The sequence below is a fragment of the Vigna umbellata genome, chromosome 3 (assembly GCF_029865625.1).
Source record: "Vigna umbellata cultivar VRB3 chromosome 3, Vumbellata_1.0, whole genome shotgun sequence".
In the NCBI taxonomy this organism is placed as follows: Eukaryota; Viridiplantae; Streptophyta; class Magnoliopsida; order Fabales; family Fabaceae; genus Vigna; species Vigna umbellata.
The window spans coordinates 14,557,122-14,673,209 of NC_142167.1; the positions used below are offsets into that span (position 1 = coordinate 14,557,122).

Consider the following 116,088-nt stretch of genomic DNA (forward strand, 5'->3'; position numbering starts at 1 on the left):
AATCTAGTCTTTTCCCTGGATATATGGAGATGTAAGAAAAAAAAACATGGAGGTTATAAAAGAAACACCCAAAAAAGAAATAGCAAATAAGAACATATGCCCCAAATTCTATATATATTAACAAATATATATTAACTTTAAATTTAAATATAAAGATGAGTATAGAACAATTAAAATCTCAATAAACAAGAAAATAATTTTATTAAGTGAAAGAAAATAAATAAAGAAGAAGAAATAACACTGTCCATATAAAATAGAATAAACCAACTACTAAGTGATCTTAAAGAGAGAGAAAAACTATTATTTTCTCTTTCGGGTTCTTAAAGGATATAATTTAGCAAGATTGGTAGAAAAATTATTCATTATTGTGAATATTTAGAAAATTTCCTTTTCGGGTAAGGAGAAAAAGTGCTTTTTTGTGGTAGAGTCAAGAAAAAGTTAACAGTTGGACCTACCTACCTACGACTAATAAAATAATGTTTGCATAATTTATCCACTTGAGTCAAACATGTAGATGTTGAAAAGAAAAGAAAAAGTCAACAAAATATGGATGGTTCAATCGAACTGTCAACTGTAACCAATTTGTGCCAACTCATCTATCGCCGATTAATAAATAAAGACATTCAGAAAATGAACACAACAACATTAAGACTTATATTTTTAAATACAAACATTAAAAGGAAAAAAACATCATCATAACTACATTGTAATATTTTACATAGCATATTTACAAACATCATATAATTAAAAACTATACAATGTCATGTGCACATTATTTTCACATTTAGGCAATACATGATTGAATAGTCTAATATTTGAAAGATCAAAAGTAAAGAACAAATAAAAAATTTAATTTCATAAACTCAATCATCAGCTTATTACCTTCTCATAAATCTATTCAGACATCATAACATTATTTCATGTTTCTTTAATGCAAAATTAAAATTTTAGAAAGATAAAGTTACGATGAAATACATAAATAAATAAACATGAACAGTTTACTAATATATTTTCTAATTTATATTAATTAATTTTGTTTATAAACATTTTGATTTTAGAATTAAAAAATGAAATATTAATGATATTTTAAGAAATTTTATATTAAAATATCATATAAAAACCACTTGAAATATTGTCTTTATCTAAAAAAGTGAAAATCTACTTACTCTGAGAATAAGCCACTTTATTCTCAATATCAAATGTCTATCGTATTTTAAGAATTTAGATCATAACATTACACATAAATGAAATAATTATGATATTCGAATTATTTTTATTTTAAATATAATTTGGTGTAAATAAGTATATATAAAATATATATGTTAGATGAGAAAAAAAATATTCATTATATATATAAGTAATAATTTAATATTAACTTCTGTTTTAATAAGCAATTATTTTTTAAGTATCTTTTTTCACTGAATATATATAAATATCAAGGTAACACATTAATTTTTTTATATAAAAAGATTTTCTTCTAGTAAAAAATAAAATAAAAAATGGTTTAACTAGATAATAATTCCAAATTGTAATAGAAAATTATGACATGTTGTTATGTAAGTAATACGTTTCTTCATATAGAAAAAAATTATAATTAAACAAACCTATGAGAAAATATGTTCATCAATTAAAATATATTTTCTTATTTTTTTTATTTGTTATCCTTTCAATGTCGGTCATGTAATATAAAAAAAAAGAAATATCTATACCATCGGATGAAATGCTCTCACATATTTATAAAATATTTTTTTACACGAAAGATGATTAATATCTATCTATATATATATTACAGCTTGAGCCAATTAATTGAAGTTGTTAATATAAAATAAAATAAAAAATTATTAAAATCGAAAGTGATTGATTTTATTTATTTATGGAATAATGGGATCTTCAATGTTATAAAAATATCTATCATCTTACATTTAAGAAAAGAAAAACAAGTGTTGATGGAGATAAAAGGGTGCCATGTTTGAGTGATAAAAGCTGCATTACGCTTTAGCGCGTTGAAAATCATTGTGAGTCAAACGTCAACCTTTCGCATCCATTCCTTCGTACCTATTTAATTTCGGTGCCTATCTCTTTTGTCCCATTAGTTTATTTAAAAAATACGATTAAATATATCTATAGTATTTTATTTTTATTTTAAATTTTAAAACTAAAGAATATAATCTTTTTAGTTTAGTAACATTAAATTTTTTATATATTAAATTATAATTTAAGTTCGATATAAACATCTCACATATATAGAAATTTAAAATATTAAGAAATTTTAATGAAAATTGAGAAATTAAAAATATATTTAATTTAAAAAATAAAGTGAAGGTGATTTAACATAAAGGATGTTCCTCTTGTGTAATGGGTGAATGTTAAAAGTGATGGGTTGTGAGCCCTCATTTATGGAGTAGGTGGAGTCGCACACAGAGAATCTGACTACCTTCTTTCAAATCACATCAAATACAGTGAATGGGAGCCTCAGTTCCAGAGAATTCAGAGACTGAATCCCAATTAATAAGCCTTCTATGCCATCACATCCCAATGTTCCTTCAATCACAATGGATTCATCTCATCAACCATTTTTAAAATATATATCAAATCAACTATAAATAATTATTTTGTGTTCAAATTTAATTTTGGCTTAAACTTAAAATAATTCAATACCCTTGAAAGCAGAAAACTTTTATAGGAAAAAATTTAAAAATGCTTTCGCATAAAAAAAACTTAACTCTAAAATCAGTCTTTATACATGCTGATGTTAATATTTTCATGTTAATTAAACCTTAAATAATTATTTATTTTCTAAATAAAACATAGAAGACGGATGAAAAAAAAGAGTGCCACACTTATATTGAGTTTTCTTAAACAATGAAATGAGAGACGTGCTTTTCATCCCCAGCCACAAGAAATAACAAAAGGGACTTCTTTGTAAGTTTTTATATATGTCGAAATGAAAGTTATATTCCTCTGAGGAAGAAATTGACTTAAGTAACTAGGTTGTTGTTGTGGACCCTCTTTTATCACGTTCTTAATTTTGCAATTACCATTTGTTCATCAAATTATCATCTAATCTTCATTAGCAATCTATTAGTACGAATAAAATTTAACCAAAGTTATTATTAAAACAAGATTTTAGACGTCAAAGTGATTTAAAAGTGTTATTGTGCAAGTCTTCTTAGTTTAAGGTGATTTAATTAAAGTAATTTAAATTAAAAAAAATGATACAATCTTATAATTTCAACAGAAAGGTTTTATAAGTATTAATGTGATACTAAACCCTAAAAAGAAGGCCATGTTGACACTAAGAAAGAAGAAAAAAGTGAAACTGTGGTATGAAGGCTACAAAGGTGAAGTCAATGAGAACCTTAGGAGAACATAAGTGTATCATTGTCCAAACCTTAGCTTGCCAAAGGCTCTTTATTCACCTACTCTTTTAAGATCACATGGCTACGAGACACATTTTTCTTTCCGAAAACTACAATTAATAAGAGGTTGTTGGTTGAACATCATATTTTATGTATTTAACCATGTCCAGCTCTTCTTGTTCATGTGAGCAAAATCTTGCATACACATGGAAGAACGAAGCACATAATTAGCGTGTTGAAACTCACTTACATACCTATATTGTAATTGATGAATAATAGGATGACATTGCTCCTTCTTTGTTTCTTATGTTCAATAAGTCACCATCTCTTTGCCTACCAAAACCTACATGGACCACTCACCTAAATGCCATAAACTAACCATGTTTATCCAATTAAATTCATGCCACTTATGCTTCTTTCATAATTAAGAACAAAAATAAAAGATGAAAAAAAAGTCTCATAACAATTATCATTTAGTTACAAAGATATGAGTGTCAAAATTGCTATTTTATTTGTTATTATTATCTAATGTTATTTTAATAAAATTATAATCTTAGTCATTAAAAAGATTTTATTTCTCTTTTATTTTAAGAAAATTATGAAATTAACCTAATTAAATTTTTTATTTGTTAGAGTTTTCACAATAGAATAAATTCATATTTGAAAGTAAATTAGTTACTTGAAATATGATATTGGTTAAAAAATAAATTTTAAGTCTAATTCAATCCCATAAATTAACACGTAAGGTGACATTTACAGTCATTTATATATTTTAATTTGACTTTATTACTAGTCAATGTAAGATTTTCAATAGTATATTATAATTTAATTTTATTTTTAATATGTGTGATTTTTAACACATTTTTATCGTAAGAGTAGACATATCGAATGAAGCTAAATATTTATAATAATTCAACAATAATCTAATAATAAGTAATACACTAGTGCAGCGAGGGGCTTTTACCGCGGTTATTTTTCACTATACGTCGCGGTTTACGAACCGCGGCATATTCAGCCGCGGTAGTAAGTCAGAGACTTTATGCCGCGGTTATGACCGCGGTATATAGGTTGCGGAATATGCCGCGGTTGTCCAAAGAACCGCTGCCTAAATCCTTTTTTAAAAAAAAAAAATTGTCCACTATATGCCGCGGTTGGGGTTACAACCGCGGCATATTACCCTGCAGTTTTTTAAAATTGCAGGTCTGTTTTTGTGATATCCACTACCACAAAAACAGACTTGCATATAGTAGTGTCTTGAATCTCTGCAAAAGACAATTCATATTAATTAGTGTATATGAATTCAACATTTGGGAAAAAATCAAAATTTGTTAAAGTTATCAAAATTTGTTAAAGTTACCACTAATGAAGAAATCATGTTAAGAATGCAAAAGGGCATAAATACCTGAAACAGAGGCGGCGAAAAAGCTTGGTGCAACAAAGGAGAATGGCAGCGGAGAGGAATGACAGGCGTTTCAAACGATTTTGATCGGCTAAAACTGTTTTTTATCGTCAAAAATGGGAAATGACCGAACAATTTTGAGTTTAAACGGTGAAGAAACGAGGGAACTGAGATGGGTGGTCGGCGGGAGAAAACTCGAACTCCAGCGAGCGTCTGCGCGAACAAGACGATATTGTTCCAAAGTTTTATTTTTTAACTCTGACTGGGGAATCTACCGCGGCTCACTACTTAACCGCGGTAGAAGATGACATTTTTGAAATTATTTTTAAACTATATGCCGCGGTTCGGCGGCAACCGCGGTAGAAGATGGCATTTTTAAAATTAGTTTTAAACTATATGCCGCGGTTCGGCGGCAACCGCGGTAGAAGATGGCATTTTTAAAATTATTTTTAAACTATATGCCGCGGTTCGGCGGGCAACCGCGGTATATTCCTCTAAATATTTCAAATTCATTTAAAATTTATTTCAGGTAGGAGAATAGGTTGCGGTTACTCTGAGAACCGCGGCATATACCCCTGTAACTTCTGAAATTCTCTGACTCAGTCAGCCCCTGCAATAAATTGGCAGGGGTATATGCCGCGGTTTTCCAGAGAACCGCGACATATAGGCTGTTATTTAATTTTTTTTTCAGACGTGGCGTCAAAGGGGATGGTTGACTGGCGTATATGCCACGGTTTCCCTCTGAACCGCGGCATATTCCTTCGATTTATTTACAAAACTGCCACCGCGCACCATTATGCTGCGGTTTCTAGTGAACCGTGGCATAATGTACGCTGTAAAAACCCAATTTTTTACTAGTGATACGATAAATTAAACACATTGATATTATCTTATAAAATTTTTTGTATATTTTTCAACACGATCATAATCGATTAATATTTATATACTATAACATATTAATTATGCTTCTTCTATATATGTTATGTGGGAACAAAGTTTTTAATGCATTTCTCTCTAAGTATGGAAAGTTTGAAAAATAGACTCACCTTATTTGTTTACACTTTACTATCATTTCCATGTTCAGTAAATCTCTATCTCTGGTCTCTCTTGCTTTCTGCATCCCAATTTTAATGGTGACAAACGAACCCTAAATAATAATGGAAAAATGGTCCCTGAAATGGCGTGTTCGATGTGATTGCATGTAGTGTTCCCACCTATTCTACATTGAAAGTTTATAAAACTTCAAAATCACATACATGTTGGTGAACAGGGAATCTAGGTAATTGTTTCTGATTTAACCATTAAAGTAAAATTCGAATACAGTTGTGTTAAATATGCGACAAAAAAAATTAAATAGAAAAACATATCTTTAAGAAAGTGCCCACAATGGCAAAAAGCACCAAAATGATGATTTTTTTTTTCAAAAAAATGATTAAAACAGACCATTTAAAAAAATTACAAAAATAAACAAATTTTGTCAACTTAATTTAATTTTCGTAAAAAATTGATGTTAGGGCGACGTCACTTTAGTGTAAAGTATTTTTAAATTGAAATTATACTAAGATAAAATGAATTTAGTTCAGATTATTTAAACTGAAAATCATGTTAAGATGACAAGACTTTAATTTAATTTTAGTGAAAGTAGTGTGATAATATTATTGTTTAAACCATCAAATTAATATTATTAAATTAAAGAACTTAAGTATGTTGCTTTTATAATAAACGTAAATTTGCTTTTGTTATAAATACACCAAATGAATTTCGCAATTTTGTTCTGTGTACAATAGATGTAAAAGTCTAAAATAACATAACCTAAAAAGTTTTTCTTGTGATTTAGTGTATATGAACTTTTTAAATCATCATTTAGGCCCTGTTTTTTTAGTGAATTTGAGAGAGTGGATTTGAGGGGATTTGAGAAGATTTGAAGATAAATTTTTTTGTCGTTTATTTTAGTGAATTTGGAAATAAATGAGAGTGAATTTGGAAATAAAATTTGTGAGAATTAGTATAGAATTGTACTGATGTGACAAATTAAAAAAATTTATTTCCAAATTCACTCTCATTTACCTCCGAATTCAGTCAAATAAACGAAAAAAAAAAATTATCTTCAAATCCTCTCCCTCAAATCCACTCAAAAGAACAGACCCTTAAGGCTTGAAAAATAAATTGTTTGAGTTGAGTATGATCAAGCTAATGAATTAATGTGGCGATGTGGTTGTGAACTTGAAATAAGATTAACCAATTTAACTATTAAATGATTTAGTGCATTGTTAATTTTTGGATTAAGCTTTTTAAAAGTTTTTCAATTAATAGAATATGACTTTGGTGAACTTTGAGTGTAGGTTTATTTGCTTGTTTGTAGTTATATAGGTTTTGTCTAATGTTTGCTCAATTGAAAATCTAAGTAAAATAAGTTTCTTTTTGTGGTATGATTTTCGGTAATGTGAGGAATTCTTTCGCTCAAAAGAAAATGTAGCGAGTCAAAATTCTCTTTTTTCATTAAGATTTCTTACTAAAGACATTAATTACCTTTTCTATCTGTTATTTCTCAATAAAGACATTTTTGCAGCTGAGCAACATAATAAATGGAGTTGAAAATGTATTCAAAATTAGTCATTGATTTTGTTAATGTTTGTGATATATTGCATTTTGTGAAATGTGTCTGGAAACATAGTTTTTGTTCTGATGTCCTTTGTTTTGTTCTAAAAAAGAATACGTGGTAGAGATACCTCTTATATATTAAGCCTAAAATTTATTAAAGAGGTGAGATATCCTAACTGTAGTGATTATTTACTCACAGATACAGTATAATGGATTGAATAACTAAAAACTAAAATAAAATCTTATAGTATTTGTTCTGATTTTAAATGCACAAAGTGATATCATGAGAATTAATTATTATTATACATTCCATGTATTGTACGTTTTAGAGTTTTGTATGAGAAGTTGGTGGAAAAAGAAAGATTAAATTTAACTTTGATTCTTATAAAAAAAATCACTCCGACGCTCAAGTCATATATGTTTCATAAGGAAGTCTATATTTTATTAGGATAGAAAATGATGTCTTTTTCTGGATCTTAACCTTATATTTATAAGGCTTATGACAATAAAACTCATTAATTCATATTTAATATGACAATAAATCCAATAATACTTGTTAATATACCATTAATACCATATTTATGTGCAATATGACCTGTCAATCACTCGTAAATAACGTATATTCACATTTAATATGATCATTAAACATATTAATTAACCATTAATAATATTTACCTTTCATGATTGATTACCAAATATATTACAATTAGATAGGATAAAAATATAAGTCTCTCGTCAATATATAAAAAAATTATTAAATAACACGATCCATTAATAATTATTAAATCTCTTTACTATAAAACAACTGAAACCTATTTTTATTTAAATTATATTTATATATTATAAGTACATAATGATTTTAATAGTTCAGAAGATAGCCTCTGGAATATGCATGGTTTTTAGAATATGTTAAATGTGATAATTATTTTGGATAATTGGTAAGTTTTTCAAAAGATATTGAATGTGATAATTATTTTTTGGAAATTAATACGTACTTGATGAGTCATTCTTGTTAGATACAAGTGATTTAATAATGGTTTGTTGTATTTGGTTTTTAGTTAGAGAATGTCAACGATGTTTGGCATGAAATGTGAATGATATTAATGTATTTGATTATACATTGTGTGAATATGATGTTTGTGTTGATTTGAGATTGATATTTATATATTAGTTCACCTCATATATGAATTTCTTTGATTGATCTTATTCGAAGATTGTTCTTCTATTAATATTTTAGTTTTATATATATTATTTGGAGATACGTGGTTTGAAGATAATTATAGTAGTAAAAATATGTTCATCAGTAAATTATGTAAAATTAATTTTATTTTTAAAAAATAGTTTTATTTAAAATAATATTCACATATTTTTGAAACAAATAAAACGATAATAAGGCGGTTATTTTTGTCGGTCCGACTCGTTGACAGAAACAGTGGGAAAAAGAAGTTGGTACATTGAAATCCCAGAATGCTTTGGTTTTTTTGGCTTTGTTTTCCTGATTTGTTTAACCAATTAATTATCTATCATTTTCTTCTGTCTTCTTATGTAGCTGGGTAGAAGTTGGTGCCACCTTTTATTGCACCACCATTCTTTTAAAACTCACCAAATTATAACATTCTTACAACTATCAAATTTTCTTATAATTTTTTCTAATTATCTTTTTCATCAATGCAGAAAAATGATATATATTTTCATTGAAAACTGAAAATGTCACTTAATTTAATTTTTATAAATCAAATAAAACCTGTAATTATTATGGCGGAAATAACAAAGATTGTTAATTTCATAAAACATCTCATAACCATAATCACTTGAGATGGTTTTCTAGTGCAGATTTTATACTAATTTTTCCTTCTATAGTGTACCTTTGTAAATATATCGAACTTAATATATTTAAAAATATTAAATTTAATGTATTTTAAAAAGTCACACAACAAATCAACAAAAAGAATCTAAATTCCATCGTCTTCTTCATCTTTTCAACAGAATTTCTGTATAGAATAACGTGTGTCTACCAAAACTATTTTATTAGGCACATCCAACCAAGAAGTCCTTAAAACTATGTTAATTTTTGTGAAATTAATTTTATGTTTAACATGATATGTTTGACAAGAAACATAAATTATCAATTAAAATTCATTCATAGAACGTGCAAATTCTTTTATATTATTTACCTCAATTTGTTTAACTGATGTATAAGTTCATTTTACTTTCCTAAAAGACTTATTTAAATTTTTAATCTTAGAAACTGTTATATTTATAATAATTCAAAGTACATTTAAATCTGTTCTATGGGAAATTAATTCAATTATGCCAATTTTAGTAAGTAATCTGTGAAGTAAATAATACATTTAATTAAGAGGGGGATTTAAACACAAAAAGAGGAGGGACCAAGTATGCAAGATAAGAAGACATTTTATTTTGTTGTTAGTTATGGATAAGGAAGAAACTCGTCTTCCAATTGTGTCATATAATATGTGCAAAGTGTTCTGCTTTTCTCTTTGCAAAGTCTTATTTTCCCTATGATGGAAGGAGCATGTTTATGATTCATGGGTGTTTGTTGAAGTGATTAATGACAATAGGTACAACATGGTTTCTTTTCTATTATTTGGTTTTTTAATGGTGACTTGGAAATCATGAACATTGTTTTATTAATTATCTTTCCTATTTTATAAGGTTTGTTTGGAATATAAAATATGATGAAAGTAAGGGATTGTGATTTATGGAAATGTGTGAATCATTACTTGTAAGGATCATTCCCTTACATGCATATGGCATCATCATTGCTTGACATTTTCACTATTTCTATTTGGTATGTTTTTTGCAAGTTTTTAATAGGCATAGTTTATTTTTTGTTTGTTAATGTACATTAGTGAAAAAAATAATATTAAATTTAAACATTTTCTTCTTTTTAAGCTATAAATACGTTGAAGGAATAGTTAGACATGGTTGGATACTGATTTGGTAGGGTTGAGATCTCTAGCCCAAAACATTCAAAGTTGTTCGCTCCATCTTGCACTTGCGCTATCTTCTCTCTTTCCCTACATGCTTTTTTTTATCATATGTATATTTATAAATATTATATCGAGCTTATCATTAGGTCTGACTCATTTACTATTAATAAATGACATTATTCTTATTAATTGTCAATCAATGACTATTATTCTCATTAACTGTCCATTAGTAGCTATTATTGCTCAGATTAACTGTCCATTATTATTTTTTTGTTGGAGGGTGGATCGCATGATCCTTGACTGACCGGTGGTCATACCGTACAGAGATACTAACTAAAAGAAGGAAGAAAGGGAGAGAACAAACAAAAAGGAAAATAGGAAGAATGTTTGGAAGAAAAAAAATTGAATTTTATTTTATTTTTTGCATTTTATAAGCTATCATGTGTTGTTTTTTTTATAAACTTAATTTATATTTTTTAATCATAAACATAAATAATTGATGTCCATTTAAATAGGTAGAAAGGTAAAAAAAAAACTGAAGTTATTATTACGATGGCTACATTATGCTTAAAAATATTAGTGTTCAAGTTACTAGTGAAAAATAACTTTTTTTTTTCCGATATCGATCAACAAGTTTAAAAATCCATTATTATTATTTTTATTGAATATTTTTTAACGACAACGACAAAAATTGTTGTTTGAAGAACTGTTTTAATTTTAGTAGAAATCTTATTTTGTAGTAAATATTGCTTAACTATTCATAACTAATAGTAGCCAATTAAATAAAAAATATTTGATAAAGTTGGTTAATGTTTTAATTAATTAATAAAATCTTAATTAAATACTAGATCAGAACTTCATATATATATGTGATATTTTTTGAATTTTTAATTAATTATATTTGTTTTAATTCACTCTAAATAAGTTATTATCTTAAAATTTATGTTTTTTAATTTTATTCTCATTATTAATATATTTATTTAAAAAATTAATATTGATAGTTTACTTTATTGTTTGGCGGTTTTATATTTGAAAGAAATGAAATTTGATAGTTTTGTAAAATAAAAATTGTTAAAAGAATAATTGCTTCCGATGGAGGGAATATGGTGACAATTTATATTGATAAAATGATTATTTTGTTCACGAAAGTGTACTTTGGAGTTAATTTATTTTTAAAAAAATTAATTTATTCTTTAAACGTGTTTTCTGAACAATTTATTTTGATAAAACGTGTTTTAAAAAATTCTGCGAGACCATTTATTATTAAATTTTAATATTTAAGTAACAATTTGATAATAAGTTCTACTTTTTTCTGAACTAATTTAACTTTTAAAGTTATAAGCAACTATACAATTTTTAGCTCTAAAGGCTTGAAAATAAGGAAATAAATGAAAGATTACTGAAAAAAAAAGAGCTAAAATAACAGAACACTCCTCGGAATTTGTACGTTACATTGTACAGTGTCGTGGGTAGTTGTTAGGTGGTGGTTTGATCACTTCAAACACCAAGATAAACTCAAACCGATGGTCCCTCGTTATACATAGATTTATATAAACGGAAATATTTTTTTAATAATTTTTTTACAATAGTTTCGTTTATATTAATGTGATAGTTGATGATTGGTGCGTTTTAAATATAAGAATTAATAATAAAATAATGATATATAATATATTGATGTTACCATATCATATTTTTTGTATAAAAAGTTAAAAAGTATAACAAAGATTGTTTTGTCCTCACAAGAAGTTCTTTTCAGGAAAACAGTGATGGAAGTTTTAGCACTCACCGAACCACCCAAATGACTAACACCTAATAAACACAAAAACGTGATGTTTATAGAAGAACGTTTAGAACATGAAAGGTCAAAAAGAAGTACTAAGTAAGGATGTTACACTAATCAAAAGAACATGGTGTTGTATTAAAATCAAACTCAAATTCTACCCTTACAAGAATGCGTGTGTATGGTTGATGAAACGAGTCAAACCAGTACTGGCAAAGGCTTTTAAGAAAAGGTGTTATAATGGTGCAAAAGTTGCATAATCTTGTTACATAATTTGGTGTAATTTATTGACTTTCCTGGTCCATACAGTGTATACAGAAAAATAAAAAAATACGAAACTGTAGCCTCTATTTACTGCATTATATCTAAGTCCTAAGATATTAAACTATCACCAACAGCTTACGTACACTCCATCTCATAAATGCTACATGCCCAATTCTGTGCTTATATGAAGACCCCAAATGGCCATAAGAAATCGCCCACCTCCTTCTGTCTGCAACTGCATCATCTGAAACTCCTTATTTCACCTCTCTCTATTTCTCTCTCTCTCTCTCACACACACACACACACTAACATTAATAGTATTGTCATATACTATTTTCTGCAATGGAGTTGGGAAGCATACTGCACTTTCTTCAAGACAAGACCATTTTGATCACTGGAGCCACTGGTTTTCTTGCCAAAGGTATGTCATGGTGCTAACTCTCCCTTTCTGTGTTTCTGAAACCTTTTTTTCACTTTTTGTTCAAAAGGGTACACAACAATGGTATGTTACATACAGTATTTGCATGATATACTGTCATGATGTTGTACTAATGTCAATGTGTGTTGCAGTTTTATTGGAGAAGATATTGAGGGTCCAACCAAATGTTAAGAAGCTCTACCTTCTCTTAAGAGCTGCAGACGCCAAATCTGCAACTCATCGCTTGCACAGTGAGGTAAATGCACAAGATCAGTTTCTGCTCTCTGCAGTTCTTTTTTAACCTATTTCTCATCGTTTTAAGGATCAACTTCTATGATTGTCATAAGCCAAACTAATTTAGGTTTCAAGTCGATACGTAAGTGTTGAACATCTTTCTGGAAACTGAATCTAACTTTGAAGAACTGCATTATTTAAACATTCTACTAGAAAGGGTATATATATATAATAGTTGTCACTCGTCATAATATAAGTAAGATCGTGACTAATACCTCTTAAATTTTGTTTTTTGCTGTAGATCATAGCGAAGGATCTGTTTAGGATATTAAAGGAAAAAGTGGGTGTAAATTTTAACTCTTTCATCTCGAAAAAGTTGACTCTGGTGCCTGGGGACATTTCTCGTGAAGATTTAGGAATTGAAGATACCATTCTAAGGGAAGAGATTTATGATCAAACAGATGTCATCATAAATTTAGCTGCAACAACTAACTTTGATGAAAGGTATAGTATATATATGTATATATAGATATAAATAGATATAAACACTAAAAGTTCATAGCCTTTTATATATCTGTTTGATGTTTTTACTGTCTCACCTTAACTATTATCTTGTTTAATTTCATGTAAAAATTGCAGGTATGATATATCTTTGGGTCTAAATACCTTTGGAGTTAAGTATGTGATCAACTTCGCCAAAAAGTGTGCTAAACTCGAGGTTCTTGTGCATGTATCAACAGGTTGGTATCAATCGATGACCATAAATATTATCAGTAGAAAAAGATAGCATACTTAGGATCACGTGCACAGATTAATTTATCAAATTTAATATTTATTCTTGCTGCATCTTACTTGATTTCAGCCTATGTATGCGGTGAGGGAGGAGAAGAAGGGCTCATATTAGAGAAACCTTATCATTTGGGTGATTCTCTGAATGGAGTTTCTGGATTAGACATCAATGCAGAAGACAAGGTGGTTCGTGAAAAACTGACCGAGTTACGACAACTGGGGGCCACAGAAAAGGAAATTAAAGAGGTTATGAAGGACTTGGGTATTAGCAGGTTTGTCAAAATCATTCTAAACTGTTTGTAATTATTCACTTAGCTCCTTAAATGTTTTTTAATGTTTCAAAAGATCCAAACTTTTTATAACTTTTTTCTAAGTTGTTAAAGTTATTTCAACATGTGTAATGGTTTTTTTTCTCTCTCTCTCTCTCTCTCTCTCACACACACACGCACACAAACGACAATCTGCTCTTAATTAGAACATTCCCACTTCAAACCTAAAAACCAAATCTAAGATCACCGATTGATAAGTTTAGTTTGAATATGGTCAACCATGAGATTTCTTTTCCTTGTCCGTGACAGGGAAATAAGTGTTTCTGTAAATATGCAGGACCAGCAGGATTCTTTAGTTGATTAAATTTTCATTAAGAAGTGAGTGTGGAATAATTCAAAAAAGAATATAATCAATTTTATGGTCATATAATAAATAAATATGTAAGTACATAGAAGTAATAGAAAACTACGTAACCTGCAACTACCTACCAAGATTACAAGATTAGGTTATATATATATATACGTGGGGTCCTTCTGCTCTATACATCTTGATTCACCAATCCTACACATTAATTAGGTCGCCAATGACTTGTTAAGTCATGGTAGGAACACACACAAACATATTTTAATATATTTTGAAACATCAAAATGAATGTTTATCGGTATATTTTGAAGAAACAGCATAAATAATCTCATGGAAGCAAGAAAACTAAAATATGTTGTCTAAGCATGAATGGAGTGTGATAAAATAGTTTAGTATAGGTAAGAGTGTGAAAGTACGTGTAATGAATTAATGTGGGGGTTGTTTGGCTTGGTCCATTAAAACCTCGAATTGATTTCTTACCAAACACGACTGACTCAGCTTTTCCCTATTGAAGAAGAAAGATAGGATGAAAGATTTTTACATGGGAAATGGAGAGTGATGTTAATCACAACGGTGATTCAAAAAATGAAGGAGAAACAGAAACATAAATTGACCTACTAAACCCACCACCCTCTTTCATTTATGGTTCTTTCATTGATAACCTTTACACGCCATCACGTGCTCAAGGGTCATCTCCAAAATTTATTTTATGATGTTACAAATCAGTTCGAAAATGACTTCTCACATGCATTTTTGCCTCACTCACTACGGATGGAATTAAATAAATTCAAGATTTCCTTTTGTTTTACTTCCAACTTTTTTTTATTTATCTTCGAGCATCACCATCTTTAATGACTAAGACACATATTTACTATGTTGAGTCTAAAAGAATTTTTAACTATCTACTACAACTTTTTCTTGACTAAATATGTTTTCATAGAAATCTAGATATGATCTCCTTTTCAGGAAAGAATCTAATCTAACATATATATGACGTAGGTCAAGCTATGGTCATTGTCGAGTTGCCTAAATTACTTTCACCCTATCTAATAGACAGTTACTGAAAAATACTAAAACACGTATATATAATTCTATTATGATTTTATGAAAATAGAAAAAAATATTGTCACGATCATGTATTATGCTAGTTGGAATTCGTGACATATTATCATTCTTTTCCAATTTCTTTGCTTTCAAAGGCATGTATTGGAAAGGGTGTTTTTGCCTTTGATATACGTATTAATACAAATACACCTGTGACCTTATTTTTTTTTTTTATAATTATTTTCCTCAGATAAACTGACTAATAAAGAGTTTACATTTCCTTTGTTTTGCTTTTAATTCTAGTCATTCGTAAAAATTATGTTTAATTAGATTTTGAGTCTTTGTATATTTTTAATGGAGGTTTTATTAATTTATTTTTATTGTATATTCAAAAAATTTATACTTTAATTATATTTTTGCTGCTTAATTTTTTTAATTAAATGATATAATTATTATCTAATTATTTTTCATTTTGGTATTTTGTCTTCACATGATTAATTTAAAACAATATAATAGAAGAAAAATAATAAAACAATATAAAAATCATGTTGAGAAAAATCAAACAACAAAAAATAATTAAAAATTATAAAATTTTGTACTAACTGGATAGAAAAAAAAAATTAATAAAGCCTCAAATGAAAATAAAGAAATTTATAAAAGATTTAAAACTTAATTAAACTTAAAAGTTAAATAGTAAGAAGTTGCTTCACCCAAACACAACCTATAGAGTTAATCAGTAACAACATAGAAAGACTCCTTTGAGAAATAGTAGAGTCTATCATTCTTCTTTATTCTTAAATTAAATATCTTTCAAGGTGTATACGTTTACTGTTTACAATAGATATCTCTAATTTGTGATTGTTCCTCAGTGAAGTGGAACTAAACCACACATGCACACATAATATATATTTTTGTCATCAGTCAAAAGAAGAAGCATATATATATATATATATATATATATATATATATATATATATATATATATACTATTTTTGCGCAAAACCTTCATGATAATTTCTGATCAATCCATAGCAGACACAGACAGTGATTTTCAGTTGGTTGTGTATAACCTATCAGGGCAAAGTTGTATGGATGGCCAAACACATACGTATTCACGAAAGCCATGGGAGAGATGCTTGTGGAGCAACTAAAAGGAAACTTATCCGTTGTGATAATTCGTCCTACTATTGTTACCAGCACACTCAAAGAACCTTTCCCTGGTTGGGCAGAAGGTGTAAGGTAAATCTTTCTTCCAATTTCTCTTTCAACACATTCAAACTATTTACATAATTTATGCTATGCGAGTTCTGATGGAAAATTTCTTGTATTTTTCATCTGGGGTGTTGCTTGTATCAGAACCATTGACAGTTTAGCAGTAGCCTACGGGAAAGGAAAATTAACATGCTTCCTTGGAGATCTCAAAGCAATTATTGATGCGGTGAGGGTTCTGTTGTGATTCATTTATCGTTTATCTCCATATTCTGATCTCACTCAACATCTTTCGATGAGCAGATACCAGCTGACATGGTGGTGAATGCAATACTCGTGGCTATGGTGGCTCATGCAAATCGTCCCAGTGATGACGTTATATATAATATCGGTTCTTCTGTTAGAAAACCACTGAGATACAGCAATCTTCAAGACTATGGCTTGAGATATTTCACAGCAAAACCATGGATAAACAAGGATGGAAGGCCAGTTAAGGTTGGCAAAGTTACAGTATTGAACAACATGGACAGCTTCAGAAGATATATGTTCATCCGCTACCTCGTTGTGCTGAAGGTAAACGTTCTTCTAGTAATAATCGATGATCATCACTGAAATTTCACTGCAAATTCTTACAATCTTAAATCTTTTACTTGTACAGGGACTTGAGCTAGCCAATACTGCATTTTGCCAGTATTTCCAAGGAACATATCTTAATCTCAATAGGAAGATCCAGATCGTGATGCGGTTGGTGGACCTTTACAAGCCCTACTTGTTCTTCAGAGCTGCGTAAGTGTAGATTACCTTCATCGTCGTAGTAAATGTATTTAAAGTCTATTTTTAACCCGTTTTTGTTTATAATATATGTTAACAATTACAATCACCAATGTTACATTGATCAGAAACAAGAAAGTTTCTGTTTTATGCATACCCTATAGAGAACGTTTGTGCATTTATATGTAAAAGTATGTAATGTTGTATATGGTATGAACTAAAAGAAAATGAATGTTACGATACAGGTTTGATGATATGAACACAGAGAAGTTGCGAATGGCAGCAAGAGAAGGAGGAGTGGAGAGAGATTTGTTTTACTTTGATCCAGAAGTGATAGATTGGGATGATTACTTTTTGAACATCCACCTTCCTGGTGTTGTGAAGTACATTTTCAAGTGAAATTATAATTGAAGTGAGATATATATATATATTGTTAGAGTGAATTTTATTACTATGATAAGAAAAAATTGTACTAGATGAGTGAGATGAAGGTTATGTTAGAGTTTGTGAAGGGCAGTATAAATGGTGTTAGAGCTTCTAAATATGTTTCAGAAACTTTGATAAAGTGTATCAATATATTTTTCAATCATATATTTTTAAATTTACTTGTCTCTTACAATAAGTAAGAGTGAGTATCTGATTAGTATACAAATGGTTTTTCTTTGTACTTTCTCTTTTCTTACTTTCTTATTTTACTTTTAAAAGATATTCCTTCAAAGTTGTATGTTAATAATTTCCCTTCTTTCTATTCTTTGCACCTTTTCTCCCTTCCTTTATGTTACCTCTCATTTTGTATGTGTATTTTAGGGAGTAATATGTGGTGATGTGAAAGCAATTTATTTATTGGTTATTTAATCTAGCTATAGTAAAATTTCAAAAATATAAAAAATCGTATTACATTCATTATTTAATATTATAAATAGTTGATTTTTAAAATGTAATGGATTATTTAATCCATGCAAAATAAATCAAAATTAATCAAACCACTTTTTATTAGTCAATCTTGAACTTATATTTTAAAAAAAATTAAAACTATATTTTTAATGCTTTCGAAACTACTTCTGAAAACATTTTAAAAAAATTATATGGATGAATTGAATTCCTATTCATAAAAAGGTTATCAATCTATAAATTAAAATTTTAATTTAACTTTTAATAGATTAAAATAGATTCATTAATTTCGACTATTCAATTGATTATAATTCAAAGTAAAATTAAGTGATCGATAATTTTTCACATTCTAATATAAAGTATAATTGATGGTATTTTTTTCCTTACACTCTCTTTGTAGTCTTTGTTGGTGTCGTATTTTTAAGTTTTCCAAAATTATAAAAAGTTACCGTTCATGTAAAATAAATTATTTGTTATATTTTATAGTTTTCTTTTCCAAATAATTTGGAATGTTTAATAAAATAAAAATAAAAATATAATTGAAAAAATGTTACCTTGAAATGAAAAAAATGAAATAAAAAGGATACAATTTCTTAAAAAAAAAAGTGACTATTATATAAGAACATACTGTTTTTTATAAACTTGTTTCTACCATAATTAAATTTTAAATATAAGAATATTTTCAATTGAGTCTTACTAAATATTTTTAGATGTAAGAAATTTTAATTAGACTTTTATTGTTTAATTTTATTCATTAATTAGATGATATGTATGTTATTTTGTTCCGACACTGAATTTTTCAATAAATATCCATAGAAAAAGAAAAAGGGTATAATATTTCTTTTATGGGTTAAATATGTTTTTAGTCCCTAAAGTATTGGTCGTTTCTGGTTTTTGTCCCTCTTTCAAAGTAAGGTACAATTTGGTCCTCATTCTTTTCGAAACGTTCGTTTTAGTCCTTGGAATTTTGGTTTTAGTCCTCATTTGTTGCTAAATGAGGACCAAATTTTTAAACAGTGTTTAGTTTTCGAGGACTAAAACGAACATTTTGAAAAGAATGAAGACCAAATTGTACCTTACTTTGAAAGAGGTACGAAAACTAGAAACGGCTAATAGTTTAGGGACTAAAAACATATTTAACCCTTCTTTTATAATTTAAGTTTAGAAATTAAATTATTTTTAATAAAAAAATATATCATGCAGTGTCGGCAACTGCAAAAGTTGATGTTGCACGTTCTGAATGTCCTGGAATTACCAGTACCGATGAAAGCTATGATTGAAAAAAACGTACTTAATACAAAGTTGACAGAAAGAAGAGTTCTAAAGAAAAAGTGGAACATTAGGAGCAATTTTAGTGCTCCTCTAACAGCTTTTAAACTGTAATAACTCTATGATATAATACAAGCATCAAATAATATTTTAAATTAATAATAACTTCTAATATTTCACGCTTTTATTCAATAAATGATTTACAAAACCAATTTTATACATAAGCCAATGTATATCATTTCTAGAATTTCCATCAATCTCCATTGTATAGTGTAATCATAGTAGAGAAATGAACTAATGTAATTTTAAAAACTATATAATTAAAAATATTAAAGGTCATTTATATTATAAATATATCAATGATTAATGAAATGATAACAAATATTATGAAAAATAATTAAATAATAAAAACAATAATATATATATATATATATATATATATATATATATACACTTTATATTTATCTTAAAAAATTAATTTATTTTTATAGTGATTAGTTAAAATAAATGAGTTTTTCTCGGACTAAAATAATGATACAAGAGTGTCTCATCTTAATTAATATTTGCTTATTTAAATTTTGAAAGTTACACCTAAATTTCTAATTCTATATATCAAATCTTTATTTTATGATTATTATGATTATACCTAATTTTAGGTTATTACTAATAATATTATCATTATTCAAATTATTACCACAAATCTGAATTTAATTATTGTTCCTACTATAATTATATTATTATTATTTAAAAATATAGGTATGACTATATTTATTCACTAATTAAAGAAAAAATTAATTAATAATTGGTTTGAACCTTTGTTCTTTTCGTCTTTACTCAACTGAGTTTTTAATTTTGTAAAAACATCAATGTGGCACCTTTAATTAAAATGACATTAATATAATGTATCAAAACATCTGTCATCATTGGAATTCTTATAATTTTTATAGATAACATCTTATAAATAGAAAATAATTTAGATTTTGACACATAATATACTCATCTTTTGAATTTTAGAAAATAGAATTTGGATTCTTTATGGTAACTTATTTTGGAAAACTATAAAAGAAAAATATAGAAGATGTTAACACTCTAGATCGTATATCTTAAAATAATACCTTTGCTTAAATGAGCAAAAGAGACATAGTTTATCAAAATATTTAAATTTCTATAAAAATAAGAAAATACTAAAAAAGATATTTTTTCAAGAAAAAAGGGTCATCGTTACTACATATTTTCATTGTAATAAAAAAATCAGTTTTACTTAGTTCAAAATGAAAAATTATTTGAAAAACTATTTTAATTTTTTTTATATTAATCCGACAAAAAATGATCTTGCTTACTACATTTTTTCATTACAATATAAAAATCAAGATTTTGTCAAACAAATTTATTTGAAAGTTTATTTTTTTTTCTAATTTTTGAAAACTTTTTATATTTTGTTTTTACATTTTGAAATTATTTGAAAAAGGTTGTTAGACAACGGCTAGACAAACAAAAAAATTGCGAAAGAAAACTATTTTTCACCTTCAATTTTTGTATTTTTTTATATATTTAAATATTCTTTTATTATTTTTTAAATAATCTTTTATTATTTTTAAAAGAATGGTATATGTGTAAAAAAATGGAGTTTAATTAAAAAGTGGATTAAAATTTGAACGAAAAGAATGGAAGGTGAGTAAATGCGAGGATGTAAGAAATAAACTGGTGGCCCAAAAAGAAGATCAGACAAGGTGGGGGTGTGTGGAGTATGACGCGTGGTGCAGAAAGTAAATAACGAGGAAAGGTGATTCACCTTCGTCCGAAGATAACGATACTTTTCACAACATTTTCTTTAACAATATTTTAATACCATTTACGTGTTATTATGTGATTGATCTATGTTAGTGTTTATAATTATTATTATTGATTGTGGAATAATTTTAGACCAATCACAGAATGACACGTAGATGATGTTACAATGTTAGTCGAAAAAATGTTGTCAAAGTATCATTATCCTTTTGAAGAAAATATTTAAAAAATGACACAAATTAATAAGTATGATAGAAATTTCTTGAAGATTAAGTGAGAATGCACAGTTGCTGTGTTCCAAACGACAATCCAAATGAAGTGGTCTGGTTTTGATAAATCTCATACAAAATTGGAAGTTATAAAACCTTTAACTGCTTAATCAATTCCACCAACGACCAACCGTCACTTTCTTTTTGTTGTGTTTTTTGGAACATCTGGTGCATTAATATCCGTAGATCACGAGAGGGTTCTTCTTTCTATTACAGTTTGAAAACTTAAGTTTGGTTTGAACTAAACCTCAAGGAAAACGCATGAGCCTCGTCAATTCGAACTAATGTAATAGTCACCAGTAATGATGCATCCATTTTTTTTTTATAAATAATAAAAGATATATATATAATAATTGTTTTTGAGATGTAGCATCTCAACCTTTTTATAAAAGTACTAAAAAATTCAAACAAATGACACCATACAACAAAAACAAAAGTACAAGCACAACTGACAAAAAGAAAACTATATTTTTATTATCTTAGAACTTGTCTTTCTTTTTATGATGTTCTTTTTCTACGGAATTTTTTTTTAAAATTTGTCTAGTTTAGTATAATGTAATAAAAATTATAATATTTTAGTAATTTTTTTCTTCAACATGTCTAAACACATCTTAATCATAATGATATAAAATCTGTTTTTGGTCGAGTACATATCGGCCTCATAAGTCGATATGTATTTGGTCCATATATGTTTGACCAAGTCAGGATTATGTTAGTCAGACGGCTGATTACGATAATTCACAATTAAACTAAAGAGAAAATAGTTAACTCAAGATTAACATGTAATTAGGTCATGTGACTCAATCTCATTAAGATAAAGGTTCATAAAAATTAATATGAATAACATATTTTACGAGATACATTAATTACATTTATTACTCTCTAATGCATTTAGCTGACTTTAGTATCAGCGTCTTCTAAAAAAAAACCTCCTTTTGGCTAGGAGAAGACAAATACTCTTGGAGATGATGAGTACCCTTGAAGTTGGAAGCTTGGAATGTTTGGAGTGATTGTTGGAGTCTTTACAAGATATACTTGACCCTATAAAAACAGTATAAGGACCTAAAAAATAACTAAAGAGTATGGTAATTTTTATAAACGATACTGAATTATTTTATTATTCGAAGGTCAAACTATAAATAGAAAATTAGTTAATTGAGTTTTATTTATAAAAACATTTATCTTTCTAAAAACTATCCTTTATTGTTTTTATACATTTTCCTTATAACTCTAACTCCACCTTTTATCTATTTGAAGATAAGAAGTTATCTTTTGACTTAGAGTACAATACTCAAATTTGTAATAAGAGTAAGTTCGACTCCTTTTTTGAGTCATTTGGAAAAATTTATATGCATGTGGTGTCTTAAGTGATTGTATGTAACTCAAGAGAGCTCAGAATGAACCTTTACCTATATATAGTTTATTAAGATATGTTTAGATCTTTGATTTGAGTTTTATTTGTATAGATAAAGTATCATGTGAGAATTAAAGCTTTTGAAAAAGTTGACTTACAATTTTCATCCACGTGAAGGAAGCTAATATATTTTTCTACTAATATTTTTGGTTAAATGAATTGATTGTGAAAAGATTGATGATATGTTGTTGTCTTAAGTAGGGATTGTTGTTATACGATCACAAAATGTGATTTTATATGAGTTATTGAATATTTAAAATAAAAAATTGAGTTGAATCTTTGTGATTAGAGTCTTTACTAAATATATTTGACCTTGTAAGAACATTATAAGGACCTAAAAAATAACTAAAGAGTATAGGTAATTTTTATAAATGATATTCAACTATTTTATTATTAAAAGGTCAAACTATAAATAGAAAAATCAGTTAATCGAGATTTATTTATAAAATTTTTATCTTTCTAGAAAGTATTCTTTACCAATTTTTTACAATTTTCTTATAAATCTAACTCCAATTTTATTTATTTGAAGATAAGAAGTTATATGTTGACTTAGAGTATAACACTCAAACTTGTGATCAGAGTAAGTTCAACTTTTCCTTTTTTTCTTGAATCATTTGGAAACATTTACATGCATGTGGTGTCTTAATTAATTGCATGTGACTGAAGAAAGCTCAAAATGAATATTTGTCTATATGTGATCATTAAGATAGGTTCAAATATATGATTTGATTTTTCTTTTTTGTATAGATAGAGTATTATGCGAGAATTATAGCTTTTAAAAGAGTTGAGTTAGGATTTTCATCTGAGTAAGAGAAACTAGTTTATTTTTCTACTACTATTTTTGGTTGAATGAATTGATTGTGAAAAGAATGGAGTTTTGTTATTGTGTCGAGTAGGGATTGTTGTTATATGCTCACAAAAATGTGATTTTATACGAGTTATTAAATGGTTGAATGTTGAGTATAAAAAAATGAACTTAAATCTCAGTGATTGTATAGTTGTGTGAGATGTTAATTTGATTTTGATTTATCATTTTGGTCATTTTATTCTATCAGATGACATTTTAAAAAAAAACTAAATGGTAATACTTTATAACATGAGAAAGGAGTAGAACTGCCTAGATAGGAAAACTGATGATCTAATACATAAATTAGTTTATGAAATCATGCAAAATTGTTGGACGAGCTAGTCAGCCATTGGGTGAAACTGTTATTTTAAGATCCTAAAGAGTTCAAGTGGCCTTACTCTTTAGGTGAGCATAAGATCCATTGGGTAAGTAAACCACTCGCATGATAAATATATTTTGTGATATTCCAATGAGTTTAAGGTGTTTGGGTTCTTAGACAAGCTCTGTTCTTGCTAGAAAAATTTTATATGTTTTGTTTTCAATATGCACTCACTAGATGAGTCATTTCCCTTCTTTGAAATTTTTTTAAAAAATCCAGAGAGCTCATAAAGGAAATGGTTGTTGAACGAGCTCTGTATTTGCTAGAGCACATCTTTAGAGGTGATCTACTAGGCAAGAGAATATGTTGGCTAAAGGAGAGGAGAATTTTCATATGAAACTAAATGCTTTTAGATTTTGAAATAAAATGGGTGAGTGTATGGTTAAGTAGAGTTAGGATGTTAGTCGTAGTATACTCTTTTTTTGTAGGTGTGTGGTAAAATAGAGTTATGACCTAAACCATAATCTAGTATGATATGTTGATTGATGATTGATTAATATGAGTGTAGTTATTTCTAAAGAGAAAATAATACATTCAGATGGGTATTTAATGGTGATTTTGTGACTTTATTGTATCATACTCGCACAAAAGAAAATAACTAGGTGGTGTGAAAGTCCATGGAAGTTCCTATAATTGGAAAGACAATGTGAAATCATGACTTATAAATAAAAGGAACTTATCCTATCATATGAGTAAAGAACTTAGTTCCTAATACTGTGGCTCTGCATGAGTGAGAGGTAGTATGACATATGTCTAATCCTTAAATTTATTAAATTCATCAATCTTCTGAAAATAGAGTTAAATATTTATGTTATTTGTTTGAACTAAATGGTTTGTTATTTGTTGAGTCTCATAGGTTGAGCCAGATAGATTGTTATTTGTTTGAGTCAAATGAGTGAGTGAGTTGGGTTGATAATAGAATTGAGTCACACAAATCATTATAGGCTTTCATTTTGATTTTTTACAAAAATACCTTTAAATAAATATGGATGATGATAATGCAGTGTATGATCAATGTTTCAATAAATTAGTAGTTTATCATTTCTTGCATTAGTATTGGTTTTAAGTATAATGATAGTGTGTTATAGATAACAAAGAATGTTTCGTGTGAGAGTATTAAGAATAAGAACAAAAAAGAAAATAATGTTTTGGATGAAATTATGTATATTTGTATAATCATAGGTATTTTTTTTAACTTTCTTAATGGTTTCATTTTGTAAAATTTACCTTAAGTTATTAATATATATATATATATATATATATATATATATATATATATATATATTAATAACTTAAGGTATAAATATCATAATATAAATGTTAAATAGGGTCGTTAGTGAGTGTGAATGCAACCAAATATGAAGATGTTGAATCTGTCACTCCACCATTGCACAACGAGATTAACATAAATTTTGTCCTAAATATAAGTATAATACTACTGCAATTAATTAATTGCAATTTTTTTAAACTTATATATCATTTATTTGCCCAATAATTTAATAAAAAATATTTAATGATATAATAACTTGGGTTCATTTAATATATTATAGAAGTTAAATTCTCATTAAGTATATTTTATTTTTATATTTTAAATATACTTTTCTTAAAACAATTGTATTGTGTTAGAAAAATGTGGGTGAAGTGAATTGAATTAATTATAATCTAATCAAGTTTGTTGCTAAGTATTTTTTTAATACATCAGTATCGATTGGAATTTTATAAGCTTTGGAACATACACACCTGTTTCTTCATCGATTAAACAAAGACATGATTTTTTTTTTTCGTTTTACTGCTGTATCGCTAGTGGGGTGGGTAGAGGTTAATTCCACGACGAAAAGAGGAAGAAGAAAATGTGAAATTAGGGTTTTAGATTTTTAATAAATGTTTAATGAAGGATAAAATGGGAATATCATAATTTATGGAGTGAAGAAATGAAAAAGGGGTGTAAGAAGTAAATAGGGGTGCAGGAATAAATTTCGTCTTTGACTTTCTAATTTCTGCTTGTTCCCAACCTATTATACCCTCTTCGAGTAGCATAATAAAAAGAAAGTATTTACAAATTTTATCTAAACTCTTCTTAATAAGATTATTAAAGATAAAACATTGATGTTCTGAAAAGTTAATTTTGCATGTTATAAATTTTATTGGATTTATACATCTTTTTATTGAATTACATATATAAAATAATAAAATGAAAATAAATCATTAATTTAATCCGTAACGTGTATTAACTTTCTTTTGAATTGATATTTATCATAATAATTTACAAGTATGAAGAAATATTTTTTAACACTTTTTTGAAGAAAAAAAACCTTTGCAATCAAACATTAAAGAGTATTTGTTAGACAAAAATCATAATTTATTATTAATTTTGTATGAAATAACATGATAAAAATACCCGTATTCACAGATATTCTTAGATAAAATCTACAACGATAATTGATATTTACACATATTTATTATACTTGAATAAAATTATGTTTACAAATATTTAGTATACTTAAGTAAAATTATGTTTACTTAAGTAATTGATATTTGATAATTGATATTTACAAATATTTTAACTTATATTTTATCAATTTAAATTTAATTAAAATTAAAAATATTTCTATTTTATTAAGTTAAGTTTGATTAAAATTAAATATTTAATTTATATTTAATTAAATTTATGTTATATTTTATATATCTTTTTATAATTTTATTTAAATATTATTTTAAAAATTTATAAAACATATTTTTTAAAATATTTGCATTGGATATCAACAAATTTTAAAATGTTAACACAATTTTTAAAATAAATATTCGACTAATATAAAACTGATATTAAACTAATTCTTTTATTACGGCAATAACCACGATCGTGTATCTTATTTATATATGTTGTCATCCTATAAAACTATGAATTGATTAAAAATAAATAAATGTTCTAACTTGTTACATTTGGTTTAGACAAGTTGAACACTTACGTTACGCATTTGAATTTTATCAACAAATATATTTTTTTACAATTTAATGTATTATATTATTCACTAAAGGCATAAATAACAAACCATAATGAAGCATTTGATATCTGACCTAAATATAGCAACCCAAATGGTTTGAATGTATGGCAATTTTGGGACAAATGGTTCCAATAATTTATTGAGTCGCTATCAATTTGTGTCGGTTGTACATTGTTAAGTTTATAAAAACAATATTTTAATTTTATGAATGATCACATAAATTAAAATATTAAGTGACTAAATATTGAAGAAATATATATATATATATATATATATATATATATATATATATATATTTGGTTATTTTTGTTCATGTCTTTTAAAATTTTAGTCTTTAAATAATTTTTTTATAAAAGTAAAGTAATTATTTATAAACTTTACTTTTTAAGTTATTAATGACTTTTTTTTAATAAAATTATTTTTTTATTTGATCATTTTTAAAATTTAATATTTTTTAATTATAAAATTAGTTATAAAATAAATAAAAACTATTTACAATAAAATTAAAAAAATAATTTTAATTTTATAGTAATTTTATTATTTTTTATTATTATGAAAAAGTGCAACCACATATTGCATAGGACATATATTTTCAATCATGTTATTTAAGACAGATGTTATCCTAGTGAAAATTATTTTTAATATCAATGTCTTTGAAAACATTTTTTTTACAATAATTAATTTGATATTACAGAAAAAAAATACCTAGAACAAGTTCCCAACAATGCCTTTATACCTCCAAGAAAATATAAATGGAACCAAGTATAGTTCACCAAACAAAACAATAACACATTCATAAAATATTTAGAAATGTTTTATCAAAATTATACACAAATGAATATTATTGCCTTAAAATGTTTTTCATAATTATTTTTTTTAAAGTCTGTAAATGTAAAATGAAAGTAGTGTTTATAAATAGAATATTTATGTTCTAATCCATTTATCATATAATATATATAAAAGAGATAGGAGAGAGAATGATTAACCAAAAGAAATGAAAAAATAGTGTTGATAGAAACATTATCAAACTAATTTAAAACAAAGTATAGTTAAATAATCATATTGGGAATTATTGGTGGATTAAAAAGTTGTGGCAATCACGTTTTTAGGACATGCAATTTGCATTAATAGTTTAGTAATAAAAGGGTGGAATAGCTTTTTGCACAGTTGTTCTAACTTCAAGATGTAGCTTCAAGTTCAAATCTTGTAGTTATTTCATATCACCTCCTAACAGTTACTTTTATTATATAAATATGAACCATATATATATATAATTTGTTTCTTTATATGAAAAGAAAATTAATTTTATTAATTGTAGTACAGTACTCAATCCCTTCTTGGCACATCTTAATGTTGGATATATATCTGACCATTTAGAAAGTATAGTTAATGCCATCCAAATGGATGGAAGTCTTCTCATGGGATCAGGTGCACTAAATGTGTGAACAAATCAAATTTATAAATACTTTAGCATATTAGTTTTTTTTGTTATAAATACTTTCAATAATAAAAAATATTTTTTAGTAATTTATATAGTTATAAAAAACTTAGAAAAATTGATAAAATTAAGTTTTACAATTTGTTTATATACAAACTGTATCAAGTCTTATTATCTAATTATTTAAGGAGTTTTTTGTGCGTCAAAATTATTTAGATGGTGTCGAGAGAAGATATTCCAATGTAAAAGTTAGGTCAATTTAAACAAAACAAAGAATGTTGTAACTAATGTATATGACTTGCCTCTTTACCTCAAACAACTATGTATAGATTTTGTGATGAAATTTTTATTAAGGTTGACCGAACTACGACCCAAACATTAATCTTGCTTTAAATCCTAAATAAAACAGTTTTTGAGTTAATCAACTTTGGTCCTATTTAGTCTGTCCAATTTGGTGATTAGTTATATGATTTGTTGTCTAGTCGTTCAGTTGTCGACTTGGTAATTGATTGTTTGGGTTGATGACTTGTTATTTTGTTAATTAGTTGACTATTTGGGTTAATAACTTATTGTCAAGTCTGTTAGTTAACCGAGTTAATGACTTGTTACTGTCAATTTTATAATTGACCATTTAACTTATAGTTAATAAACGATTGTATGATTCACAAACTAACGATTGTATGATACACAAATTAATTATTAACTAAGAAGTAATACAAATTATATTAGTCACTAACAAGAGAATGAGAAATAATGTTATCATTTTATAAATTTTATGGAGTGGAGTAATGAGAATTGGTTACCCGTCACATTTGACAACTTAAGCATCTTACATAATCCTAACAACAATTGATTCTTGAATGAATTCCAAAATCGAATCTATTTAGTTCAAATTTGAGCCATATATAATATATCTATAAATTCCCAACTTCAAAGTCACAAATAGTCACCAATAACATGTGTTGATGTGAATGCATACATACAGTCATTAAGGCCTTCATAGAATCAAAACATATATAAATAATTTTAAGAAAAACCTCTAATACAATCAAACAAATCAATTAAGATATACAACTCATTAATTATTTTCTATAAAAATATGTAAAAAAAAATACAAATATTTTCAAAGAAACACTAGTTTATTTATTTTTAATTATTTTATATTTTTAACTTGAAAGAAAAAAACTTGTTTAGTGACACTTTTTTGTTGAACAATTAGATTAAAAAAGAACATCTTTAAAAATATTATTTAATTTTAGTTTAAAATAGACTGACTTATTTGAGTGAAAACTAAACCAAAAATAATTCTAACTTACTATTTTAATTTCTTTTAAAGGAGATATATTTCACTTGGATAAAAATTATTGTGCAACTTGATCATTCAATACAAGAATCAATTTATTTTCTAAAGAATTCAAACTTAAAACTTTGTGTTTAAATATGCTAAACAAACTTAAAAAATAAAACTCCCATGTATTATCCCAACTTAATTTGATCAATCAAAATTTATATACACTAATGTCATTATTTATAAAAATAAAATAACTCTAAATAAAATAAAAGTAAAAGTAAAATAATTTCAAACCCACTTAAAGATGGTTTACCCGTGAATTGACACATATTCCATATACGGTAAATACAACTTCATCCAACACTTCAAAATTAAATCATACTTAAATATCACACTTAAATATCACACTTTTACCTTTTCAGAACACAAGTGAACCATACACATCAAAATATCATCCTTACATAAATATATCGGTGACTAATTCTTTTATATAATAATAATAATAATAATAATAATAATAATAATATTTTTATTAATTTTATCATTTAAGTGAACGATATTTTAACTTTTATTATAATTGACGCATTATTGACTTAAACATATAAAAAAAGTGCATTGTTTAAGAAGTAAGAATGTTCATATATTTATTATTACATTTATTATAATTGACGTATTATTGACTTAAACATCAAAAGTGTATTTGTAAACATCTAATCAAATCTTGGCTAAAGAAGGAGTCATTTCAATTAAGAAAAATGAAGTTATCTCAACTAAAAGACAAAGAAATACCTCAGTAATATTTATATAATATATATATATATATATATATATATATATATATATATATATATATTTGTTTATTTATTTATTTATTTATTGTTAATTGATTTGACAAATGTACCGAATCGCTTCAAGTAATAAACCATGGTAAGATTAAGTATCGTTTTCCAAAAGATTTGTGTAACACTAGTTCATTGCACGATTAATAACTCATATAGACTTAAGAACGTAACATCCATTTACAAGCATGTGCAAGAAAGATAAATTTACACATAATTACATGGTTGGACTTTGGTGTTTGAAGGCACTTAGAAATGGAATATACTAGAAATGGTATGAAGTGACATTGCTAAGGTTAGGTTTCACCTATTTCACTTTTGTGCATACACAATCTCCTCTCCTCTCCATCAATTAACTAAAGTCAATTCACAAAAATACTTTAGCCCTAATCCCTTAGGTGAAAAAGCCTAGGTTTTCCCTATTAAACTCCAATTCCTTGGAAAATCTAACAAGAAAACTCGCATTAAAGAACTAGGATCTTAAAACAACATGTGGATCATCTTCCATCCCTAGAATCAATGACCACAAGGACTTTTGTTTCAGTTCTAGGTTCCATCTTACGTCCCCATAACCCATGAAACCCCAAAATCATGTCATGAACATTTCTATTACATGCAAGTTTTAAGATTGGAAACAAGAATACTAGCAATTAATAGAAAATGCATATATAATCAAATCATTCAACAAATACACAAGAATTCATAGGCTACATCTATCCCCAACAAGATGAGTTTGGCTGTCCATTTTTCCATGGAAAGCCTTTAAGCTTACAAAATCGCCATGAAAAAAGATGAAGAACCCAAGAGGAAGAAGAGAGTGTTCCCACGAGCCCTAGCAGCATACCAAGCTCTCCTATGAGTGAGATGCACCTCTAAAGAACCAAAGACCCATTTCTCTTCGTGTTTTAGGTCTAAATAGACCCATTTTTTCTACATCGACGTCGTCATCGCTCAAGCGGTAGCCCAGCGGCAACCCAACGGTAGCATTCAAGAGAGCAGAGCGCTCAGCTGCCGCCCAACGGCACCCCAACACCAGAAATTCTAGTGACAAAGAGTCCAACGATAGCCCAACGACAGCCCAACGGTAGCCTAGCAGTAGCACTCCAAAACTCTCCTTTTTTGTTGTTTTGCTTGCTTTTGTGACTGATTAAGCTCTATACTTTGGTGAAGGTACTTCCAAGCACTGTATTAGCTACAATAACGGATTTGTAATGATATTACATCAAAGTAGCCCAAAACACAATTATTTAAAAAACAAAATAAAAAAGAGAATTAAGCAAGTTATAAACTAGAAAAAAAATTGATTTTACTACTAAAATAAGAATTAATATTATATATATATATATATATATATATATATATATATATATATATATATATATATATATAAATGAGAGTTTTATAAGAATATTTTATTCCCTTATAAGAACACCTCTCATTAAACACAATCGTTTAATTCAATCTTCAGTATTATGATTGAGCGTGACAACTTTCCCTATCATAACGACAATAACGACCATTGATGAATCCATTTTTCTAACCTTGTGACCCCATGCAGCTTGTGTAGGTACACATTTATATTTTTTAATAAATTATTAAACTTTTAATGTCAATATTTTATATCTATTTCCAACAACATGTGAATTAAATGAATTTCTTTTTACTAATAATTCACCACTCTTAATCTAATTTAACTTTGAAAGTTAATCTTTCTTATTTTTATTGATTGAGCATTGTTTAATAGATAGAATAAATTACTGTTATGCAAATAATGTCAAATATCTTAATATATTTTTGCTGATGAAACTAGTTCAGTTAACTTACACGTTAAGTGGGATAAATAACAAACTTTTTGATATAAATTTATACAAAATATTAGTATATTTCAAAATAATGAAACAATATAAAACACATAAGATATTTCATAAAAGGTATTATTTTTCAGATCCAAAACTATAAATAAAAATAACCAATCTTATATCTCTTTCGTAAGTTTCCTATAAAGTTTCATATTTTTGTTCACCATATTTTTTTAAGATATTATTAGTTATGATATCTAAAATTAATTAAAGTATAATAAATTATATTATTTATTAGACAATACCATCAAAAGTAACTTATCTTAAAAACTTGAAAAGTAGAAAAAGAAAAATATATATCAGTAAATATTGTAAATATAAAAAATCATGAATATCTATTGTTTATGAACGTGCGTAGTTTTTCGGAAACAGCTAAAATCTGTAGACGGCAGTTGATAAATCTTTTGTTGGTAATAATTACCGACGGTCTTTGCCCTTTGGTACTTACCGATGGTTATATCCTTCGATAATTATCGAAGGGTAAAGACCTTCGGTAAATGTCCAAGAGAAAATGCCTTCGATAATTACCTAAGGACAAAGACCTTCGATAATTACCTAAGGACAAAAGTCGTTGATAATTAGTGAAGGATATGACATTTTCAAACCACAAACAAACCTCCATAATATGCATCTCAAAAATCATCCAATCATTGATGGAGTAAACAACAATATAACATCATTTGTATTGTTCAAATTTAAGAACTTGTATTTGTAAATGAAACATAAACATAAAACATGAAACAATATGTTCAGAGTATCTCCTCTTGCTGTTGTGTAGTTTACAGCAAGCTATCATGCATCGTACACTCGTCCCTTTTTCTTCCCACCAACGACATTGACCCAACATTGTGTCCTACGGATGTCGTTGTCTTCTTCATTACTCACAACATCCGGTGTAGGAGCTGACCCATGTCCGGATGTAACCTGCGAAAGTCTCGTAGAAAATTCTTCATGTTCAAACATTAAAAGTTAGGGAATGATATAGTAACATAAATAAAAATTACTAGTAGTAGTAGATTTATTTGCTTACATGAGTCTTCCGAGACCTTTCATCAATGAATTTAGTAGTTCCCTTTCGAACATGAGTCTGTGCAAATACCTCATCAACATAAATTTCCCATCCTAAAGCTTGGGCGTGTAACATAATTTAGAGTTAGAAGTGTACATGAAATAAAAAATACATACATTATATATGAAAAGAAACATAAAATTAATGAAGGTTTACCATATGAATGACATGCTCATGAACCGTGATCGATCCACCGGTATGTAGGGTGCCACCCTTTTCAGAAGCTCTGTTCTTCTAGGCTGTAGCATCAGAGATTCTATGAAGATATGTGACTTTTCTGTTGGAAAATGGGTTTATGATGACTCTTACCCTCTCTATGACTTTAATTTACCATATCTAAGCTTTGTAGTTACATGTCAAAAGAATTGATAGAAGTAGCTCCACTCTTCAAGAATGAGCAGCTTCTCGGACCAGAAGTAGCAGCGGAATGGAGAATGGATGGAGATGCGCGGATGCACGAAAGGTGTTTGATGAAATGTTTGGTGCGATTTTGGAGGTGTGTATGCAGTGGTTCTAACTGAAAGCCTTTCAAGAGGGAAGGAAGCTAGAGAATGAGTGTGCTAAAGTGGCACAAGACCGAGAACTTGAAGAAGAAATGGCTGGAACCAATTCAACAGCATTTCACTACATCAATTCAAGTTGGCTTTTGCAAGAGATCAAGCTCTCTTTTATAGATGAAGAAGAGCTATGATCTATGCAGAAAACTATGCAAATTACATTGAAAACGTGCTGGAAAAGTAGCTACCATGTGTTGAAATGTGAATAAGCTGGTCGGTGTGTTCTATGTGATAAATGTGAGTTGTAAGCAAAAAAGTTTCCATGTGCAAAAGGTGATATGGGTGCTGCAAATGCTGAGCACGCTGGTTACTCTTTATGCAGCTCGGTCATTGCATCTCTCTTGGCTTCCTTTGTTTCCTCTTTGCTTGACAACTTCCTAGGATCCTTCCAACCTTTATTTGTCCTACAAAACAATGTAATTAGTTAAAGAGAACATGCTAAGACTTAGAAAGAAAATATTAAATCCTTATTGAACTTCCCTTTCTTGGTCTTAGAGTGAAGTTGATACTTATTTGGATGGAAAGTCCCTAAAGGAGTTGCATCAAGAATGGTAGGCCAAATTTTGATTATCAAAAGTGGAAGTGAAAACCAACTCGTTGTACCTTGCCAAGGTATATATATGGTTGTTGATGATGTTTTTGGTGTGAAAACGAACATACAGATAATACCAAAATCTAACTTTTTGATGACATGTGCAGATTTGGTGCACTGAGGTTTCTTGAAAGAATGTGAAGAAAGAGAATAATGCTGGTGGGTGATTCCATGATGAGAAATCAATGGGAATCTCTAGTTTGCTTAGTGCAAGGAGTTATTCCAATTGCTAGAAAAAGTCATTAAGAGTTATCCAACATGTTATTATACAAAAGTCATTAAGAGCAGATTATGGTAATAGACTATGAGTGCATGTTCCAGCTCGGACATACAAATTATGTTTAGGGTCATGGTTTCTTGTGCCATATGGTCTTTGATAATTTTCATGAACCCAATTAACATTCTATTTGTGTGAACTTGATGATATATAAATAGTCCCCAATGAATGACCTTACGTTTGAGTATGATGAATCACTTTATGCAGACTTATTTTCAATAACTTTCTCGCATTTGGATTATATATCCTCACTAACTAGATGCTACCTTAATTTTGGAGCCTATGATTTGTAAATGGCATTTTTGGTCAGGCACATGCACTGCAAATATTAAGACTTTAATGGCAAGGATACTTTGTTTAAATTGCTTCACCCAAGGTTCTTTGATATTGACCAACCTCTTAGATGAGACATGTGTAACAACAAGTTTTGAGCATCATGGTTGTAGTTTTGGTGATTCCTAAATTGTACATGATAAGATTGGATAAAAGTGTTGTAGAATACTAATACTCTGGATTGGCCCTCTTAAGGAGTTATGCCATGGTGAGATATTTATCATAACATTTTTTCTTTTGCTTTTGTAAAAATTATTGACCATGTAGTCTTCACCTGAAAGATTTTGAGACTTCGATTGAGTTTTTTTGGGCACCCCTTTTGATAGAACTGAAGAAAGGTTCAAAAAATAAGAGAAATGTACATTTGGATTTGATTGAAGAAAATGCAAGGTATTGGAGAGGGGTTGATATCCTTGTATTTGACTCAGCTCACTGGTGGACTCACTCTTATCAAACCAGCTCGCAAGAAAGATTTTGTCATTCTTTAAGTTTTTCCATTCCATCAAATCAAGCTTAATTTCACTGTAAATGTTATTATGCTAGTGATGCATTTCTCTCTAAAACTCAAGAAAATTTAAAACATAAATTGAAATTAGTTTATGTATAACTAATGCTCTTTTTCCTTAAGATATGTCATTAAGTTCTATCATGATAAACTAGATGGGATTACTACATGGAGGGAAATAATCTCATAAGAAACATGAGTTCAATTAATGGTTGCTTATCAAAGAGGACTTAGCACATGCATGGGCAAGATGGGTGGATCAAAGTTAACAACCATGCAGTACCACAAATTGGGAAAGCTAGCAATAAAGTTTCCCTTAAACATACATTTTCCAATAACCAAATCAAAAGGATCTGATGGGGGGTTTCAAAGCAAAGCTACTGAACATAATTTGAACATCATTATTCATTCACGGAACAAATCACTAAACCAATTTAGAGAAAAATGCATAACACTGCATACATTTAACAACATGACATCAAAGTCTTCATCAGCCCCTTTAACACAATATTCCCATGATTCCCAAAATACAGAACTCACCTCTACGACAATGACACACCCTAGGTGTATTAGCACCTCCAATAGCCTCCCCTCGCGATAGTCGATGCCCTCCATTGCGAGCCCCTTCATCACAAATCCCCTAGATTGGCCTCGTCCTGCGATAATGGAAGCCTTGGTCACACCGCCACAACACTATCGTCACGTCGCGACAACAACCTCGTCAAGAAACACCTTCGAGCAGTCCCTCTCCCTCACAACAATGTAATCCGTGAATGACCACCCTCATCACACGACACTCTCCTCACGTTGACACAACAATTGAAGAAAAAAGAGGTTAGGGTTCGGGGTTCTTAATGAGGGAGATTAGGTGAAGTCTGCGATGCTTTAGGTAGAGGGAGAAAGGAAGACTTGGGGGGAAGTTGCGCGCAAAAAATTTGGGAGAATGAGAGAGGAAAATCCCAAATGCGCATTTCATTAAGTCGATGCTTACACTGACGGTCGTAATCCTTGGGTAAATTCACTGCGCCATTACCGACAGTCATAAGTTGTCAGTAATCACCACCTCACATGTCGGTTGGTAAATCTGCCGGTAAATCGATATTAAAGACGAACCAAAGGTCGTCGGTAATTAACGCATTTCCTGTAATGTCACATATTTAAATAATACACTGAACTTAACCATATGAGAATATCGATATATTAATATTAAAACAAGCTGATAAGAAGATGAAATAGTTATTAACAAAACATACTTTAGCAATAAATATATATATATATATATATATATATATATTAAAACTATTAAATTATAGAGTTTTATTCAAAACTATACATGATAAAAGGAAATTATCTTATGAGATTAAATTGTCAATTTCTCATTATTCATTTAGTATATCTGAATCATCTATTCACATAATAAAGATGATTATTACAAAACAAAGAAAAACACCACACAAAAAAACAATAATGTAAGCTAGCGAATTACCACATTAGATATAATTACAATCATCACGTAAGTGCATACATATAACCAAACTCTTCTAGACTAAATTTAGTTGGATACATATAGTTGAGTCAGACTCGTGAAGTTATACACTTGTCGTGGTAATCCTTTACACGATCATAAGAACCTTGGAATCATCCTTACGGCAGGATCTTCTGTCTCACCACCTATATGTCATCCTCATCTACATAATTATGAATAATTAGTACAAAGTCTAAGATAGTTTCACACAATGGAACAATCTTTACATCAATGCACACCCTAGTTAATCACACCTCAAATAATATTTTCCCATGGAAATCTTTGCACTACCATCAATTCATACCTTTATTTTACTTTTATCAATTATAATAACACTCTTAGAATACCAATAATGTCAAGCTACACATATTCATATATGACCACAACCTCTAAATTGTTCCTTAATCCACAAGCATTGTTCAATTCAATATAAAATCAAAAATCACAAACACAAGCTAACTTTCCTTACCTTCTAAAACTACTAAAAAAACTCTAACATATCAACACACATTCAAATTCATAGGATGCTCTATTTATACATATAAATGTTACAAACATGATCATACCATATCATTAAGATCATTGATCAACAAAGACTTATATTGAAGACTAACAAGATACATGCAAACCAAAAGAGGGCGCATGTAAGAAGATGATACATTTGGCCAAGGAAATAGTAGAAAATTTATTTACTCAAATGAATAAATTAATAAGATGGATAGAAAGAATTACTCGAAAGGATCACTCTAATAGTATCAGATCTTCAAACAAACAACCACTGTGGGATATAATAAAGAGAAGATAAAAAATTCTAGAAAAGTAGTTTCAAGAAAGATATTCTATTTATACTTAAATATTTTAATATTAAAATTATCAAGTTTTACTATTTTAAAGATAACGTCGATTCTAAAATATTATTTTCTAAATCTTATAATATATAATATTTATAATTAACAAGGTTAATAAATAACTTTTAACTATTAATTAAATATGAGCGTATTAACAAATTTATTTAATTATAAACTATAGTTAGTTATAATTTTGCAAAAGTAATGATATAATTATAAAATGAAAATACTAAAAAGATAAATAAATGATATATAGTTCAATTAATATAGAAATGATAAAAATATAATTTCTTTTACAATAAAAACTATGAAAGAATATAACATTTTGTTAAACGCGTAAGTAATATTATTTTACATATTTAAATTTATAAATTTAAGATATATATATATATATATATATATATATATATATATATATATATATATATATATATATATATATATATATATATATATATATAATATTAAATAGTGCTGTCAAAATGGGTTGTAACCTGTGAGTCAATTTGGTTCACCACAAGTTTGAGCAGTGTTGGATTTGAAAAAATATAATTATATTATGCGGACTAGTTTTCAACCCGACTCACTTAGCATTTTTTTTATTATATTATAGATAGGGATAGAGAAACAGATGTTTCAAGAGAAAAAAATATTATAGATTTATCTATTCAAGACTCTATTATTATACATGGATGAGTGATACAAAAATTATCATTATTAAAAATTTATTTGTTTGTTGTGCTTGTTTTTGGATTATGCTTGGATTGTAAGATACTTTTTTTTAATTGTTTTTTAAGTTTAACATCATTTTAGAGTGAAATTTATTTACATTTGAATTAAAAAAATTATAATTTTATTTTTATTTTTAAAAAAAACTTATAATTAAGTGAGCCAATAAATCAACCTGTTTAACCCACCAACTCGTGGTGAGTCGAGCGTTCAAATGTTTTTCCTCTCGTTAATAAGTGAGCTAGATTGGATTGACTCACTAAGTGACTAACCTGTGGTGAGCCGGACCAAGTCAAATTGGGTTACCTGTGTTTACAGCGCTAAACTAAAAAAATCCAAGGGAGGAAAGGGTCTGCACATGTCTAAATGCTTCTGTCGGTAACTATGAACTCGTCCAGTTTTTGGAAATCACCATTCATCACTCCTATCTTAACAAATTTATAGTGATTGATTAAATTAATTAAGTTTATTAATTAACACTAAATTAGTTAATTTATATCTTTTTACCTGTGATATCTTCGTGAATTTTATCATCAAGGTGTTGTTTTTTTTTCGTGAATGGTATATAATATAAGTTAAAAATTAAATCTTATGAATCCTTCCGACAACTGGAATAATATGATCAAAAAATAAAATAAGTACTGGGAGTCTAATTTTTCTGTTCTTGAACTTTGGTTGAGAAAAATGATAAGAGATGATACAATTTTTAGATGGGTAGCATACTCGGTTTGTTCATAAATTGAAAATGAGAGTAATTAATTTGAGGATAATTTGAAATTAATGTTTCATTAAAATATGGCAGCATTAAATAATTTAAATTATTTTTTAAGATAAGTAAACAAGGTTCGTGTTCATTGTGAAAGACTGAGAATTTACTTATGGACAACATCCATCCTATAACAAATACATTATTATTAAGGGGTTCTTTATATATATATTTAACCTTAATATTTCTATTTTGTTCATTTGAAGATCGAAGATGAAAAGGGATTAATTTTATTGAAATATAAATGTAGAATTACTAAAAGGGATTAATTTTTGTGAAACTAATTAACCTCAAAATTCGTTACCAATAAAACATAAAGAAACCTATATACGAAATATTATAACAAAATTTTTAATTATTTATCTTACTTTTTTTATACAATATAAAACTTTCATCTTATCTTCAATTTTCTAACGATCTTCAAATTATATGATTTTTTTAAGAATAAGCTAGACCTAAACACTTTTTAATATCAGAACTTTATTAAACACGTATTATATATTTATACCTCTACGTCAAGAAAATGCATTCAATATTTTATATTAACTAAAGATAGCACGTTTTATTTTCTCTTTTTTGTGTTTTATTTGTTCAGTATTTAAATAAAAGTGATTGAGCCTGCTCAATTTTTTGCTACAACATTTTAAATCAATAATTGTGTTAGATTTGGACTATTCATATACTCTTATTTATTTTATGTCATTAAGCTCTTAACATATCATTAATTAACCGACATAAGGTCTGTCTCCTCCCCAACCAACTTGGAAATGTGTTGTTACGTCCAGAGTTGACAAATATATCGTTATTAATTTCTCATTAAATTATTTAACTCTGCTTTGTCTAATACTTAATCTTTAAATTTCTTACCCATAACAATTTAGGATTACTTTAATTAATTTCATATTTCATTTTCTAATGTTGTTTTAAGTAACAGAGGATAAATGGCTTCACGTTTTATGGGTTTGAGAAGTTGACTTCATGGCTGATAATGTTTCACGTCTATATTTTTCGTCAATTTTTGCGGTGTTCAAGTATGTGTTACACCAAAATTCATATATGTTTATTATTTACTCTAAAAAATAATAAAAATAATTAGGAAGACTTTTATAAGTGCAGATGAAAAAAATCAAGAGATTTTGAACTCTTGTTTATTCATATAAATGGAACTAAATTTGAATAACTTAGTTACTGTTTTAAATTCAAGTTTTTGTGAAGAGACTTGATTCAATTCGAGACATCATTATAAAGTTAACCAACCAGAAAAAAAAAATATTTGAAGAAAATACATTAATTCGAAACATATCAATACAATAACGTGGAATTCCAATAAATAAAATTTTAGGATTAAATATCTTTTCTTCCAAAAATTATATAATTTTTATTTATTTTTATTTTTAGTTTGATAAAAGTGAATTTAAATCTAATTTAACTTTATAAAATTAATTTGTAAGCAGATATTTGAATTTATTTATATAAAATAATAAATTTTAACTTATAATTTTAATACCATATTAATAAAAGAACTTCAAACTTAATTTAATTCTATAAAATGGATTTAAAAAGTAAAATTTTATTTATATATTTTAAATTAATTTTATCTTTAGTTTAATTGATCTTTAATTGATGTAATGTAACGTCAAAATATATACATGTTAAACATAAATAAATTAAATGATCTTATAGCAATCTAATATATCTATATGTTTAATAAATATAATTTTACTATAATAAATTTTAATCCATAATTTTGATCTCATAGTAAAATAAATTTTAAATAAATCTTAATGTTAAGGTCAGAAAAAGAGATAAACCCTAGACCAAGGGAAGATCACACGTGAATAACAAATGCATTAATATTGTTTGAGTGACAAAAGATAATACTATGTATATATAATAAACAAATTTAGCTTTGAAAATCAATTTAGACGATCAGCCAACCAAATAAATATATTAAATTTGGACAATTGAATTGTCGTGATAATATAAAATAATAAAATAAAAAACCTGCTATGTAATTCTTCTTTTTATATAATATTCTAAGAATTTTATTGTCATAATATTGAATATTTCCCTCAAAAACTATACTGTACATCAAAATCCATATTTTATACGTCGATTCGAATATAATATTAAAATATAAAATTCTAAATAAATTAATTCAAACTTCTTTTGCAGTTTTATTTGTTTGGTTTTGCGCAGTTCTCTAAAATTGTTTTGAATTTGACTAGTAACAATTATATATAATTTAAAAAAGAAGTAGCCTTGATTAATCCTTGAAATGATATTTTCATTACCATTAAATATTAAGGTAAATAAAATAAAAGAAATACAGGTAATGTGTAAAATTCAATGTAATTAATGTGACAAGACTTAATATTTTAAATTAGATGTTAAGTTAATCAATAATTTAATTATTTTATAAAATAAAAACAATAAAAGTAATGTGTAAAAATCAATGTGATTGATAAGACTTAAAAATTTAATTTAAATGTTAAGGTGATCAATAATTTAATTATTTTTATCAAATATTGCAAATAATGTGTTAAATTCATTAGGGATTTTTAAATCTTATACAACGTGATCAATAACTATAAATTTAATAAACCTGTTTCTCCGACTGTTAATTAATGCACTTAAATAAACACCATTTCATGTAATACACACAACATCAACACCTAATTAAGACCATAACCAAAATTCAATATTCAACAAATGCCGCGGTTTTTTCTTTTTTCTTTTTTCTTTTTTTGTGTGGGTAATTTGTTCAATGTCTCATGTATCACACAGATAACATCCAAAACTTAAAACTGTCGTAGTCCTCTTCATACACATCGACAGAGAAAACAAGATAACCCAATTATTATATTTTACATTGATTTCATATTACCTAAAAGAAAATTATATTCATATAATTTCAACTAATGTCATCATTAAATAATTTTATACAAATATCATATTATTTTGATAGACATAATATAAGAATTATTCACAACATAAATACTAATTCCATATATCTTTTTAACCTTTTTGATTTGAGAACACATTTCAGTCTCCCTAACTGCATCCTAATACCATGTTGTAAAAAGTTAGGTATCTTAATATTTTCAAATACTTTTTTTAACATTTTATAATTTTGATCTATTTCTTTCTTTTGCATCACTTTTCTCTTTTGATATCATAGTAATGTGCATGCATCATTTTCTCATCATTACATGAAATTGTGCATTTGTTTAAAATGAGATTTTATATTGGTTTGCAAGAATAGGATAACAAAAGTATTGGATTGTTTTATATCGATTTTTAAATTGGTATAAAAAGTTCACTTTTTATTTTGATTTTAAAATCGGTATAGAAAGTTGGTTAAGGAAAGTGACAAAACTGATCAAAAACTTTTATACTGATTCGTTAACTAACAATTCCAATAGGTATAATTAGCTTCACTTTTTATGCGGATTAAAGTCTTAACCGGTATAAAAACATGACTTTTTTATATCTGTTATACTGGTTCAAACATTAACCGGTATAAAAAGCAACACTTTTTTTAAATACCAACTTGCATAAAATTCAATTCTAGAACATTCCTATAATACAGTCCAAATATATAAAAGGAACAAAATAATGGTTGTACTTCATAGTATTTACACATCTAATATTTACCTAACATCATCATCTATAAACATTTAAAAAGAAGGAAGCATCTTGCTCCCAAACTCCCTTTAGGACCTCTTGCTCCATTGGAGATGCATTACCAAAAATCTATACAATTAATAGTTTGAGTCAATTTATAATGATAAATATTAAAGATATTAGTTATAAAATGTTCACATTACTAAATTCTATGAGCCAACAATATTTGTGAATATGATTTTTTACATTTGCCTATTACATAATATTCACACCTAGAAATAATGTTTTTCCTACAACCTCAAATAAGTCTCAATCACTTTGTAAAAATTAAACATACATTGAAATGAATGCCTAGTATGCAAAAAAAATTATTAAAAATAAATAATGTTATAATAACTATTAATATATTCAAACTTCATAAATATAAAAATTTACTTACAACTAAAGTTGTAGTACTAATATACATAACATATCAGTGTTAATCATTCTTGTAACATATGAAAAAAGATAGGCAAACTCTTCTATTTGTGATCTCAACATACATGTGTAACTGTATAGGAGAAAGGGAGATCTTCGTTCTAGAATTTTTTTTTTTTCACAAGTCAAATCAGATCAATATCAGTTCAAAATAGCTAAAGGCCAATTGATTCAAAATTGCATACTTTTACTCATACATATCGTTAATCATAAGCATACATCTTTCACTGCACTTATCCATAAAAAAACTTCATCATTCCCAACTATCAATAATAGGTAAAATAGAAATACAAACATATTTCAACTCCTCACAGTATACTCTCACTAGCTACACATACGTATCTAAACATATCATAATTATCACAACTAAATTAGATATTTGACTTATTTTGGGTTACATGGATTCTAGAATGACATTTAGATTTCTTTATCTACTTTTCTTTTTTACTTTTAGCACGAAAAATTCTTTTTGAATTTGAAAAAAAAAATCTTTGTGAAAGTTAAAAAACTCTTTTGTTTTCTTTTAAAAGATATGATGAGAGATTACATAAATTCACAGTCATATTAAAAGTCTCTTTTTTTATCAATAATTGTTTTATCAGTAATTACATTATTAATATATTAAAACAATTTAATATGCTTAATTACATTATTAATATAAAGTATCATCATCATTTTATCTATAATTAACCTTTGTGGATAATAAATAAATAAAAGAATTTGCTTTAAAATATAGAATGGAATACAACTAGACCTACTCTTATTCTGATTATGTAGAGATAAAACAATTTTATGGTACCTCAAATCATTCATATACTCTAGAGTTTAAATTTAGAAACTTTTAAAATTTCTCCATCATTTATTGGGGTGGTAGCAGTAGGTGTATATTTTGGTGGCATTAAGGGTTCTTATTCTATATAAACACAGCAGAAAAAAGCATTCCTAAATAATCATCTTCACCATATAATAACTCTGTCTCTGATATCAACTATCATTTCATTCCATCTTCTCCAAATCGTTGGCTAATCGAAGGGAAATAATGCCTCAGTTCTTCCAGGGAAAGACCATTTTAATCACTGGCACAACGGGCTTCTTAGCAAAAGGTACTATTACTACTACATATGTACAATGCATCTATATATAACAAATAATTTGAACTTTTGCTTCTGCCATTGAATTTGTCTATTTTATGCGCAGTTTTCTTGGAAAAGATTCTAAGAACACAACCAGAAGTTAAAACACTATATCTTCTCGTACGAGCAGAAAACATTGATTTGGCTGCAAAACGCTTTCAAAATGAGGTAAATGAATGGTAAAATATTATCCACATGCTTGTTATCATGAACATGAACACCTATATAAATACTTATCCAATACAGAATCTGTCAACAAACCATCCGTTCAACCGTCCCTTTTCCTCTTTCTGGAAATTGAATTGAGGTCCCATACTTGTCCCTACTTGTCAGAATAATGAAAAATCATTTTTCCTACTAAATTTTAACACCGATTCATTTTAGTTGTATATACTGAATTGTGGCATTCATGGCGCATTAATTCCTTTAATGGTCATATTACAGGTGATTCTGACAGATTTATTTAGAGTGTTACGGGACCAATGGGGTGAAGATTTTGATTCTTTCATCTCGAGCAAGATTGTGGTCATACCAGGAGATGTTTCTCTCCATAACTTTGGTCTGAAAGATGAAAAGCTTAAGAGTAAGATGTTGGAAGAGACCAACGTTGTTGTGAATTTTGCAGCATCTACTAAATTTGACGAAAGGTACATTATCTAGTAGGAATAATCGACAACTTTTGCTTCTAAATTCGACATTTGGATTCATTGTTATTTGTCCACAGATTTGACATCTTAATGGATGTAAATACAATGGGTGCCTTACATGTCTTAAACTTCGCAAAGAATTGTCGCCAGATAAAGGCTTTTGTGCATACATCAACTGGTAATTGTAGTTAACTATAACTTATATTACTATATTTACCAAAACGTTGTTCACTTAAGATTACGCTAATTTCCATTCGTAATACATCTTTTGGTATGAATTAATGAATATGTCAGCATATGTGTGTGGAGAGATTAAGGATAGAAAAACAATTGTGCAAGAGAAACCCTTTGAGATGGGTCAGACCCTGAAAGAGACCTCGAAATTAGACATCACTGCAGAAATGAATTTGTTGAAGAAGAAAATCGATGAACTCCGATCAGAGAATGCTACTGAAAACACAATCAGATATGTCATGAAAGATTACGGAATTGAAAGGTACATCAAATTCTTATTCTGTGTATATATTCATTGATCTATAAATGACATTATTTTTTTGTGATGTATCAGAGCAAAGTTGTATGGTTGGCCAAACACATACACATTCACAAAAGCAATGGGAGAGATGCAAGTGGTTCATCACAAAGATAATGTTCCACTAATCATTATACGTCCCACCATGGTTACCAGTACCTTTAAGGACCCATTTCCTGGTTGGATTGAAGGCTTAAGGTTTAAACTTGCTCATGATTAACTATAGTCGAATTTCTCTTATGTCTTCACTTGAAATACCTAACATCTAGACAACAAAATAATTATGTATCAGTTCAACTTCAAGTTAAACTTACAGAGTTTACTGCATTATGTTGAAGATTTTGTTAAACCTATATAAGTTCTTGACGAGGAATTATAAGTTAATGAATGTATTTTGTATTTACAGAACTCTGGACAGCATAATATGTAGCTATGGTCAAGGGAAAATAACAAGCTTTCTTGGTCATCCCAAGACAATTTTGGATACAGTAAGTTAAACTATATTAAATTTACTTTGCTTATATTAATGGATATACCTAAATACATGATTATTTGAAGAATAAAACTCCAAAAGTTTAGACTACTTATCATTCAGCGTCTAAAAAGCATTGTTTTGCAAAACATTTTTGGATGTCTAAAGAGTAAAATAAAGTGAACAATGTTCTTCTTTGTTATAAGCATACTTACAACATGATTTTGTTTATGCTAACTGCTATATGGTGCAGATACCTGCGGACATGGTTGTCAATTGTATGATGACAGCAATTGTTGCTTGTTCAAATGAAGCTCCAAAGAATTTCATCTACCACGTTTCTTCATCGTCAAGAAATCCGTTCAGAATTGCCGATGTTCGTGATTTCAGCTATCGTTATTTCACTAAATTCCCAGTCAGAAACAAAATTGGAAAGCCAATAACAGTTTCCAAGCCAACTTTGATATCAAGTAGGGTTGCTTTCGACATTCTCATGACAGTCCGATATTGTTTGCCACTAAAGGTTTGTCGAATACCAAGATTAACTAAAGAATGAAGCAAAAACTATAATCATATATATATTAATAATGTTTTAAGGTTCCATGATAATCTTTGTTTATATTTAGGTGTTAAATTTGGTGAACGAAGCGTTTTGTCAATGCTCTCGAGATGTTTACGAGGATAGCTACAAAAAAATCAAAAGGGTGACACGACTAGTTGAACTGTACAAACCATACCTGTTTTTTAAGGGCGTGTATGTATTTTCCTTGGTCTGTGGTTACTAGAAATCATACATGAACTACTTTGATTCATAACCATCATTCTCATACGAATTTTCGGTTTCAGCTTCGACGATTCAAACACACAAAATTTACCAAGAGCAACAAGTAATAACATGGAGGTTGATGGATTGGACTTTGACCCTAATAGCATCGATTGGGAAGACTACATGATGAACACACACATTCCTGGTCTTGTAAAGTATGCATTGAAATGATTGATATTTGAAGTTTCTGCTTTGAAATGGGGCACAATGTTTTAATAAACTTTTATTGTTTGGTTTGTGATATAAGAATGGAACATAATACTAGAATTGAGTAATTTACTTTTACATTTGGATTGCATTTATGTTAAATGCTTTTTTTTATCGACAAAATGAATATATAAACATGAGAGCATTTGGGGTTCTCTCGTCTATATACAAATATTAAATATAAAGATAATGGTTAAAAATCTCGTATAGACTAATAATATGTAAACATGATCTTATATACCATTCACTTGAGATGTTATTAGAGTCAAATGAATGTTATTATAATGATATTTGTTATTTATTAAAAATATTTTGTTATTTATTATTGAAATTTTTGTTGCGAATTTTTACATTTGATGATTTCCTCTCGAGCAGGCTTTCTTATTTCCTAAAGATAAGAAAAAATTCATTTATCTATGGCTGAGAGAAACATATTAATAAGAGGACTAATGTGCAATGTGGGAGGCATATGTAGTAGAAAGTGATCATTGTGGGTCATTCTAAAATGCCTAGGTTTCCATAGTTGAAACAAATGTTAGGGTTGAATTATCAATGATGTTCAAACTAGTTCTTGGAAAGAATGCGGTAATCACAACAGGTAATGAGTTTCGTTAAATTGGTGCCTCATCTCTTTAAATTGATATTTTCGAATATGTTTTTCATGACAAAAAGTAGAACAGGAGAGTGAAAATATATATCATATAACATATAGTACCATATTAAAATAGCATAAAAATACTTTTTTTATCTATATATTCTATTTTGTTTTACATTAAAAATACTTAATTTTTATAATGGCTTTTCGAAATAAATAAGTTTTATCATAGTTAACGGGATAACCGAAGAATATTTCATAATATTTAATTATTGGTTAAAATATTTGGATGATCTTTATATTTGTATTGGAATCTCAATTCGGTAAGATTTTAAGTAGTTTCAATTGAGTCATCATTTTAAAAAATGTAATGTAATTTGGTTATTTCCGTTAGTATAGCATTGATGATGTTAACTCAGTGTCACATGTTAGTTCGTAATTTTTTATTTTTTTTTTAAAAAAAACTTCGTCACATGTCTAATGTGACAAAAATAGTGTAATGTGACAGTGATAATATCAAATGTCACTAGGAGAGAGTGTCATAAAAAAATTCAATTTAGTCATTTTATTTGTATTTTATTTTAATTTAATTCTAATTTTTTTAAATTGAAACAATTTCATCTCTCTCCAAGACTGTTTAATTTTTATAGAGATGTATAATAATATTTTCATTAAAATTGATATTTTTATTAAATATTTTTAATAATATTAAATTTATATTTTACAATGAACTTTATTTAAATTTTGTTTCATATATTTATATATCAATAATTTCTATACAAATAGTTGGTTTAAAAATAAAAATATTATAAATTCAAAAAAGACAAAAAAAATTATTTATGTATTATAGTTTTCCTACTTCATTTTTCTTATGGTTGGGAGAAACATATCAGGGAACTAATATGCAGTGTGGGAGGAATGTATAGAAAGTGAAGAAGCCTCATATCTAAAAATAGATAGCACCTAACCCAGCCCAAAACCCATTGTCCCAAGGAAAACAACTAGAACACCAACGACAACAAGACCAAAAGAATTTTCATAATTATGTACTTACATGTATTATTAAAAGTTGAATAATTTACCTTATTTGATATTATGATATTGGATTTACTTATATTTATGAAATATATGTATGTGGTAATTGACAAGTATTGTATGTCTTCATTTAGATAGAAATATTGACAGGTTTGTATTGGGATTGTCTTTTTGTTTGTGTATAAATATTGGCATATTTATTTAGTTGCTGAGAATATAACCTACTGTATTTATTGTATATTTTTCGGTTATCAACTAATTTTTTTTATCTTTAAAGTGTTTAAGTTATTGATAAATATTTTTGTATGTAATGTTACAAATTTAGTCGTCCTAATACGAATAAAAGTATTTGTAAATGATAATAATTTACTGACATTTCATGTGTTGTCGATATTTCTTGAAATATTTCTCTCAATAAATTTTACAGACAAGTAAATTATCGATAAATTAAATTTTATCAATAATTTGTCTATAAATCATAATATCAGTCAAAAGTTATAAATTACCAATAGATTCGTTTTCAACAAATTATGATTTTTTATTAATATTGGTTTTTTTTATTGCTTATCATCATTTAAAAATATGGTTTAAACAATCATATTTTATGTGAAAAAAATATGGTTTAATAACTTGTCATAATTTATACGGTTTTTTGCTGTGATAAATGATAGTTGATGAGATTTCATTCATGTTAGGGTTCAAACGTCAAATAATTCACAAAGACGAGAAGAAAGTGGATTTGATGTTAGAAAATGACAAAAGTTATATATATTAGAAACGCTTTTATGGAAAACAGATTGGACTTTTAGGCTTAGAAAATTAAAAATAATAAGAGACTAAAATAAGTATAGAAAAACTAAAAAGATCAGAGAACAAATTATTCATATATTGTATTAGGAAAGAGAATAAAGAACTTGATGAAGAGGAAGATATGACTGATAGAGGATTCAAGTACATTTGCTAGCACAAACATTTATTAGGATAGGAACATTTCTCTAAAACGACAACCTTGAATGAGGCTTTTGTATATGTCTGCAGCAATTTCTTTCCTTCCCCATTGAGTTATTGACAGTAACAAGTATCACAGAAGATATGAAAGAAACGTAGGATGCACTGAAGAACAAATCCAACCTAATTACTTCACACCATACCTCACAAGTCCAGGAATGTGAGCGTTTAACATATAATGAGTCCAATCAATAGTTGTGGGATCAAAGTTAAATCTTCCAACATCATCGTCATCTTTTCCCTTCATTTTTCTCATCCTTAAATTTTCTGCGTTCTTGTCATCGAAGCTGTGTCATTGACGATCCACAAAAAAAACATATCATATATACATAAAACCGGAATTGAAACATCGATTTAGGAGTATATATTTTCTTCTTACATTCCCTCAAAGAGGAGATAAGGTTTATAGAGTCTCATTATTCCCACCATCTTTTTAACTTTCTCTTTACTTTCATTGTAAAAAGCCTCGTGACCGTAGCAGCACACTTTGTTCATCACCTTTACTCCCTTCAAAATAAGAGACAAAAAATTGAATTAGAAAGTGCAAAAATAGCATAGTGCGTTAATTTCCATGAAACAATTAGGTGCAAACCTTGAGAGCTAGCATGTATCGAATGTTGACGTATCTGTGAAATGAACTCACACCAGACATCCACGTAACTTTCTTGGAACTCGCCACTGGTTTTCCATACATGTCTGTCAAAGGATGTTTTGTAAAGTATTGATGGGCCAAGTCCTCAAGATCAGAAATTCTGAATGGATTTCTCAGTGAAGAACCAATATGATAAATCAATGTCTTCGAACAACTCTTTGAACAAGCCTCAAGTGCTACTATCATGGAGTTTATCACCATGTCTGCTGGTATCTGCATACATAATCACTTCAATTTATTCTTCAGTTTTCAAATAAAAAATTATGAGAGAAAAAGAAAAAGAAAATGAATAAATTGATAACTTGCCGCATCTATAATTGTACTCCGACGACCAACGCTTCTTCTTAATTTTCCTTTACCGTACATTACAACAAAGAGGTCCATAGCTCTGCATTCACGTAATTAAATTGTGTAAGAATTTCTTTCACCATACAACTAAAAGATAAAGAGAAGATTCATAATATATACAAAACTCATATAATAATATTTTTGGTGTATAGTTTTATAAACATTCTCATAATTATTTGAAATACATACCTAACACCTTCAATCCAACCGGGAAATGGTTCAGAGTGAGTGCTGAGTATTACGGTGGGGCGTGCAATGATCAATGGTATATCACCTTTCATGTTCATCAAAATCTGTTCCCCCATTGCTTTCGTAAATGCATACACATTTGGCCATCCGTGTAAGTTTGACCTGAATTCAAATGTATCATTGCCAAACATTCAACATCCAAATTTTAGGGTTTCCAAAATACAGGAAAAATGAAATAACTCTCTTTTTGAATTCCACATATCACCTTATAGTTCCAAGGTTTTTCATAACCGATGAGATTGTTTTTTCACTGGCATTTTCTGCCTCAAGTTCCTTCAATTTCTCTTCGGCTAACAGTTTTTCTAAGTTGATGTTCAATCTTGAGGACCCATTTAGGGTCTCACCCATATGAAAAGGTTTCTCTGCCACAAGTCCTTTGCGCTCACCGCATACGTAAGCTGAAAAGAAAAAATAATGCTTAGTTTAATGTGGGAACAAGATAAACTTATTCTGTTAATATCATCAAAGCTTTTCCACGTTTCTTATTATAAACACGTACCTGTAGATACATGAAGAAGCATTTGTAATTTACTACAGTTCTTGGCAAAGTTCAGAACATGAAGAGCACCCATCGTATTAATCCCCATCGCAACATCCAATCTGTAGGAAAAAAAACAACAAATTATATACATATTATTGAAAATGAACGTATTAGACATTATAAGCATTCATTATCTTTAGTTTAAAAGTAATTAACCTCTCATAAAACTTGGTAGTAGCAGCAGAATTTATTATGGTGTCTGTCTCTTCCCACAACTTTTCCCTGAGCTTTGTGTCTTTGACTCCCAAGTTCTCAACAGAAACATCGCCACCAACAGCCAACACCTTCTCAGATACGAAGGAGACAAAATCTGCACCCCACTGTCCTCGTAGCACCCTGAACAAATCCTTTGACAGAACCTGATACATATGTGCTCAGTTAACGTTATGATTACGAATAAAGATAAGTTAAGTAATTAATGACTACCTCATGGTGCAGCCGTTGTGCAGCTTCTTCTGAATTTCCTGCTCTTACAAGAAGGTATAACTTTTTTATGTTTGGTTGAACCCTTAATATCTTCTCCACCAAAACTGCATTAACACTAACAGAGATTAATCATACTGTACTAATAATAAATCCTGTTGTACAAAGTATGTTACAGGTTCGAAGAAGAAATATACGTTTTGCTAGGAATCCCGTTGCACCCGTAACTAAAATGGTTTTCCCCTCTAGAAAGTAATGAACACTTTCAAACTCCATTGAAGAGTTGTATAGCTTTCTCATGGTTTTGCCAATTGCCATAACTATCTATATATAGACAGAAGAATACAAATAGCGAAAGTGCTGGGTTAGGGTTTGCTAGACATTGCTACGTGTATAGGAAATGTTTTAAGAATAACGTAATAATATATATATATATATATATATATATATATATATATATATATATATATATATTATAAAATAAACATCTAATTAATATCTATTAAATTTTTTATATTTTTTTCACATCATAAAATGATTTTTCAATGTAAAAAAATATAAAAGAAATAATATATATTAATTAAGTATTTATTATATATATATTATTTTTTGTTTAATACCTTTTTTTAACACACTCTAGTCCAAAAATAAGTAGTATACAGAAAGTGCTAAAATATTTCCGAACTTCTTATAAGGTTTAAGGTCCTTCGATTTCACCCAAAAATATTGTTTTTAATTATTTAATCAACGTCGGAGAGTATTAGTTAGCACTTTTATTCATCACAAATGTGGTGTAGGGTGATCTTACTTTGACTTCAACATTTTTCTCTTACACTCAAGTTTCAATTTTTTATTTATTTCATTATAATATATTTATTTTTATTTATTTTTATTATGTTAATATAATATTTTATTATAAAACCAATTGAATGTAGATTTAAAAGGGGTAGTTTTTTTATTTATTATTGTATAGTTTATTTGGAAAACAAAAGTTTAGTCTCTTCTTAGAAACTGAAAATGTCGCGAACCGTGTAGCACCTTTTATAAAATCTTCCAAATATAAATGTTTATGGAATAATTTGTATAAAAAAAATAGAATTTTAAGATTAATAGGTAAATTAATTAATTTCTTTAATATCGTAATGAATTAATTAATTGGATATTATAAAAAATACTAGAACAGGTTATTGGGAGTGCATTAATACCAAAATGAAACATGGAGATATTTTAGTAAAATTATATATAAAAGAATATTATTGTGCTTATATGTTTTTCTTGAATTTTTTTTTTATAATATGAAAACATTAATATCCATCGATGTGAAATGAAAGCTTTGTTGATAGAAAGTGACTTATTGACAAAAATAGAAAGGATGGTTAATGCCATCGAAATGGATTAAAGTCTTGTCTTGGTCATCAACGTACTATGCACTAAATGTGTTGACAGCTGAGGCATGGAGACGATTTGAAGCAATGAAACAATTTGCATATGGTTATTGAATTTTTTTTTGTATATAAATAATTTTAAGAGCTTGTTACTATGGACTTACAATCGGTGTACATCGACAAGCTAAGTGAAAAGGATCGAGCTATTGACGGTGCAAGAAAGCATCTTAGGACCGACAACCATTGAGCAGAATTAAGGCGCAGTTAATGTCACAACGGCTACTGTTAAACAGTTAAGGTTTGCATTAATGATCATTAAGAGGTAAATTAATTGGTCAAGTTTCTATAAACTCTATAAATATGGGTTTAATGTCGATGCAAACTTACTTTGACTCATTACTAAATTACTATAGAGATACAAAGACAATTTCTGACTTGAGAGTGTTTTCTGTAGGTCACCCCCCATACACCGATTGGTTAATTGGAGCAAGGAGGAAGCAGGATGCTCGGCTGCGACACGAACTCTTCATACGGTCATCCTCCTCCCATTTCAGCAGAAAAAGAGCTCATAAATTAGAATTTTTCTGTCATACACTTTTATACGTTTTGATCTCCAACTTAAAAAATAATAATATAATCCTCTTAATTCAATTAAATGAATTTTAGTATAAATGTTTTTGAAATAACTTTTGTAAAATAGAAATTTAAGACTACTAGTTATATTAATTATATTCTCTTTAATATCCCAATGACTTAATCAATTGAGTATCATAAAAAGTACTTGAACAAGTTATTAGCAATGCCTTAATTCCAAAATGTGAAATATGAAGATATTTTAGTAGAATTATATAAATAAATGTTATTGTGCTTATATGTTTCTCTTGAAGTTTTTATAATATGAAAACATAAACATCCATCAATATGAAATGAAAGCGGTCGGAAAAATACAGTGGATGTTTTGTTGGGTGCCGTCCGTGTTGGATTTGTGGTTGGGGCAGTTTTAGGGTGGTTGGATTGCTTGGTCATTCATTCATGCGTGTAGATTTGTTGCGGCTGGAGCAGTTTAATGTCCCGCGTGCAGGTTTTTGTGTGGCTGGGCATGTGATTGGGCTTGCTTACATGTTTAAATCTTTGTCATGTATGATTTTGGTGTAAATTTGTTAAAAGAAGTTTATTTTGTTGGTCTACTGAAAAAAAATCATTGGTATGATCAAGATAAGTTTATACTGTCATCTTTTGTGCCGTAATACTCTTGTAAGGTCTTCCTAAATTAAAGCAATTCAAGTGATTTTCTTTAATTATTTTATAAGAGTTGGTCTAACCTCTCTTAAAGAACTATTAGACATATATATCATCTAACACCATAAAATTATTCATGGTCGAGACACTTAGTCATCCTTCACCCATCATCATTTTCACAAACTACTTCCATGACCACTCTTCTTGGCTCTCCTCTAGATTTGGTTCATCCTAACTAGAGGATTGTCATCACCTTATTATTGGATGACCAAGATACTTCCCAAAAATCAAAATTATTGATCAATGAAGAAACAATATCACCATTTTTGTTCATTAAGATACCAAAGTGGATGATTGACTCGTTCCATACAGAAAAGAATCGTAGGAAATTTTTCGATAACACGGATTCTTATTTCTTAATGATATTCCACGATCCTGATAATTGGTTGAATCCCGTGAAACCTTTTCATAAAAGCTCATTGATATTTTATAAAGTAAATCGACTTCGATTCTTGAATAATCAATATCGCTTACGCTTCTATGATAACAAAAGATTCTTCTTTTGTGGAAAATGCCCGTATCAATAATTATGATTTTACACATGGATAATTCCTCGAAATCTTGTTCATTCGCAACAAAATCTTTTATTTATGCAATGATAAAAAAAACTTGTTTTTTAGGAGAGATGTTATTTCACCAAACAAGTTATTTTGATGTTATTTCACCAATCAATGTCGCTTACGCTTCTATGATAACAAAAGATTCTTTTTTTGTGGAAAATGCCCGTATCAATAATTATGATTTTACACATGGATAATTCATCGAAATCTTATTCATTCGCAACAAAATCTTTTATTTATGCAATGATAAAAAAAACTTGTTTTTTAGGAGAGATGTTATTTCACCAATCTGAGTTACAAGTATCTAACAGATTGATACCTAATGATTTTTGCAAAGTGACGATGAAGGGTATAACTTCTACAAGTCTTTCCATTTTCCATTTCGATACGATTCATTCATTTGTGAAGCTATTTACTCAATCGTGGACATTTTCGAAACACTTCTAACAGAGGGATAAATAGTCCATTTTGAAAAAACCAATTACCAGCCTCCTTTATCAGTATTTCAATTTCAATTCAAACATGGGTTGGATTCACACTTCAAGTTTTGAGAAATACTTATCATCCCAAAAAAGGAAAAAAAAAGAAGTTCTTGTCTAAAAAAGGACCTTAAGAAAGACTACATGTATAGAATCTTTCAACAAGATAGTGTTTTTTCAACTTTCTCAAAATGGAATCTATTCCAAATATATATATATATATATATATATATATATATATATATATATATATATATATATATATCATAATTCCTCACCTCGATGGCGTACAAATATCTAAATTTCATATTTTTAGATATTTTTTCACACTTATTGTGGATACTAAGTAGCAGTCAAAAATTTGTATCCATTTTTCATGATATTATGCATATGTCAAATATAGTATGGCGAATTTGTGAGATTTCATTTCCATAATGGAATATCATAAGTGAGATTACGAGTAATTGTTTTCATTAGTGTTGTCAAAATGGGTTATAACACGCGAGTCAACCCGGCTCACCACGGATTTGAGTCGGGTTAGGTTTGAAAAAAATGTAATTTTTTTATGCAGGTTAGTTTTCAACCCGGCTCCACTTAGAACCCGACTCACCGAGTTAAACCCGTGATGAGTCGGGTTGACTCACCAATTCACCTAATTTAATTTAATTATTTATTATTTTTTGTTTCAATATTATTAGTTAGCATTTTTTTATTATATTGTAGATGGTGATAAAGAAGAAGATGTTTCAAAAGAGAAAAATATTATAGATTTATCTATTTAAGACTCTAATATTATAAATGGACAAGTGATAGAAAAATTATCAATATTAAAAATTATCAATATTATAATTGTTCGCTTTTGTACATGTTTTTGGATTACGCTTCTGTATGATTTTTTTTATTTTGAATTGTCTTAAGAGTTTAACATCATTTTAATGCGACGTTTATTTAGATTTGAATTAAAAAAATTATTTTTTTTATTTTTAAAAAAACTTATAATTAAATGAGTCAGTGAGCCAACCCGTTTAACCTACCAAAGAGGATAATAGGTACTGTAACTGGTATTACTGTGATCGGTTTAATTGGTATTTTCTTTTATGGTTCATATTCCGGATTGGGCTCATCTCTCTAGTAATCGTATTCTATTTTGGTTTTTGAAATGAAAGTATAAGAACTGAACAGGGATCCACTCTTTCTTTGACGAATGCAAGTGGATCCCCCTTGAGTTCTTAAGAATTCTACTTTTTTTTCATATAAATGACTACTTCTTCCGATGTTTCAAAAAATTCCATTTTATTCTTTTTTTTTGTTCACTACATATTATATACAATAAAAGATTATCTGGCAGAAAGATTCTAAGTTGGAAAAAATAGAAACTAAGATATAGGATTTTTCAGGAAGGGTTTAAAAAAGATTATTTTATTGATATTTTTAGAATCTTTCGGGCCGGGTTCGAATTTTTTCAGCTTGCTAATAAGTGAGTCGGGTTGGGTTGACTCACTAAGTGATCAACCTGTAGTGAGTCAGGCCGGGTCAAGCCGGGTTACCCGTTTTGACAGCTCTAATTCACATAATCTTCTTTTGTTTGAAGAAATGACTCATTGAAATAATAAGTTACTATTGATATCGACATATCTCAAATCGCAAAATGTTTAAGAGTTATTCTATTCAATCATTTTCCTTCTCCTTGTTGTTGGATAACTCATTCGTACAAATCTTCTCTTTATTTTTCGAGTCTATTGTGAGTTATAGACAAAGTTCAAAAAGGTAAAATCTTTGATGATTATACCATACATAATTAAGTTGCGAAAACTTCTGAATAAGTATCTTACATCTAAACTGGATTCCTTCTAGTTAAAGAATCTTTGTTGCTTTAGAACAATTACGGGATTCTCTAGAAGAAATATAGAGTTTTGCTTTGGTAGCAACATGTTATGGTGGTGCCCCACTTATGGGGTCAAATTCATATGTTCTAAGAATCAGTATTGGAATCTCATCGATCTCATAATTATTATACCAATTCTTATCAATCGAATTGTTTTTTCGAGAAATACAAGACATCCAAGTAAACAATTTATTCCTTGATAAGAAAAATAAAAACATGAATGGTGATTGGATTGATGATCAAATAGAATTATAGGTCCGAAACACTGATTCAATTGATGATAAGGAAAAAGAATTATTGGTTTAGTTTTCTACCTTAACAACAACAAAAATGATTAATCAAATTCTATTGAGTCGTACCCATAGTGATCCTTTATCAAACAATAATTTTGGTTATCAAATAAGTGAACAACCGAGAGCAATTTACTTACAATACTTAGTTGACATTCAAAAAAAGTATCTAATGATTTATGAATTCAATACATCATGTTTAGTAGAAAGATGTATATTCCTTGTTAACTATTGGACAATTACTTATTCACAAACTTTTTGGGGGCTAATAGTTTTCATTTCTCATCTCATGAAAAACCCTTTTCGCTTAGTTTAGCCCTACCTCAACCTAGTAGGAGTATTTTAGTGTTAGGTTCGATAGGAACTAGACAATCCTATTTGGTTAAATACTTAGCGACAAACTCCTATGTTCCTTTCGTTACACTAATTCTAAACAAGTTCCTAGATAACAAGCTTAAAGTTTTTCTTATTGATGATATTGATGATAGTGACTATACCGATTGTGGCCTTGATATGTAGTTAGAGCTTCTACCTATGATGAATACGCTATTTATGGATATGATGCCAAAAATAAATCAATTTTATATAACCTTTCACTTCAAATTAGCAAAACCAATGTCTTCTTGCATAACACAGATTCCTAACATTCATGATCTGGATGTGAACGAGTCAAAGTACTTATCTCTCGGTCTTTTAGTGAACTATATCTCTAAGTATTGTGAAAGATGTTCCACTAGAAATATTCTTGTTATTACTTCGACTCATATTTTCCAAAAAGTATATTTAGCTCTAATAGCTCCGAATAAATTCAATACATGCATTAAGGTATGAAGGTTTCTTATTCTACAACAATGAAAACACTTTTGTACTCTTTCATATAATAGGGGATTTCACTTGGAAAAGAAAATGTCACATAGTAATGGATTTGGGCCCACAACAATGAGTTCAAATGTATGAGATCTTGTAGCATTTAACAATGAGACCCTATCGATTAGTATTATAAAAAAAATCATTATTTCTATTCTAATAATATAATTATAGTTTTGAGACACTTCTTAATTTTTTGACATTTAAGGAAGTTCGTTTTGAAAAAAGAAACCTTTAATAGACTAATATTTTTAATAAAAGAGAATATTCTAATTTTGTGGAGATGAGGAGGAAAAATGCTGCGTAAAGGTTATGAAGGTAAAAAAAAGTTAATATTAAATCTTGCAAAATAAAAATTTCTAGAAAAATAATAGTTTTAAAGGCTTTTGTGAATTTTAAGTGGATTAGTTAATGATAAATCTCTTAATAGAGTGGAGAATTTTATTATTGAGCTTTAGTTTGTTATTAGTGTTGCTTTGGATTACTATTTTTCATCTATATATTTACTTAGTTTGTTCATAATAAGTATCTTTTGTCTGTGTACACTATGTATTTTTACCATAGTATGGTCTCTATTATTTTGTTCTTTTTCTTTTTATTTTTAATTTTTTTAATAAAACAATCATGTTGTGAGTGTAATGTTTAAATTGTCAATAACTTTATCGACAAATTTTTGCAATTATTAACGTAATTTTCTTGTCGTTAATTTTAATTTTTTGTTGTACTGGCTTATTTGAATGTTTTGAGAACGAACTGAGAAATTAGGGGTATGCATGTTTTTTCTTATACAAATAAGAACCATTGTGCACATTTTAGTGAGAATATTCGTTCATTGATATGTGGCATTTATGGAGCATTTTACTTTTATTAACTGTCTTACTTTTTTAGAAATAGATTTGATTTAGTTTTTTCTGTATAAATTTGAGTTTAATTTAGTCTTTTATTATTTTTGTATCTTTTATTCTATTCTAGAATATTTATTTTACATGTTAATTTTATTAAAATAACTGCTGCTTAAAAATAAAATAAGAATTATATTCTGTTTAAGTTTATCACTAAGTCTAAATTTAAAAAAAAAATACCTGTTTTAATTAGAAAAAAAAATTAAGTAGAAATTAATTTAAAAATTATATGACAATAAAAATCACAAATCACATTTTTAAAGTGTGAGAAGGTGATATGAGTTATTTCAATCTCATTACAAAGTGAAGTCAAAAAAATTGGATATCCATCACTTTTGAGAGCCTAACATCTTACCTAACTGCAGCATCAACCTTGTTGAGTTTTAGCATAATTAAATTTTCTACTTTATTCATTTAATTTCATAAGCTACTTTATACTAGTGGCGGATGATTAAAGATTTCATCACTGTCGTCCTCCAAATTTTCTAAAATTTTATCTAAATAATAGAATTAAATAATATAAGAACATTTTTAATTTATTTTATAACTCACGTACTTTAGGTTTAAAATTAATTATAATAAAAAATAAAAAAATTATCAATCTATGCACAGAGGTAATAATTTAGAAAACTTATAACAAATTTGTATTTATTAATAAAACAATTTATATTATGTTAAGATGTTTCGTAATTTTGTTTAAAATTTATTTTTTTAATATTTTGAGAATTTTTTTACTTAAAGACCTAAAACAATTAATATTAAAAAGTATTTAAGTTTTTTTTTCTCGGAGAATTAAAGCAATTAATATTAAATAAAAAAATTCTAAAAATTTTTGTTTTCAAAGTATTTGAGATTTTTTTAAGACATAAAGCAACAGTTTTACCTCAACTAGGGATGGTAACAGATCGGATGGGCACACATAATACCTATCCGCAATCCGACCCAACACAAAAAATTCACTCGCTATCCACACGGATACCCATTAAAAAAATATTCACGGATATTTTAAAACTCACGGATACCCGTGAATACTTGCAAATATTTAAAAAAATATATTTTCTATAAATTATTAAAAGAAAATTTAAATAAAATATATAAAATATAATATAAATTAAATTAAATATAAATTAAAATATAATTTTAATTAAATTTAACCTTATAAAATATAAATTAATTTTAATTTTAATTAAAGTTAACTTAATCAAATATAAATTAAATTTTTATTTTTATTTTTTGGAGATAGCGGATATTCGCGGGTACGGATAGTATAATACCCGCGCACCCGACCCGTTTATAAGCGGGTATTAAAATATTCGTTACCCGCAACCCGCGAGTAGTAAATATCCACAGATATTAACTATCTGTCGCGGGTTTTATCCACGGATATTCGTGGACGCAGATTTTTTCATCCCTAACTTGAATCTTGATCGGGTCTTTATATTATATATATATATATATATATATATATATATATATATATATATATATATATAAAGAATTATGTTTTATCTTTTTTTTATATAATAATTTTATTTTTAATTAATGGGTTAAATATGTTTTTAGTCCCTAAACTATTGGTCGTTTCTGGTTTTCATCCCTCTTTCAAAAGTAAGGTACAATTTGGTCCTCATTCTTTTCAAAACGTTCGTTTTAGTCCTCGTAACTTTGGTTTTAGTCCTCATTTTGTTGCTAAATGAGGACCAAATTTTTAAACGGTATTAGTTTTCGAGGACTAAAACGAACATTTTCGAAAAGAATGAGGACCAAATTGTACCTTACTTTGAAAGAGAGACGAAAACCAGAAACGGCTAATAGTTTAGGAACTAAAAACATATTTAACCCATAATTAATTAATATTAATTATTATTTTTTAATTATTAATTTTTTATTTTAGTCTTATATTATTTTAAGAAAATAATAAAATATTTATGAATTTTATCAAATAATATGATTATATATATTATATATAGAAAATATTATATTATAAATTGTTTTTTAAATGTTACATAAGGAATATGAAATGAAATTATTTATTATTTATTTTTTATAACCAGTTTATAAATATAGTTTATTTATAATATTTTTCTTTTAGTAATTATGTCTGTTAAATTTTAATTCTAATTTAATTATTATAAATATAAGAATGTGAAAGAACAAATAATAGTATTTTAAATATATATGTAGGTTTATTCATAATTTATAATTATATTAAATTATGTACTCTCAAATTTATTTTATTAGTTAGAATGATAATACATATAAGTTTTAGATATATTATTTGTTTCTCTCAAGATATTTTGTCAAAATCCATGATATTACTTTTATGCTTCTCTTATCTACTATATTTGTGTTGTTTCTTCTATATCATAAGTTACATCATTATTATTACATGAATATTTTATTAAAAAAAATTTAAAAAAAACACCATGGTACCACATACTTTTTCTATATCTCATTATACACTTTTTTTCTTCTTCATGTCATCCACGAAAAATGCTCATTAATTATCAACAATGGATTATTAAGACATTAGTTTGAAACCTTTCACGTTGTCAATATTAAGAGACGATAAGATGGTCATTATCAAGTGACAAATTAGATTAAGAAATGTTTCTTCATAAGATGGACTCCCAGTTTTTAATTTAATTATTTATATTTTTATCTATGTGTGAATTAAACACGTCTCAAAGAACATAACTTACACTAAACATCACCCAATTAATTAGTTAAATCTTGTGTAAAAAATCATTTCTTTAATCTGACTAAATATTTCTTAAATAATCAGTTCAAAGAAATATTTACTTTAAATATTCTTTATTGTTTTGTAATGATGTGTGTTAGATTAATTACTTTATAGTCAAGATTGGTTGATTGATGGATTACTGCTAAAAGAAAATATCAAAGCATTGATTGGTCAAATTACTTTTAAATTATTACGGATGGAATATTACATTATGTAATAGAAAGAGATGCACCATAATTATTAATTAGTCATAGATTATAGATTTTGGCACTATTGTTATTGATATCAAACTCACATATATTTGATTTTCAGAAGGCCAATCGATAAATTATTTTACAACAATTCTACCATAGAAGATAAGTAGGTCAAGTTACATACTTATATCAACTGTCTTATCATAAAAATTGAATTAATCAAATCATAAATCTTTTCATTTGGACTATATATTCTTAAATAAATATTCTTTCATTTTCTTTCATTTTTGTCTTAATAATAAATATAATGTCTAACGTTTTATTATCACTAAATTCATAATTACTGATACTTCAGTTACATGATTACTAAAATATTCATATTTTGTAAAAATTTTTCTAACATCCCAAAAATACAGTCTAAAACTATATAATAGAATAATCACATTGAATAATATTACAGATCAGTCTTACATTAAAGTAGAATGTACGGTTATGGCCGAACGGCCTTACAAAGAAGGACAAGAAATTTAAAGCTGAACAGAGAGCAATTCTGACTGAACGGTTTACAAAATACTATATCGAACGGTTCTGCAAAAGAAAAGGGAAAAGGTGATCGAGCGATCACCTTACTATCAGACTATACTATTGATCGAACAGTTCTACTGTTCGGTCTTAACTTCTACTTCGACTAGGTTTTCTTCTTCCAGCAGCTCGTCTCCTTCTGCTCACATCCACATGGATGATCATTGCAACAGAAGGACAACCGAACGTACAAAACAGACAAGACAGGAAACATAGGGTAAGCTTATGTAATTTAATTCATGTATAAACATATATTTCACACAATCAACCAAACAAGATAATTCATCATTCGTTCATGCAAAGCCTAATACTAGACTGATTGTCCGGACTGTGTGAAATTTGTGTAGTTACGACGTTCGTGCACCCGGGTGATGTAGTAACTGGGATACCCTCAACAGCTGCCACTCGAGGTTAGTCCTATCTGTCCAAATTAACCATAAGGACTAGGACCTCCTGTCGTTCCCACACATGACTTATCCTCCTCTACGTGAGGACGAGTAATCACGAAACATCAGGATGAACCGCCAGCTTAGCATGCCCACATTCATACTTTACCAAATTCCAATATCCATTCATGAGCTATTCCTCCCCGGAACGCTCGTCCATAATCCAAAACATTTCATCCATATCATATTCTATTCATCTTTCATTATTAATCATCTCAATTAAACCCTTCGTACAAAGATTACTAAGGATATCAAATACCGAACTTTCAACCCTAACTCAGAACGAGATCGAACACTTGGAGCGAGACCGAGAGGTCTCCAGTTCCAGAACAGATTGGACCGAGAGGGTTACTATCGGGTTGAGAAAGAAATCAAATACAATTAGATATCACAAAAATGACTGGAACGAATGTTATTTACAAAGTGAGCCAATTAAATGAACTGACCCTTGAGAGCTCAAACCAAACACCAAAAAGACCATGCCAAGTACTAAGACTCTAGGCTGAAACCAATGGATACAGACACTTCAAGACAGAATAATACTTAGAAGAATTCACATGAAGAAATCGAACGCTTATAAATACTTAGCTTATTTGACTTTAACATCAAGAAAATCGAATGTCAGTCAATGACCGAGCACGGTAGAGAGAGAACTCTATTGAATTTGGACGAACGTTATTTTCATCAAGATAGATTATAGAAAAGAGAATGAGCGTTTGGTGTAAGATCCAGTACTAAATAGTACGAGCGCTTGGTGAAATACCTAGCTCTAAATCGTACGAGCGCTTGGTGAAAGACCTAGCATTAAATAATACGAACGCTTGGTGAAAGACCTAGCACAAAATAGTACGAGTGCTTAGTGAATATAAGATATCATTTGACTAATGTTCAAGAACAAACAGACATACTACTACACATATAAACTTAAATTTATATTAAATTACCAAGGAAAGGATATCCTTGGTGGAACACCTATACACAAACTGTAATAGACGAAGACGCTCGTCCTCAACATAAATTCCTTCCAAATGAAAGAATCCAGTTCTAAACGAGTCCCCGAGAAAAACCGAACGGTCAAAGACCATTCAGTAACGAACGTACATTATCATAGGGAATTTCATATTTAGAACTATTTATCTCAACTCATTTCTCAACATTTATTCATAATTTCATACATTCATATCATAGTAAATTTCCATACTTCATACAATCAAAACATAGCAACAATCATATTTCATATTAATTCAGTCAATTCAACGAACATACATGCAATACAAGCAACATACAAATTAAATTATATAAGCTTCTCTTACCTCTGAGCGTGACCGAACGTTCACAGAGGCAGAAATACAGTTTTACCACTACCAGTTCTCCTACCCTCAACGCTCGACAATCCAAACTAAACCAAACAAAAGACCAAAAATGGCTCAAAACGAGATTATGAACTCATGCAACCAGAATCTTGGTTCGAATGTGCCAGAAAACGAACGGCTAAAGGAGAAGAAGAACTTACCAGTTCAGAACCCAAAACCAATCGGTTCAAACTGAAGCTCTTGACGCCGGAAGTGCTTCTGTGGTGCCTGAATGATGATCGGATTAAGAAACGGTGAGGATTTCTTAGAGAGAAGATGAAGGAGATTTAGAGAGAAGGAGGAGATTTCAGAATTCTGGGGAAGAAGGTTGCATGCAGTGAGTGGCGTGGATTTCTGAAAAATCAAAGTTTTCCTTCCAACGTTAAAAACGGACGTCCGCTCAACTGCTAACACCTGTCGTCCACCATCTGAGTGTCGAGCCCCCTCTTGACACATGAACTCCACTAAAACAAACCCTGAGTGGATTTTTAATGGTTCTGACATTTCTCTTATAAATATTTCTTAGAATTTAATAGCTTTAAGAGAAGAATTAAAAAATTTCATAAATGTATAAAATTTTAATAGAGTACTTATGAGAATTATTTCAATATAAATACTTTAAGAAAAATTTAAATTGTCCACAAAAGTTTACTCACAAAAAAAAAATATTTTGATAAGTTGATGAATCAGATTGATAGGCTGATATATTAGATTTGTGATCAAAATATTTATTGGTAATTGATTATTCCGTTTTTGAAATCTACTAATAATTTATAGTTTTTGAAATCTCCCAGTGATTTATAATTTATAATAGGTGTTCAAGTTTCTGTGTCGGACTTTATAATTTATAATAGGTGTTCAAGTTTCTGTGTCAGACTTTGATCATGTCATAGAAAATTTATTAGCAATAATTTATTTTTAAAATTTGTCAATAATTGAACTTTTTTAAAATTTGTTAGTAAATCCTTCGATAATTTAATTTTTTTAAATTTGTTAATAAATCTATTAATAATCTAATGAGATAATTGTTATAAATTATTTGGATATTGAATAGAAGATAAAGAGAAGAATAATGATAAGGAGGAAGAGTCAGATGAGGAAGCATCAATGGTGATCATGACATGTTTATATCACGAAAGTGATGATGAAAGTGAAGTTGATAGCAATATAAGTATGAAAAAAAGAGGAGGAGGAGGAAGAAGAAGAAGAATAGAACAAAGAGGAAGAAGAGGAGGGAGTAAAAGAGGAAAATTTGAAGGTGACCAATGATGTAACAACAGGCGATGAGGAGGGGGAGGAAAAAGAGGATAAGATTGTAATATTACTGATGATATAATTAAGAAAAATAATGAGTTGTAAAAACCACCTTCTCTCTACAACTTCTAAAACTTCTCTCTACCTTTTTCTCTAAATCTCTAACTTAATCTACCATTTGTTTGAAAATCAAAGACTGTACAAAGGATACTAGTAGAGAGCTTTACGCATCCAAGCAATTATAGTTAAAAACAAAGAAAGTTCAATATTTGCACCTTTTTTATAGTATTTTGAGTTGTATATGGTCTCCGGTCCAATGCATGTGACTCAAAATAGCTCAAGGTGAATCTCTATTTGTTTATAATTATGAGAATTTTCTCAAATCTCTAATAGGCTTTTTCTTTGTGTAGTTAAAGCATATTGTGAGAACTAAAGTTCTAAGGAGAAACATTTGAGTCATGTTTTCAAAATTTTGACATTAAGTTCATTAGTATCAAATGTTTTACCTAGTCCTATGAGGTGGTTGACAATGTGAGTAAAACGCTTTTGCACCTCTGTTATTGTTTCTTTAGACTATATTCTGAACATTTCACACTCCTGAATTAACGTGTTATTTCTTGCCTGTTTGACATCATATGTACCTTCGTGAGTTACATGAAGAACTTCCCACATTTCCTGGACTGTCTTACACATAGAGATTCTATAAAACTCATCAAGCACAACAGTAGAAGAAATAATGTTACGAGCTTTAATATGAAACGGAGCTCTCCTATTTTCCTCATCATTCAAAGATAAATATGGTTTTTCTTGCTCAACACCATCAACAATTTGAGTACAAATTATAGGACCATTTTCCACAGCTTCCCATATGCTTCTGTCAACATACCCATAAAAATTTTCATTCTAACTTTCTAGAAAGCATAGTTACCACTGGTAAAAATGGGTGGTTTATTGATGGAAGCACCTTCAGCATACACTTGATTTTGTTCGACCGTTTTCAAAAATTTTGAAAAACTATCAAAGCAAGCTCCGATACCAATTGTAGGAATTAGTATCACACAGTGGAATGTTTAAGAACGTGTAAACGGACACAAAACCAATTGTAGGAATTAGTATCACACAATGGAATGTTTAAGAACGTGTAAACGGACACAAAACCAAGAGGGGAGGGGTGAATTGGTTCTATTAAAAATTATCGTTTTCCCTTTTAGAAATTTCTTCGAACAGATTGAATGAAAGAGATGCAGGGATAAGAAAAATCACACAGGTGATTTTTATACTGGATCGAATCAAAAGATTATAGGTCTAGTTGTTAATCACTATAAAATGAGTGATTAACTTTTACTAAATTCAGTTTGAGGTTACAAGATGAATAAACAAATAAACACTAAGAATACACCTTCCTTCAACACACGAGGGAATGACCATCAGCTTGAACAACTTGATAGAGAATCGCTTGAACCGTAGACACACTAACAACAAGATTCTCCTTCTTCAAGACTTTGATCATCACTTAAACGTAAGAGTTTCCTCAGAACCAATTTTGTACTCTCAATAGTCTAGGTAACCTTCAAAAAGTTTAGGAGACTTCTATTTATAGGCCAAGGGTCAGAAAATGAAAAGACAACTCCCAACTGTTAGATATAATCGATTATCAAAAGTGATAATCATTATTTTAGGTCATTATGAATTTTGAAAAATGTGATAGTCGATTATCCTTAGTGATAATTGATTATTGTCGAACCCCGGACAATTATAAATTTCAGAGATAATCGATTATCCTTAGTGATAATAAATTATTGTCGAGATGAAGCATTTTTTAATTTTACTCATGATAATTGATTATTTCACGTGATAATCGATTATTGCTGAGAGAAAATTATACTTTAAGAGTAGTTACATAACATTTAAATGCTTACAATTGAAAGTTAAAGCCTTATACAATTGTTTCTACAAAGAATGCTTTTAACAATGTATGTAGATATTTCTTCAAGTCTTGAAGTGCATCATCATCAAAATCTCTTCAAAGCATCAATGTTTTTCATTTGTAATAGTTTTCTCAAAACTAACCCTTTGTAAATGGTAATTCAAACATAAGTGGTCCCATCAGGTGTTTCAATTTGTTTTTCGAGGATTAAGATTTCAATGCTTGCACAATGTCTTTCAATAAATCTAGTTTACTCGACGTGATTTCATTTATAATGGGCTAGAAAACTTGTTTAAATTTGATTTTTAAGTCTTTAAGTGCTTATGCATCCACTCTCATAATAAATTTCACAAATAATTTAATTGTAAACCAAAATCACAAAATCTTTAAATCAGTAGACTCTCACTGATATTGAATTAAATAAACAATTCATGCATTTCTTTCCAAGAATCATATTTTTTTATATTTTTATTGTTGAAGATGGAATAATGGAGAATCAAAATAAAAGACTAGGGAGAAAAAGGATATATAAAGAAAATAATGGTGATGAAGGGTTTGGAGGAATATAATTTGCAGTAAAATAATTACCAAGAATAAAATAAGAACTGGTAAAGAAAATATATGAAAATGATGACTCATTGTTTCCATCAAAAATAAATTTTTCATTTCTTCTTCTACGCAGCATTCTTAGAATGTTTGAAATTGTTTGTCATCCTATGTTTATATTTTATATATCTATTTATATTTTCCCTTTTTATATTTTACTTGACATAATAAAATAAAATAAAAATACTTAAATTAGAGTAATTATCCTAAAACAATTAACATTGTGTCAGATGTCTTATTTACCTCCATGTTTTACAAGAATGATTGCACATAACCTCCCTCTCAAATTAATTTTAAATCTCTATTTCAATTACTTTTTCTCGTGTTTTTCTCTACTTCGATTTAGCCTCGTTCGACGTCTTTTTATCTTCATCAAATTCTTTTCCATGTTTAAACAGCGCTCTTTGATTAATTTCTCCTTTCGATCCCACCTTTTGCATAACAATGCGACGGTTGCTTCTTTGATTTGATTTCCTCGATGTCCTTAACATGTGTATTTGGAATAAATTTCTGAATGTGAAAAATGAGTATGTGGGTGCTCGAAAAAAGAAATAAATTCTAGAATCAGGTGATGATGATAAACGTTATTTAATATCTAGCAATTTTTTCGATGGTGCAAAACCTTGTGAGCTATTCATTGACTAAAACCATTTTTATGCAGTCCCTTATAACAAAATGAAAACTCTCAAATCATATGTCGAGTTGTAAGTGGAAAGGATTTTGAGGGGTGCAAAGGAGATATCAAAAAACAACATTGAATTTCTGGTCCATAAAAAAGGAAAGTGCGGAAAAGAAATAAGATTGGTATAATAAAGAAACGTATTGGGCTTACTAGCCCATTAAAGAGGGGTATGAAAATAAAATGGAATAGTGTTAGATAGTGACAAAACAATGTGTTAGTCTATATGTCCATTGAAAAGTAGGTGTAAAAAGAAAATGGAGGATGTGGGTATTGTAAATGATGTGTAAAAGAAAAATAATGTATGAGGGTATTAAAAAAATGGATTGAGCTCTCTCTTTTTATTTTTCTATCTTTTTGCTATCTTTTGTTGTTTTTTTCAAATAAGTTCATAGTATGTGAAAATTTTATTAAAAAAACAAGAAAACAGAAAACATTATAAAAACAAAGTAAATATATAGATGGGAAAATTAAACCAATGCAACAGTAAGAAACTTAAACTGAATAATCAAATTTCTTAGCAAGACTTATCATTAAATAACTTTCATTCCAAAAAGAAAAACTTTAAAATCCGTAAGTGTTTTTTATAAATTATTTGTTTTGAAAGATTTAGTATTAACTTTTGTTTCTTACCTCAACTAGATTTTCTTATAGTTTGAACTGATTTATCATCTTTCTCAAAACTGGTTTACAGCGACCCATTTTGTTTGGAATGTCCACCGGAAAATTCACCCAACCCATCAAAGGTTACTCTGATTTCTGTAGCATTGCCCATTCGCTGAAATCACTACATCTAAAATAAAAGCCATCCATGTCTCTTTTTAATAGTAATAAACTCGCATAAGCAAATGTAAAACCAGTTTCAATTTTATTGGTTAAGTGTTAGGCAGAATACAATGAATATTGTCTATAATTTTTTTGCAAGCAGTGGTGTATCTCTGAAGACTCAAGTTAAAGGAAAAATCTTAAAAGATATCTTCGTTAAAGGAAAAATCTTAAAAGATAACTTCGTTGAAAAATGAAAGATAGTGTTCTTAAATTCAAATAAACATAATTAATTCTAAGTGCAGGGCAGGAATAAATTAGGTAAAATTTATCCAACCTGACCCTACCACCCACCCCCAATCCACTGGCATGAAACTGGGTTACAAAAAAACAAATCAAAAATTTACCTAACAAACTTTTAGCATTACAACCAGTTTTTTCAATCACAACCACCATATCAATATAACAGCAATCGCTAATGGTACGCCTAAAAATGCCAAGGTACCTTCGCCATATTTTACATTCTATCTTCTCTTCTCCTTGGAGCACACGTGATGATTTCGTCAACTCTGAGGATCATCTCAGCTGCCTCTGTTGAAGATAGCAATACAGCTTGTTTGACTTTGAATGCTTCGCATATACCCCGTTCAGCCATGTCTCCAACCTTCCACAAAAACATAAACATAGGTAAAAGTAGAACAGAAATGCAGACACTACAACTATACTATACATAAACCCTCGTAAAATCCTGCTCTTACTAATATGTTAAACTTGAACACACTCATTAATGACAGGTCTTAAATTACCTGGCATTAGGCCATTACCCTCCATGAACATATACACATTTTATATTTCGATAAGATACATCAAACTAAACACCAAAAACCAGTATATGACCCTAAAAGCCCTTAACCTGAACCAGAAATCAGTATATGACCAGTGAAAATTAAAAACGGTCAGCTACCAATATAAATAAAGATGACAATAAAACATTACATCACAAAATGAAATAACTCTTCTGACAAGAGTACACTTCATACAACCAACCCAAGAGAAAACATAAACAAGGCAATATCATACATCATGATAATCACTTAACAAATTCACCAAACTCCTGGTTTCAATACTTACAGAACCAGAAATAACATCAATTCCTGCAGTACAGCCCTCCTTCTGATGCTCTGCACGGAGCTGAGAAATCAACTCAGCACTGTCCAAACCAGCATTATCAGCAATGATTGTTGGAATAGCCAAGAGTGCACGGGAGAATGCCTCAATAGCAAGAGACCTCTTTCCAGGAGTTTTCTTAGCCAACGCATCCACTTCCTTTGCCATCACCATCTCCGGCCACCCACCTCCAAGCAACACTCTGCTGTCATTTACAGTCTGTGATAGCACACACAGGGCATCATGCAATGACCTCTCAGCCTCATCAAGAACATGGTGGCTGCCGAAAAAGCAGATGCATCAGACTTAAAGTTGCACATACAAACATTTGTTCTAGTTTGCTTAAAAAAAGGCCTATTCAGACAAAGAAAAAGCTCCTAAGCATGTCCACCTAACAATGCACTGACTGAAATATAACATTTGACCAGCACTACATAAAGGCATAAATTCAGTGTGATGACATTAAGACATTAAGACACGCAAATAAAGCAAGTAACATTCAGAAATCCAGCACTTGGTAGTTAAATCACTGTGCTGTACAATTCCAGGTGTGAAATTTCAGTAAGTCATCACGGAAACAGCATAAGATTATAATCCACTACAAATAGTTAATGATTCTGGTCATGGTTGATAGATGCAGAACATTACAAACAAACCGTATTGCCAAAATATCAAAACTTCAGCTGACAAAATTTGATGTAGCATGTTATCAATATTAAATTGCCTAACTATGTAAAAGAACACTGAAAAGAAATTTTGTAATAACAAAAGAATAAAATGTACCTGGCACCTCTCAGAACTATTGTACAGGCCTGCCCCATAGCAACACCAGAGAAATGAATCAGTTTATCCTCGCCAATCATAATCTCCTCAATAAGGTCACAATGCCCAAGCTTAACAGACTCGGGATTGTCAAAAGTTGATGCAATTTCACCACCAGTTACCAGAGCCAGACGCTCAATACCATCAAAATCAGCATGCTCAATAGCCAATATCCCCGCATCAGCAAAGAGCTCCTCTGGAAAATTGTAAATCAACTGCCTGTTAACAAAACAGTTGATACCATGACCTATTATCTTCTGCACCTTTTCTCTCATTTTTTCTTTCTCAGCTGTTTCAATCTGAGCAACTCTAGCCATAGAATCAACACGAACACGTGCACCATATATCTTCACTTTGTCTGTATCCATGGCAGTGTTGGCCACCAGTATCTTTGCATTCTCAATCCGTTTAGGTTGTCCAATACCGATTTTCTTGTCAAGAATGAATCTAACAAAAATTATGAATTCAAGTAAGATAGCTTACACTTTGCCACAGCAATGCAATGTTAAGCAATGCTTAGAATAAAAAAAACAAGATTACTATTAAAAAATCCTTAGTTACAGAGGAAATTGCAGAATTTGATAATCATTTTTTCTATGAGCACGACGCTGCACAAGTTTTTAGGAAACAGCTGGTGCAACTCTATAATGAAGATAATAAGGATTCAACAACAAGTTGAAGAGTTCCCTTTTGCAAACTGCGAAATAGTCCAACTTTTCAGCAATATTACCCTTCATCTAAGAACGAATCCTTCAACGAGCCTCCGGGTTTTTTAATAATCTGGATAGATTCTAAATTAGTGCTTCCCTGCATTTGAAAATAACCATTGAAAGGATGGAGATAAGAAGATGAAAGAATGAAAAGACATACTTAATAAAAATATAGCTCAAACTAATAAAATAAATATTGAAGCATAATAAACATTTGTTTGCACAGTAAAATCATTGAATAGCCCATATTACAAAATTAACAAAACAACTGAAGGAAACTTCCTATTTTAAGGCCATCTAGAAAACGGAAAAATCACTACTCGACATGAAAAGCTGTCATAACCCAGTAAAAAAATAGAGTTAAACAAATAATTTGAGTTCCTACAGAGTATTCCAAATTCACTGTTATGAAATCGGTATATAGTTATTTATGGATTGGAATACATTTGAACGGCCACATTCATACTGTAAGAAATGATTATGAAACAGCAGATATTCATATAAAAGTAGTTATGTAATCCAACTTCCTACTACCACGTTCAAGAAAGTTCAGTTGAGTATATGGAAAAAAAAATGATTAGATTTGAATCTTGTGTAGCAAGACTGGAGTTCATCTGCGGTTCAGAAATTGTCTAAGGGAAAAAATTTGGCTAACAGCAAAGGCTCTATTTGTTATATCTATTAAAATTGAAAACTGATATTCACAGCAGGGGCACAATTCACCTTTAGCCTCATTACAGCATCCACAGCCAAATTTGCAAAATGCTCCTTGTCCTGTGAAAGAATCTTAGAGCTCAAAGTTGTCATTGCAATGTTCAGTAAGTCTGACCTGAATTTCTCTGCAAAATCCAGTAAATTATATCAATATATCAGATAACAAGTCACAAGAATGCCTAAATACCTGGCCAGGTCCTTCTAACACGAGAATAATAACAACAATGTTTAAAAGGCAACAGAGACAATTATAAAACCCTGAAAACAAATCCAACAAAAAAGTGGGAGAAACAATACCAGAATCAGCTTTGTTGTCCACAACCTTCTCTAACAAAGCATTCCGAGCACACTCTGCTGCCATTCGGAAACCTAGAAACCACGTGGAAAAGTAAGTGCATATAGGGCAGCATTAGAAACAAGGGAAATAAAAGATTGACAATGGAAATTTCATTGACTACTTATATTACCACACTTCTCAATAACAAGCATCAACAAACTAATTCTTACTTTAACTAGAAAACAAGCACCAAAATTTTTTAACACCAGGCTTTGCATTCCCTACTACTTAATATCAAGCTTTAAAGGAACACTCCATGATGTTAGACATCAAAGAAAGACATGGTATTCAAAATACAATTTAAAAACAGATGAAGCACAATAAGAAAAATGTTGCTTTCTTATCCAATACAAGAATTACTTATTGAATATATTGTCTTGTACTCAAAGAGTCAATCACTGAAGTTGTCAGTAGAAAATTCACTAATATGAAAACATAACATTTTCAGGATAAGAGCAGTTGAGCCACTGTAGAAAAGAAAAGAACTGAACCTGATATTATTGTCATTGGATGAATCTTGGTTGCAACCAGCTTTTCTGCCTCCCTTAAAAGTTCACCAGCCAAAACAACAACAGAGGTGGTTCCATCCCCAACTTCATCATCTTGTACTTTTGATATGTCTAACTTACATTAAGGATGGTTATCTTAAAATATCCACACCAATGCTCTCAATAATAACTGGATGGGTAGCATAAGGATGACCAAACACACAATGCTCCCACCAAATGGGATATGGGTTGGGTATGCACACAACCTCTCACATTCAAAACTAGAGAGGTTGCTTCCAAGACTTGTAACTGTGAACTATAACTTACAAGGAAGCAAAATTACAAATGAGCAAACACTCAACCGTATCTGGACGGGTGTTATGCAACTAACAAATCGCTTGCCACCTTAAAGATAAATATGTGGCAAATAACATTACCGCTAGTTAAAATTATTCAAAAGTTGGCCACCCACTTACATAAGTGTAAAAGAAATTTGAGTTACTAGACCCTTTTCTAGTTCAGTTCACTTATGCTGCCTCACATTGGTGGGTGCCATATAGTGGTGAACTGCAACATAGTCTGACTCTTTTAAAATTGCAGGTTCCTTAAATTAATGCTGGCCTTTAATCTATCAAGATAGCAATCGGTTTTTTGGTTTTGGCTCCAGACCTACATTGATTAGGGACTTCCATGAAACTAGGAGTTTCTCATCTGCTTCAGAAATTCAAAATCGTGACTTCACTTTGGATTCATTATATATGCGTTTCCATGGTTAAAAAACTGTTCATCAAGTAACTATCAAACCCTTAGGTAACATAAATAAGAATTTCACATTAGGTCTCTCCAAAATCCAAATTTTCTAAGCTGATTTCACCACAACAATAAAACTTAATAAGGATACCCACAAGGACTTTGGCAGCAGGATTATCAATATGGAGGGACTTCAAAATTGTAGCCCCATCATTAGTGACAGTAACTTCACGTCCTCTACCTGTAGACTGCAAAATTTTATCCTGCAGTAATCACATCCAAGACATATGAATTGGCTAGGAGTAGAAAATAAAGCATTTATCACCACCACTTAACCAAATGAGCCAAGAAGAGATTTTACCATTCCCTTTGGCCCTAAGGTTGTCTTGACCAAGTCAGCAATAGCCATGGCTCCAACAAAAGAAGCCTGCACAAAACCAAATCATTCAACACATAAAAGTAATAATGCATGAAAACATTTGCTGATACAGATCGTAAACATTATACTATTCTCAAGGAAACATGGCACAAACATAAGATCATAACATGCTAACCATTCTGGCCCGCTCCCCTTTTTCTTCACTGGCTTCATCTTTAAAAATTCTATCAATCTATAGCATTCACCACAAAAAGAAATCCTCAGGTGAAGAAAAAAAAAAGTAAGAAAAGAAAACAACAAAATTGTATAGCATGTAACTTACCGCCATTACAGGAAAATTCAAATACAATCACCTGAACAGAGAAACAAATCATGTCACGTAATCAATCACAGAAAAAAAAAAGTATTTACATTCTATGCTAGGATCAGGCCAACCGAAAAAGGATAACAATGAAATCAAGTAAAAAAATGCACCCTAAAGAAGCACTGACATATAGCCCTATGCATATATAGTGCCTGATTACACTTATCATAAACATCACTCGATTTACACTTAAAGAAAAACTACAGATATAGTAAATTTTCCCAGATCATTATCTACCATCAAACTACTATATTAACACAGATCTATCAAAAGAACAAGAAAAAAATATATATCCTGTATATTAAATAATATAATAAACAAATAAATAATCCAATATGTCCAAAGTCAACACAAGAAAACCTAAATCCTTTGTGTCTAGTTCTAGGTTTCACACTGCAAATGCAATTCGTACTTCTATCAACTAAGGCATTCCCGAGTCTTGATAAAATCCAGGTATAGCTATTGCTCTATACCATCCTATCGAAGAAAGAAGGAATCAGGGTTTGGCTCGGACAAGAGAAAGCAGCATGGATTTACTATGCGAATGTGAGAAATGGAGGAAGAAAAGAAACGCGATTTGAAATGGTAGAAGTTAAGAAGTTGATGCAGAGCAAAACATAAAAGAACTTGCGAACGGAGAGAAGAACGATAATCAAAATGCATAAAATGGTTGAACCCTTCAAGTACAGAGAACTCGAGAAACTGACCGCAGAAGAAGGTGGAGTTGGCGAAGCGAGTGCGAGAAAGTTGCGATGCGAAGCGAGAGCGCAAGGGTTTTGTTTTCGTTCTGTCAAAATATGGGTTTATACAACCTTCTTTAAAACGAATCGTTTTGGCACCTCTCACTAATTTTTGTTTTTTTCCATAAAATTAGACATAAATAAAATCTTTTGAAAGGTTAGTAAAGATATTATGTTCAGAGATTTGGTAATTTAATTTACAATCTTTTTAATTGAAAATGTAATAAAATATAATTTCTTTCTTTGATGAAAAAATAATTAAGTTCACTTTATTTTAAAATAAGTGAATATAGCTAAAAACGTATATTTGAATTTATTATAACGTAAACAGCTTATTTTGAGCAAGAAGTAGATATAAAAATCTAGGGTTAAATATGTTTTTCGTCCCTTAAGTATCACACGATTTTGGTTTTAGTCCTTACTCGAAATTTTCATGGTTTTATTTCTCATAGTTTTGAAACTCTTACTATTAGTCCTTAAAATTGGGCGGCGTTAACTTTTAGTAGATGTGACTAACGGTCAACCCACGTGTGATGTCACCTTCCCTGACTATTTTTAATTGACGTGGCAGTAAAGGTGTGATGGTCGATCGGCCTGGTGGGTGGTCGGTCACTCGGTCTGGTGGTCGGTCGGCCTGGTGGGTTCTATTACAATCAACAAAACAATGCAATAAAAACGGACTATATAAAAGACCGAACGGTGTTGGGCAAAGACCAAACGGTTATGGTGACGGGTGGAGTTCAATATATGAAAGACCGAACGGTGTTGAGTAAAGACCGAACGGTTATGGTGATGGGTGAAGTGCAATATATGAAAGACCAAACGGTGTTGGAAAAGACCGAACGGTTATGGGCAAAGACCACCATGTCGACCACCGAACCGAGTGGCCGACCACCCACCAGGCCGACCGACCACCACACCTTTACTGCCACGTCAATTAAAAGTAGTCAGGTGGCATGACACATGGGCTGGCCATTAGCCACGTCAAACAAAAGTTAACGTCGTTCAATTTTAAGGACTAATAGTAAGAGTTTTAAAACTATGAGGACTAAAAACCATCAAAGTTTCGAGTATGGACTAAAACCAAAATTGTGTGATACTTAAGGGACGAAAAACATATTTAACCTTAAAAATCTATAAATAATAGATTTATACATGTATAAATTTGGTTTAATACCAAATTTTGTCCCCAATTTAGTTGGGAAATCTCAATTTAGTCCCTCGTTAGAAAAATAATTATAATGGATCCTTACTTGTAAATTTATGAGTCAAGTTAGACCCTTCCGTTAAATATAAGCAAACGGAGTTAATGGAATGATGATGTGGCAGTAGTTAGTGGTTACGTGTCAAAATGTAATTATGTGCGTGCTTACGTGTTGGTGAATTAGAGAAGTTTGGGTTTTATTAGAAATTGGGTTTATTTTAATTGGGGATAAATTGGCAGCAGTTAGGGATTTAAGTAATTTTGTGCAATTCAATAGAAACAAATTTAGGGCAGCTAGAGTTCTTCACGTAGATTGCGAACACGGAATAGTTTTGGGTGTTCTTCTTCTTGTTGGTCTTCTCATTTGTGTTGTTGTTGTTTACGGGTTGTGCTTAACTTAATGTTTGGTGGTGGTTCGTGGTTGGCGAGTTGTTCTTCCCCCTCTTTCGCAATTGCTTGGCTTAGTGGTTCGTGGTTTGTGGTTGTCTCGCTTTGGGCTTCGCAATGTCTTTGAATCAAGGTTGTTCGTCTTGCTCATGGGGGTTCATCCAAAGGATTCGTTGGAAGCCAAATATGCCATTGTGGGGAGGCTGTTGTGTTGAGAGTGGCAAAAACAGTTAAGAATGAGGGGAAACAATTTTGAGGCTGCCCTAATTACAAGGTTTGTAGTTTAATGTTTGTGATAATTTTTTTTTGTTTATTAATGAAATTTGTGGTTGGATACTTTGAACAGCGGACAAGAAATGAAGAACTTCAAGGATGCAATTTCTTTAAATGGCTCAATGAAGATTATGTAGATGATGCTGGTAGTACTATTGTTAGACAAAGGAGAAAGATTAATAGTTTGGACAAATGTGTTAGGGATTGTCAGAAAAGGGAGAAGATGTTAATATCAATTATATGTTTTCTGGGATTCATTAACATCATTCTTGTATGTATTTTGTTTAAAAGTCCATGATGTGTTCTATTCGACAGTTTACGTGAAGAGCACTTTGGGCAAATTGTAATATGATGTTTTGAAATTAACGTGAAATCTAAATTGAAGCATCTGAAATTATGGTTTCAATTTACATTTTGTGTGATATATAGAACATAAAATGAGGAAGTAGTGTGTAACTGACAATAAAATGAGGAAGTGGCTTCTGAAATTGCATTGGACCAAAGTAAGACAAAATCAAAAAGAAAGTTGTGTATAATAAGGGACTTTTTAGACAGTGTCACTGTAATGAAGTTTTTAGACAGTGTCACTGTTTGTAATATAATTCAAGAACAAATCCACTGCACTTTACTGTGAATAAATTATACAGGACTCTGTTCAAGTTGATAATGCACATCCATTCATAATGACATCATAATGAAAAGAGAAGCTGTCATGACAATATAATCATAAATTGGACTTCAAATGCACATCCAAAAGAGAATATGTCATTGAAATTCAGATTATAATCATCCAAACACCATTCATAATTACATCATAATGAAAGAAAATTTGTCATTGAGATTACAAAGTGGACTTCAGATGCACGTCTGACAGTTTACAAAATACCCAATTCAAAATTGGTCTCAAAATACATGTCAAGGTTTACAAAAAAAGCCATCACTCAAGCTAAACATACTTAACCTAAACATAAAGTCAGTTCTAAATCACTTTTAAACTTGTGCTGTAGATGACTGAGTTTGTTCCAATAAGCATTGAGTAAGCTGACTTGGTCCAGTAGTTGGCTGACTTTTTTCAGCCTGGGTTTGAGGTTGCTGAGTTGATTGATATTGACTTTGGTTTGCTGGAGGAGCTTGTGGACAACTATTTCTTTTATTACCAAGTTGTCTACATATGGAACATCTCTTACGAGTTCCATTTTGCTTGAGTTGTGTGTCATCCTTCTTTAGCTCCCAAGTCTCTAGCCTTCTTTTCTTTTTTGGTCTACCAAACAACACTCTTTTAGCTGGAGGCAAAACATCAGGCTGAGAAGTCATTTCCCATAACTGAGGACCATTGACAGGGTATATGATTGGAATGTATGTTTCTTGGTATGTTGACTTTGTAAACCAATGTGGGACGCAGTCTTCTCCATTGATGTTGATAAATGTCATGGCAGCTAGTGCATGAAAGCATGGGATGACTGTTAAAGTCCACTTTCTACAACTGCATTCCAGTTTATCTATGTCAACCACATACTTGTCACTCATCATTGAAATGTGTCTGACCTCAAAATTTTTTTGTCCTGACCAACTGCAATGATAAAAACAGAAATCAGTATTTATAGTACAAAATTGAATACATAAAGAAGTCCATATGGTAATGTAGTCATGTCAACATACCTAGGTATCTAATATTTAGTCAAGTGCAATTCCTTGTCAAATCTTTTTTTAATCTTTGGGCAAAGACTACCTTCATATGTAGTTATTTTTTTTCTATTTGTTGTCCATCTCTTCATGAGGTACATACGAATGTCTTCTATCATTGTGATGATGGGCTTACCTCTTGCATGTAATATTACACTATTAAATGCTTCAGACATATTATTCACTAAGGTGTCACAAACAGGATTACTCGTAAACCTTGACTGTGACTAAAATCTACTTAAACAAATAAGAAGTGAAAAATATCAGCTACGAAAACAAACAAAAGTAAATAGGAACAATGAATTTTAAAGGCATCTGGATTCACCTCTTTAACTTCTCTCATCACTGCCTCCCATGTTTGAGGGTGTGTTGATGTTGTTGCCTTCCATAATAGATGTTTTAGAATTTGGCCAGGAAACCTCTTCCTGAAATTAGCATAAATGTGACGCACACAAAACCTTTGCTCCACACAAGGGAGAAGTTCTTGTAATGCTGGTAAAAGTCCCTATTCAAGTAAAACATAAGGGTATACAAGTTAAAATGAAGCACATGAAGGTTTAAAAGATAAAAAAAATGCAATGGGCTACGTTACTCACTTTTTGTTGATCTGAAATAAATGTAATGGTTGGAGAAAGCTCCACACCACCAAGATCATCAATGAGCAAATGCAAAAACCAACCCCAACTGTCCTTATTCTCCACCTCCACAACAGCATATGCAAAAGGACACATTTGTTCATTCTCATCTCTTGCTACTGCAGTTAACAACTCACCTCCATATTTTCCTTTTAAGAAACAACCATCCAAACCTATAATAGGCCTACATGACACGAAGTTGTCCTTACAGGCCTTGAAACACACATATAGTCTCTTGAAAATTGGAGTGTCCTCATTAGGTTCAACATTAACTTTGACAGTCGAACCAGGATTTGATCGAAGCAACTCATTGGCATAGTCATACACTCTTCTATATTGTTCTTTAAAATCACCTTCTATTTGTTTAAAAGCCAATGCTTTTGCCCTACAGGTTGTGGACCGAGAAACACCAATGTTTTTGCCACTCTCAACACAACAGTCTCCCCACAATGGCATATTTGGCTTCCAACGAATCCTCTGGATGAACCCCCACAAGAGCTCCCCCATGAGCAAGACGAACAACCTTGATTCGAAGACATTGTGAAGCCCAAAGTGAGACAACCACAAACTACGAACCACTAAGCCAAGCAATTGCGAAAAAGGGAAGAACAACTTGCCAACCACAAACCACCACGAAGCACTAAGTTAAGCACAACCCGTAAACACACAACAACACAAATGAGAAGACCAACAAGAAGAAGAACACCCACAATTGTTCCGTGTTCGCAATCTACGTGAAGAACTCCAGCTGCCCTAACTTTGTTTTTATTGAATTGCACAAAATTACTTAAAAACCATAACTGCTGCCAATTTATCCCCAATTAAAATAAACTCAATTTCTAATAAAACCTAAACTTCTCTAATTCACCAACACGTAAGAATGCACACAATTACGTTTTGACACGTAACCACTAACTACTGCCACATCATCATCCCATTAACTCTGTTTGCTTATATTTAACGGAAGGGACTAACTTGACTCACAATTTTACAAGTAAAGATTCATTACAATTACTTTTCTAACGAGGGACTAAATTGAGATTTTCTAACCAAACTGGGGACAAAATTGGGTATTAAACCTATAAATTTCTATGTATTTATTTGGAACTCAAGTTGGTATACTATAAACACGAAATGCCAACTCATATGTTAATCATGGTTGCTATTACTTTCATGAATTTAAAAAAAAAAATACGTCACATTTCTTCTTTTGAACAATTGTTGGTTCAAGTTCATAATTTCTTTCAACGTCTTCACGTGTTGGTTTGATGAATAAATTGTTATTTTTATTTGTTGTATACATTATAATATTGGGATGTGCACGAAGTAATTCTCTTTCTATCTGTTTATCATTGGATAGGCCCCATTACATATCAAATGCTTCCTGTATCACTTTATGTTTAATTTGCTTTTCCAATAAAATAAATGTCAACATCTGTTTCACCTTTAACGGATGTTGATATTTGCAAACAGATGTGACAATTTAACATAATTAATACAAAAATAATATAATATAATTAAATTGATAGTTATTATTTCATTAAATAAAATAAAATTAATTTATATATAATTACATAACAAATTTTAAAAAAATTAAATAATATTTATATATTAATTTAAAATATAATATTTTAATAAATTAAAAATTAAAGAAACTTTAACGGATGAACAAACCCGTTATATCCGTTTAACATAATAATTTCAAAAATAATATAATTTAATTAAATTAATAATTATTATTTCATTAAATGAAATAAAATTAATTTATATATAATTACATTACAAATTTTAATAAAAAATTAAATAGTATTTATATATTAATTTAAAATATAATATTTTAATAAAATAAAAGTTTTAGAAAAAAAAACCTTAAACGGAAATAACTACATTCATATTTGTTAAAGAAAAGAAGTGAATAGGATGTTTTAAAATATAAAGAATAGTTTTAAAAATTTTTAAAAATATAATAGTACAAAAAGCAATGTGAAATGGTGTAGGGAATAACCTCTTGATGTAGTTAAACTTATGGTAATGGACTGCCTTCTCCTTATTGTACCACCATAATTCCTCCCTGCACCTTTGGAAGGTATGAGAAAAGGTTAAATTGTCCATGTAATATATGAAAATATTTCTACGTAGAATGTGTATACTTTTTCAAATTTGGAAATATATTATGGATTCTACAATTCCTAGATCATAACAATATATTTTTATTATATAATTCGTAATATATTTATAAAAGATTTAATTAATAATTTAGTTTATAAATCTAGACCTTTAGTTCTTTCAGGTTCTTTGTTTTTTACTCAATTGAGATTTTATATTTTTTTACTTAATTGAGTTCTATTTTTTTAAAGATTCGATTGGAAATATGTCACGTGTTAAAAAAAAATATTACCAGTCAATATTTGTGTCATCTCAAGTCCCTTTTATTTATTTTTTGCTGTATTTTTTCCTTCATGTTCTTATGTCTTCTTCTGTCTCTCGTTACCTTTTAAATGCAAGATTAGCCACCCAAAATACTGTATAGAAAAAAATTAGAATATTTAATTCAGTAACTTTGTTTTAATATTTGTAATTTAAAGGTAGAGAAAGATAGTTTGAGGTAAAGAGAAGTGTTGTGACGTGAAAGAAGATACATGGAGAGAAAAAAAAACATAAAAATCATATGGATTACAATGTAGGATATGACTTATATTTGGATACACGACGTATTCTAAACAACGCTAACATTAATTTAACAAAAAATGTTATATTAAATATATTTTTTTCAAAAACATATAACTTAATTGAGTAAAAAAGGAAAAATAGGACTTAATTAAGTAAAAAAATACAGGAACTCCACAGAGTAAAAAATATAAAAATTAAAATGAATCAAATATCTAAATATAGAAACAAAAGTACTAATTAAGCTTATTTATAAATTAAATAATTTAAATTTTTAAATTTACAAATTGTATATTTTAAAATATATTTTGAATTGTGTATTCCAAATGCGAAAATGAATTATGGATTAAAAAGTCTAAAAATACTTTTTACATTGCACAATTTAAAATTCATAATTTATATTTGGGTTAAATATGTTTTTTGTCCCTTAAATATCACACGATTTTGGTTTTAGTCCCTACTCAAAATTTTGATGGTTTTTAGTCCTCGTAGTTTTGAAACTATTAGTATTAGTCCTTAAAAATGGACGACATTAAGTTTTAGTAGATGTGGCAAACGACAATGTCAGCTTTGATGCCAGCTGCGCTATGCACTCTCTGCCACGTTGCTGGCCAATAAGAATCTGATACTCACGTGGTCATTCTCGTTCTTCCTCCCTCACCCTCACTACAACTGGAATTTCAACCGTCAAAAGGACTCATAATGTTGCTGCCAAAGCCGCTGCTCAGCGCCTCGCTCAGGTCATGGCTTCTCAGACTGCCGACAACGACGAAGAAGATCTAGGTTTTCGCTACACTGCTCCCCCGCCTCTATCTCTCTCCAAGATCTCTGCTAAGTCCACTGCAACTCTTAGATCGTTATCTCCTGTCACGGTCCGATTCTTCCCATTCCACTCCACATTTATCTCATCCATCATTAACTGACTTCCTTTCCTTATTCACCTCCTAACTTAATCAGGTACCTCAAAACCTCCCAGAAGAATCAATGTATCTTCGCGCACCAGCACCAGCACCAACACCAACTCCACCTGCTACTAACAGACCATTACATTATAATAATGCATGCCTGTCCACCCCCTAAACAACAATTACAATTCGGGATTTCATTAAATTTGCAGGTTTTTGTTTGATATTGGATTCGTTTTACCATGGCGGAGGTGCAGGGGCAAGTTTCCCCAATCTGGCAAACCCTAATTTGGGGTTGAAGGGAGCTGACACGTGTCAGATTCTTATTGGCCAGATAAAAAGAAAAACAACGTGGCAGAGAGTGCAGAGCGCAGCTGGCATCAAACCTGGCATCGCCATTTGCCACATCTGCTAAAACTTAACGTCGTCCATTTTTAAGGACTAATACTAATAGTTTCAAAACTACGAGGACTAAAAACCATCAAAGTTTCGAGTAGGGACTAAACCCAAAATCATGTGATACTTAAGGGAAGAAAAACATATTTAACCTTTTATATTTTTGAGTTGCCTTTATATTTTTGAGTTGTGTTTTATGGAAACAACCAGTGGATTGTATGATTTGTAAATTAAAATAACAAGTTGGGATTGTAAAATTTAAAATTGGGCCATTGTGATGTCTTTTAGATGATGAATCAACATGTTAATTTATTATTATTACAAATTAAATAATTCAAAACGTTACATTTGACTTATAAATAATATGATCTGTGTCCTAACTTTACCAAATTTGAAATTATCATGTTAGATTTTTTAATAGAAAATAATTTCATATTACATAATTAAAAAAGTAAATCAATATCATGTATAATTGTTAAAATCTACTGAAAATTTGACCAAATGTCCAAAAAAGAACTCACAAGAAAGATATCCGAAAATAAAAGTGGGAGTTTTGAAAGATGAATAAATTAAGATTAAATATATTACGAAGACAAAAATTTATTATTGTACAAAATTTTGATAAATTTTAATTCTTAAACTTTAAAATTGGGTATTTATAGTCCTTTTAACCTTATTACGTTATTTTTTTATGTGTCAAACATATTTTTTAATTGATATTAAAGCAACAAACGATTCAAATGTTATTATATAACATATTTTAAATGTTAAAAAAATTTAACGTAACTGAATTAAAAGACAATATCTATCTATTTTTAAAGTTTAAAGACTAAAATATATCAAAATTTAAAATATTTAAAATATGGATGAATTCTAATTTTGTGTCAAAAGTTTAAAAACTGAAAATATATTTAATCCAATAAATTATAAACCAATGAGATAAGATGGACGTTTTACAAAAAATAACAGGTGCAAAAAGAAAATTTGTGGGTGCAAGAAGAAGGAGCCTATGGATTGGGTCGGATAGGGTTTACAGTTTGAAAGTGCATTATTTTTTGTTCTGAAGAAGTTTCTGAATACAACCTTAAATTTCTAATTGAAAACGTTGACTATTACTTAGTCAATTATTCTTACTGGAGTGTTGATTATTCTACAAGCATTGAAAATTTCTGGAGGCATGTGATGTTTCTGGAAGGTCCAACAATCGATCTGGACCGGGTCATGGAAATGAAGACATGGATTCTTGAGAATTAGGAATACAAGTAAAGGATGTCACAAGAACAAGAATTTTCGTAACTCTCTAAGTGTTTTTCTTTTCATTCTGTTCTTTTTATTTTGTTTAGTAAATCTAGTCAAAATTTCGAAACTTAGCTGACAGTTGACAATTCAAAATTCATGAAATTGGAACATTGACTTCTTCTTGTTTGATATAATTATTTGATAATGTAAAATAAGTTATACGATGCTTTTATTTTAAAAATTGTTTTTCTATTGATAGAAATATATTTTGAAATATTTGTACTTACTTTTAATTAATTTTAAACTCATCTAGATTTTATATATAGATAAATTATTTTAACTATTATTTTGTATTTTCGTATTGATATTATTCTGCTGTTGATTTTTTATTAGAATGTTTTAAATCAAGTTTCTTATAAACAAATCACATTTGTAAATGTCTTACTTTCATTTTGTTGTTCTGTGGTAAAAATATCATTAAATATGATTAATTTTTTTCCGTTTTAAAAAAATATTAAATACATTTTCAATCTTAAATTAGATTTTTTTTAATTCTAATATGGTTTGATCTATAAACTTAATAAATAAATAAATATAGTTATTTTACAGTATTAATTTTTTTACGTGTTACACGATATTTTAAATTTATATTTGATTAAAAATTTAAATATATCAAAATTTAAGATAAAAAGAAATTCTAATATGTCTAAATTTATAGGAAAAAAAATCATATTTAACATAAAAAACACAAAATTATGAAGGAAACAAAATATACAAAGTTGGAAAGTATATGCTCAATTAGACTTTTTTTTTATTGTGCACGTTAAAGTACACAATAAAAAAATGAGATCGTTTACATTATTGATCATAAAACCCTTATAATTATTTTCAACTAAACCATATAAACCAATAACTCTAGATAACCATTCATTCCTTCTATATGTGATCTAAAGTAGAAAATTTTTGTTACACTTAGGCTTTGTTCTTTTGGTAGATTTGGGGAGATGATTTAGAGGAGATGATTTGAATGGATTTGAGTGAATTTGAGGGTAATTTTTTAGTTATTTTTTTGAGTGGATTGTGGGTAATTGAAAGTGGATTTGGAAGTAAAGTTTATGAGAATTAGTGTAGGATTTGATTGATTTGATAGATTTTAAAAATTAGTTTAATTGGTAGAAATTAAATATTACCAAAATGCCCCTAGTTATAAAAGTAATATAAAATGTTATTTATAAATGTTATATTTAATTGTAAAAATGTTTATAAAGAAAAAAAATTATGAATAATTTATAAAATTAATGTTTAAAAATTATAAAAATTAAATAATCAACTTATTTTTAATAAATTAGAAAAAATAATATACCTAATTTTATTAAGATGTAGATCTTTTTAAATTATAAGGGTTAAATATGTTTTTAGTCCCTAAACTATTGGCCATTTCTGGTTTTCGTCCTTCTTTCAAAGTAAGGTACAATTTGATCCTCATTCTTTTCGAAACGTTCGTTTTAGTCCTCGAAATTTTGGTTTTAGTCCTCATTTGTTGCTAAATAAGGACCAAATTTTTAAATAGTGTTTAGTTTTCGAGGACTAAAACGAACGTTTCGAAAAGAATGAGGACCAAATTGTACATTACTTTGAAACAGGGACGAAAACCAGAAACGGCCAATAGTTTAGGGACTAAAAACATATTTAACCCAAATTATAATATTAAAATAATTATACAAAAAATTGAAAAAAATATATATCCTGTAACCGGTTACGCGTGTGCCAGCAAAAACTTCATTCTTCTATAACCAGTTACACTCTGCTCTAACCGGTTACGCCACCCTCGTCGTTGCTTAAATTGGAGGGCACATACGACTTTTCCGCGACAATCCACTCAAATCTCGTCACAACCGCGGGTGACTAAACAGTGCAACCATCCCGCATTTGACTGCAAATCCGTCCGCGCATTTCACTTCAACCGAACGCATAACGAGTTTAATTCCTCGCTCACAAAACTGTGTGAACAGTTAAATCGCTTCAAATGAACACAACTTTAAATTTTTTACTTTTCCATTTTTAACTTCTTCCTTTTATTTTTATTTTTCTTCTCTTTCTTGAATAGCTTATATTATTCGATGACCTTGCACAACCACCCATATGTTTATTAAAAATTAAAAATTATATAAAAAGAACCCTAAACTATTAGATTAAAAATATATAAAAGAAAAACAGCGGTTACAAAGCTATCTTCCCTGCAATAGGTTTCACAAAACTATCTGATCATCGTTGTTTATTAAGTACTGCCACGGTTTAAAAACAAAACAAAACAAAACATGTTTTGATGTTTGAGAACAGTGAATTTAGATATTTAGATATTTAGATATTTATACAAGTAGATCTTGATGCCACTGTAGTCAAGAGATTCTGAGTCATCAATTACGTCATTTTATTTGCTGTCCTACAATTGCCACTCAAAGTCATTAAAGTCAATCAGTATTGGTTAAAGAATGAATAAAATAATTTATACCTATCAAAACTTAAATATTTACAAATATAAATATAACATGTTATATACGAAATGATGACCAAATCAAAATATGTCTGGTTTTCAGTAGCTTCGAGATATGGTTTGCAAGACAACTTTCAAAGTATTAAGATATGGGAAATCAATGGAAGAAATACATTAATCTCAAATAAAAAATTCACAAAATCCATTATCTAAAATGAAAAAATAAATAAAATAATGTAACCTACTTTTTTCACATGAAAGAGACACCTTTTAAATATCTATAGCTCATTCAATTTTTTTTCTACAACGATGTATTATTTATTTTGTATTATACACATATTTGGTTAAGAAATATTATTTTTATATCTCGATTGTATAAAATAACATACGACATGTTAAATCATGATGGCAACGTTTGAATTGCATGTATTATGTGATATATTTTATTTTAAATATTAGTTTAAAATACTGTTTAATACGTAAAATAAACTAAAATTACTAAATTAAAAGAATATATTTATTTATTTTTCAATTAAAAAAAATGAATAAAAGTATATTTTTAAGTATAATTTTAGAAATTGTGGTAATTTAATTATGAAGTTTATTTATGTGTGAGAGGAGATAAGATGATAATAACATATGTGTCTGTCAGTGTCGCGAAGAAACGTGGTTTGATTTGAAGTGACAGCAATTCCCACGATTGAATGAGGAACTCCCTTCACGTGACCCTACCAACCTTCAAATCAAGATCAACAAAATCACTCTCATTCATTATTAGTATGAGATCACTGCTGAAACCATCTCAATAGCAATTCCAATTTTATGATTATTTAAAACGTGGAAAACATGCTCTATCAAAATAATCCACTGCTACACGGTTCATTTTCCACAAAGTATAGAATCACCACGCATCACCCTCGTCTCTCACTCTGCAGAATATCCATCCTCAGTCACAAATCATGTCGGAAGATGATGGACGCACCAGCTTTAGACATTTCCTGTGCATATGATTTTTATCAAAATGTTACATCAGAGGATAAACATAAAAACCACGACGCTTGTTCAAGACGAAACTGTTTGAGTTAATATATTTTGATGATGAGAATTTATTAATGAAATATGTGTTGGATCTCCCGTTATATGCAAGAAAATGTATGAATTATATATGCTTAATTAAATTCAGAGTTTTTGTTAACTTTCTTATATTTATTAGATCTTAACAGTTTTATATTTTTTTTATTAAATATTTATTTTTAATTATTTTTGTTAATTTGGTGAAATGACTTTATATGAAAAAGAAATCTAAACATTGAGAGTCAATTGAAAGTATACATTTTTTGAGTCTTTAATAAATAGGAAAATGTAATAATTAATTCAATTAAAAATATTTAAATTTATTTTTTTAACAAATTTATTCATACATAGGTTATAGCAAAATAATAATAATAAAAAATTAGTTTATACTTAAGTTAAAAATATAAATATATAAAAAAAAATTTACAGTTTTTTCTTGTTTATTTAAATTTTTTTTCAAATTTTAAATTTTTTTATTGTGAGTATTTACTGATATATTTATTCAAATATATAAAAATTGATTATGATGCATATTATATTAAAAATAACCTATTTTCTTTCTTGTTTTACAACAAATTTGTAATATTTTTTTAAAACGAAGACAAAACATGTTAAATTTTGTTATATTTTCCTATTTCTTTTTTTTATGTTTACCTATTATTTTCCCTTCTTATTGTAAAACGTACCATTTAACTCGAGTTCTAAATTTAAAACAAAAGAAATTGAATTTAAAAAATATCAACTATAATCACCCTTAAACTCTTGTAAAATTTAAAATGTTAAATAATATGGTAAATGAAAAAGCACAACCACAAAAATATAAAGCTAAACTAACGTAACAAAGTAAAACATCAATTTTGAAAATAAACTCCAAAAATGTTAAAATCCCAAAAGATATAAAAAAATAATGATAGCTTTGTCCAAAAATATTTTCCTTCATTAAAAGTGAAATATGTGAAAATTCATCAAGTTAACTCACATGTATAAGTCAAAAATGGACAAATTTGAAAACTTTGTCTCTTCTAATTAGAGTATTTCCAATATCACTTTCACACATCAATAATCCTTAAAAAATTTAGATAATTGAAAACAACCTTCCAATAATTTTTAAAACATAATAATATCTTAACTATTAGAGTTTTATAGTTAAAGACAATTCTCCTTTAATCTCAACATCAAGAATCAAGTATTAAAACTATTCAAAGTTTAGAGATATTATGTAACTTCAACACTTAAAACAATGCTTATAAATTATTGGGTTAAATATGTTTTTAGTCTCTAAACTATTGACCGTTTCTGGTTTTCGTCCCTCTTTCAAAGTAAGGTACAATTTGGTCCTCATTCTTTTCGAAACTTTGGTTTTAGTCCTCAAAAACTAACACTGTTAAAAATTAGCTGACGTGGCTAACGGTAGACTGACACACGATTTTTTTTTTTGGAGTGTTTCTCACATTTTCTCCCCTTCTCTCTCTTCCTTCCATCTTCCACCCAACTTCATCTTTCACATCATAAACCATGCATTTTATTACGCTTATGTCCCTTCCGTCTTTCTTAATTCACATGTCACTGCCCTACTCAGACATTATCATCATCAACAACAATAATAATAAGGTTTCTGAATTGGTCGTGTCGTGTCCATGGCTGTGTCCAACGGCGTCGAAGCAGTGTTAGAGTTTCTGCGGAAGAATGGCTTGTCGGAGGCGGAGTCCGCGCTCCGAGAAGACATCATCGAGAACACCGACCTCGGAAACTTCGACTACGAGAAGTTCTTCTTCCCCATGGTCCCGCCGCCGCCGGTCAGAGTCCGATCCTTCTCCCGACCGTCCGAGTTCGCCGTCGCGGATGACGATGACTCCAAATCCAGCTCGGACAAGTTCGTCACCATCGATTCTTCCACTTCTCGCGTCTCTTCTTCAGGTACTCCAAATTCAAATTGAAAATGATAAGTGATTGATCGATCACTCTCTGTTCTATGTAACGGAGACCTAAGCAGTTACTGTTTGATGTTTTCCACTCCGTGCTGCTAGTGCTACTATTGAATTGGATGCTTTTTTAGTTTTTTTACACTTAGGTGTTTTCAATTTGTAAATTAGGATCGCGTAATTGATCATCTATATTTGATTTCGTGTGTTTGGTTTTGTTGATCACACAGCTCAATTGCATGCGTATTAATTCAGCATTATACATATAGAACAATTCATTTTAGGGGATGCAGAGTATTAGTGGTTTCGTACTGGAAAAAGTACTTGACGCCGAGAAGCTTCTTCGCCGCGCCGAAGTATCGGTAACCGGGGTCGCGCCCCCTCAGAGTTGAAGAAAGTAGAAGAGGGCACAAGGAATGACGGAGAGGTAACAACCCATGAGAGTAAGAATTGGAATGAGTTTGGAGGAATGAGAGAGAAAGAGAAGTTGAAGACAGAGAGGTGACACTGGAGAAAAGCTGATAAACTCTGACAAAAAAACAATTGTGTCAGTCTCCCGTTAGCACGTCAACACATTTTTAACGGTGTTAGTTTTTGAGGACTAAAACCAAAGTTTCGAAAAGAATGAGGACCAAATTGTACCTTACTTTGAAAGAGGGACGAAAACCAGAAACGGCCAATAGTTTAGGGACTAAAAACATATTTAATCCTAAATTATTTTACCCATAAGTCTTAACTAAGATCCACACATACAAATCAGAAAGGAAAAAAAAGCTTTAACATGAACTTTGAAATAATAATTAAAAATAAAAACTTTTAAGACATCCACCACAAAAACACACTTTTACAAAGATATCTCATTTCTAATGTAATAATATACAATATTAAATTACTCATAAAATCTAATAATATCTAATCATATTTCAATATATCAAAAAATATCTAATATATAACAATACATAAAATATCTCATACTATCTAAAAATATCTCACAACTTCTAATAATATAAAATAATATATAATATATTAAAAAATATCTCATAGTATCTACCAATATCTCATAATCTCCATTAGTACATAATAATATCCAATAATATTCCTTGACATCCAATATCTAATATATTTTTAATTGTATAATTATTTTTTTTTTAAATACTAAAATAAGTATTCTAAATTAAATAATTAAAAAATAGATAAATCTTTTAAATCGTATTACCTAATAAATCATTCCATCATTTACTTAAAATATATATTTAACCTTTATCTATTTTTCAAATTATTACAATTTCTATATTCTCACGTGTATCTCCCTCGAAATAAAAAAGCACATGGGTAGTGAAAGTAACCAAAATTCCTACTACTCTTGGAAAAAATCAATTAACTTCTGATCTGGATAAGACTAAATCAACCCAAAATCTTTATGTGCAGCAAATTTTGAATGAAATTTTCAAACAGTCAATAGATATCCAATTTCCAATATTAATTTCACAATATTTGCTTTTTATGTTTATTGTTTCTTTATATTCAAGTACTTCCAGAAGTGAGATATACTTTAACTCGAAATCAATAATTATAATTTATACACATTATTTTCTCTTATTTCATTAAAACATGTTTTAAAAAATTATGACATAATTAATTAAAAGCCAGTTTCAAACATTAACAGTTGGAACATTATTGTTGTGTCTCATAATAAAGATAATGATCGAAGTTACTCTCTTATATCGTATGTGTTTGTTTTAATATGTTTTAACTTCACATATTAAGGTTGAACTAAAAAATATTTTTATACACTCAGCTGTTTTAATCTACTAAATCATATTTAAAAAAATGAAACTGAAAAAATAAACCTTAAAAATTTGATAATATTTTTTCATATAAAGATTGTCTTTAATCATGATATCTTAATTTCCAACCAGTTTCTTTTCTAAAAAGCACAACACAATAATTGTTGTTTTGTTTTAGATGAATATATTATTCTTCGTTTGACTTTGTAGAAGAAACATTATCAGATCTTCCAAACTAGAAGGTAGTTCAATTGTATAAAGGTTTTCATTTGCCGACAAGCAAGAAAAAGATAATTATATTAAAAAAAATTCTACCGATAATTTTTTATTTTAAATTGGGAAACTATTTGTTGAGTTTTGTATTTTCTTTTGGCGTTTTCTTTTTTTACTTTACAAAAATTATCAAAGATTAACAGATAATTAAATAAGCATTTTATAAGAACTATTTTTTTAAGAACAAGAAAACTCTGTAATATAAAAGACCATTTGGATATTTTCAGTTCAGATATGAACAATATTTTAAAGGTATACCTATTCTATTATTATATTGGTCTACCACCCTTAAGGCTTTTATTAAAATTTTTATGAACTCGTCGAAGAATTTTACTCAACACTAAAATCGCTAAAGTTTTCTTCACTTGAATAGATTTAGAGGAGATAATTGAAGGGATTTAAGAGGATTTAAAGATAAATTTTTTTATTATTTATTTGAGTGAATTTGAAGGTAAATGAGAATGAATTTGGAAGTAGATTTTTTTAATCTGTCAGTCAATCAAATCCTACACTAATTCTTACAAACTTTACTTCCAAATTCATTCTCACATACCTCCAAATTCTCTCAAATAAACAAAAAAAAAATCTTCAAATCCTCTCAAATCCCCTCAATTACTTTCCCTCAAATCCCTTCAAGTAAACAAGACCTAAGAATATGTTTTATCCTTAAATTCATTTTGTTTTCACTTTAACTTTAAAATGATTTTTAAGCTTATAAAAATCAATTACATCCTATAACACTCAACTTTTGGATAACTTAATATATATATATATATATATATATATATATATATATATATATATATATATATATATATATATATTGAAACTGTTATTGAATAATATAATTTATTTTAAAAAGTTACCCAAAAGTTTCTTTTTGAAATTTATTAAAGGTATATATTGACAATTTTTTTTTATTGATGTTTACCGAAATTATTTTAATTAATATCAAACGTAATTATTTAAGCTAACATTAATTAAAGATATTTTTACAACGTTGATAATTGAACTTTTCTTCTATAATTTTTTATCAATATTTATTAAAATCGAAAAATTCCTCTTAATTAATATTGATATAAGTTAACATTGATAAAAAATAATTATAATTAATGTTATCCATAAAATATTATAAAACACACCTAAGTAACTATAAACAAATAATAACATCTGTATTAATAATTAAAAAAATACAACAAATATTGGTAAAAATATTGACAATATATATTAATTATATATATATATATATATATATATATATATATATATATATATATATATATAACTTACATTGGTGAAGAAAATAATCTTTTATCCGAAATAATACAAACTAAAAATTAATGGAAATTAAAATAGTTTTTATTATGAATAAAAAAAATATAATTATTTGTAAATTAAAATTAAATATATATCTAAAACAAGTACCAATATTTTAGCAACTTATTATTATTAATTAATTTAAACACTAGTTTTTTGATTGATAAAACTTAGATAGTTAATGTTGTATATCAATTTTAGACTCTATTTCATAAATCAACTATAACTTTTGTATTTATTACACAAACTATTTTATATACAATTAATGTTTTGTTTATATGTATCTAAATTAGTTAATACAGTAATTATTTATTTCTGTTATTAAAATTTGTTACTATTTAATGCTTTTGTAGTGTATGTTTCCATCTCATAAAGTTCCTTAAAAACCCATTGAATTTAAGTTTGTTCAAATTTTAATTTCAACTTAGGCTATCTACATTAATTTAAAATGTAATGTTAAGCATAATATTAACAATTAAAATTATTTAATATTGTTCAAGCATACTTCACTCCAAACTTTGTATTTTATTTTTCCGTAAAACATATATATTGATTTTTTATTCCGTCTATTTGAGTTTTAGTTTTATTCCGTCTATTAATAAAACTAAAACTAGGCTCGTCACACTGTGAACCCGTTGTTAAATGTTCGCTAATTATTGATCCAGTGACTTTTTATAAATAAAAAATTAATTATAATATTAAATGAAACTTTAATGAAGTTATTATAAATAAAGTCTAAAAAGACTTATTAATAAAAACAAACTTGAAACGAGATATTAAATTATTTCTATGTCAAACTTGAAACGTAAACTACCAATAAATTGCTTGTTCCAATATCAAGTTTGAGTATTTTGGAAACTAAAATGAAAAGGAAGGATAAGTTGTCATAGTTTAATTGTTCTTAATGAAATTTAATGTTTTAATAACTAACTTTTGTTAATAAAAACTTAAATTGTTTTAAAAAAGAAGAAAATTTTGGAATTTTGCAAAGTTTCAAGTGAGTCAGCTATATCATTTTTAGATTATTTATTAATTATATTTTATAATTTTAAATAAGGTGATGTTAAATTTTGACATCTAGTATATGATTGCTAACATTCTATAATCAATCTATCATTTATGAAAATTTATTAAAACAAAAGGTATGAAATCATAATAGACAAGTAATATAAATTATAATTCACGGAAACATCGATAAACTATATTTATTATAAAAATATATAAATAAACACGTAAAGGTAAATATGAATAAAGTTAAATTAATTAATTTATTACTATAATGATTTTTTTTAGGAAAAAATTTATTATGAAAAACTTTGAGTGACATATGTATATAAAAAATACAAATATCGACATAATTTTTTTTAAACTTTTAGATATTCAAATATAAATATCAACAATCTTTTTCTAAGACTTTAAAATATCACTTATTGATCCAAAAAGTTAGGGTAGAGTAAAAATAAATAAATTTTCAACCAGAAATAATATTACTCATATATTTTTAAATTTTATTCTTAGTCACATAACTCCTTAATTTAAAAAATAACTTATTAAAACATAATTAAGTTATAAAATTTATTTTGATTTTTCATCTTTCAAATTATTCAAATAATTACAATAAATTTATAAATTTAATCACTTTAAACAAATAATAAAATATTAAATTTTATATTTTAATGTTTTGTAACTAAAAAGGTTGAATTAATTACCCAAACAAATATATTTTCACTTTTAATCACTCTAACCATAAATTTATATCTTTACAACTTTCTTTCTTAATTCTGCTAGCTACAAAATAGTGATGCAATTCCGAGTTTCAAAACATTTCAATGTATCGAGTTTAAATCAATATTAATTTTTTATTGAATTAATTTTCTAATCTTAAAAACACATTATTTATGTGTATGTCATAAAACACCGTCGTTTCTATCTCTGACTAATTTCTCTGCTATTTCTCTTCCACGTGTTTTAGCTTTATCTCAATTCAATGTACCCACTCAACATTTTTTTCAAGGTTCACTCCACATTTTCTCCTCAATTTTATCTTATGCCTTCAATTTATCAATTATTTCATTTTCCATAACGTAAAAAGAACCACACAAATGCTCTTGATTTTATTTTCTACATGTCTGATTTTTCAAAAAAAAAAAAAAAACACATTGAGGAAAGAAAAATGTGTATGAAATTTTTTAACTCGGGCTTTGATTAAATTTGTTGCGTAATTTAGGATTTTGCTGAAATCATAATTAACTAGGTACTTAGGTTAATTAGGTTTAAACTTTATCAATAATAATTAAACAAAAATGTAGATAATAAATGAAAAATCTGCATAAGGAATGACAATTATTGGAGTCAAAGACAAAAATGAAAAGTAAATAAAGCAACAAACTTAATTTCCTTTTTTAAATTTACAATTAAAGTATCCAAGGTTTGTCATCTTTTGTGGTAGATATATAATTTTTTCGTGGGAATTATACTTCAAACATTTCAACTAATCTGCTTTTAAATTATTTATAGATTAAGTCAAAGAATATGGTCTAACATTTAAACTACAAGTAAATGCGATGAGTTGTATTATTTTCCTATTTTGCAATGGATTGATTACGAGATTTAGTGGATGTTAATCTACTTTTGGAACATGCATGAAGACGTGTTGGACTTAATAATTGGTGAAATTAATTTTTATTTTACATATAATTTTAATGATGATTTTTGTCATGTGATGAATTTTGTAATTTTGGGTATTTTCAGTTTTTGGTAAAATAGTTTTTTAAGTTTATATTTTCATATTAACTAATATTTTCGAAAAATACAACTAAAATGCATATGTTAATTTTCATAATTTAGGTTAATTCTTTCACATGTAAAATAATTATAACTTGATAAAGAAAACTATTGTTGAGATCTTGAAACTCGTTTAAAGAGATGTTGTTATAGAACAGAAGTTGGATGTTTATGATATGTTTGAATTGAAAAATGAAAAATAAATCTTACACTTCTGTACGAAATGTATAAGACTGGCAAAATGATGTTTTTATTAAGTTATATTATATTACACTGCATTACGAAATATTATATTATATCTTCAGCGGTGAGGAACATGGAAGATGTGTGAAATGAACACTTAATGACTATGGACAAACTTTAAGCACAAGAGACACATGAATGACTTTAATGCATTTAGAAGAATGGGAGTTAAAAAGGATAAAGAGATGAGAATGACTTGAATGAAATAATTAATAGTGATTCACCCTCATCACAATCAATATATGAATTGAAAAAGAATCTCGAGAAGTTAACTCGTGTTATTGATACAAAATGAATTCAAAATTAAATGCATTAATTAATGTATGAGTTACGAATTAATAGTAATAAATATGACATTAACAAATTTTGAAGTTTAGTTTGGGATTTTGTCGCTCGTAAATTCTTCAGAAATAACGCTTGCCGACTACGCAATCACACACTAGTGTTAAAAAAAAAGTAAAGCAAAGGAAAACGTGGGGAAAACATTGAGCAGTTAAAAGAAGTGTTTAGAAACGAAAGTGATGGTTGGAACCGTCTGGTCGTGCTCTGAGCTCAGCAGTCACAGCCGGAAAAGCACACAACCTAGCCCAAAACAAAATGCCGACATGAGATGAATAAAAAAAAAAACAAAATCTAAGGCAAGTGGAAAAAACGGAAGCCCTTGGTGTACTAGTAGTTAACGCAACTGGCACCAGTGATTCCGGGTGACGGCTGTTTAGGAGTGTAAAGAGTCCAAGGAAAGAGCCGAAATATACACCAGCTTTGGCCCACGCAACCCAAAACAATTCACTCACGTGGGAGAAATTAAGAGCCAACAACAACGACGTATGTCCCAGCAACTCCTCCTGTCGCGTTATTTTGCGCACGCGTTACTCATGCCAGTTGACGCTTACTCCTTCTACGTGTTCTTATGTCAACCCTCTACCTTCGCCACGAAATTCCTTTTATTTTTTTATTTCTTATTGTTATTTATACATACCACCCATTAAATAATTAAGTAATAATATTAAAAACAAAAACCACTGTATGTAGTAGAATTTTGGATTATTACACAGCCCATTGTTTTGCAGCTATTATTTATTTATTTATTTAATAAATAGCAGCAGCAGTACTACAGTGAACCGAACCCATTATATATATATACCAAAGGTTCCCACCTCCCTCTTCACAGTTCCATTCTTAATTACATACACATCACGTTAGAAAAACGACATTGAAAGAGAGATGAGTTTTGAAGGTTTTCTTTCCCTTCAATCAATGCCTGCTACCTGCGGCTTCTTCTTCTTCGCCTTCACCCTTCTCTTTTCTTTCTTCTCTCTTTTGCTTTTCATCAGTAGGATGAAGCCATGGTGTAACTGCGACGTCTGCAAGAGTTACTTGACCGTGAGCTGGGCCACAAAGTTCACCAACCTCTGCGACTGGTACACGCACCTTCTCCGAAAATCCCCATCGGGCACCATCCATGTGCATGTCTTGGGGAACACCATAACCGCCAACCCCGACAACGTCGAGCACATTCTCAAGACCAATTTCCAAAACTACCCCAAAGGGAAACCCTTCTCCGCCATCCTCGGAGACCTCCTCGGCCAAGGGATTTTCAACGTCGACGGCGATTCCTGGCTCTTTCAACGCAAAATGGCCAGTCTTGAACTCGGGAGCGTCGCGATTCGCTCCTACGCGATGGAGTTGGTCAACGAAGAGATCCACGCACGCTTGCTCCCTTTCATGCTCTCAACCGCGCGTGGCGAAATGAACAAGGAAAAGGTCTTGGATTTACAGGACATCCTACGAAGATTTTCGTTCGACAACATCTGCAAAATATCGTTTGGTCTTGACCCTCGTTGTCTCCTTCCAACTCTCCCAGTTTCGAACCTCGCCGACGCGTTTGACCTAGCCTCAAAACTCTCCGCGGAACGCGCCATGACCGCGTCGCCGTTCATTTGGAAAGCGAAGCGGCTTTTAGGAATCGGTTCGGAGAAGAGACTGAAAGAAGCTATCAAGGTCGTAAACGACGTCGCACATGACATGATAAAGCAGCGGAGGGAAATGGGGTTCAACTCGCAAAAAAACCTTCTCTCGCGGTTCATGGGGTCCGTTGAAGATGACGCTTACTTAAGAGATATCGTGGTGAGTTTTCTTTTGGCGGGCCGCGACACCGTCGCCTCCGCGTTGACCGGCTTTTTTTCTCTGCTGTCGAAAAGCCCAGAAGTCGAGGCGCGGATCCGCGAGGAGGTGGGCCGGGGCCCTGAGCTCCCGACGTTTGATCAGATTCGCGAAATGCATTACCTGAACGCGGCGATTCACGAGAGCATGAGGCTGTTTCCGTCCATTCAGTTCGATTCCAAGTTCGCCACAGAAGATGACGTGTTGCCAGATGGAACTTTTGTACGGAAGGGGAGTCGGGTCACTTATCACCCTTATGCCATGGGTCGGATGGAAAGCATTTGGGGACCCGATTGCCTCCAATTTCGACCCGAACGGTGGTTGCGTGATGGAGTGTTTGTTCCACCGTGTCCTTTTAAATACCCGGTTTTTCAGGCTGGTGTAAGGGTGTGTTTGGGGAAGGATTTGGCTTTGACGGAGATGAGGTGCGTTGTGATCGCCTTGGTTAGGCAGTTTGACATTCGGGTTGTTGAACCGGATCAGGAGCCCCGGTTTGTGCCTGGTCTAACAGCCAATTTAAGAGGCGGGTTACCGGTTCGGGTTTTAGAAAGGAAATGTTGAGATCCTAAAAGAGGGAAATAGGAGGAGTAGGTAAAATGGGAAAAGTGATGTCATGTAAATAATGCTGCAGTTGAATTGAATGTTTCTTTTTCTCTCATTGGAAATTTTGAGTTATTTTATTTAGTGTACTTATTATTTAGATTTTGTTTAATAATATTTTTTAGTTTTGACGGTGACGTAATTATTAAAGTGTGTTGGAACTAGCAACAATTAATAGCCACCGATCTGTCGATGGCAGAAAAGGAGGCGGAATAAAGGGAAAAGGTTTCTATCTATAGTAAATTTTTATTGAGTTGAATGATCAGTTGCAGAAAAATGGTTTCATGATAAATAAGGTTTCAATAAAAAATTACTATACTTCATTTTTTTCTAAAGAAAACTTCATTGCTGTTTTATATTAGTCTTAAGATTAAATAAATTGGATAAAAAAATTATAACACTTTTTTGTTCTGTTAAAAGATAATAATTGAAAAGAAAAAGAAATAAAGAAGAGTTTATACTTTATAACATGTGTTTTATACCACTTGTTAAATTACTCCATGTCTTTTAATGCTATATTAAAGATAGTTCTTAAAAAGAATTATTGATTCATTGTTGGTTTGTTAGAAGATAATTAGTCCACTTAATGGTTATATAAATTCTTATGTAAAATTATTCACAATTTTAAGTTAAAAGAAATAATAATAATTAATTAATATGGTGGATTAATTCATATCTATCTGTTAGATATTCAATAATTTTACTTTTCTTATTTTAGAGATTGATTGGTCTAGTTTAATTTGGTTAGATGGATTTGATTTAATTGGTTAATGAGAAATCTGAAAAAGGTCCATTTGATTTTCGTTGGTTTATAAATACCCAAAAATGAATATGGTTAATTTAAATTATTTGATCTAAAATTAAAAAATAAAAATATTCTGGAAAATTCAACTATTGACCAATGTCTCAATTCAATGGATGATTGAATCGATTTTCATAAGAATGTTTTTCACTGCTTCTATAAATCTAAAATCTATTGTGTTGTACCAATTTAATAATTAAGAAAAATATATTCTCCTCCTTCCTAGTTATAATACTCAGTTAGTATGTTTATTACAAATTTGAAACTGTTTTGTCATTGTCTTTCATAGTTTAATGCCATTAATATCACAATTATTAACATTTTAATAATTAAAAATATGTAACCAAAATATTATAATTTATAATTTACGACTATTACTTATTTACATGTAAGAGTGTTGAACTGTTACTACAAAACATAGCTAATTATAATATAATAACACTATCTATTGTTCTTATTGGTTTTAATGAAATATCAATTTCAAATCATCAAGTATTATCTACTAAATTCAAGAGATAGTTTTCTTTTATTGATATCTCAATAAATAATCTCAAATTAGACTGTCCATATAAGGATAAAAAACATGAAAAGAAAATACTTCCGATATTTTTTATTCTTTATTAATCATGGTAATTTGAGTGTAAATTGACTATTAATGTTGTTTGTCCTAAAACATTAAATTTTAATGATGAGTTTATGTGATAAATATTACTTATAACATTATTATTTTTAGTTTATCTTGTTTTAAAATTTTAATTTAATGTATGTTGTAACCATTTATTTTATTTGTCTAATTTCTTATTTTATAGTTTTGTATCATATTATTTTATTTACTTTGATTTATTTTACAAATTTTTGTGCACTATACAATATCAAACTAGTTAATTATATAAAATTTTAATTTATTCAGTTATTTTTTTATCATGCACACATGTATCAAACCAATTAATTATATATTTCACAACATTTCTATATATTATTATTTTACATTAACTTTTACCATTTTATTCATTCTATTTTTTATTTAAATTGAAACAAAATTAAGTTCAATTAAGTACTATATTGCATTAATAATTTTAATTTAACTTTTAAAAATATTTAATAAAATAAATTAACATTTCACGTAAAATTATATAAAATTTTTGCATATTCTTTAAATCCATACAATATTTTGGAACAGTATTGAAATCAATAAAAAGTATTTCCAATTTCATAAATTATTTTTTAATTTTAATTTATAATCATTTTTGAAAAAGTACAATTAATTTAACTAGTTTTTCCTAAAACAACAATTAAATTTATTATATATTTTTTACTCTTTTTCTTACCTTTTAATTATATTTTTATCAAAAAATAAAACTTTTTTTTAATTTTTTTTTTGTTATTTACTGTTCATTAATGCTTATCTATTTATGTTTTAAAAAAACATAAATGAAGAGAGATAAGCATTAATGAAATTTGTTCATTTATTTGATTTGTCGTGTTATTACAGTTGCTTTGAGTTGTGTGCTTATAAATTGGAGTTTGTTGAAGCATGCAGTGTATACGTGTTTATAGGAAAGCTTCTTCATCTCCCACCGAATAATCTTCCAATGACCCTTTTCCACCACGGTTCTGTCACTGCCCACACCGAATAATCTTCCAATAAGCCTTTTCTACCACAGTTCTTTCACTCGCCACGTTATTTCTTACTTTTGCAATTTTCAATATTTGCATGGTTTCTTTTTTAAACTGTCATTAATTCTACTATTTTATCATGTTTTTAAAACTTTCTAAGATAAATATTTCTCAATTTATATATAAAGCATTTTTAAATAATAAACCTATTTATTGGTGTATTTTAAATAATATTAATTTTTCATCTTTCGTAACTCATAGCACAAAAAAACATCATAGTTTATTTATATGCAAATAAATTATTTTTAGTCATTTTTGGATATTTTTAGTTGAACTTTTAGTGAAAATTTTATTTCATTGAATATTTAAAATAAATTTAATTATGTAAGTGAAAAATAAACTTTTATATATATATATATATATATATATATATATATATATATATATATATATATATATATATGAACAATTTTCACCTGTGATATTAATAAACATTTATATTTTAAATGTTAGATATACTATATGTCTATTCGATCAACCAAAGATGGATCATTTAATAACAAAATGATTGACTGATTTAGAACAATAATTAATTGATAATTAATCTGAATAATAACAATTATTAATCGACAATTAATAAGAACAATAATCATTAATTAGAAATTAATAGAAATAATGAAAGTCATTTATTGGTGATTAAAAGGTCAGATTTAATTGTAAATTTTATAAATATATGTCTCACAAGGGAGGTTAGGTAATTACTTTTGACCACTCATCTTTATTACAAATTTATTTAGCAAAATCACTGACTTGAGTATGCCTTTGACAGTTACCCACTCACATGGCTTGGACAAGAAGAAGAGAGAGCAAACAACGTAACTTGCATGATGGAGGACCATTAGGGAGCCCATCCGGTCCTCAGGACAGCTTGAAGTGCTTTCAGTAGGGAACTTCAACCTCATACCCGAAACTATATATGGATGACAAAAAATCTGCGTCTGCGGATAAAATCCTCAACGAAAAGTTGGTACCCGCGGATATTTACTATCCGCGGGTTGCGAGCAGTGAGTATTTTAATACCCGCTTATAAACGGGTCGGTGCAGTTATTATACTATCCGTACCCGCACCTACACATATCTGCTACCTGCAAAAAGTAAAATAAAAAATTTTATTCTATATTTTATTAAGTTAAATTTAATTAAAATTAAAATTTATTTATATTTTATGAGGTTAAATTTAATTAAAATTAAATTTTAATTTATATTCAATTTAATTTATGTTATATTTTATATATTTTGGGTTAAATATGTTTTTAGTCCCTAAACTATCAACCGATTTTGTTTTTCCTCCCTCTTTCAAACTTTGGTATACTTTGATTCTTCTCCTTAAACAAACCATAATTTTTCGTTCTCCAAAACTAACGGCATTAAAAATTAACTGAGGTGGTTAACGGTGTGTGCCAAGTATTTTTTTTTTGACACTCACTGAATCTTTCTCACCTTTTCTCTCTCTTTCACAAGCATAGTCTCCTTCCTTGCATCTTCGTCCCCGTCCATCGCTGCAACCTCGTCGACCAGAACCACCTTACTTGCAATGGTAGAAATAAAGAAATCAAGAGCGAATTGTTAGCAAAAGAAGTAGTTAGAAAGAAGTAGTTAATCCAGAAATCAAAGAAAGGAGTTATTTGTAAGTTTTCCTTTCGCTTTGTTGTGAAATTTTCATTTTATTTGCGTGCATGTTGGTAGATTTTGTTATCTGTTTCTCCGTAGTGTGAAAGAAGAAGATCTTGTTTCATTTTTTTTTCTCCGGTAAGTTTAGAAGAAAAATGTGAGGGTTTTATGTTTTTGGATTTTGAAATCTTCGATTGTTTTTGGGTTAGGAAATTTGAAATCTTGAGTGGGGTTTTCTATTTCTTTTAGTCGAGCGTATGATTTGAGGGCTTATCTCGTTTCATTCAATTGAGCATTTACATCAAGCATCACTCGAAATATTGGGATTCAGTTTAAGGATCTTAATGGAGAATATTAGGCTTATTCATGATACTAGCGCAAGAGCAGAATCTGTTTTTTGAGAAGGCAGATTTACCAGGACAGAGGAAAGGTAGAGTTGGGAAAGAAAACCACTTGGAGATCTATCCAATGCAGGGAACCCCATCAATCAATTTGATGGAAAGAAAGCCCTTGATGGTTCATTGAACCTTGGCAAACCCTTTGTTAATCAGGCGCCAAAGTTGCAAAAGTCTAAGAATCTTGAAACTGAAAAAAGAATCACCAACAAAGCTTCTGAAAAATCACTTACTGGTACCAAGAAAGCACTTTCTGACATTTCAAACTCGGGGAAATGACGAGCACAGTTGAACAAGGCGGTGTCACTATTGGGAGCTGGGGAGGAAGCAGTTTTTGGTAGCTCCGAGGCCGTGGCACTGGCGGTGGCGCCAATTCAGTTTGTTTCCAATGCAAATCGTTTCGGTGTTTTTCTTCTCTGTGATTGATTCGTTCGATCCACACAATCGTGGTGTATTGATTCCATGGCGTATAGACGAAGACAACAACAAGGGTTTTCGAAACCTTCGATTTTGACCTTTATTAGAAGGTGGGTTTAAAGCCTAACTCAACCCCACAAAATCGGTTTGTAAGGTGAGGTTTGCACCTCACTTATATATATATATATATATATATATATATATATATATATATATATATATATATTATAATTTGGCCTTATCTCTAGTCGATGTGGGACTTCCAACACCCCCCTTCACGCAGAGGTATAGACATCTCGTGGGTGATAGTAGAAATTGGATGGTCCGATAACGGCCCGATAGCGGGTGGAAAAGAAGAATAGAAGAATAGAATGCCTTCGAAGACGAAACCACTCGAAACCCTAACTCCTTTCCGGCGCCAAACGACATCGTTGAAGGTTTAGCTTTGTCGTCGTCTTCCCTTGTTGCGAAAGCTATCAGAGCTTCTTTGGTGCATCACGACTCTTCTTTGTCCTAGATATCTCCTCCACTTCTTCTCCGACAGCTCCTTCTTCGTCGTGAAGAAGCCCCTTGCAACGTTTCAGGCGTCATCCTCGTCGATTGTGGATGAGAGAACGGCGGTGGAGACCCGGAAGAAACAGCGGACAACCTCTTGGGAAACGAAAAATACCAACGTGGCACACCACACGTGGCCAGACGTTAGTGAGCTCAGCCTATTTTTAAGGGCGCTAGTTTTGGAGGACGAAAAATTATAATTTCTTTAAGGATAAGATCAAAGTGTACCAAAGTTTGAAAGAGGGACTAAAACTAAAATCGCTTGATAGTTAAAGGACTAAAAACATATTTAATGCATATATTTTTGTAATTTTATTTAAATTTTATTTTAAAAATTTAAAAAATATTTGCTATTCGCAGGCTCCAAAGGTATCCGCGAATTTTAAAATATCTGCGAGTATTTTTTAAACGGGTATCTGTGTCGGTAGCGGATGAATTTTTTTTATCGGTTCGGGTTGTGGATAGACACTATCCGTGCCCGACCGACTCATTGTCATCCTTACCCAAAACATTAAATTAATTTTTTTTATATATTATCCTGTTGTTATTTGTATCTGTTTGTTTTTCTTTTTGTTGTATCATGATCACTTAAATGATATAAGATATGAAGAGATGAAAATGTTTTTGTCAGCATGTGTTGAATGACAAAGATACAAATGTATAAATAGGAGGAATGGTTATTGTTTATATTTGATTTTTTGTAAAACCATCTTAAAACCTTTAGTTTTAATATAATAACTCTTAATTTTAGTTAAGTATGTTGTATATATATTTTGGTGTTATGATTACGTTTAGATAAATGTAATAGTATTTTATATATTTTTTTAAGTTGATTCTTTATTTTATTTTACTGGATGTTGTTTGTTATTATACTAATATTAAAACTATTAAAAATGAAATTACAAACTCTCATAATTAAAATTATTTAATTAAAACAATTAATTTAAGAGATATTTTAAAAAATTTACGAATGTAAATTAATATCTAAAATCAAATGTGAATATAATATGAATTTCATTTGAAAACAAAATTTAAATAGATGAATTACATACACAAAAATCTATAAATAGAGTTGAATATTAAATAAAAATTACGTTTAAATAATATTGGCATAGGATTCTGTTCTAGCTAAAGTTCTGTTTCTTATATAAAAAACAGACAATTGAAGTTCCTTTGTCAATGCAAATATATAGCGGCGATGATGTTATGTACGATGACATGTTTATTTTTAAATATGTAAAACACAATATTTAAAATATTTAAATATTGCATATGGACAGCAAAAAATTTGAAGCTTTTCAGTCCTGTGAGAATTTTGTATGCCTACAGTTAGGTTTAACTATTTTCTACAAATTTTAAATTTTATATCTCATTTATTTAATTTACAATTTTCAATTTTATACCCTATTTATTTATTTTATAGGATCTTTGTGATAACACCTTCTCATCAATTTATTTTTTATTAATTCAAGAGACGACAAACATAAAAGGTATGTTTTCAGAAAGATTTTTCTCATGAAAAGTTTTAGGAAATGACCCATTGATTTTTAAGATGAAACTAGGTGGACTGTGAATAAAAAACATTCTATTGAGTACACTTGTTTGTATCCCGTGTCGCTAAAAAGAAATGCACAAATTCTATTCGAACTTTGATTTTTGATATTTTTAATCATGGATGTTTTGAGAGGTAGAGTCGAGATCGACATTTAATATTTGGAAAGTCTTCTAAAGTTTCAAAGTTGTTTTATACTTAAGTCTACACGTAATTGTTTATTAGTTTGGAAGGTAAATGTAAAAAACACTTTAATGTTAAGGTTGATTTTGATGTAGTAAATATATTCACTTACCTCTTAACTTCAAATATATATTTATAAATTGTGCATTTTTTATTAACAATGACTTAATTACGATCCGTTAGTAACCATACTTTGTAAGAACGCTTTGGCTGTCAGGTTGAAGAGATCGATAATGCAGTGTGCAACGATTACTAGGTCAACTTTTGTAAGGCCGATTTTTGTAAGTCTCTCAGCCAGACTTCCTTCTTCTACAACTTCCCGTTAAATGAAGGCAACTTCGATGTAATGAAGAAAATCTACCACGGATGATCTCGTCCTTTACCAATCTTTTTTATTCGTTCTTTGGACCGAGCAATAGAGGTTTATGGATGAACTCATCCTTCACCATATCTTTCGTTCATTCTTTGACCGAGCAACAAAAATTCTCGAATGAACTCATCCACCATTAGCTTGGCGAGGTTGGCATAGGTTCATGGATGAACTCGTCCTTCTCCAATCTCTTATGCCTCGTTCTTTGGTTTCACAGATGAACTCATCATTCTTAGGTTTAACAAGGTTGGCAGGAGTTCATGAATGAATTCATTCTTCACCAACCTCTTATGCTTCGTTCAGCTTACACTTGCACACATTTTTGTTGAAATTTCTCCATTGTATTGATTATCGTAAAATTTACAAAGAGTTTGTACAATGGCTCAACTAAACTAAAAGTTGTGAGATACATTCCAAGTGTTGGGGATGACCTTCCCGATTGGGTGCTCTAGTCGATAGGCTCCATTCTTTAGGTCTTCAATAATTCTAAACGGTAGCTCTTAGTTTGGCGCGAGTTTTTCGTGTGCTAGCTTTTTGCATGCTTCGCAAGTCTTCCTCCACAGTAAGTTTCCTTCATTAAAGTTCCTAGGCTAAACCTTGGTGTTGTAATCGATGACAACCAATTGAAATTTTTTCTACGCTCGATTGACCAGGAACCGATTGACGATGTCCATCCCCCACTACGCGAATAGTCAGGCAAATGATACGTTTTAGAGCTCTGCGAGCGACACTTTGACGTTGTTTCCGTACTCTTGGTAGCTCATGCATTTCTAGGCAAAGACTTTGCAGTCCTCCTCCATAGTCGACCAATAATAGTCATCTTGCATAACCCTCGCTTTAAGTATTTGTCGTCTAGTATGAAGGCCACACACACCATTGTGCAATTTATTGAGTGCTCATTAAGATTTTTCTTTTAAGAGGCTCTTTAGTAACGGGATGTAGAATCCTTATTTGTAAAATTTTTCTCCCACAAATATAAATTGAGCGATCCTCCTCATATTCGTTGAGCTGATAGCCTCGCCCTCATCATGCTTCCTCGTTAGGTCATTTATTTCCTTTCTCCAATATTTTTGCCTAACCACGAATGCGGTCGTGTACTCTTCTATTGGGTTCATCAACATTTGCCTTATCACTACGGACAATTGTCCCTTTTCTTTCCCACTTGCAAACTTTGAGAGGATGTGTGTCCATGCATTCTTCGCTCGAGGAATGTGCTTGATATCGACGACCTAAAAACATTTAGTTCTGCTAGCCTATATGAATGTAATAAATGGATGAAATCTTTTTAATATACTCAAGGTATATAATGGTAATTTTTTAGATCATAAAGTGTAACACATTTATAAGAATGGAATGTGTTAGGTCCATTATACTTAACAAAAATTATTAAAGTGATCTTATTAATTTAAATTTATATAGTGACATATATGCCATAAAGATTAAATATGTAAAGACCATAAACAATAGTTTATTTTTGTTAATGGTCAAATTAAAAATATTAAAATTTAAAGAAAACAGTCAACAAAGGTATATAAAAGGATTATGGTCCCATTTGCAAGCATATATACATATTCTCTCTTTTTTCTTTATCCCATTAAAAGAGCAAATTAGAAGAGAATATAAAGTGTTCTAAAATTGGAAAATTCAATATCTTTGATTAACGTTGTTTTTATGGCCAACCCACGTACCCTTTTGGAGACTATCATATGAAGTTTGGGAATTATTCATAATAACACTACCTTCATTTATTTGTTTTTTTCTAGGGTTAAAATCTGAGTTATTATTTTTATTTATATTTATGAATATATATCTTTATAGCCTTTAACCCACTTTTTTTTTCCCATCCCATTGAAAACGTTTACTCTCCTTTTCAGTTTTGAAAATTTTATCTTAACATGTTGCTAACTAGTTAATTGAAAATAATTCATTTTATGTTTGTTTGAGATGTTAACTCTTATAAAGTAAATAACAAGAAATTAATCAGAATGACATTATGTTATGCCGTATTATTTTTGAATCATTTTTAAGTTTTCGGTTGGTTAAATAAAGCTTTGTAAATCAAATTTTAACAAAAAGAAAAAGACTTATCGGATATTTTAAAATCATAGATTTATAAGGAAAATCTTCAATACACAAACTTTATTTTGATTAAAAAAATAACTTCAAAAACTCTATTAAAAAGTGTACGTAAATTTCGTAGTAAACAGCATATTTTAATGAAGAAGATGGTTAGATTCAATGTATGAGTATTGTGTGTGGCACGAAGTTAGTTGAACCATGTTTGGTTTTTCCCGTGACCTATAATATAGAGAATGCATGGACCTTCAACCACTTAACATATACTAAAAATTAAGAAACGTGTCGATGTTGTATGAAATCTTTGATTTCTCTTCTCCAATTTCAAGACCTTGTCATATTCAAATTATGGTTTTTGTCCAATTTAAAGATGGTAACATATATTATATTTGAAGATAAGAATAATTTATAATTTATAAATAAATTATTAATTTAAAAACCTGTTTTATAAGAATATGTTAAATTATTATTAAAAATTTAAGCAAAGTTGGAAGTCTTATATTAGGTAAAGAAAAAATTAGAATATAAAAATAAAATAATTAGCAAATTTATTTTCTTAATATTTTGAGTTAAAAGTTATTCTCGATTTTTTATATGATTTTTTTTAACTCTTATTTGTAGCTATATCTTTTTGAAAAACTTAGCGAGATGTCAAAGTTAAGTTAATTTTAAGAACATGTCAATTGTATTAATTTAGTGAAAAATTCTAAAGATCGAAAATTTCTTGTGTTGAAAAGGAAATCGTGTTTTATTATAGAATGATAATATGACTCACACTTTGAGGGTAAAATTGTTAAGAATTTAAAGCGAGTTCAAAATATTATATTGGATAACAATGAGTAAAATAAATAATATATGATTTGGTAAACACATTATCTTAAAGTTTTAGATTAAAAATATTTTTTTAATAGCTTGTATAGACTTTTTCACCTCTAATTGATATCAAACTTTGCAGTATCTTCCAATAAAAAACCTAATAATATAATTTTAGTTCCCAATATATATGATATTAAATTTTGTTTTTATTGAGACCCAGAACCTGGATCTTTGAACAAGTGACAAGATCTTAGTGGATTGAGACACATGTTCCTGAGGACTAGAACACAAGAGAATATCCTCCTGTAAAATACCCCAACACATAAGTTACTAAGTGAGTTGAATCTTTTGAATAAAAGAGAGTGAGTATGAAAGTGTGTGTATTTCCTATGAAATACCAAGTGTATTTATATAGGGTTTATTGGCCCTATGACTCATAGGATAAAAATAGATAGTATCACTAAAATAACAACTTAATATATATATATATATATATATATATATATATATATATATATATATATATATATATATATATATATACACACGATAATTATGGAGTAATCACAAATAATGTAATCATATACCAAATATTTTGTAAACTAATACGGTTAAAACGAGTTTAACCTGTGAGCCAATCTGAACTACCACAAATTCAGACTAAGTAGGGTTTTTAAAAAGTTAAAATTTTGATATGTTCTATTTTAACCTCAATCTATTGTAAATCTCCATATCATGACAAATAATATATATATATATATATATATATATATATATATATATATATATATATATATATATTTATACCAATAAATATATCTTAAAATATTTTCAAAAATTTTCAGTTCACTTAACATTTTTTTTTTAATTTGGTTTATATATTTTATTATAGTAAGATTAGAAACCTCCACCGATATTTAATTTAGGAAATCATTCTTTAAATATAGGTTTACTTTTGTTTCACGTAGCTTCATAATTGACAAAGTTTTAATAAAATTTTATGTATAAATTTAGCATTGAAACCCTAAAGAGTTAATAGAAAAACACAAAGCATGTTCCTTTCCATTGGGAAAGTCAAACCCAACCTCCTTCAATAATATCAAATTGCCCGAGAACATGCAACCTAGCCAATCTTAAACTTTAGCTCTCTCTTATCAAAATAATATTGTATATAGAAGGATTTTAGTAATGTCAATGTGCACTGTGTCCAAAACAAAAAATTAAGCCTTTTCTTTTATAACACGCAAATATGAATTCTCAAACTTTAACTATTCATGTCATTGTTGTACTACATCTAGAAGCTGTGGTCATTTTACTCCAACTCATTCGTGGAAAATTGACTCTATATCGTGTAAATGTTGTCATTATAAAGTTAAAAAAATTATTTATATAGTTTTACTTAAAAATATGATTCTATAATAAAAAAATTGTGCTTTAATACAAAATTTTAACTTTTTTTTTAATTGAACTAAAGTTGTATTTTCTAACATCACTTTTGTAACATCCCAAAATATAGTATAACTATATAATAGAGTTATCACATAATATGATACAATAGATCAGTCAGCTACTAATAAAATAAAGTATTAACAGTACAATTATCTAAAAATAACCATAGAATTAAAACTTTACAAAGAAAGCATAACCAGGGACTATTAACGCCACCGATCGGTCCAAAATCACATCTTCTAATGATCGATCAGTCCTAATCTTTACTGTTGGGTCCTCTTCATTCATCGTCTGCTCCACCGAAACTTCACAATCCTCTGCTCACATCCTCCAGATGATCATTGCACAGAAGAATACACCAAACGACAACATAACAACACATAAAATAAGGGAAAGCTAAAGAAATAATAAAATCATTTTAACATATAACTCAAAACTCACCAAAGCATATAAAATCATTAAAGACAAGTAGAAAACACATATTAACCGACCGTCCGGACTAGTATGAATATGTAACTTTGGTCATTCGTGCACTCGTGGGTGTAGTAACTGGAAACCCATCAGTTGCCACACGAGATTAACCCGTTATTACTCACCGTAGGACCCCCCTCCTCGGCTAGGGCCTCCTGCTATTCTCACGACATAACTTACCCATCTCTACTTGAGAATTGGTAATGATCAGAATGTCAGGATGAACGCCGTAGATTTTGCTATCCATATTCAAACTATAACAACACTCTTACTTATCAAGTCACTGAGACATTCCTCCTGGGAATTCTCTTTTATACCAGTTGGAGCATCATACCTTCTTCGAACATTAATACAATTTCTCATACATAGTAAGTTCAGACAACTATAATAAGAAATTAGAATCAAATAGTGAAATCAGCATTTGAACACAAAATAACATTTCGTAGAATAAGAAAGAACGACGACAACAACCCAATCCCTGAATACGACCAATCGGAAAAGATCAATATAATCTACGAACAAGACTGAACGGGAAATACTCACACGCACAAACATGACCGAACGGTATTTAACGAATGAGGCTATAATATTAGTCGAACACAATTTTGAGGGTCGAAAGCTAGAACAACCGAACACTTAGTGTAAGACCGAGCGGTCCATATTAGTTAATGCTAAGGGAATGGTCGAACACTATTAAGGACCAACCACTAGGGAAATATTAATCACTAAAAACATGACCGAATGGTCATTAACAGGTAAAGCCCGTATAAAGACAATCACAGTTAATATCGAACACTGGTATCATACTGAATGATAACATGAGACCAAACATTTGTGAGAGAATGAACTTGATAGATAACCAGTATACTAGTACAAAACGAACGTTATAACCAAACTAGATACTATTAAAACCGAACGGAATTACAAAACCTAGTCCTTGTACAAAAACTTATTGATACTAACTCGAACGTCTTTATCAAATCAAATATTGCCAAGGCCGAAAACGAATGTTAGAACAACACCGAACAATCCTAAGACCGAATACTACTATGAAATGAATACCTAAGCCTAACCGAACGATCAATAACGCACAATTAATATTCTGCATAATTCTGCAGAACTTTTGGAGAACTTCTGCAGAATGAAATACACACTAGAGTTTACCAAAACTGAATGTTTTCCAACCCAGAATTCCTTCCCAGATAGATATAATATACAACTCAACAATCACAACATTCACTATATCAAAGAAACCAATTTGATCACTCAAACATTCAACTTCTCCCACATGCAAACCATCAAACTATGTTTTCACACATAATCAACCAAACAAATAATTTAACTAGCTTCCCTTACCTCGAATAACCAGATAACTTCTACAGTTCCACAGTCTTGCGGAACCCATAAGTAACTTCTAAGAAAGCCAGACGAGTTCTGATCAGTGAAAAGAAACCAACCAGAAAATAAAAGACAGAAAATGAAATCAGAGGAGTAGATGCACACATGCTAGTTGAACAGTGCTAGCATTTAACAGAAAACTCATAAACTTCAAAGAACGAAGGAATTGAACTTACCAATTCCAAAACTGTAACTTGATTGGTGCAAAGTGAAGCCCTTGGCACCAGTAAGACTCAGGCGTTGCCTGATTGATGATCGAAATAAAAAGAAAGTGAGAATTTGTAGAAAGAAGAAAGAGAATTGTAGAGAGAAGGAGGAGGATATGAACTCAGAAACTTAGAGAGAAGAAGTGCATGCAGAGTAAAGTGGCACAAAATTTTGAAAAGTTTCCTTATATACTACCGTCAAAACCGATCGGCCACTCAGCTACACACCTGACTTCCACTTTTTGAATTTCTGAATCCTTACACCTACATCTGGCTTCCACTCACTAATCGTCCTTACAACTTTTATTACAGTTGTCTACGAACACTATTTCAAAACAATTTTTTCTGAAAAGAAAATAAATTGTGCTTATCATAATTTAAATAAAGTCCATAGGAAGTTACCTATACAAATTTTAATTTAGTTAAAAAAAATTAAAATTATGTTGTGGAACACAATTTTTTCATAAAAAAATCTTGGTTTTAAATATAACTTATTATGCAAGTAATTTTTCAAAATTTTCAGTAGATTATGAAAAGACTTCCACCATATTAGCAAAATTTTCTTCCTGTGCTCTCGAACTTGTCTATTTTAGTCTCTGTGGACAATTTCCTTTTTTTTGTTCTGGTCTTTACAAATTTTAAAATTGATTGAAAAATTCATACG

The 116,088-nt window shown here is 29.1% G+C and overlaps 5 protein-coding genes across 5 annotated transcripts; 3 read left to right on the forward strand and 2 right to left on the reverse strand.

The window, feature by feature from the left end:
• The first annotated feature begins 12,553 nt into the window (after positions 1–12,553).
• LOC124829149 (fatty acyl-CoA reductase 3-like) lies at positions 12,554–18,122 on the forward strand. The gene is made up of 10 exons (XM_047302618.2): positions 12,554–12,778; positions 12,928–13,031; positions 13,311–13,513; positions 13,649–13,749; positions 13,872–14,070; positions 16,553–16,714; positions 16,832–16,913; positions 16,988–17,257; positions 17,343–17,470; positions 17,701–18,122. The coding sequence occupies exons 1-10, from the start codon at positions 12,700–12,702 to the stop codon at positions 17,852–17,854; spliced, it is 1,482 nt and encodes a 493-aa protein (XP_047158574.2). The 5' UTR covers positions 12,554–12,699; the 3' UTR covers positions 17,855–18,122.
• A 26,894-nt stretch (positions 18,123–45,016) lies between these two features.
• On the forward strand, positions 45,017–47,943 carry LOC124829169 (fatty acyl-CoA reductase 1-like). Its single transcript, XM_088110597.1, has 10 exons — positions 45,017–45,149; positions 45,244–45,347; positions 45,624–45,826; positions 45,904–46,004; positions 46,121–46,322; positions 46,395–46,556; positions 46,765–46,846; positions 47,084–47,353; positions 47,457–47,584; positions 47,677–47,943. Exons 1-10 carry the CDS (start codon positions 45,086–45,088, stop codon positions 47,825–47,827), a joined length of 1,467 nt encoding a protein of 488 aa, XP_087966723.1. The 5' UTR covers positions 45,017–45,085; the 3' UTR covers positions 47,828–47,943.
• A 2,501-nt stretch (positions 47,944–50,444) lies between these two features.
• On the reverse strand, positions 50,445–52,990 carry LOC124829170 (alcohol-forming fatty acyl-CoA reductase-like). The gene is made up of 10 exons (XM_088108264.1): positions 52,912–52,990; positions 52,718–52,821; positions 52,448–52,650; positions 52,250–52,350; positions 51,956–52,148; positions 51,691–51,852; positions 51,460–51,541; positions 51,094–51,366; positions 50,881–51,008; positions 50,445–50,788 (listed from the first exon to the last, which is right to left on the reverse strand). Exons 1-10 carry the CDS (start codon positions 52,988–52,990, stop codon positions 50,629–50,631), a joined length of 1,485 nt encoding a protein of 494 aa, XP_087964390.1. The 3' UTR covers positions 50,445–50,628.
• An 18,155-nt stretch (positions 52,991–71,145) lies between these two features.
• LOC124829150 (T-complex protein 1 subunit beta) lies at positions 71,146–77,466 on the reverse strand. The gene is made up of 12 exons (XM_047302619.2): positions 77,368–77,466; positions 76,619–76,649; positions 76,472–76,528; positions 76,279–76,344; positions 76,069–76,180; positions 75,171–75,299; positions 74,640–74,711; positions 74,352–74,467; positions 73,649–73,725; positions 72,880–73,365; positions 72,061–72,376; positions 71,146–71,593 (listed from the first exon to the last, which is right to left on the reverse strand). Exons 2-12 carry the CDS (start codon positions 76,622–76,624, stop codon positions 71,447–71,449), a joined length of 1,584 nt encoding a protein of 527 aa, XP_047158575.1. The 5' UTR covers positions 76,625–76,649; positions 77,368–77,466; the 3' UTR covers positions 71,146–71,446.
• A 22,375-nt stretch (positions 77,467–99,841) lies between these two features.
• On the forward strand, positions 99,842–101,546 carry CYP94C1 (cytochrome P450, family 94, subfamily C, polypeptide 1). The gene has a single exon (XM_047302620.2). The coding sequence runs from the start codon at positions 99,908–99,910 to the stop codon at positions 101,405–101,407; it is 1,500 nt and encodes a 499-aa protein (XP_047158576.1). The 5' UTR covers positions 99,842–99,907; the 3' UTR covers positions 101,408–101,546.
• Positions 101,547–116,088: the final 14,542 nt, after the last annotated feature.

Bases quoted from the DNA above. Each gene is read 5' to 3' on its own strand.
- LOC124829149 (XM_047302618.2), top strand. From the start codon at position 12,700: ATGGAGTTGGGAAGCATACTGCACTTTCTTCAAGACAAGACCATTTTG. The intron at 12,779-12,927 runs GTATGTCATGGT...TGTGTGTTGCAG, and splicing joins CACTGGTTTTCTTGCCAAAG to TTTTATTGGAGAAGATATTG. The intron at 16,914-16,987 runs GTGAGGGTTCTG...TTCGATGAGCAG, and splicing joins TCAAAGCAATTATTGATGCG to ATACCAGCTGACATGGTGGT.
- LOC124829169 (XM_088110597.1), top strand. From the start codon at position 45,086: ATGCCTCAGTTCTTCCAGGGAAAGACCATTTTAATCACTGGCACAACG. The intron at 45,827-45,903 runs GTACATTATCTA...ATTTGTCCACAG, and splicing joins TCTACTAAATTTGACGAAAG to ATTTGACATCTTAATGGATG. The intron at 46,557-46,764 runs GTTTAAACTTGC...TTGTATTTACAG, and splicing joins GGTTGGATTGAAGGCTTAAG to AACTCTGGACAGCATAATAT.
- LOC124829170 (XM_088108264.1), bottom strand. From the start codon at position 52,990: ATGGAGTTTGAAAGTGTTCATTACTTTCTAGAGGGGAAAACCATTTTA. The intron at 52,822-52,911 runs GTATATTTCTTC...GTGTTAATGCAG, and splicing joins AACGGGATTCCTAGCAAAAC to TTTTGGTGGAGAAGATATTA. The intron at 51,367-51,459 runs GCAAGTTATCAA...TTATGTATGCAG, and splicing joins GGAGTACAATTATAGATGCG to ATACCAGCAGACATGGTGAT.
- LOC124829150 (XM_047302619.2), bottom strand. The intron at 75,300-76,068 runs GTATCCTTATTA...AATGTAAGTTAG, and splicing joins TGCTGCCAAAGTCCTTGTGG to ACATATCAAAAGTACAAGAT. The intron at 71,594-72,060 runs GTAAGTATTGAA...TTTTTGTGGAAG, and splicing joins TTGATGTTATTTCTGGTTCT to GTTGGAGACATGGCTGAACG.
- CYP94C1 (XM_047302620.2), top strand. From the start codon at position 99,908: ATGAGTTTTGAAGGTTTTCTTTCCCTTCAATCAATGCCTGCTACCTGC.